Source organism: Mauremys reevesii, linkage group 1 (assembly GCF_016161935.1).
Source record: "Mauremys reevesii isolate NIE-2019 linkage group 1, ASM1616193v1, whole genome shotgun sequence".
NCBI classification, from domain to species: domain Eukaryota; kingdom Metazoa; phylum Chordata; order Testudines; family Geoemydidae; genus Mauremys; species Mauremys reevesii.
The window spans coordinates 276,836,416-276,980,594 of record NC_052623.1 but is presented as its reverse complement, the minus strand read 5'-3'; positions in this window follow the sequence as shown (position 1 = coordinate 276,980,594).

The window sequence follows — 144,179 nt, the reverse complement described above, 5'->3', positions numbered from 1 at the left end:
TGTGACCACCACTTATTTGCACCGTGGTGTCTAGGAAGTGGACCTCCCGTGTAGATAGGTCCAGGCTGAGGTTGATGGAGGGGTGGAAGCTGTTGAAATCGTGGTGGAATTTTTCCAGAGTCTCCTTCCCATGGGTCCAGATGATGAAGATGTCATCAATGTAGCGTAGGTAGAGAAGGGGCGTGAGTGGACGGGAGCTGAGGAAGCGTTGTTCCAGGTCAGCCATAAAAATATTGGCATATTGTGGGGCCATGCAGGTGCCCATAGCGGTGCCACTGATCTGGAGATATATATTGTCATTAAATTTGAAATAGTTGTGTGTGAGGATAAAGGCACAGAGCTCAGCAACCAGTTGTGCTGTGGCATCATCAGGGATACTGTTCCTGACAGCTTGTATTCCATCAGTGTGTGGGATGTTTGTGTAGAGAGCCTCTACATACATGGTGGCTAGGATGGTGTTCTCTGGAAGGTCACCAATGCATTGTAGTTTCCTCAGGAAATCAGTGGTGTCACGGAGATAGCTGGGAGTGCTGGTAACATAGGGTCTGAGTAGAGAGTCCACATATCCAGACAGTCCTTCAGTGAGAGTTCCAATGCCCGAGATGATGGGGCGTCCAGGATTTCCGGGTTTGTGGATCTTGGGTAGTAGATAGAATAACCCTGGTCGGGGTTCTAAGGGTATGTTGATTTGTTCCGGTGTTAGTGTAGGGAGTGTCCTGAGTAGATGGTGCAGTTTCTTAGTGTATTCCATCATCAGGGATCTACAACCCATCCTGGACAATGATCCCACACTTTCACAGGCCTTGGGTGGCAGGCCAGTCCTCGCCCACAGACAACCTGCCAACCTGAAGCATATTCTCACCAGCAACTGCACACCGCACCATAGTAACTCTAGCTCAGGAACCAACCCATGCAACAAACCTCGATGCCAACTCTGCCCACATATCTACACCAGCAACACCATCACAGGACCTAACCAGATCAGCCACACCATCACCGGTTCATTCACCTGCACGTCCACCAATGTAATATATGCCATCATATGCCAGCAATGCCCCTCTGCTATGTACATTGGCCAAACTGGACAGTCTCTAAGGAAAAGGATAAATGGACACAAATCAGACATTAGGAATGGCAATATACAAAAACCTGTAGGAGAACACTTCAACCTCCCTGGCCACACAATAGCAGATTTTAAGGTGGCCATCCTCCAGCAAAAAAACTTTAGGACCAGACTCCAGAGAGAAACTGCTGAGCTCCAATTCATCTGCAAATTTAACACCATCAGTTTAGGACTAAACAAAGACTGTGAATGGCTTGCCAATTACAGAACCAGTTTCTCCTCCCTTGGTTTTCACACCTCAGCTGCTGGAACAGGGCCCCATCCTCCCTGATTGATCTAACCTCGTTATCTCTAGCTTGCTTCTTGCTTGCTTATATATACACACCTGCCCCTGGAAATTTCCACTGCTTGCATCTGAAGAAGTGGGTGTTCACCCACGAAAGCTCATGCTACAAAACATCTGTTAGTCTATAAGGTGCCACAGGATTCTTTGCTGCTTGTTTATGTACAAACACAGTTCAGCCAGCAATGTGGGTATCATCATGTTTGTCTGTTATATTCATCACCATAATTGGTTAAACTCCCTCACTTGCTCTTTAACAGACAGTGGAGTAAGGAAGCTGAAAGCTTTCACAGACACTCAATGCCACCTGTATCTTATGTGAATGATACCTGCTTTAGGTAAGTGAACCAAATCAGAGATCTATTGTGCACATATTTTGCTATGGCAGGGTTATCTGTAGGTATGGGTGCTGGTGTGGTCTAAGGCAGGCAGAATTAAATGTTAGCCTTTGGTGCTATTAAATATAATTGTTTCCTGTAGTTTAGGTGGTGAGTCAGCTTATGGATCAAATATACAATTCTTCTTATAATCATTTTTTAACTTAAGTGACTTTGGATGATTGAGGTTATGAAGCAGTGAAGTGGTGCTGTACTGATGGTAAATTTAAATGTGCTTGATGAGTTGAACAGAGAGAAATGCTGCAAATCAATTTTCTTAAACACACAAACATGCATGACAAATGCAATAATGCTGCCAGCCCAAATGAGTGCCTATAAAATCTTATATCACATCACATTTGTCATTGGGTCTTTTTGTATATATTGTGGCAAAGTTCCTCCTCTCCTCTAGTAGGTCCTGCGCTTATTGGCGGATTTCTTCCCCTCAGTGGTTTTCCCCTTGGATGAAACCCATAGATTGGATCAACTACTCCTATGTCTGATTAGGAGTAGCGGGGCTAGGGGGGAGCCCGGGCCCACCCTCTACTCCGGGTTCCAGCCCAGGGCCCTGTGAATTGCAGCAGTCTCTATAGTGCTACTTGTAACCGCTGCTTGACCGCTACAGCTCCCTGGGCTACTTCCCCATAGCCTCCTTCAAACACCTTCTTTATCCTCACCACAGGATCCTCCTGGTGTCTGATGCTGCTTGATTGTATGGTGTTTTCCTCAATCCTCCAGTAGTACACCCTCTCAGTTCTTAGTTCCTTGTGTCTCTTGCTCCCAGCTCCTCATGCACACTTCTTTCCTCTGGCTCCTCCTCCCTAGACTGGAGTGAGCTCCCCTTTTTATACCAGGTGCCCTGATTAGCCTGCCCTGATTGGCTGCAGGTGCTCCAATCAATGTAGCTCTCTCCGGTGCCTTCTAGAAAGTTCTTAATTGGCCCCAGGTGCCTTGATTAGCCTGGAGCAACTGCCATTTTGGTTCCCATGGTACTAGGGATTTGCTTAGCCTGGAGCTAACATACCTGCTCCTCAATACTTTCCTGTAGACATCCGGCCTTGCTCCATCACAATGTGTATATGAAAGAGTGGCTCGTCTCTTGCTCTGATAAAATAAGAAGCCTTCCAAATGTTCATCCAACACTGGAAATGAATCAAACTCCTTTGAGGGTTTGAAAAAGTTTAGTTACGTGTATTTGTCATTTTTGTATGTCATGTAGTTGTAGCCATGTCGGTCTTGGGATATTAGAGAGACAAATTGGGTGAGGTAATATCTTTTATTGGACCAACTTCTGTTAGTGAGAGAGAGAGAGGAGCTTTCAAGCCACACAGAGTTCTTCTTTAGGTCCAGGAAAGTATCTTCCCCAGAAGAACTCTCTGTGGCTTGAAACTTTGCCTCTCTCACCAACATAAGTTGGTCTAATAAAAGGTATTACCTCACCCACTCTGTCATTATTTGTCATTTTCAAACACTTCTGTGCTGCTTTGGGAACTGGAAATAGAAATACCTGGAGTTGCACAAGTGGGCATGTTTTCACAAGTTTTCAAGCCCAAATCTGTAGGTGCAAGAGACATTATCCAAAGCAAGAAGCAAAATGACCTTCTAACCATTAGAGGTTCATCCATCACTTCTCTATAGTAAAAGTAATGGCTGCAATTATATCCTTGACTACAGTTAAAAACAGCAGCATTTGAACTCAGTGATGTGTTTTATACAGTGCCAAGCACTGTGTTCTTTTAATCCCCAGCTGAGCCTTTTATCCCCCTTTTCAGCTGTCTTCCAAGACCCCTTGATGGTTCCATGTGTTTTTTCCTAGCTTCTGCTTCTAACTCACAGTTTGTTTGTCAGGCTCACCTGGGGAAACTCTACACCTCCCAGGACCCAATCAATTTTTCACATCAATTACTGAAACTAACAGCTAATTTAACACATTTCCCATTATAGTCTACAAATGCGTTATTACACACAACCCCCCAAATTCTGTACAAGTTTTTCCTTCATGAAATAGTCATTCAAAAGGCAGATCTTTTAAAAAAAAAAAAGAAGAAGAAGCAGAAAAGGAAATTTCCAAGGGAGAAGAATACCCCATCACAAGAGGAGAATAAAGAGTAAACAGTGTGATGATGACTTACTGAGTGGAGCTCTGAACCTCTCACTTACACCAGGTTTACACTGACATGGCTCCATTATCTTTAATGGAATTACTTCTGATCTACACTTCTATCAGTGAAAGGAGAATCAGGTTTGATGCTATACTCAGACGGCTAGACTTGACCTCTTGAGGTCCCTTCCAGAGCTACATTTCTATGATTCTGTACTGGTAACTGTCAAAGGGTCATTCACTCATAGTTGCTACAATGTCTGAAGTTATTGTATAGTCTAAGCATAGGAGGAAACGTCTCTGTGTGTGATTCTAACTAATCCAATTTGTGAGACCAGAGAGACTATACATATTCTTTCCTGGCCAAACACAACGCATCTGGCTAAGATGCCAGGAGAATCTGTAAGTAAAAATAATGTATCACTATTTCTGTCTAGCCAGACAGTGGAGTGTTGTTTGTTTTGTGCCGATAACATTTTTCTGGTTAGCTATTAGGTGAAATGTAGTGTTATGAATCTCTTTTGAGTCCAGTTTCAGAGGCTCTGGGGGCCAGATGTTCCCTCTGTGCCTCTGTTCTGCAGTAAACAGAAGAACAAATGTGCACTAAGTGCATGTGAAAGGGACCATTTGGATCAAGTGAAATGTGGAACACAGCTCTTATTAATAAGAATTATTTGTGTTACAGTAGCACCTTGAGGGCCCAACCAAGATTAGGGCCCCATTGTACTTGGCACTGTATTCAATACTTGGCATAGGACAATTCCTGGCCCAAAGAATTTGCAGTCTAAAGAGACAAGAAGAACACAGGGTGGGAGAAGAAACAGAGGCACAGAAACATTAAGTGACTTACCCAAGGTCATATAGCAAGTCAGTGGGGAATAGAATACAGATCTCCTGGCTCACATTCCAGTTCCCTGTCCACTAGACCATACTGCCTCTCTCGCTAGGGGGTGGTATTCTCCCTCTGTGACAATATACATTTTAAGATATTCATTCTTGTGGCAGGCAAGTGCCCTGTGTGATATGCTCCAAATGAAAGGGCCTTAATTTATATGCCAGATTACTATGCATGTTAATGCTGATTATTTCAATGTTATCTCCCTCTCTTGATGGGGGAAGAAGTGCTTAATTGTAGTAGGGGAGTAAATGGCAGCATGACAGCTAGCTATCTATGCTGCCAGGGGGCTGGGTGGAAAGAATTCAGAAGATCTGTCACTAAAACCAGATGGCACATTGAGGTCACATTTCCCATGGATCCTCCAACTTTACAGGGAGTAAAGTGTGAAGTGCTTTTTCCATACATAGAGGGCTACTGAGTTCTAAACACTCGTTTTCATCTTCTGTGCATTTTTGCACGGAACGCAATTACTTGCTCCTTGAAAATGTGTCCCTGAATGTTGAGCTTCTGTTTTTTATTTATTTATTTTTATTTCTGTAGCATTTTGCATGAACTATATTTGCCAAGTAAGGTGCCTCATTATTCCTGGATGTAATTCATTTGAAGCAACTAATGGGTTTTCGATGTGTGGTTCTTTTTTTAAAGATGGGACAGTACAGTAACCTTTTGGTAAAGATCCATCTCATATGTTGGCATTTCTGTCTATCCTGATCTCATTTGGGTTTTCAAGTGAACTGGACGTATGTGTCTCTTTTTCCACTTTCAACAACAACAACAAAAGACATTTTCAAAAAATAGGAAGGAACTGAATATTTCATTTTTTAAATGCCATATTTAGGTGTTCTCTTGTGTCTGAATTGCAATTTAGAGCCACATTACATTTTATAATAAAAACACATAGTTTCCTATATAGTTCATTTATGATTTCATCTGAGAGACAACCTCGGTGTGTGTTTTTAACCTCCCTTTCCTGTGGCTTTTAAATGCTTTTGTTGAGCTTTTAGTTCTTGTCTTGCGTTAATGAAGATGGGATCGGTAGTTAGGGAGACTAAGTAACATTTCACTTTCATGTGTTAGCTCAACACATTGAAAATAGATCTTAGACTTTAGTGCTTCATATCCATCTCCATTTGGCTTTTGAACATGAATAAAAAAGTGGCATCGTAATTTAAGTTGTTCTGGCAGTAAGCTCTGTAGAGCTCTCACCTCTTTGAAATGTATTTGAAAGTGTGTTGTTTATTGTTTGAAAGTCTGTAATGTCATTTTAGCCATGTGGGGTTTTTAGTACATGTTTTGAATTGTTGTTTTTCCTCTGTAAAAGCAGCAAAGAGTCTTGTGGCACCTTATAGACTAACAGACGTTTTGGAGCATGAGCTTTCGTGGGTGAATACCCACTTCGTCGGATGCATGACATGACATGCATGACATGACATGCATCCGATGAAGTGGGTATTCACCCACGAAAGCTCATGCTCCAAAATGTCTGTTAGTCTATAAGGTGCCACAAGACTCTTTGCTGCTTTTACAGATCCAGACTAACACGGCTACCCCTCTGATACTGTTTTTCCTCTGACACACATTTGTGTATTTTCTGCCTGTTTTCTTTTTGAAACTGCCAGTTCTCATTGTTGATCTGAATTGCATTTATTGTGTAATAAATTTCATTTTTGTATGGTATGTGCATTTATATGGTTCTGCAGCAGCCTAAGTGTTTCAAATGCACCTTCCTTGCCACCATGGCTGTCACCTTCCTATACACCAACATCCCTCACCATGACAACATCACTGTCTGCCTCAAATACCTACGAGATAAAGTATAAGATTTTGAAAACCATTGCCAAGATCATCCATTTCATCATCACCCACAACAAATTCACATTTAACAACACTTTGTCCAAACCATGGGAACAACCATGGACATTAGGATGCCTCCCCAATTAGCCAGCCTTTGAATAGAATCGGAGAAATGTAGAACTAGAAGGGACTTCAGTAGGTCATCTCGTCCACTCGCCTGCACTGAGGCAGGACTAATTATTATCTAGACCATCCCTGACAATTGTTTGTCTAACCTGTTCTTAAAAATCTCTAGTGATGGAGATTCCACAACCTCCCTACGTAAGTTGTTCCAGTGCTTATTTACCCTTACAGTTAGGAAGTTTACCCAAATCTCCCTTGCTGTAATTTAAGCCCGTTATTTCTTGTCAAGTTCTCTGTGAATAAGGAGAACAATGTATCACCATCCTCTTTATAACAATCTTTTATGTACTTGAAGATTATCATTGTGTCCATCCCCCACCACCACCACTTAGTATTCTCTTTTTCAGACTAAACAAACCCAATTTTTTCAATCTTTCCTCATCAGTCATGTTTTCTAGACCTTTAATCATTTTTGTTGCTCTCCTCTGGACTTTCTCCGATTTGTGCACATCTTTCCTGAAGTGTGGTGCCCAGAACTGGAGTCAGTACTCCAGCTGAGGCCTTACCAGAGTTGAGGAGAGTGGGAGAATTACTTCTCATGCCTTGCTTACAATGCTCCTACTAACACATCTGGGATAGGGTATCCACCCCACACACGGCCTGGGCTGGGAGGGGGTGGGGGATAAAAGAGCCAATTAACCATATAGGCTGCACCTGGAGGCGAGCCAGGGATGGGTAAAGCCTAACTGAAGATGAAGCCCAGGTGCAGGCTGAGCTTGTATAGAGCCAGGAAGTTGAGACAAGAGGGAGCTGCACGGAGTAGCTCTGCAGTCACTTCCTAGAGAGAGAGGGAGTTTGCTAGGGTCAAGGAGGAGTTCTAGGGGAAGGCTAAGCCCTGAGATCCTGCTCTGGACTACAGAGTCTCACTAGAAGCTGAGAGGAGGAGTAGCCATTGGCAGTGGAGAAGCTAAGGCTGGTAAACCCAGAGATGGGCCAGGAGATAGAGAAGTGAGGTAGAAAGGAGCCCAGGGAAACAGCAGCAGCGTCTGAGATCGAGTAGACTGTGGTTGCTGGGCATAGGGTCCCTTGGCTGGAACATGGAATATTGCGTGTGCCCGAGGTCCTCTACCACCCATGGGAAAGTGGCTCCTGACCTGGATTTGGACCAGAAGACCTGCCTGGCATGGCATAGCACAGCTTGTCCAGTGGGATTTTAACACCTCACAAGGGGAAGACTAATAGTGACCTGGCCAGAGAGCCAAATCACGAAGCGGGAACACCCTGAGTCCCAAGGAAAGAAAGGCCAAGTGTGAGCAACTGGTAGAATGGGGTGCCAGACCAGGTGAGAGCTAATCCCCAGATCCTGCCACAGAGACCCCCCAGCAGTGAGTGTATCCTGTTACACCATCCCAGAATGGTGTTTTCTCTTTTTGCAATGGTATTACATTGTTGTTTTATATTTAATTTGTGATCCACAATAACCCCCAGATCCTTTTCTTCCAGACTCCTTCCTAAGCAGTCATTTCCCATTTTGTATTTGTGCAACTGATTATTCCTCCCTAAATGCAGTACTTTGCATTTGTCCTTATTGAATTTCATTCTATTTATTTCAGACCTTTTCTCCAGTTTCCTGGGCCACTTTGAGGAAGAATTTCTGGAAAAATTCACCATGAAACCAATGATATAACTGAGGTATTCTGATGATATTTTCATGCTCTCAACAGACGACCTAATCTCCCTCATTATTTTCACCACAATAACCACTGCCCATCCATCAAATGCTCTCTAGAACATTCAGATACTAGTGTGAGACCCTGGCACCCCCGCATTCATCACTGTCATATAATTAGGATATGTTTTGCACAAAGTATGCCCTGTGAGGTATCAGTCTAAAAGTCTTAATCTGCTAGACTTTAATATCTTGTTGGATTGCATGTGCTATCATCATATGTGAAGTTATGAAGTTTGGATATGTATGTGTTACTGAAACATGTTGTGAGATTGAAAACACCCACAAGCAGGCTTTCACATACAACAGTAAAAAGGCCAAACAATGTTAATGGCTCATTGAGGAAATGCACACAAGCACAAAGATTACTCCAGGACCCGTGTACAACAGAAACCTCTCAGAGATAGCACTACACAATGGGAACTGTTTGACCCAGGTCACAGCAAAAGAGCTTTCCAGCAAGTGGGAAGAAGATATAAAAGGGGGAAATGACATCATGATGGGACCTCACTTTCCCTACAACTACACACCTGGAAACACCTGAAGAACAAAGACTGAACTGGGGAAAGTGATGGTCCCAGACTAAAGGGATTTATAGCCTGTGTATGAAAACCTGGGAAACCCATGCTGCAAAGCAAAGGCAGCTTGTGCCTTATGAATCTGCCACCCTGTTTATCACTCAGGGTGAGAATTTGCTAATTCATATCCTACCTATCTAGTATGTTGAAACTCAGTTTGTGTTTTTGTTTATTTACTAGGTAATCTGTTTTGATCTGTTGTTATCACTTATAATCATTTAGTTAAAATCTATCTTTTTGTAGTTAATAATCTTATTTTATGTTTTAATCCAAACCAGTGTGTATTTGACTAAGGTGTCTGGGGAAAATCTCAGCTTGGTTACCACTAGTGTGCATGGTCCTCTTCACACTGAGGGAGAGGCAGACCCAGTATTAAACCCATATACTGGTCAGATTTGACCTGGGCAGGAAGGTACTCTCTGGGGTCCTAGGTTGGGAGGCTGGTGGTGAGAGAGCCTGCGTGTAACTGCAGCTGGGTGTGTCCCTACTTGTGTGAATGCTGGTGAAAGTCCAAGCTTGAAGGGCTTTGCAGCTTGTCACAGCAGCACAATGTGAGAGGGAGCCCAGGCTGGTGGGTCAGAGGCTCAGTGGTATCCCAGTTCCAGGTGGCACCCCGGGGGAAACCCATCATAAGCAGCATCAACTTTCTGAATACTACAATCAGCTGCAACAATGTAACTCTACAAATGACTATACGTAAGAAACCAATGGATCAGCAACACTTACCTCCAGAGAGCCACCAACCACCAAAAAAATTGTTGTCTGCAGCCAGGCACTCAGATACTACAGAATTTGCTCTGAAGAGAACATCCAAAATATACACCTAAACATACTTAAAACCACCTTCACTAAACAAGGCACTTCATCAAGAAGTAGAATCACATCATGGACTGGGCCACCCAAATACCCTGGGCGAAGCTGCTTCAATACAAAAAACCCCAAAACACCCACTGATTGCACAACCCTAGTTGTCAACTGACACCCAACACTGGAATCCACTGGGGTATCATCAAACAATTGCAACCCATATTTGATGGGAACCCACATCCTTAAAGAAATCTTTCTGAAACCCCCTCTTCTGCCCATCAGATCACCCCCCATCCTTGCCAAATTCATCATTAGAAGCAAGTGCCCCACAGACCAGGTCATACCAACTCAAAGTGGCACCAGGCCCTGCCAGAACAACAGATGTAAAACCTTCAAATATATTTTCATTGCTCTGATGATCAATACCCCCCACAACACACCTTTCAAAATTTATGGAGCCCATACATGTCTATCACAACATGTGATGTGCATCAAATGCCCCAACAACTTTGTGGGTGAAACCAGACAATCACTATGCTCTTGAATGAACTCAGACAGAAAAAATGATGAAAGACAAAAACACCATATCACCTATGGACGAACACTTTTCACAGAGTGATCACTCCATATCTGACCTCTCAGTCCTCATCCCCAAAGAAAACCTGCACAACAACTTCAAAAAGTGAGCCTGGGAACTTAAATAAATAACTCTGCAAGACAGTAAAATCCATGGATTCAACACAGACACTGGCTTTATGGCTCAATACAACAATTTGTAACATGTAACTGTCCACTAACCCTTAATTACCCACTTCATTTTAAGTGGTCTTTTGCAACATGTGTTAGCCTCTTATGCTTAACAATGTGTCCCTCTCAACTTGTATTTAGTGCAGACTCTCTCATTTCCTTCCCCAGACCTGAAGAAGAGCTCTGTGAAATTCAAAAGCTTGTACCTTCCACCAACAGAAGTTGGTCTAGTAGAAGAGACTACCTCACTTATCTATCCTGGGACCAACACAACTACAGCAACACTGCAAATGCCTCAGTAAGCGGTTTCATTTCAAAGTTTCTATTTGACTTCATCATAGACCAGTTTTTAAATGTTTCTTTTGGCATGATTTCAACCTAATCTATGAAAAGAATAAAGCCGCTCTGAGGAGAGAGCTGTTTGTGCCATTGGGGACTTAGATTTTAGAGATTTTTACAAGTTGAAATAATGTCTGTGATCTTACAAATGTGTGAATAATGTTATTTTTACACAACTTGTCTGAAATAATAGGGCTCTTTCAGGGAACATTATTGTTAAACATAAATCTGGTTCTGCTATTTCAAAATAACCATTCTGATACGCATCAATTATATTCTATGGCCAAGATTTTCAAAAGTGACTAGTCATTTTGGGTACCTCAATTTTGGGGGACCCAATTTAAAACACCTTAAAGGAGCCTGGTTTTTCAGACTATGAATGCTCAACACTTTCTGAAAATCAGGCTTGCTTAAGATGTATCAGACAGGATACCTAGAAACTGAGGCAGACAGAAACATTAGCCACCTTTTAATATCTTGGCCATATATGAATATATGAATCTATTGTGTATGTGTATTGTACATCTCTATCTTTCCTTACATACAGATGTATACAAACAGGGAAGAAATAGTAGAGGAAGCAATAGTGGATGGGAACCTGGGAGGCAGTGACCATGAGATGGTCGAGTTCAGGATCCTGATACAAGGAAGAAAGGAGAGCAGTAGAACAGAGACCCTGGACTTCAGAAAAGCAGACTTCGACTCCCTCGGGGAACTGATGGGCAAGGTCCCCTGGGAGAATAACATGACGGGGAAAGGAGTCGAGGAAAGCTGGCTGTATTTTAAAGAAACCTTATTGAGGTTGCAGGAACAAACCATCCCGATGTGTAGGAAGAAAAGTAAATATGGCAGGCGACCAGCTTGGCTCAACAGTGAAATCCTTGCTCGTCTTAAACACAAAAAAACAGCTTATAAGAAGTGGAAGATTGGACAAATAACCAGGGAGGAGTATAAAAGTATTGCTCAGGCATGCAGGAGTGAAATTAGGAAGGCCAAATCACACTTGGAGTTGCAGCTAGCTGGAGATGTTAGGAGTAACAAGAAGGGTTTCTTCAGGTATGTTAGCAACAAGAAGAAAGTCAAGGAAAGTGTGGGCCTCTTGCTGAATGAGGGAGGGGACCTAGTGACATAGGATGTGGAGAAAGCTAGTGTACTCAATGCTTTTTTTGCCTCTGTCTTCACAGACAAGGTCAGCTCCCAGACAGCTGCACTCTGCAGCACAGTATGGGGAGGAGGTGACCAGCTCTCTGTGGGGAAAGAATTAGTTCGGGACTATTTAGAAAAGCTGGACGAGCACAAGTCCATGGGGCCGGATGCGCTGCATCCGAGGGTGCTAAATGAGTTGGCCTATGAGATTGCAGAGCCATTGGCCATTATCTTTGAAAAATCATGGCGATCAGGGGAGGTCCCGGATGACTGGAAAAAGGCTAATGCAGTGCCCATCTTTAAAAAAGGGAAGAAGGAAGAACCAGGGAAATACAGGCCAGTCAGTCTCACCTCAGTCCCTGGAAAAATCATGGAACAGGTCCTCAAGGAATCAATTCTGAACCACTTAAAGGAGGGGAAAGTGATCAGGAACAGTCAGCATGGATTCACCAAGGGCAAGTCATGCCTGACTAACCTAATTGCCTTCTATGATGAGATAACCGGCTCTGTGGATGAGGGGAAAGCAGTGGATGTGCTATTTCTGGACTTTAGCAAAGCTTTTGATTTCCCACAGTATTCTTGACAGCAAGTTAAAGAAGTATGGGCTGGATGAATGGACGGTAAGGTGGATAGAAAACTGGCTAGACGGCCGGGCTCAACGGGTAGTGATCAATGGTTCCATGTCTAGTTGGCAGCCGGTATCAAGTAGAGTGCCCCAAGGGTCGGTGCTGGAGCCGGTTTTATTCAATATCTTCATTAACGATCTGGAGGATGGTGTGGACTGCACCCTTAGCAAGTTTGCAGCTGACACTAAACTGGGAGGAGTGGTTGATACGCTGGAGGGTAGGGATAGGATACAGAGGGACCTAGACAAATTAGAGGATTGGGCCAAAAGAAATATGATGAGGTTCAACAAGGACAAGTGCAGAATCCTGCACTTAGGACGGAAGAATCCGATGCACTCAGTGATGAGCTGCCAAAATCTTAGGAACCGGTTCCCTACTGGGTCTTCGGTGGCACGGCTCTGGCGGCTGAAGGACCCACCACCGAAGACCCGGTAGGTAACCGCCCAGTGAGTACACCCCCCACCCACGTCCTGCCCCCCCCTCAGAAACCACAACCCATAACCCCCCTGCCCTGCTCCTTGTCCCCTGACCACTCCTTCCCAAGACCCCCAACCCTCACTCCCCCCAGGACCCCACCCCCTGCCAAACTTGCCCCGCTCCCTGTCCCCTGACTGCCCCGACTCCATCCACCACCATCCCAACCGACCCCAGGAACTCCCATGCAGCGCCTACCCAACCCCCCCCTTCCCCATCCCCTGTCTGCCCCCCCAGAACCTCTGCCCGATCCAACCCCTCCTCGCCTGCCCCAGGCCCGGTCGGGGCCAGGGTCGGAGCCGCGCCGTGCAGCCGGAGTTAGGGCCGGGGCCGGGTAGTGGCTGGAGCAGGGCTGGGCGGCGCCTGGAGTCCTCATCGCGCCCCACCCTGCCCCAGCTCACCTGCAGGAACCGCGCCGCCAGGAACCGGCCAGGACCCGCGCGGCCAGGAACCGCGCCGCCTGGACCCGGCCAGGACCCAGCCAGATACCGCGCCACCCGGACCCGGCCGGGCCCAGCCAGGACCCGGCCAGGACCCGCGCCGCCCGGACAGGACCCGGCCAGGACCCGCGCCACCCGGACAGGATCCGGCCAGGACCCGGCCAGGAACTGCACCGACCCGGCCGGACCCGGGGGCCGGGGCCGGGCAGCCAGGAGCCATGCTGCCCGGCCGAGGTCACAGCTGGACCCTGGGGGCAGGAGCTGCGCCGCCCGACCCCAGAGTCTCGCTACGACCTCCCAAGCGGCGTGCCACCTGGAGCCCTCCTCCCGCTGGCACCCCCGCTCACCTGGTGGAAGCGCTGCTTGCTTCTTAGCCCTCCCAGCTTCCCGGGCGAACAGCTGATTCGCGGGAAGCTGGGGAGGGGGAGGAGAAGCCGGAGGAGCTTCAGCAGAGGAGGAGTGAGGTGAGTTGGGGCTGGGGAAGGGTAGAGAGCTGCTAGAGCTTTAGTTAAATTTAAAAGCCCTTTTGGAACTAGTTGTCCCTCCAGGAACAACCAGTTCTAAATGGGGCTTCTAAATTTAACAACCGGTTCGCGCGATCCGGTGCGAACCGGCTGCAGCTCACCACTGGATCATTCCCCTCTACTCAGCACTGGTGAGGCCTCATTTGGAGTAGTGTGTCCAGTTTTGGGCCCCACACTACAAGAAGGATGTGGAAAAATTGGAAAGAGTCCAGCGGAGGACAACAAAAATGATTAGGGGGCTGGAGCACATGACTTATGAGGAGAGGCTGAGGGAACTGGGATTGTTTAGTCTGCAGAACAGAAGAATGAGGGGGGATTTGATAGCTGCTTTCAACTACCTGAAAGGGGGTTCCAAAGAGGATGGATCTAGACTGTTCTCAGTGGTAGAAGATGACAGAACAAGGAGTAATGGTCTCAAGTTGCAGAGGGGGAGGTTTAGGTTGGATATTAGGAAAAACTTTTTCACTAGTAGAGTGGTGAAGAACTGGAATGGGTTACCTAGGGAGGTGGTGGAATCTCCTTCCTTAGAGGTTTTTAAGGTCAGGCTTGACAAAGCCCTGGCTGGGATGATTTAGTTGGGTTTGGTCCTGCTTTGAGCAGGGGGTTGGACTAGATGACCTCCTGAGGTCCCTTCCAACCCTGAGATTCTATGATTCTATGATTCTATGATACACTTTTAAGTTGTACTTATTTTACAATATATACTTTCTATCTTGAAGGTATATGCAAGAAACATGGTTATACCATTTTAACTCAGAGCCTAAATGACAGCCGACTGCTATTTTTCTATCATACCCCAATATTATAAAGCATAGTGTTCTTATACTAGCCAAAAAGCCTCAGACATGCCTCCCCTACTGCTACTCCAAGCTATGTCTCTCCATGTCCATGTGAGTGGCTATCATGAGGAAGGTGTCTCAATAGCACTACACTTTCTCTATCCCGATTCCAAGTGTGGGATGTGGAATGCTGAGCCCTGGAAGTGTGGAGGACATACAAATTTGGGAAATGCTGAGTAGAGGTGCACAGGAAACATTTTGCTTATCCTGGGGAAAACTTTCCCCTCCCAAGTTGGAACACAGAGTTGGAATTGTGAAATTTTTCACAAACTGACCATTTGAAAAAATATTCAGTTTAGGTCAATCAAAACATTTTGTTTCAATTTTGACTTTTTTCCCTATAATTCACTTAAATTTTGAAATAAAACATGGAAATTTTGGCTTAGAAAATGTTAAATGGCACATTTCCACATTTTTCTAAACCCTTTTACCTCAAAAAGAGAAATTAATCAAAACTGACCCTTTCCCACAAACAGGTTTGGTTTCAACAAATTGGCATTTTCCAATACATTTTTTTGCTTAAAAATTCCCCAAACACCTCTACTGTTGAGTCTCCCTCTGTTCAGCCACCAAGCAGGGATTCTCAATCCTAATAGCTAGAGGGGAGAGACTCAAGGAACAAAGTAAGGTCAGTTAGCACGCTTCCTCTTCAGCATCCACAAAGGGAGAAAATGAAATTGATTAATGTTACCTCATACTGAAAAATGGTGTCATCTTAAGTATGTCTTTCTGATGGTGGGTTATTGCTAGTTGTTGTCGGTATGTTTATTAATGCATTAATGGGGTTATGTAAGAGAGTGACTAGTTAAGGGTAAGATGCTGTGTTGTAATGGATGTGTATATACCTCTAGATAAATAATAATAATAATATGTGATGATGCCCTCCAGCCGAGGGCAGTGAAAATGATTAGGGGGCTGGGGCAGAGATGAGGCGGATGGAACTGGGCTTATTTAGTCTGCAGAAGAGAAGAGTGAGGGGGGATTTGATAGCAGCCTTCAACTACCTGAAGTGGGGTTCCAAAGAAGATGGAGCTAGGCTGTTCTAAGGGATGGCAGATGACAGAACAAGAAGCAATGGTCTCAAGTTGCAGTGGAGAAGGTATAGGTTGGTCTCAAGTTGCAGTGCGGGAGGTCTAGGTTGTATATTAGGAAAAACTATTTCACTAGCACTGGAACGGGTTACCTAGAGAGGTGGTGGAATCTCCATCCTTAGAGGTTTTTAAGGCCCAGCTTGACAAAGCCTTGTCTGGGATAATTTAGTTGGGGTTGGTCCTGCTTTGAGCAAGGGGTTGGACTAGAGAGCTCCTGAGGTCTCTTCCAACCCTAATCTTCTATGATTCTATGATATGCAGTCATGATGACACATCTAACACTGATGCCACATCATGATATGAACATCTCAAGGTAATGCCACAGCTTATGTTGTGGTTCCCTGCAACTCTCCTTGGTGAAAGGGGCTCCTTTGCTGTTAAAAGCTGAGTATATCTGCCCAGAACCCAGTTCGAAGCCCAAGTGCACTGTGCACTGACCCACTGGGCAGATGTGTAGGGCAGTGTGAGAAAAGAATCTGCTGTCAGAGGCCACAGAATAACTCTTGAGCTGCTCCTTGAGGGCTACAGCAGTTCAGAGTCCCCTCATTTAGCAGCTTGCAGGGGGAAGAATCCACATAGGAATGGATCTTCTGGCCCTGTCCTAATCCACCCTCACCCAGCCCTCATTGGGCCACTGGCACAAGGAGCTGATGCAAAATGGGCTCTGTGCCATGCAGGGAGTGAGTATCCCCTGCATGCTTCCTACTCACTCCATTAGCTTCCTCCTTCTGCCACAGCAGACCCTCACCATGGCCTCTATAGCCATGGAAATTGGAGCTGGATTTATCTCCTGGTCAGAGGCAGATTATGGTTTTGTGGAGCCTTGGGACAGAGCAAGTGAGGGGCCCCTCACCACTCCTTCCGCCTGCAGTCCTCCTGCCCATCCCACCCTCCCGGCACTCCTGCCAGAGAAATGGGGTCAGGATGTGAGGGCTTCCCCTGCTCATCCGGCACTCTTGCCAGGGAGTGGAGTTGGGGCGCAGGGGCATCCATTTTTCCAGGGCCCCCCAATTGGCTGGGACCCCTTGGCATGGGCCCTGTTGGCCCAGTGGCTAATCCACTACTGCTCCTTGTATATAGTAAGAAAATGGCATTGTCTGCCAAATGACTGCAGAATCTGCTGTCAGAGGCCACAGAATGGCCTCTGACAGGTGGGATAACCTAACCCAACTAACCTTTGGCTTTGCTCTGGCACTAGTGAGTTACATGATCAAATTAATTTTGCTCTTTACCCAGGTGACAGATTGGAAGGGAAAAAAATGAAACCATGGTTCTCTGTTCAGAGTCCACCAGCACTCCCATACTCTGTCCTAGTAGTATAAGAAAAGTTGATTTTTTTTAAATTGAATGACCAATTGGTACAAGCATTTACCTTGACTGCATGCACAAAGCTGGCATTTCTGTATATATTTAGCAGGATTTCATAAATAAATCTGGTATTTATGTGTTAAACTTTCCATTTGCATGTACAAATGCCTAATTTGTGTATAAAAACCACACACAGATGTCCATTTTTGAAAAATAAATTGATGCTATTAGGACTGAGAGTCAACACCCCATTGGGATGTATCAGGGCTGGGGGGTTTTAGAGCTATTGTTCCTGACTGTCCTATGCACTCAGAGAGCTCTACACTGGTGGATGTGAGGAAGGTTTATTTTACAGCCTTAAAGGCTGCAAATTTTTACATTACATTTTGCTAAAACTGAAGGAACTCTCTCGGCAGTGTTGGTTCTTCGCACCACTGAGAACCAGCTCACCTTGCCTTTTGTCTTTACTGCTGTATGTTAGGATTTAGACAGTACGCTGTGAGGAGTTGGTATTTTTTAAGTTGTCGCCCTCAGAGATCTTTAACAGCGACTTTGATCCCCGAAGTTATATATATATGTGTGTGTGTGTGTGTGTGCGTTTTAGATGATGAAAGGCCAGAATTTTACTTTTATATTTCAGTAATAAATGAGGATCCCTCTGAACTGTTTAAAATGCAATTCTTATTAATTGTAGGTGAAGGATTAAAGGGGGTTTAAATAAGGGATGCTAAACTGATTACTTTAGTGATGGCTCTGACTGCATATTCCTTTTCTTCATTTTCTTTTTTCCAGTTTTCATTTCTTGTCTCATGACAGTCCTCTCTTTGATAGCATCATTTCTGACCTCTTCCCAAGGGTTGTCTTACCAACTCCTGACCATGGCATCCTGAATGTATCCATCAGGGAAATCATGCAGAAAATGAATCTGCAGGCTGTTCTCTGGTACATCAAGAAGATAATAGAAGTCAGGCCATTTCTCTTCTAATTCTTTATAGCCTGAGTATGTAAACTGAATTATTTGGTTTAAAAGTAATATACAAGAACTTGAAGCCATCCTAATATATTAATATTTGAAATGCATATGTAGCTTTTCTTATAGTGATAGAATTGCTATTCTGTGCCATTTAAACAACTTGATAAACACTTCTGGTGTAAAATCTTTACAAATGAAAATGGTTTCCCTTTGGAGGAAAAGAAAACTCCCTGTTTAGGTTTTCTTTGTTTAGGGAAACTGTGATCTTGCTCTTTAGAAGAACTGCTTCCATTTTGTATAATTTATCGCATTTCATAACTTTTAGATTCATACCATAACTCCTTAGACTAAATTTATACAAAGCCCTCCCTTTTGGGAGAAAATTTAAATCTTGTCCTTTTAGAGAAGAAAAAAAATTAGAATATGCACAGCTACTACTTTTATGGGGAAATGAGTGATGCCTCTGGGTTAAATATTTCATCATTATATATAAATGCAATTTTTTTTTACAAGAGCTACAAAATCATGCTAGTTCAGCATGGCTTTATGTTGGTAGGAAGCCCTCTAGGGGGTAAAACCTCTGCTTTGAAGGTACTTGCTGGGGTTCTTGAACAGCTGGAAGCAAAAGGTCTAATGGATGAACATAGAGTGGAGTATGTTTTCATCAGGCCAAAAGCTATCACTATGGCACAGCTGTATGGCAGATTTGATCCAGTTTCACATGAATGGAGTGATGGTAGGTGTTTCAGAAAGCAGAACAGAGCTCCTGTAGTGAAAACTACTAACCATTTTAATTATATTTTCGTGTTTAGCCTGTTTTGTAGTGCAATTTTCCAGAAGGGCTTGCCATTTGATTTCTAAGACTCAGGAGATTTGTTTGGGTGTTGTTTTGTTTAATTAATTAACAGCTGGTGTTTTTTTCATTGTAAAATTAACTTGATTTGTTTAAACCCACTTTTGAATTTGATAGATAAATGGTAAGAGGACAAATTTCACAGAGACTATTTTAATGTGGCTAAGTGGACTAAAAATAGAGTAACTGCTTCTGACAAACTTCTAGCTACTGCTTGCTTTGGGTTAGGAGAGTAGTCATGAAAGTATCTTTGCAGTGCAGGAATAAAAATAATAGAAGTGATGAGATAGCCAATTATGGAAAATCCTGCTCTGATTTACAGCCTCTCCAGCCTCATGGAAGTAAGGGCGTTGCCTGCTGTCAAGGCTGATTCCCCACTCTGGCACTTCGAGTGCAGAAGGTGGGGGCCTGCAAGGATTCTAAAAATTAATACTGGCTACTCCAGGCTTGTATTAAACTCCCAAGGTTATAGATTCTCTCTGACCTTGGATAGGTAGATGCTGCCATCACCCAATTGCAAAGCCCCCCCATTTCCGGAACCCAAGAAAGCGCACTTGGGAATTTCTTCCTGTGGGGTACCCCCAAGCCCTTTCATCCCCCCTTCAGGGAGAAGCTGAGAAAGAGAACAAAGGAAATGAGTTGTGGTCCCCAGCTAATTAAACAGCATATGCACAAACCTCTTAGGACACCAAAACTCCAATCCTGTTCTTTAAAAAGGTAAATGTTATTAAAAACAAAAAGAAAGAAAATACATCTGGAACTTAGGCTTTTGCTAGATTTAAAAGACCTACTTACAAAAATTAAACATCAAGAATAACCCTTCTTGAGGTCCAGCTTAAAGTCTACAAGCAAAACAAAAACATTTGGGCTTAGCACAGTGGAGTCCAGAAGCCAATAAGAAATAAACAGAAATAAACCCAATCACGTCTTTTTAGACATTTTCTGATTTATGAGTAGGTTTTAGGTATGATTTGATGATTTCCACACCTGAGAAAAAGATTTTTACAGCATAGTCCCAGCCCTGTCTCTGCTCCATCCCTTCTGTCCAGAGAACAACAGAACAGACAGAGGGAATTTTTTTCCCAATTTAAAAAAGTTCTAGCCCTCCCATTGACTCTTTTTTGTCAGGTGCCAACTCCCTTCCTTTTACCTGTGGGCTTAGAGAACAGCTATTAAGAGGGATTTTATAGCTAACTGGCTGGCAGGGTGTCCATAAAAGGGAGCTCCCCTCCCCCTTCATTTATCAAACCTGCATTGAAAATCAGGGCAGAATTTGGCCACCAGATTGAGATTGAAATTTAAATCCAGCTTTCTACAGTTTTTAGATATTGAGAGGTGGAAACTTATTAACTCAATCATTTAAAGAATATACATGCTTCTTTCCTGTAATACATTCTCTTTTGAGCACTGCAATGAATTGGGTATCATAAGAAGATTGTTTTGTACTATCGTTTAATCTATTTCTAAACCGAACAGCCACAAGGGAGCATGAGGAGGAAGCAGTCCAGAGAGGATGGGACATGAATATCAGGAAGCAAAGACATTTAACAAACAAGAATTTCCAGAATGAAAACAAACATGTGGCTTGAATCAGCAGTGCTCAGTCATGTGCTCATTTTCATAATGCCCTAGAAGCAAATATGCCATAGGAGAGAGAAGTGTAATATATGACACAATGGCAAAGGCAAGACGAAAAGCTCCCTTCATACAAACTGGATGCAGACGTGTAAGACAACGTTCAATAATTAAGTTACAACATTAAAATATACAGTGGTGGCACAGAAAGAGAGAGGCAAATTAATAAGCCAGGGCCAGGGAGAGTGACTGTATTGTTAGCCATGTTTTGCAATGATATGACGAAACTATCAGACAGATGGATTCGGGAAGACTGTTGCAAGTGGAAGAGTTTGGGAGGGGAAAGTCTTTTAATGAGAATAACAGGATTTTCCAAAGGAACAGAGAGAGGGAGGCAGCACTAGGTTAATGGAGAGAGGAAAGCAGAGCGACAGCAAAGTAATTGCACAATTAATGTTGTGTGGTAATTTTGTGCCACATCCATCTCTTCATCAGTGAAGGTCTCAGTCATACTTTTGTAGAGATAGCTGTTGAGGCTCTCAGTATTTTCCCTAGCAATGCATTGCACTCACATAAGGAAGTGTAGATAATAACTGAAAACTGTCCCAGTCATGCAGGCAGAAAGACAAGACGTGAGCAGAGGTGGTTTAAATAGGTTTCAACTTTATTAACTTAACTCATCTGGGAACTATCCGGCAATAACCCATTCAGTGCAGGTCATCTCTCCTTCCCTAATCTGCTCATTTAGTGGAGAGCCGCTGTCAGCCTGCCATCCCTGGGGTCTAGCCCATTCCTGGGACCCCATTGCCCTCCCCTAGTATGAGGGTTAAGGGGCTAGGGAAAGAGGGTTGTCTCCTCACTGTACCAGACATAAGGAGCCCAACCATGATCTCCGGTTTCTTTAGGAGATGCTTTCTCCTAAATTCATTCCCAATTCCAGTTTATCAGGGAATCAGAGACCTGTGGAATAAGTATCTGCACTGGACACCTACCAAATTGTGACAACTTGAACTGCACCTCCCTCCTGACCTACCCACTGCATCCTTGGGCTGCTATGAGGAAGGCAAGAAAACCTACCCAGTCTGGCAGTGGGGGAAAAATTCCTTCCCAGGCCCTAAAAAGGTAACTAGTGCAATACCCATAGCAGAACAAAAATCCCAAGGGTGAGAACAGTTGATCTGGGCATGCAGTGGTGTCTCACTGCAGGCAAAAGGCTTGTATGACCTCCCCTTGTGTGTGTAGGAGCCAATGGACTTCCACTGAGCCCTCCTCCAACCAGCCAATCTGCTCAGCCAATGCCAGCCCCACTCCCAGCTGCTCCTCCATCAACCCACAGGGGAGCTGGCTTTTAGAAGAAGGGAAGAAGGAAGAAAGATGAAAGAAGAGAACCCCTTAAATGGTCCACAAACCCTTTCCTCCTGCTAGGCCAGACAAAGACTCCACACCTTTGAGGCTGTATAGGTGCATTTGTACCCCTTTGGACAGTTGGTTCCACTCATGGCCCTACCACACACCCTACATCTGGGTTCACAATAATCATCTGATATATGCCGGTCAATTTGATCATTAGTGTAACAGGTGTGGCTATCAATAGAGATGTGTTGCCTGAGCTGAAGACTTCTTATTGAGCATAATGCAAACTACACTGAAATGGACTGGGCAACAGAGTGCCATGGGTGGGGGACAGGGGAGAGAAGAGAATAACAAATCAGAAAAACAGATAAAATAAAGATAAAAAAGGAGATGATGTGATCAATTTTTGATTGTTTAGCTTTAATGGGACTACTTGGAGTACATCAAGTTAAGTAAGCGCTTAAGTCTTATTGGGACATTTTTGTTTATGCAGGTGCTCATCTTGCCACACATACCTTTTAATTTATTTAACGAAATTGACAGTACTGGATTTCGTAGCACAGGAAGGTAAAACCTAGGGACTGGTGCCAGTTGAGTCGGGTTGTAGCTTCCTGAGTATTTTAGGATAGAACAAATGTAGAGAATATCTTACTTAAAATATTTTACATATTAAAAAACAAGCTGAGAGGGGGGAGAACATAAAAGGATGCAAAAATCTATAAAAACATTCACCAACAGATGAACTGTTGTTTTGCTAACTTGACTTTTTCCTATGTGTGAAATGTTTTAGATCAGATATCAGGTTTTGCTTTGGGAAAGTGGTAAAATTAAATTATGCATGCTATGTTGATGGTAAAAGTTAATAGAAATTTTAATGAAAGTGCAAACTACATAGGGTTTGAACTCAATATCCTTGAAATATAAGGACTTTATCCCCCTGGCGACACAGCTTTTGGTAACATCCAAAAACATGAAATGTGTTTTTCAAGGGATCAGGAAGAGCAGAGTTAATACTCTACGTGAAATGCTCCTTCTTATTAAAAAAAATTGCATTAATTAAATGCAATTAAATTAAATTAAGAGTTGAAAATGTAGTGATCCAGTTATTATTATTTTTCATGGTGTGGACTACATTTTAGTAGAGCAATCACCTCCTCTCCTAACCTCCCAGTTACGATTGCACAACATCCCTGGAGCAACTGCAATAAATGTGTACATAGAAAAGTAATATTAGGAAAGTATTTATATATTTTAATACACTAAGATTTTTATGTCTTCTGTCACTGTCACACTTTGGGGCTCTATAAAATAATAAATTGTGCAACTTTAATGAAGGATCAAATGGTGTCTGCAATATGTTCCGTATTCGGCATATTTGCAGCCACAAAATATTGAAGTGGCTGCTTCCATGAGCTGCTTAGAGCAAAAAGCAGGGGAACAGGGCAAGGTGTGCGGGCACAAATCTTGTCCCCTCCCCAACAGAATCATTATGGGGGAAATCTGTGGAGCAGATCCTCAGCTGGTGCAATTGTCTAACTTCAATTGTGTAGCTGGCGGATCTTTGCCTGAGACCAAATCTATGTTTCCCACCTGCTATGCAGAAATAATCCCCGCTAGAGACAATTTGGACCTATAGGTCTGTATAACCTGAAATACAGTTTGGACATATGGCTCAGTTGCCTGCAGCTAAAATATCAAAATAGAATTGTATTATGTCTCATTTAGATGACAGAGATACTGTTAACATGTTGCAAGAATAATAGCTTAGTACCATGTACTGAAGCAGACAGGAGATGCTTCTTCTTATGTTCTATTCATAGCTTTTATATTTAAATTTAAATATAAATTTTCAAACTCAATTCTGCCAATCTATGCAGGATGGCTACACTTCAAGGACTATTTATTTATTTAGATCTATTAAAGCCCTGATCTGTAAAAGAATTTAAGCACATGTGTAAGTCCTATAGGCTCCAATGGTACATAAGCATACACTTAAAATTAAGCACGTGTTTAAATGCTTTGATGAATAGGGATGCACTTAAATATGTCCTTAATGTTAAGCATGTGCTTAAATGTTTCTGGGCCCAAAATGCGCTATCCAATACTCTTAGTCAGCGGTTCTCAAACTGTGGGTCAGGACCCTTTTAATGGGGTCGCGAGAGCTGGTGCTAGACTTGCTGGAGCCTGGGGCTCAGGCTTTGGCTTCAGCCATGGGCAGCAGGAGTCAGGTTACAGGCCCCCCCGCCCAGGGCTTCGACTTTGGCCCCCCTCTGGCTCAGGCTTCATTCCCCCCTCCAGGGGTTGTGTAGTACTTTTTGTTGTCAGAAGGTGGACACAGTGCAATGAAGTTTGAGAACCCCTGCTCTAGGTGCAAATATGGCTTTTTAAAGCTCATGGAAAACATTCAATTGGATCAATATCCACAGAAAAGTTCCTCTTCAGCCCACCAAGAATTGTACATAGACATTGCATGAAGAAGATGCAGAAGATGACTAAAAATTGGAAATTAAATGTCATCCATTCCCAACCTGGCTTTTGAAAAACCTGCCTTAGAAGTTCTGTTCTTTCACACAAATTTCTCAATGAGTATTGCAGCAAATTCCCCTATGTGATTTTAAAAGCATTGGCTATTTCATGTGGAGGAGGGAAGTAACTGTTTCAGTGCCGCAATGTAATTCATCAGGGGAATTCACATGGGTGCAGAGGGCCAACACATGAGTGTCCACAAGGCTTAAAATCTGCAGTAGGGGGATAGACTGTGGAGCAGCAATGGAGGGGAGGTCTCTTCACCCCTGAACATTGCGGAAATAGTCTCCATGCTGTCCATGTATAGGTCAGTGTGGACAGAGGCACTGGGGATGGGGTCAAGGTTGGCCATGAGATCCAAAATCACATGAATCAAGTGGTCCCCCTATCCTGTGAAAGTGAAGCAGAGGGGCTGAAACCAATATTCCAGCCTATAGACTGGTCCCAGGGTTATCTCTACAGTGCCACCTCCTTACATGCACACTTCAGATGTCTAAAGACCGATGGTGCAAGCTTCGTACAAGTAAAATGAATGTCCTGCTAGCTGCACAATTACCAATTTCTTTCACATGAAACAGACATGAGCTAAACTAATTCAGAGAAGTCCCAGTTCCTCTGAATGTGGGTATAGGGCAGGATACTCCCACAAACCACAGGGTAGATCCTGAGAGGTATTGAGTACCAACTCCCAGCAAGGTCAATGGGAATTGTGGATGCTCATTACCTTTAAGGATTCAGGCTTCCCATCTGCAAGAGAATGCTATAATGTGTTGCTGTTTGCACTGCCTGTTCACATTATCTCTAAGTGAGGTTTTGCAAAGGCTTTCCCATATGCCCAAACCCCCTTGTTCTGTCCTGTTATCACTGTGACTTTCCAGAATGGCCAGCAGCGATTTCAGTTTATAGCACACTATAAAACAACATTGTTTGTCTGGCATCAGTTGAAATAAACAAAGTGAAAATGTTTTCATTTACAGTGCTACTTAACAGTGCTTCTCATTTTTTAAATGAGTTAAGAGATATCTGGAATAGGAATAGATGAGTCTCTCTCTCTCATCATCTGTAAAAACAACAACAAGAAACATTGATAAGGAAGTCAAAATTAGAGCTGTGCAAATAACAGATTTTTTGGTTCACTGGCAATTCTGAAAAATAGGGAAGAAAGTTTGTTTTGCGTCAACGTTTTTATTTTTGGGGGGCAAATCCCAGCTGAAAAAAAATGCTTCTGATTGAATGAAACTTTCCATTTTGATTTTTAACGTTTTAAAACACTATTTAATTTTTCAAATAAAAAGAAAGGAAATAGCAAAACATAAAGTTGTTTTGGACAGAAAAACTGAGATGTTTCATTCTGAAAATGTAAAAACAAAACGTTGAGACTCTTTTGGAGTTTTTGTTTCATTTTATTTTTGACCAAAACAATTCACTGAAATCAGCACAAATTCACAAGTGTTTCAGTTGAACCAAATCTACTTTCTCTGAGAGACTCGGGAGGCCTGTGGCTGGACACTGAATGGCAAGAAGGCCTTCTAGGCCTGATGCAGCCACACTGTCTCAATTTGCTCTGGGTACTGTTGCCCCAGAATGGAGGGGTGTGTTACCCCAGAATTTGATCAAGCTAATTGCAACCATATTCTGTGCATTCCGCCACCAGGAATTAATAAAGTAGAATACCACATAGTTAAGGGTTAATTTGAACAAGCATGGCTCTGGCAGCAAGGTCAAATGCTAACTGCAGGCTGGCAGTTTCTGCTAATCAGAATGGAAGGAAGGGAGCAAAAAGTCAACAAATTGAAACTGAAAGAAAATAAGTGGATGGAGACCTTGAGTTTAGGCACCTTTGATCTTGAAGCTTTTTATGACTAGGGCCCTACCAAATTCACGGCCTTGAAAAATGTGTCACGGACCATGAAATCTGGTCTCCCCCTGTGAAATCTGGTCATTTGTGTGCTTTTGCCCGATACTATACAGATTTCACAGGGGAGACCAGCGTTTCTCAGATTGGGGGTCCTGACGCAAAAGGCAGTTGCAGAGGAGTCACAAGGTTGTTTTAGGGGGGGTCAGTATTGCCACCCTTACTTCTGTGCTGCCTTCAGAGCTGGGCAGCCAGAGAGTGGTGGCTGTTGGCCGGGCATCCAGCAGAAGCACCGAAGTAAGGGTGGCAATACCATACCATACCATGCCATGCCACCCTTACTTCTGTGCTGCTGCCTTCAGAGCTGGGCAGCCAGAGTGGCAGCTGCTGACTGAGGACCCAGTGCTGAGAGCAGCAGCATAGAAGTAAGGGTGACAATACCATACCACGCCATCCTTACTTCTGGGCTGCTCCTGGCGGCAGTTCTGCCTTGATAGCTGGGCTCCCAGCCAGCAGCTGCTGCTCTCCAGCTGCCCAGATCTGAAGGCAGTGCTACCACCAGCAGCTGTACAGGGAGCAGTACTGCAACTCCCCCTACAATAAGTTTGTGACACCCCTCCCCTCACACAACTCCTTTTTGGGTCCGGATCCCTACAATTACAACTCTGTGAAATTTCAGATTTAAATAGCTGAAATCATGAAAATTGCTATATTTAAAATCCTGTGGCCATTAAATTGACCAAATTGGACCGTGAATTTGGTAGGACCCTAATTATGACTACGATTATTAGGAATGTTTTGTTGATAAGTAGTTTACTGAAGTTAGGAGCGGTGATGACCCAGTAGGGGTCACTATGAGCTGGGTGTTTTGTAAAAAGTTGTTATAAAAAATCTAGATAATAGAATGTACTTTGGAGCAGTTCTCTGAAGCTATCTTGAGAGATTTTTTCCTGACACCAAACTCTCTGGTGGAGAAGCAACCAGCTATTGTTGAACTGCTGCTAATTGTGCAATACCATCTCATATTCAGAGTAATTATTTGGGATGTGCTAAAGCTATTGCTTATGTCTGTTTGTGCTTAAATCTAATAAATAGTAGTTTTAGATAAGAGCACGCTTACTTGTATTAATCTTTCATCAGTCAGAAGTGCTGTGTGCCCATTGACTTATTCCTGATGCCGCATGCAGTGAAACGGTTAAATTACCACTGCTTTTGGTTCTGAAAACCATGGGTAACATATTTGGTGAGACAGTTGCAGGAGTGGTGGAGAGGGGGGACAATTGACACAATTACTTTGTTTGTTTGTTTGTTTGTTTGTTTGTTTGTTTGTTTGTTTGTTTGTTTGCAGTAGTGGAAGGGGACAATGGAACAGGGTGGCAACCTAAAATTTTCCACATTATAGCCCATGAATTGATTAATGGTCACATTCCGTTACTGATTCAGGGCTCAGGGCTGACAGCCTGGTTGGGTAAGAAGATATGTCAGAAGGAAAGGGAACATCTGGAAAGAAAGAAAAGTTGGAAATGATTTTGGGTAACAGCCTGGCAGATTTTATACAGGAGCATGATAATGGTCTCTGGAAGCCTGAATGCTTTACTGGTCCTGGAGCATTCCTGCAGCTCTGTAAGCAGATGGTAGTGATGCTAGTAGATAAACGAGATAAAGCAGTTAAAGGCAGAAATAGAGGAGTTAAAGAACGAGAACCCTGAGAAAGACAAAGAAATATACAGCCTGAGGACAGCTCAGATAGTGGCACTGCAGAAGCAGGGGTGTGACAGTGAGCGAGAGAATAACAGGTTGCAGCAGAAGTGTGTGGCTTGAAACAGCAGACGATGGAGAGTGAAGGAATTGTTCGGGCCTTACTAAAGAATTCCCAGGATAAGACCCTAACCCTAGGCAGATCACAGGGAATGTAAGAGACAAAGTTGTGCTCTCAGAGCCACGTTGGGAGAGCAAAAGGGAATAGTGCTCAATTTGAGAGAGTCGTAGCCTAGGAAGGGGCAGGCAGGTCAGCAGAGGATGTTTACTTGTGTCCTTCTCATTATGAGTATGAGAGGAGCTTCCTTTTCCCTTGGGCTCTTCTGGGCAGTCCCCATATGGTTCCTTACTTGAAACACTGGAAGAGCTGCAGGCGCCCATGCCCATAGCCCCCATGGTAAGGAATGGGGGTTATCAAGCAGGGGAAGAATGAGTAGAGGCCAGGTCCTTCACCCCTGTCCAGGCTAGTGCCGCAGGACAATTGGTTGGCCTGTTAACCCAGAGCACAGCCTTGGGATGGCTAGCAAGGTTAGCTGGCACTCCCTGTCTCACTCCAGCAGCAACTCCCACTCTCCTCTTGGATCGGGGATTGAAGTATGGGTTTGCAGATACTTTGGCCCACGGAGCCCCACTTCTAGATTTGTTGTTGCTGTCTGTACTTTTCTTGGCTTAGGTTTTCCTTTCTCCCTAAGCCATTCTACACACACACACACACACACACATACACACACACACACACTCTCTACTCTCTTCTTTCACTCCCTCTCTCTACACTTCTTGTCTCTTCCCCTTCTCTCCACTTCCTTTCTCCCCTCTCCTGCTCCTTCTGCTTATTTTCCTCCCCCACTTTTTTTTTCTTTTTGTGTGTGCTTTTTGTTTTCAAAGTTAAGGGTTAAATCCACAGTTGGCTTTACTGAAAGTATTTTTTTGAAATTGGCGTATCCCACTCATATAATCTCGAGCCATATTCTTTACCACGTTGATAATCCATACCTGCATTTGCATGCATGCCAGGGCCAAAGAAATATTACTCTGAAGGGCACCAACAGCCTGTAGGAGGCGGAGGTGGTCCTCTTCTTGGGATTGCTCCTATTCCTCTAAACCTGTTCCACCGCATCCTGTATGGAGCTTAGCTGATCTCAGGATACCTTCAGGAGTTGCTAAATCCTTTAGATGTTGACCCATTGCATTCATTTCATTCGCAACCACCTCCTCATTTATGCTATGTGTTGGGACATATTGCTGTTGTCTATGTATACATAGAGATGGGTACTCAGATGGGGAGATTGGGATTGGGTTGAGAAGCCAGGGGCTTGGCAGGGACAGGACTGAGAGAGAGAGAAAATGCTGAAGGGAAAAATAAGCAGCTAAAACCAGAAAATAATCAAAAGAAGGGGGGAAATCGCTTGATAAGAGGAAAGGAGGGTGGACTTAGAGAAAAAGTATGTAAAATTGTAAAAAAAAGCTTCTCTGGGAAAACACATCTGATGAAGTGGATTTTAGCCCACGAAAGCTTATGCCCAAATAAATTTGTTAGTGTCTAAGGTGCCACAAGGGCTCCTCATTGTTTTTACAAACACCAAAAGCATCTGAGAAAAGGAGAAAGCCAGGCACCAGAGAAAAGAACAAGTGAAATGAACGAGAGGGTTGGGGAAAAACAAAGTACTCTTAATTTATTCACTAGAAGGTTTGCTGCCAAAATGTTGTGATGAAATGTACACATAATTGAGCAATAAGGCATGACGGAGTGCGATTAAGGATTAATAATTACACAACTTGGTGTTTGTTAGGTACAGGGACAAAGGCTGAGGCTTGCTGACTGCCAAGGTTTCTTTATTTGGTTTACAGATTTCTGCATTTACTCTGCTCTTTTTTCAGCATTACCCTCCTTTCCCGTTTCTACACCCTCTGTGCTCTCTTTGTGTAAACCTGCTTCCCTATTAGATGGTACATGGGCAGTGGCTTTAGCTTCAGCCCACTGCACTGCAGCCATTACACTCTTGTTTGCACATTCCAATAGAGATTGTGTATGACACACCCCCATGGATCTTTATTTGTCTCTCTCACTATATATAGATCACACGCATAAAAACTATGTTAAGAGAAAATTATTAAGGTTGCGAAGTTAAGCACTCAAAAGTTAGGAAATGTCCGATGCTTCAGAAGAGATTACTTTCTGTTTGGGAATCACTAACAGGGCATGGTGAAAATAATGGGGGGAAAAAATCAAGCTGGTGGACTGTGTGAAGAAGGTTAAGAATAAAACTGCAAATAAGGCTGAATTTATAATTTGCTCTGTGACTATTTAGCTGAGTCTGTTTGCAAAAGTTCAGCTGTCGTCCAGTGGAAAGGCAGAAAAGTTTGAGATTAAATTGATAATTAGCAATGTGCAAAATGGGAATGCTGGAGCATTCTAAACAAGGAACATCTATTTATTTACTCTAAATGAGAACTATCAACTTGAAGAGCAAATTGAACCTTTATTGTTTGAGCCTTATGGCTTCCCTGAAAAAGTCTTCAACTTGTGAGCATAAATACATTAGATTTTGCGGCACTATACTGGTACTATAATGATGGGGACCCTACAAGTATCAAGGATACATTGAGCAATAGATTTTATTCCTCCAAAATCCACACTCACACTTTAGAATCTATGAACTTGGAATATATGATTCTGGAGTGCATACTGATCGTTTTCTGACCCTGAATTCTCTATATATCAACGTTTAGCCTTATTATAAATTGGATCCTCTGAAAAGAAAAAATAGACCAGAGCTGGAAAGTTTGGATCTGGAGCAGAATCAGAATTTAAACTTACTCAGAGGTCCTAGGTGTTCATATTGGTTGATGCAGCTCAAATTATTTCAGAAATAAGCCTGAGTCACAGAGTTCAGATCTAGATCTGGATTTGGACTTCCCCAATGGTTTTGATTGGTGGTTTATGGATTTGATAATCTGGTTTGGGTTTAAAAGCCATAACATTATTTGTACAAGTGAATGGGAGAGACCCAGGCTTTCGTATAATTATCTTGTAGCTCCCACAGCTTTCAGTTGAAAGCAGGGGGCAATCCTATTTCTTTCTCAACACTAAGGATGCAATGACATTTGTGCAATCTAAGTAACTGGTGGGAGTGATGTTTTCTAAAAAGCTATCAGATCAAGGAGAGGACTCAGACTGAATTCTAACCAATGAAAATTGTTTTCCTTCTTTCCAGTTCATGGGAAATTTTCATTTAATTTGCAATAGGTAGCTGTGGCTGAATGGATAAAATACAATTTCAGGGGGACATTTGTTATCTGTACAATCTCTCTCTCTCATGTAGGTTCCTAAAATGGTGATATCTTTCCCCAGAAGGAGGTAGGAGGATTTTTTTTCCTTAGTAACAAATATGTACATAATGTTTAAATGTTTCTTAAGTTATCATGGCAAGTCAAAATTAGTTAAATATGTGGGGCCAGAGGTCAGGGCCAGATTTTCAAGTGCTCAGGACCCAACATTAGAGCCAGATTCTCAAAAGAACTCAACACCCAGCAGTCCCCACTGTATTGAGCTCTTTTGAAAATCTCCCCCACATTGTGGGTGAAGGACCAAAATCCATGTGCTGTGTATGTAAAACCCTGACACAGGCTCTGTCAGCAACTTTTTACAGGCCTGTAAGCTGTTGGTCGGGGCTCAACTCTCCGGCTGGCGGGAGGGGAGCCACACCGACTCGCTTCTTGTCCCCTCTAACTGGTGGGACGGCAAGACTTCAGGGTTAGCACCGCCTCCCGTTCTCAGGCCCTCTGGATCAGGGGGCGGGGCGGAATAACAATAGTTCAAGGCAAGCCCAGACCCTCTGGGGCAGGGGCTGGGCGACAGCAGTCAGCCTCCACAGGTCCAGGCCCTCTGGAACAGGGGGGGGCTGGATAACCACAGTTCAACAGGAGCCCAGGCCCTCTGGAGCAGGGGGCTGGGTGACAGCAATCAGTCTCAATAAGCCCCGGGCCCTCTGGGGCAGGGGCTTGGGTAACAGCAATCAGTCTCAATAGGCCCCGGCCCTTTGAAGCAGGGGCTGGGGTAACAGTAATCAGTCTCAATAAACCCAGGCCCTCTGGAGCAGGGGCTTGGGTAACAGCAATCAGTCTCAATAAACCCAGGCCCTCTGGAGCAGGGGCTTGGGTAACAGCAATCAGTCTCAATAGGCCCGGCCCTTTGAAGCAGGGGCTGGGGTAACAGTAATCAGTCTCAATAAACCCAGGCCCTCTGGAGCAGGGGCTTGGGTAACAGCAATCAGTCTCAATAGGCCCCGGCCCTTTGAAGCAGGGGCTGGGGTAACAGTAATCAGTCTCAATAAACCCAGGCCCTCTGGAGCAGGGGCTTGGGTAACAGCAATCAGTCTCAATAGGCCCCGGCCCTTTGAAGCAGGGGCTGGGGTGACAGTAATCAGTCTCAATAAACCCAGGCCCTCTGGAGCAGGGGCTTGGGTAACAGCAATCAGTCTCAATAGGCCCCGGCCCTTTGAAGCAGGGGCTGGGGTGACAGTAATCAGTCTCAATTGGAAGGTTCACAGGTTCAGACCCTCAGGCAGGGGCTGAACCCAAGGCACCCAGTCATTTAGTGGAAGCCCAGGCCCACAGTGAGGGCGGGGCAACAGCAGTTCCAATCTATGAGCCCAAGCCCTAGCGCAGGGCGGGCAGCAACCAACACAGGACTCAGACCCTCAGACCGGGCTGAGCAGCAGTTCGAGTCTATAAGCCCCGGCCCTAGTCCAGGGCGGGGCAGCAACACACAGAGGGCTCAGACCCTTAGGCAGGGCTGAGCAGCAGTTCAGTTTATAGGCCCAGGCCCTCTGGAGCAGGGGGCTGGGCAGGCAACAGTACCAATAGGCCCAGGCCCTCTGGAGTAGGGGGCTGGGCAGGCAGCAGTTTACAGGGCTCAGGTCCTGGTGGCAGGAGCTGAGCAATAACAATCACTCAAATTAGTGCAGGCGTCTGTCTGCGCTGGGGTGAGGGGGAGACTGCCACCCGCGAGTGGGGTGGCAGGGGGGACACAGGCCCACCCACTCCACTGTGTCCCAGCCCGGGGCCCTAATAGCGGCTAGCACGGCCGCTGGTCAGTGGGGTCCTGACCGAAACACACCGACATGGGCACCTCGGTGCCTATAGCCTGACAGGGGTCGGCTATCCCCGGGCTACAGTCCATCTCCCCCTCCGTGGGTACCTGCTCCTCGGTCGCCGGGAGGTCAGGCCAGTCCATCTGCATGGGCTCCTCGGGACCAGGGCTTGGGGGCAGGTCCGGCAACTCCTGTTGGAAGTCCGGCCCGGCTGCCTCCGATGGCTCCTCCGGGTAACAGCAGGGCGGAAGCGGCGGCGGCGGCTCCTCCTCGTACCGGGCGGGAGGAAGTCCTGGCGGCTGCTCCGGGTTCCAATCCCGGGGAAGTTCCGCAGGTTCCTCTTCGTACCGGGCGCGGGGCAGTGGGGGCCAGTCCGGATCGCCGCCTCGGGTCCTGGAGGGTTCCCAGTCCGGAGCTCCCGCCGGCACGTCTGCTCGCGGCGGTGGCTGGCTCCTGACTGAGGTCTGGCGTTCTCCTTTTCTACTTCCTGTCCCGCCCCTTGACTTCCGGGGGGCGGGGACAGGAAGTGGTGACTCAGCCCAGCTGGGCTTCTGGGAGGGAGCGCCCTCTGCTGGGCAGGAGGGGAGCCACACCGACTCGCTACAAGGCCCAAAGTCCAAAGCTTGGTCAAGAGGCCTAGGGGCCTAGCAAACAGTGAATGATATTAGCTAAGAGAAGCTGAACAAACAAGAGACAACCGTGTTTTTTACTAAAATAAGCCTGGTCAGCAAAACTCCAGATGGGGAGCAGTAATTGGCATACTTATCAGAAGCTACAGGAAGACCAAAGTATTGAAAGGGGCCCACTATGTCCATGTCTATGTCCATTCCTTGTGCAGGAAGAGAGAGCCATACCCTCCCCACATACCAACCTTGAGTTCATGGAGAGGCTAGATACGACATCCTCCCTCCTAATTGGTGCACCCCCTCCCTCCCAATTGCCAGTGTCTGCCTCTGGAAACACAATGGGGCAACCTGAAAAACAATTTCTATTGCCATGTACATTTCAATGTCTTTTTGTTTTAACCCCCAGGAATGTACCCGCTGGACAATCAGAGGAGCTACCTCCTTCCTACGGTCCCCAAATCACAGTTCAACATATATATTTTATAATTATACACTTTATACATTGTTTAAAAGAAAACAACCTGTGTACTAACAGTATGTTACATGTTAACCTGAAACCATGGGTGGAGACATTATGTAATCTTTAGACTTACTGTGTTTAGGCTGGGATTTTTAAATGAGCCTAAGTGAGTTAGGCACCCAACAACAATTGAAATTCAGTGGCATTTGGATGCTCAAGTGCCTTAACTGCTTTTGAAAAGCCCAGGCTTAGATGGTGGCATAAGTTACATGTGGTGCATAAATGGGTCCAAATACAGTAAATGTGGTAGTAGTGTAATTTGCAACAATTTTGTGTTCAGTGGGTATAAAATAGGCCACGTCTCTGATGGTGTAAACAGATGCAGCTCCATTGACTTCAGCGCTGTTTCACCAATTTACAGTAGAGATTTCAGTAGAGATTTTGACCCAATGAGTACAATTTACAAGCAAATGGAGAGAAGGAAGTATAACAGAAAAACCAGCTAAGAGGAAGGTATAAATTAAAGGGTGAGTTGCTGTCATGAATAGTTAGTAAAGGGTTAAAGCATAGTACCTGGTGGGCACCTGACCTGAGGACCAATCAGGGAAGAGATTTTGAAACTCCTAGGAGGGAACTTTTTTTCTCTGTTTGGGGGGGTTTTTGTCTTTGGCCGTTTGGAGTTCAAGAGACCAGACGAGTTAATCAAGTCCCTACAAGTTCCACCTTTTTGAACTAATGTCTTTTAGTTAAGATAGTGAGTATTAGAAAGATACTTTGTGTCCTTATCTAATAATCCTATGTTTGCAATTCTGTGTGTTTGTTATTGATTATTCTTAATTCTGCTTGTACTGGTTGTACTGAGAAAGAGAGAGGATTCTCTCTCTTTCTCAGTACAACCAGTACAAGCAAAATTAAGAATAATCAATAACAAACACACAGAATTGCAAACATAGGATTATTAGATAAGGACACAAAGTATCTTTCTAATACTCACTATCTTGACTAGAAGAAATTAGTTCAGAAAGGTGGAACTTGTAGGGACTTGATTAACTCGTCTGGTCTCTTGAACTCCAAACGGCCAAAGACAAAGACCCCCCCAAACAGAGAGAAAAAGTTCCCTCCTAGGAGTTTCAAAATCTCTTCCCTGATTGGTCCTCAGGTCAGGTGCCCACCAGGTACTATGCTTTAACCCTTTACTAACTATTCATGACAGTTGCTTTACCAGCAGCACTCCCATAGTGAGTTAGTTACCCTAGTGGCACTGTATACATTGCATGCTGCATAGTGTACTTGCCAGTCTTGGGATATTTTAAGGGCACGTCTGCACAGAGACTTAGGGTATGTCTACACTGCAATCAGACACCTATGGCTGGCCTGTGTCAGGTGACTTGGGCGCATGGAGCTCAGGCTCATGGGGCTGTTTAATTGCAGCATAGACTTCGGGTTCATGCTGGAGCCTGAGCTCTGAGACCCTCTCTCCTGCCGCTACCCTAGCTTCCCCTAACCTGCATATTCACCCCACACTCACACCTGACAGCAGTAGTACTTGTCTCCAGCACCCACGCTTCATCCTGTGTGGCAGCATGGACATTTCTTGCCTGCTTTATTATAAGGTGACTGCTCCCTTCCTATTATTCCGCTTATTAATGAAACAGGACTGAAGGGTATTTAATCCTTCCCCATCCCCTCCCAATTGCGATGAGCTCTCCTAGTGAGGTGCCTCTTGCCCCTCAGAGGGTGCCACGGGACTGCCTGACCCTGCTGGTCCTAGGAGGGCTCCTTTTCAAATGAGAACTGGGTGTGGTCTCTGCAGTCCCCCAAAACACTTATTTTTGTGTGCATAATTCTCATAGCGGGCAGTTCTGATTGCAGGTCCCTTAGTACTAAGTGAGCACCAAGGAGGATGCAGTAGTTTACATGAAATGAGAAAAGAACCTGTTTCTGTACCTCACCTTTCCCTGGGTTATGCTCAAAGTTATACAAAGGTGCTCTGAAAAATCCAGCAAGTTCAACCTCCATTATTTTCCTGTGGTGCCTCTCTCCCTGCCCAGTTATTGGTGCCACAAGGCAGAGTGCCAAGAAATCCATCAGTCTGGCAGCTGTGGGATTTTTTAGGCTGATCCAGTAAATATTTGCTGGGCCATTTGCACCATCTGCCACACAACTGTCAGTCAAGGGGAGAATAGCAGACACTCGGGGATATCCATGTTGAAACACCATTTAAAATGGAAATACCAGTTCCAGTGGCTGTGAGAACAAAGATGCTGAGGCAAGAAGTGAGGAGGAGGTGAAGTCACAAATGATACAAGTCCTGACTCCTAGAGGATCTTCTGCATTCATTTTGCCATCATCCCCTCCCTCCTTCCTGCTTTAAAGCTCCTCTGAAAATGACTATGGTGGTGTAAAATAGCTCCAAACCCTTCCACAGACATCAGTGAATTCAGGAAATCAAGGACAGAGGATCATGGCTCTGCCCTGGGGATGGGCAAACTAGTTTGAATAATGAAAGGGAGAAAACAGAATCTTTGTCCAAAACTAACAAGAAAAACGGCTCTTCTGGGATTTGAGAAACCTTTGGTTATCACTTTTGTTATCTTCTTATTTTCTCTTTCAAATATGTTCGGATGTTGCTGCATTTCCAGCCACAACCAGGAGGAACTGATATACAGCACAGTGAGCTATTATTCTGATGTGGCTAGTATGGTCAAAGCAAAGAAACATTAAAAGTCATGTGAGAGAGACCGATTCTCAGATACATTGAAACATGCTGAAGGTAAATATCTGAGGTCTGATGCTCCTCTCATTTATACTGATTTTAACCTCTGTCCGTCTCCTTGGATTTGAAGGGAGTCACTCCTGAGTCACACTTCTATAAAAGACGGAAGGATCAGGACTCAGAACTTTAGAATGTTTATCCTCTTAATTCAGAGTAGTAGCCGTGTTAGTCTGTATCAGCAAAAAGAACAGGAGTACTTGTGGCACCTTAGAGACTAACAAATTTATTTGAGCATAAGCTTTTGTGGGCTAAAACCTACTTCATTGGATGCATGCAGTGGAAAATACAGTAGGAAGATATATATATATATATATATATATATATATATATATATACACAGAGAACACGAAAAAATGGGTTTTGCCATACCAACTGTAATGAGAGTAATTAATTGAGGTGAGCTATTAGGTGAGCTATTATCAGCAGGAAAAAAAAACTTTTGTAGTGATAATCAGGATGGCCCATTTCCAACAGTTGACAAGAAGGTGTGAGTAATGGGAGTGGGGGGATTAGCATGGGGAAACAATTTTACTTTGTATAATAACCCAGTCTTTATTCAAACCTAATTTAATGGTGTCTAATTTGCAAATTAATTCTAATTCTGCAGTTTCTCATTGGAGTCTGTTTTTGAAGTTTTTTTGTTGGAGTATTGTGACTTTGAGATCTGTAATTGAGTGACCAGGGAGGTTGAAGTGTTTTCTGACTGGTTTTTGAACGTTATAATTCTTGACATCTGACTTGTGTCCATTTATTCTTTTGCGTAGAGACTGTCCGGTTTGGCCAGTGTACATGGCAGAGGGGCATTGCTGGCACATGATGGCATATTTCACATTGGTAGTTGTGCAGGTGAACGAGCCCCTGATGGCATGGCTGACGTGATTAGGTCCTATGATGGTGTCCCCTGAATAGATATGTGGGCAAAGTTGGCAATGGGCTTTGTTGCATGGATAGGTTCCTGGGTTAGTGTTTTTGTTGTGTGGTGTGTGGTTGCTGATGAGTATCTGCTTCAGGTTGGGAGGCTGTCTGTAAGCGAGGACTGGCCTGTCTCCCAAGATCTGTGAGAGTGAGGGATCGTCCTTCAGGATAGGTTGTAGATCCTTGATGATGCGTTGGAGAGGTTTAGTTAGGGGCTGAAGGTGACGGCTAGTGGCGTTCTGCTAATTTCTTTGTTGGGCCTGTCCTGTAGTAGGTGACTTCCTTGCTTACAGATATATATATCTTCCTACTGTATTTTCCACTGCATGCAGGGCCGGCTCTAGGCATCAGCGCTCCAAGCATATGCTTAGGGCAGCACTTTCCAAGGGGCGGCACTCCGGCTCCTTTTTTTTTTTTTTTCTTGGGGTGCAAAAAGCCAGGAGCCAGCCCTGAGTGGAGGTGATCTGTGGTGGTTGGTGGCGCGGGGAGGGCCACAGGAAGTAACCCTGGGGGTGGGCAGAGGAACCACTCCTCCGTCAGCTCACCTCCGCTCCACTGCTGCCTGCTCCCTCGAGCATGCTGCCGCTCCGCTTCTCCCCCCTCCCTCCCAGGCTTACCGCGTGAATCAGCTGTTTTGCAGCAAGTCTGGGAGGGAAGGGGGAGAAGCAAGGCAGCGGCGGCGCACTCAGGGGAGCAGGTGGAGCGGAGGTGAGCTGTGGCAGTGGGGCGCATGGGGAGGGCCGCAGGAAGTAACCTTGGACGAGGCGGGGCAGAAGAACCACTCCCCGCCCAGCTCACCACCGCTCCACTGCTGCCTGCTCCCCTGAGTGTGCCACCTGGGAGGGAGGGAGGGGTAAGAGGGGAAATGCGGCGCACCCGGGGGAGGAGGTGGGGCCGGGGATTTAGGGAAGGGGTGGAATGGGGTGGGGAAGGGGTGGAGTTGGGGCGGGGCCGGGGGTGCAGGAAAATTTTTTTGCTTGGGGCGGAAAAAAACTTGGAGCCAGCCCTGACTGCATGCATCCAATGAAGTGGGGTTTAGCCCACAAAAGCTTATGCTCAAATAAATTTGTTAGTCTCTAAGGTGCCACAAGTACTCCTCATTCTTATCCTCTTAATGGAACCAACCTCTTTTGGAGTTTGTTAGATACATACAAGATGAATTAATATTCACTAAAGTTTTACAGATTATATATGTCCCAGGGAACAGTGAAATCCCATGGGAGTTGGAGGAATACACTGTGGCAGGGAGGAAGGAAACAAGGGCTTGTATTTTACACTGATGGATGCAATATAGAAACCTAGGTAGACTAATTTTGTGATGGATTATGTTTTCTCTTTCTGTGAAACACAAGGCAAACTAATGAAATGCAGTATGTTAGGCACCCACCACTCTGTTGCTGCTGCTTCCATGCCATGCCATGCTATGCATGCACACGCCTGCTGCTTGACTTAGAATTGTTGAAGTGATTGAGAAATTGCTGAATTTCACTTTGCCCCACTGAAGCATTCTCACGACATTTGCCATAGTAGCAAATCATGTTACCAAAAAATGAGGTATTTATGTCAAGACAGTGGAACAATGACTTACAGACACTGACAGCAACTGGAAACCAAATACTCAGTACTGAGAGCAGTGTTTGCTAATGGAAGAATGGCTGTTTCCATAGAAAACCCCAGACAAAACTTGGCTCTCCCTTGGCAAAGTGATAAAGTAAGCTACCACCAACGACTATCTTGGAGAACAAGGATTATTAAATCAAGATGTATCACTTTTCATACTAAGACTATCCAGTTTATACATTTCAAATTAACATTTGGTGAAGGAATTTAATTATTGTAGATCATAGATCAAACCTTTGTACAATAAAAGTTGAAAACAATAAAAGCCTTTAAGATCAGCTCAATTGACTGGTGATACTTTGTCAACTGTATCTTTTTGCTAATTAAAAAAGCACTCTACTATTGCAATAAAATTATAAATAAGTCAGGCATTGGTAAGAAAGAACTGAATATTATTCAGGAAACCTACTTTTCTTGTTCATATTTTTAGTGCGGGGGAACAAAACTATTTTTACAACATGATTTTTTTCTGTGTTTTCTGTTACGGGTAGATATTTTTCCTGTTGTTAGGGGGGAGAAGTAAGAGAAGTGTTATTTTTTTCCTTTCCTGTTTGTATGGGAACAATGAATCCATTCACTTCCCTAAGACATCGAAAAGAGAAAGAGTAAACTAACTAAAACTAAACTAATGTTGCTAGGCAAATCAGTGGCATATTTTCTTCCTTCTATGCTTCCTTTGCTACTGTGTAGGCTATCTGTGTGAAAAGGAATTGTTATACCAGAGGTGAAGTCACGCTAGTGGATTAGGAAGAAGATACAGAGGTGAGTGAGTCTGAGCCTGTTATCTCTCTATTGTTTGACAAGACAAAAGGTAATTTTTAACTCAACCCTGTCTGTCATTCATATGTATTCCTCATCCCCTGCAGCCCAGTCCATCTGTCACCCACACTCAACCTGAGAATTCTGATGCCCATCTCTAGGAAATGGAAGGCACATAGTAAAAATAATGAGCATTGCTTTTTGCAGTATGCTTTTTGCAAAAGCTCCCACTGATGTGGGTGGCTTATTTATTTGTTCTGATTGCTTATATCCTCTATTATGTAACATTGGTAAAAAAAAACTTGCCAGCTATCAGCTGTTAATTGATTTATCATGAGGGGGAGAAGGTCAGTCTCTGGTTCTTTCAAATTTTGTTTTCAAACAATTTCTTTATCATTTTTACGCAATGGGTTCACTCTGCATTTATTCCTTTACTCCTTGCTATTACAAGGAGGCACTTTTCTCTCCTTCAGGATGATCAACACCCAGATCCAGGGAGAAGTTAAAAGTCACAGTTCCCCTATATGCTTATCTGCCCTGATTGCCCACAGTGGCCACAAACTAACTAAAGGGATCATATCCTTAGAGATAACTAACACTGAGACATGAGAGAGTGTTCTGATGTGCTCCCATACCATTACCACAGTGGACCAGCCACATGAAAAATGGAGAGAAAATGCTATGTATTTTCCTAAAAGGAATTTACAGTCTCTGAAAGACAACCAAGTTTGCTAATTTCTGTCTACCTAATGACCAACTCTAGGAGATGGTTCACCATATAGTATGTGATCTTTTCTTAGGATCCTCACTGTTAATGCTGTGCAGGCAGAGCAAACACATACAGTGCCTCAATAATTTTGCTTTTGAAGGGCTATCATACACTTTGGCGTTGAGCAGTCCATTTATATTGTACTTTTTTGGGGTGATTGACTATTGGTTGGGTGCTAGGGCATAACTACTGTGTTAATCTTAATTTACATCTTTGTGGTTCATTTTGTCTATAGTGTTATTATGTGAGGACACCCTAAAGACAGTGATTTCTTTAAAACTGCAGACAATTAGATTCCACGCGTAGTGTCCATGAAGTTCCAAGACATTCACTGAATTACAAACTTGGCAGTCTGAAATGCCTATAAATGCCACATTTTCCTTATCTGCCTTGTTCTGGTGGCCTAGTCTTGGCAGAGTATTAACAACAGGTGTGATCCAGTGTAAAGGCCTTTGGTGCCAGCGCTTTAGTTCTTGTTCAGCGTGAGGATCTATGGCAGAAAAGATGGCACTTGCAGGGTTAGGCAGAGTGCCACGTAAAGCTTGGCACAAATCTTCTATGCCAAGGTTCCGGGCAACTTTTGAATGGGCACTGTGCCTTCCAAACAGATGGACATGAACATAGGCAGGCAAGAGACCATTTATTTATATCAGCTTTGTTTGCTGAGGAAATTATTCCAAATTGAAGACATCAAAACTTCATTCTATCCAAAGCTTCTGCAGCTATGACTGAGAGGATGTATCATTGCGAGTCCAGCTAGATTAATTTTGAAAAATAAGAACAAAATATCTGCAGCACTTAGGGATATCTTGTTGGCTCTGTATAATTACTTGGAGTTTTGCACAGGAGTGGTGACAGTTAATGAACTTCCACCTTCAGTCCCCTCTTTGGCTCTTCATGGGAATGAGCCAAATGAGCTTTCACAGCCAGTTAAAATTTAGCCAGAATAGGCCAGCCGGGCGTAGAAACCTACTCTGTGATCTTTTCCATAAAGAACTTTTCAATGAAAATAGAGCTCTAAATGACATGGCTTATTTTCCCATAAGAAAATTAACTTCTGAAAGCAAACCCCCTTTAGTACTTACTTAATTCCTACCTAAACAACTGGCAGATCCAGCAAATGATCCCCAAGTTGTTTCTTGCTCTCTATGGTTAAAATCTCTTGGCCTGAAAAACTTCTCTCATTCCCACACAATCCAGGAGCAGTTACAGACTCAGATGGAGGGCTAGCTTCCCCTTTTTCCAAGAGGACATGGAAACTAGAAATCACCATCAGGAGGCTCCAGCAGAAATTCTTAATCTTCTGCATGTGAGTGATCAGGTTCTCAGTCTCTTGACAACATCGGAATTATTCAGTCTTATTCTTGGAGCCTGCAAAAATTAGTACTGTCACCTCTTTGGTCAACAAGAGAGTACCTCTCAAGATGAAAACTCCTTGACCTGGGTCAGAAAGACACACCCTGAGAGTGTGGTGCTAGGCACTGTACCAACAAATAGAAAATCGTAAGAAAGAAGCACATAGGAAACATGGTAACTGAGTCAAGCTAAACTATTTTTACATCAAATATTTCCCAATCAATTAATTTTCTTGCTACTACTCATTTATAATTATGCTGTAGGTCAGTGATATACTTATGTAACTACGTAGGTAAAAAATAATTTTCCATGTGACTAAGTCAACATTAAATCTGCTTGATTTTTTCTGTCCAAATTCTTTTTTGATGAAAAAAAGCCTTTTTAATTTAATGAACATTTTGGCAAGAAAATACATTTTCTTCAAAAACTTTTTGGGGGGGTGGTCAAAAAAGCAAAAACTTGACAAAAAAATGACAATTTTGGGTCAACTTTTTGGACAGTAAATTATTTATTTATTGACCAACTCTTGTTAGAATATGCAAACTAAGGATTATTCAAATATTTACTGTGTAAAAATGTAGTGCCTGATTCCTCTAAGACCTATGCACATGAGTACAATTACTTTTGGGTAAGTGGTCCTTTGAAAGTCAATGAGAGGGAATCCTCATGTGAGTACAGTTATTCACATGCAAAAGTCTTTGCAGAATTTGGCCTTCAGTCAGTCAAATGTTACAAGCTATAGGGTGGATCAGTTCATTAATAACTGAATTAGTTCAAGTAGAGCAACTCATTCTATGAGCTAAATATTGGTGGCTATATGACAGCAAATATCTTGGTTTCGTGCTAAGCATGATCAAACCAAATAGGAACTGATTATAAACCTGAAACAATATCTTACTGGCAAAAATAAAGTATTCTGTGAGAAAAGAGTATCCACGTTTCTGAAGGAATTTATTGTAATGTATTATTAATACACAGAGGATAGCTAAAAACTGGAACTTGGCTAGCTGTCAAATAAAAAATGCAGAGTGATTCAAAAATTTATAAACCACTATTGAGTTATTACAATTCCGTTATAGATATCAGTAATCATTTTTGCTGAAATACACTCCCTAGATTATTTTACTGCTGAGACATTAGGCTCCTCTCTCCCTGCTACTCATTCTTTTGGAATAACATACAATTAAATTTTTTAATTTTTACACAGTAGATGATTTAGCCCCAGTTCAGACTTGGATTGAATAAAAACAATAGAGTTAAAAATAATGGCAGTATTTTTCCTTTATGGACTGTATTTTGCTGACTTACATGAAAAATTACTGCTATTATATTCAGACAGAATGAATTGCTTTACAGAATCTGTAAACTTAATTTGTTCACGCACTCAAGCACTAGCAGAACACGTGAGACTGTTCAGGAAAAAATAACCTGGTAAAAATTTTTCCCATCTATGGATTTTCTTTGGTGTGAGTGTTTTAAATTTTTATTACCTATGTCATTCTTATATATGAGTTCTGTTCTTTGTGAATGCCTGGATCTTTGGTGGATACATTCTAAAAGGGGCATATGTGACTGTCAGTATCTCTCTGTTTGTAATTCTGAGGTGCAGTTGTCACAGTTTGGCACAACTGCACCTGTATTCCCACTCTGTGGTCCAGCAAGGGCATCCACTCTCAGGCTTCTGGCTCTCCACATATTACCTCTTTTGGGCAGAGACATGTATCTCTCTTCCTGTTGACCAGGGTATGTCCAGGCTGCACATTTCCCTCCCCACCTTAAGCACACCTGCTTTATCTACCTTCCTCGGACGCTATAAATAATGTAATTGCTACTGTTAAGCTATCACACAGCTCTTTCTAAGCAAGCACATTTATTCTTAAGGTGAAGCACTACTGAGAAAACACAATAAAAGAACCTACATGCATATAAATAAGCTTACCACAAATCGCCCCCACTCCCAAAAGGGCTCTAGCCAATGAAAAGCCCTTCAAATCCCATCAAGAGATTTTCCTGCGGTTACAGGTTCATAACCACTTGACTCACCCCCATGAATCTGTGAGTCACTTCTTTGATCTGTCTTCATGTAACAGGTGATCAACACATAAAAGGTCCCTACCTCAGAAGGTAGCTTCAAAAGGCTGAGTCTGGAGGTGGGAAATTTGCATTCCCTTGCCCCCTAGGAAATCCACTTAACTTTAAAGGTACACGTTGTTTCAAATAGTGCTTTGAGGCTCATAACGCTTCCCAGGGTTTATATTAGTCAGAGCTCCCCCTTGGAGCTGTTACTTACAATTTCACAGTAATACATAAACATTTGCATTTTTAATACAATGAACTCCTAAACTACTTAAACTTAATTCAATAATGTTTAACTTAATTCAGTAAGGTTTGTCCAGGAAATTGCCATGTCTGTCATAATAGTTTCTAAACTCCATAATTATCATAGGACAATTGAAAACAAAGATAGCTCGAAATAACAGTTCTTCTGCTAGATTTTGGATTTGTCTGTCTCATTCAGAATAAGCAATTTTGTATTACCAAAAAAGTAAAAATTTGGCTTAAGTAGTTTAAAGCAATGGAATTCAGAACTGGGCTAAAACTTCACCTTCTAGTCTCCCAGCAGAAGTCTCAGAACAGAACATGTGCTTGCCAAATAACCGGGCTCCTAGATACATTAAAAAAAATGTTCTTAACTTGGTTTAGCTAAACCCTAAATAGCAAACTCACGTTAAAATAGCAGTGCAGAAACAGCAAATTTGCTTTCAATTTAGGTTAGCGGTTTGAGTTCAACCCCTGAATCCCCGGTAGGCTGTAACTCAAGCTGCTAGCCTGAGTTAAAAGCTGCATTGCTGTGTCTTCGTTGCTGTTTTAATCCAGATTAGCTAACTCAGGTACCTAACCCAAGTTAAGAGCATACCTTTTTTTCTGCAGTGAAGACAGACCCCCTAAGATTGGAGGCCTTAATTTTTTTATTTCCTTGCTTTGCTTTTTTCAGATTGTCAGCCTCTGCCTTTATTTTCATGTTGATTTATTAATTATTTTAATAAAATAATAGTAATCTGCCTTTTAATTATTTTTCATCATATGAGACAAATTGAAAAAAAAATGCTGCCCAGAAAAGGAATCTTTAGGACCACCTATTCCTGCCATGATTAATTCAAATTTTTGGGAATGAGGGAGAAGAAGGGATTTCTGGGGAATCTTTTTAAGTGTTTTGATAGATGAAAACCTTAAAACAGTGTACAAGCTTTCTGAGAATTAATCTTTTTATATATCTACTAATTCACCTAACCTATGAATGCCAGAAAACCAGGAGCATTCATCCATTCACAAGCATAAAATAGCACAATGAACCCACACTTGATATCATGTCCCATGAATTGTTGTCTTTATCTTGACATTTCCTTCACGTCACAGAAAATGTTTTCAGGAATGGGAAAGAAAGAAAATTACTAGGTTCTTTTGAACAAACAGTCTGCTGTCAAGTTTATAATTTTACCATGGTATCAGCAGTTGCCTTAAGTGACTTTTAATAGATAACAATACACATCAAGTCGTGATCTTGTCAGATCTCAAAACTCAGCAGGGTCCAAATTACTTAATACCTGACTGGGAAACTGAAGAAAATCAGGGGAGCTGCAAGAACAATAGGTTATATATATGTAACAATATAGGTCATTAAAATTAACCGACTATACTAAGCTTTCTCACAAATTCCTTTGATTGCAACTGCTTAAGCAAAAAATAGACTCAAGATTACTCTTTAATTTAAAAGAAAACCAAGTTGATAATGCAGTCAAAATTACTTTTGATGTGTGAGGAACTTTGTATTCATCCTTCTGGCATTTGGTAAGTGAAGATGCTAAGACATAATTCCAAGATTGTAGTGGCTATTAAGGGTCAGATTCTGATACCCTTTCATTGTGTAGGAAATAACTCCCCAAGTATGATGGTTAGTGGTAGCAGAAAATAAGTATATTATGGTAGGTTCCAAACTCCCCAATTGCAGTCAGGGTCCCATTCTGCAGGACTCTGTACAAACACAGAAAGAGTCAGTTCCTGCCCATTGGGGTTTACAAACAACAAGGGGTAGGGGATGGAGACACAACACAGAAGCAAATGAATATGGTGGTGAATTAGCTGAAAATAAGAGAGATACAAGTAATAGATGCTTATCTTTGCTAGATCTTTCACTGTTACTAGCAGGATGAAATGGATAATTTCTGTTTGAGTGCAACTGTTCATTATTCTTTATCTCACGTTCTTTATATGTGTTTTGGAGTATACAATCTGTGTATTTTTAACCATAAATATGGTAGTAACTAGCTTTATTGTTACCTAGTTTTTGTAACACTCCCACTTTACTTTGGTTGGACCTGAAATTTTCCACACCACATGGCCTTTTCCAACTTACAAATTAAATGGTACAAATTAACATTTCCCCAACATATAATTTAAATATTTAATCTGATCTCTAATATATAAATGCATATAAGCACTAATATTTCTATCACCTGCTACTATTGTAACAAATAAATCATGTTGAACTCATTCATTAATTTAATATAGCAAATATTACTATTTGACCTTGTGGTTATGTTTCTCTAGAAAGAGGATTTATTTATTAAACTGACACTTGTCATTTCAGGGGCTCTTTCTTCAAAGCTTTTTAAACAGTTTTAATTCTCTCTAGAGTTAACTTAATCAATTTCCTTTATGTTAATGATATTAATTATTGTAAATGGGGTAGTTATTCTTCCCTGTAGCAGCTTAAGCACTGATTCAGATTTATGTAACAATTTGGTTGTCTGCATTTCCACTGATAAAGCATTTCTATGAAGAGTAGCACCTTGGTCCTTGAAATTCCCTTTCTTTTGTACTTTTCAGTTTCCTAATAAAGCTCACTTATTTAAACTCTCTTTTTAATCTACTGAACAATCATTTAAAATGATTAACTTTCAATTATTTCATCCCTCTTTTAAAAAACTCACTTACACTACGTGATTAGCTAGTTTTAGCTTGAACAAGCTTAAAGTCCTATATGTCATTCTTGGGCAACAACTAAAGCTGCATTTCTGAATTTAGGCTACATTCCTATAATTCAATAGCTAATTAAATAAACTTTTTAACACCCTATCGGTGCATTTAATATTTCTTAACAGACATATTGGAGCATGAGCTTTCGTGGGTGAATACCCCATCCGACGAAGTGGGTATTCACCCACAAAAGTTCATGCTCCAATACGTCTGTTAGTCTATAAGGTGCCACAGGACTCTGCTGCTTTTACAGATCCAGACTAACACGGCTACCCCTCTGATACTTAATATTTCTTAAGTACTATGATATTTAATATTTTAGGTCGTTAAGATAATATGATTTATATTGATGGTATTTAATTCTTTTATAACAGCACCTTTGAAATACATTATTTAATTCCAGATTTATATTTTTGGTATCCACTACTTATGACTTTATCCTCTGAGTCACTATTGAGCTACTGCCATAGCACAGTATTAGGGGCACTGTTATTATTGTTATTTGTTATATATGTTACAGTAGTGCCCAGAGGCTTTAAGCCTGATTCTGCAGGTGAAGTGTGTCAGTCCCTGCCTCAAATATCTTACAGTCTAACTTGCCAAGACAGACAAAGGATGGGGGAAATTAAGCATTATCATCACCATTTTACAGAAGGGAAATAGAAACACACAAAGATTAGTTAGCTTCCCCAACTCACATAGGAGGTCTGTGCCAACAATTGAGCTTAGATCTCCCAAGTCCCTAACAGTGCCTTAGCCACAAGACCATACTTCTCCAGTGTGCTGTTGAGCTCTCTTTCAAAGGACATGTAAATCTGACATCTTGGCCTTTTGTGGTCATTAAAGATCCCAAAATTGTTTTTCATAAGTATATATAGGATGATGTAACTAAGTGTCCTGGCTAAATTCCAGTTTGGATGATTACATTCTGCCTCACTAAAATTCTATAGTTTCTATTGAATAAGTTATTTTTCACTTGCTGTCCTAAACTGTTGCCCAGTGTTGCTGGCAATATTAAACAGCTACTGAGTTTCACCTCACAGGCAATTACATTAAAGCAACTGGGTGAAATGATTTACATATGCAAGGCCCATAAGCGATTCCTATATACCTATATGCAAAGGATTTCAATGTGCAGGATAGCTTCTGTTATTTATTATTTATTAGTATGATTTATTTATTTGTTTGTTTGTTTATTGGCCCATTAGTGAAGTAAAGCACTTTGAAAACATTTTGGATAAAAAGTGATCTATTTTTCTTTACTATTCTGTTTATTTAGGTTCCTTATACCATGTGTAATTCATGATCACTGAATATTTCAAAACTCTCAATACACCCTTTAACTTTCCAGAGGTTTGCTAAAGTCTGCTATGTCTCTATCAGCCTATAACTTTGTTATACACACTAGTAATTTTGTTCAAAAAATTCACTGCTAACATACATTTTGACTAAATGGAACGGTCAAACCCAATCAGAGTACTGACATATTTGCAAGTTCTGATAAAGAGAATAGTCAAAAAACAACAAAATGACCCACCCCCACACCTGCCCCGTGTCTGTTCATAAGTTACCAGCAAATGCCCCAGGCTGGCACATCTCTGTTTTTTCAATCTAGGAAAGAGATAACCCTTATCACGGATCAGGGCATTCAAGAGTATCTTGCAGCCCTGATAAACTTCAAGGCTGCAGGCCAGGTTAATGGAACATAAGAGATGGTGGGGGAAGGTCTTCTGAAGCCTGTAGCATCTTATTTCTGTTATATTCAAAAATCTGATTGTTTGATTGTGTGTTTTAATCTCAAAGTATTTTCCTCCTGTGTGCTGTTGAGCATAGCAAGGTAGTGTACATCCTCCAGGTAGTCAATTGTAACAACAGAGTCTGTGTTTGCTGTTTTTCATCTCTGTGGAATGTGCTTTGTTTAAAATGCTAGGGATGATTTTGGACCCTCTGTGCTGAATAATAGTAGCAGTTCAATTTCAGCAGAACACTTCATCTATACAGATACTGTTTGTAGCATGTCCTTCCAGACTTACCAAAAAATAATTATTTACCTTCCTCAATCCATCTGAAGTAATTTGTGTTGACATCAGAAACACCTATTGGCAGAAATCAACCTGAACCACTGTAGCATTCCATGTTATTCACTAGCTACAAATTTGTTCCTAAGATACTGGAATGCCTCCTGGTGCAGTTTCTTTTCCTCTCTGGAAGAACAATGCTAACATAGTTCAAATTTGACTCCAGAAACTTAATAACAGGAGCTGACCTGACCAGAGATGTCAGGATTGCAAAGTCTCAAGAGTTTAGTTACTAACATAATGAATCATTACTCTGGTGAACCAACCTTCTCGCTTGCTGTTTGCAGCCACATTAAATATAAATAACTGAACTAAATACAAACCATTGAATAATAGTCTAATTAAATTCTGCAATGAGATAGTCTCTTGGCTTTTAATGGTTTTAATTCCCTGTGAAACAAAATATTGTGCAAGCTCTTTCCATCTTGCTCATGACTGGTGGCCTGATAATTGTTCACATATAGAAAGGCTAAAAGCAGCTGGTGTTGTGCAGTAGTTAGCTAAATACCTGATCCTGTGAACGCACACATCTGAGTAAACTAATTCACAAGTAAAGTTACTCAAGTGCCTAAATCAGGGGTGGGCAAACTACAGCCCATGGGCCAGATCTGGCCCGCCGGCCGTTTTAATCTGGCCCTCAAGCAACCACTGGGGAGTGGGGTCTGGGGCTTGCCCCACTCCAGTGCTCCAGCTGGGAAGCAGGGTCGGGAGCCACTCTGCGCAGCTCCTGGAAGCAGCGGGATGGCCCCCCTCTGGTTCCTAGGCATAGGGGCACCCAGGGAGCTCCGCTCTGCACGCTGCCCCCTGCCCCAAACATCACCCCTGCAGCTCCCATTGGCTGGGAACCGTGGCCAATGGGAGGTGCGGGGGCTGTGCCTGTGGACAGGGCAGCATGCAGCAGAGTCCCCTGGCTGCACCTCCACATAGGAGCCGGAAAGGGGACATGCTGCTGCTTCTGGGAGCCGCTTGACGTAAGGGCCACCCGGAGCCTGCACCTCTGAGCCTCCCCCTGCACCCCAACCCCCTGCCCTAGCCCTGATCCCCCTCCTTCCCTCCAAAGCCCCTCACCCCCACCCCAGAGCCTGCACCCCCAGCCGGAGCCTTACCCCCCCACCCCTTGATGCCCCTCCCACCCTCCAAGCCCCTCAGTCCCAGCCCAGAGCCCCCTCTTGCACCCTGAATTCCTCATTTCTGGCTCCACCCCAGAGCCCACAACCCCAGCCAGAGTCCTCACCCCTTCCCACACCCCAACCCCAATTTCGTGAGTATTCATAGCCTGCTATACAATTTCTATACCCAGATGTCGCCCTTGGGCCAAAAAGATTTCCCACCCCTGGCCTAAGTGTTTGCAAGATCAGGCTCCAAAAGAACAAAATATTTGTTTAAACACAACTATGCACTCCTTAATCTCATTTGCACAACCCCGTGCACTGGAACGGGAAAAGTACCTTGCAATCCAGCCCAAGAAAAAGGCAGAACATCGCTGCACTACCCAAGAGCAAGAGAGGTACTGAATTGTGACTGAGTCCCTGCTTCCCCCTGGCTCTGTGAGGGAAGATGCCCTTTCCAGCTACTTTGGGAGAGAGGGATGGAGCTAAAGCTCTGCCCACTCCCTGCCCCTGTCTCCTCACATCCCATCCACCTACAGGGACGTGGGAGTAGCAACCTGACACCATCTTCTCCGCTCGCCTCTTGTGCAGGATCTCATGGTGTGAGCAGCCCATGCAGGGGGATAACTGAGTTTTTTGCACCCCCTTGCTCCCTGTGCGGGAGCACAGCTGGACTCACAATTGCGCTCCATGTTGTTAGTGCCTTGATAACCAAATGTTTGGTATTACTGTGAAGATTTGAGATCTCTACCATTTTTTGACATCTTTACAGTTCTTCCTTCCTGAAACAGGTTTACTCAGCAAAACAAAGATAGCAGTAGGTTTTGGTGGGCCTTGTGTGAGGTAATATGTGCAAACTTTTAGATTGCCTGGGTAAACTGTGTTGCTAGAGCTGCATGACACCTTCAGGTCAAACATCAAAAGTCCTCCCAAGTATCCTTTTCCAAGGCCAAGCTTCTTCTGTAAATGTGTTTCACACAGGGGCAGCTCTAGAGCCCAGCGGGGCAAGCACCCGCCTGGGGCGGCCCTTTCCCAGGGGGGCGGCAGGCTGGGCCGGTGGACCTGCCGCAGTCATGCCTGCGGGAGGTCCACCAGAGCCGCGGGAGCACCGGACCTGCCACAGGCATGACTGCGGACGGTTCGCTGGTCCCGCGGCTCGGCTGGACCTCCCGCAGGCATGACTGCGGCAGCTCAAGCGGAGCCGCCGGACCAGCGAACCGTTCGCAGCTGCGGGAGGTCCAGCTGAGCCGCGCGACCAGCGGACCCTCCGCAGTCATGCCCGCGGCAGGTCCGCTGCTCCCGCGGCTCGGGGGTGCCTCCCACGCATGACTGCTTGGGGCGGCCAAATTTGTAGAGCCGCCCCTGGTTTCACACTATTTGTTTGTTTATTTTGCCATTCCATGGGTGTTGGCAAACATACAGGGAAAAATTTTGCATTGCATTTATAATTTTGAGATGGTTGGTCACTAGGTGAAAGTCACATGATATTTCATCTGTTTCTCTGATTGCCTAATGTGCTGTGATGAGTCAAAGTAGCTATTTTCACTAAGTTTCGCATGAGGTGGTTTGGCATTAAAAGTGCTTTCTGCTTCTCAATGTGAAACTTGTTTACTAGTAAGGAAAAAGGTTCTCCCATCTTTCAATTCACTGTGGCTTTTGGATTCCAGCAGGCAGTTGTTTTGCATATTGTATATTATAAATCCTTCAGTTACTGGGAAGTGTAATATTTGCTATTTCTCCTCACATTATATCTGATTATAGCTTTACAAGGGAAATCAGAGGTCAATATTGTGTGTCTGAATTTCTGATAGAGGCCAAAATTTCTCTTTTACCTCCTGGAATTTTCTGTTACTATTGCCTGTTAAATGGTTTACCTCTTAAAGTCTATGTAATTTCTAAGAGTTTTGGAACCGCTGAAGCATGGTGTTTTCACCTACGCAAGAAGTGCATCAATAGCCTACCAAAGCATACTGTGTTGTGCATTATTGATAGTGGAGTATGGCCAATCAATTTCAAATATCTTTGTTTAAAAAAATAGTTCATAATAGCAGAGATGAGAGAAATCAGAAGGTAAAATTTAGACACTTTTCCTCTACTCTTTTCAGCATATTCATTGCTTATTGATTTATTTGTCTAAGTTTTCTATTTATTTAAGGTTTTATTTGAACCCTTCTCCTCTCCCCCAGAAACCCATCTGTCATAACAGCCACTTTCAGCTCATTTTCTATCACCTAAGGCTCTGATCCTGCAAGGTGTAGAGGCCTGTAAACATCAGTGGGGCTCCATGATGTCTAAAGGGTGTCCCCACATGAATCAGATTACAGGAATGGGTGTAAGGCCCATGTGACACGCTCTGTCAGGCATTGTCTGCCCCCTGCTGGAAGCATCAGCACCCTGACCCCCTTGCTCAGGAAAAATCCACTCAGACTGGGTTATCAATAAGACAGTCCTCCAGAGGTCTAGAGTGGCCTGGGGGAAATACTGGCCAGTCAAGACCTAGCAGGCCAGTTAAAAAGGCTTGCCTGCTTCTTCTCAGTGGCACAGCGGAGTGAGTCTGGGATAGTGCTAGACGAGAGCCCCAGAACCAGGTTTACAATACGGGCTGCCTTGCTCATGGCAGGCAGCCAAAACGTATGGACTAAGGCAGGAAACACCTGCAGTACCAGCCTGGTCCCATAGGGGGATGTTACAGAGCAGCCCCACCTGCCACGCTCCAATCTTGCAAATGATTTATGCACATGCTTAACTTTAAGCACTTTTCATTGCAATCTGTGGAACTACTCTCATGCTTAAAGTTAAGCAGGTCTGTAAGTCTTTGAAGAGTCAAGGCCTAAGTTTTACAAGTGAGTTAGAAGTGGCTGGATGTCTACATGCTGCTTGTTTTCTTTCCTCAGCAGGCCTTTTTATTTAAAGCGTTCATAATATAACTTTCTTCGCCTGCATTTAATTCTCCCTAAAGAAGCAGCATCTATTAAACTTCTTATGGTTTGTAGCCAAGTAAATTTCCTCAGAATTACAGTTTTTTCACAAGCAATCCCCATACTCCATTTGTTTAGCTCAGTAGCAGTACTGTGTAGAAAATACTTTCTAGCCACTTCTACTTCTGATTACAATAGTGTATTGGGGAAATGTCCACTAACACAGGTGTCCCCAAAGTTCTCCCCACATCCACCTTCCCAAAAAATAGGATATGTTTAAATCACTACTTCTAGATGCCTTTTGTGGTGGTGGGGGGGAGGGGGATTTGTGTTTCTGACATTTCCTTCTGGTTGCAAGTTTATGAATATCAAAGAATGAAAACCCTTTTGATTTGTAGAGAGAAAAAAAAGGCAACACTCCAATCTCCAGAGCCATACTGAATAGTTTATTTTATTTAGCAAAGAGAGTGATGAAAATTGCACTAAAGGTATCAACACTTTGGTACCCTGAAAGCATTTTGGCATTCTCAAATTGTATAAATTGAATTGAGAGAAACAGTTCTATTCCCAAGCTATCATCTTGCTTTAACAGGTGTGTTAGTAAATATGTGTCAAAAGCATGCCACCAGTTTGACAAAAGGCAGAAAATGGTGCATTTTTGATGTGCCAGTGGCTGCCATTTGGATACAGATTATGAACACATGTCCTAATGATAATAATATGTAAAAACACAAGCAAAATATGACCTTACTTACATCTCTGAGTAGAGTGTTTTTCATGCAGTTTGTGGCTTCTCTAGGATTAATAAACAATATAGTTTAAATCGAATCAGCAAATGTTTTCAGAAAATAACACATTATGTGGGCTTTAAAACTCAGCAATCATGAAAACTCCTTTTGGCTGATTCCCAAAATGTACAGGCTGTTACAATATCCTAATTATAGGGTTTCTAAATATATATGTTTGTGCTACCAGTGTAGAATATTCTTGTAGTCTTTTTAAACATTTGCAAATGACAACATTGTTCTTATTGTAATTAATGGTGCTGACATGTATGGGGATATTGGGGAAACATGCCTAAAGGCTCTGACAATAATTCTATTACTAATATATTCCCTTGGTTTGCCTTTTGAACTCTGTCATTCCTTGCCTTGCAGCTGTGTTTAATGAGTGGTGAGATTATTCAAATGAGCCCGCAGGAAAACATTATTTTTTTTGAGGTCCTAGATCTTGAGCAAGCACTTCCTGCCACAGTCAGTAGGTAAGACCTTAGGATCAGATTCAGTTTTATACTTAAGGGTTTGTAAGTACTTTTGTACCCTATAAATATAATTGTGCTCAGCCATGATATAGCTGATCTCAGCTTAGAGCAGCTGCCAAGGAGCAGCAATAAAACAAAGGGAAAAACAGATCAGCCTGTCACTGATGAGTGAAAAGCCAAGCATTAGTGAGCTTATGTTACAGCATTCAAGCTTTTACATGTAGGTGGTGGTGTAGCTTATAGGATATCCAAATACAAGCACAGTTATGTATGGGAGCTTGTAGCCATAAGTTAACTCCTGTTCTTAACTGGTGAGTTTAGTCCCAGGGAGAGAAAAGGAAGACAAAAATAAATTTAATTCTGTACAAAAATATACCATCTGAGCTACATTTCCAGCAAGGAAAAAATTAATAAGATCTAATTTAAAACTGATAAACAGTCAATGCAATATGGTAGGCTTAAGGATTTTTTCTAAGGACTTTACAAAGAGATAAGCATCTCATGAATAAATAAATTCAGAGAGAACAGACTAAGGTGTTTATTGATTCGCAAGCCATTTGTTTGAGAGTTTGCCCCGAAGGAGGGAAGTACCCTATTATTATTGATCATATAGGAGTTATAGTTATAATCGCAGACAACAAACTACATTTAAATTATGTCTCAAGGTTGGAACACAAACCAAGCAAAGCCAGGAAATTCAAAGTTAAGTCTGACACTATGTCACGCTGCCCAGTGTCAGTACAAATGACAGCTGTGTCTTTGCATATCCTGGCTTCTGGTGGTTTATATGTCAATTTTAATGGCATATAAGTGGTATTATTTCTTTTTGAATTCATTTTTGTTTTACTTTATCATTTAAAAAATACCATGGGTGCATGTGTTGAATAATGCAACAGGCCACAATCAATCTTTTATGGGTGATCCTGTCTGAAGTATAAACACCGTTTTACCACTTGCCTGAATGTGAATTTACTGAATTAATGGTTATTATACATTAATTATGGATTTGCATAGCAAAGCAACAGCTATGGTGTTTTTGTAGGTGGGTCAGAAGATGAGATCCCTGATCCAAAGAGCTTACAACCTAAGCAGACAACATGGCAACAAAGGAAGGCAGGAGGTGAAGCAACAAAAGCAGCGTGATTGAGCAGTGAAGGATAGAGCACCTCTTAGTCGTTCCATGATTTTGTTGGGATTTTTTCTAAGGTGTAAAGATTTTCAGTCATTTAGTTTATTAACACTTGTCAGGGGAGAGTGCTATGGAAAAAAGACCTTTTCTAAGAAATGGGTTTTAAAGAGGGGACTGAGAGAGGAGAATCATTTGTAAACCATTTTATGCTCTTCAATGAACAATGGCAATGGTGGAACTTGTGTAGAATGCCAATCTAAATATGAAGCCAATACAAATATGCTGATTTACACTGACCCTGTGTATATATATTCAGGGGCAAATGCTCCTCACAGATCCACACTGTGGATATCAGAAGTACAAAAATATTTTGCAGTAAAACATTGATCAGAAACTATGGCTCGGATCCACATCCCAATCTGTATCATGTTAGTGGATCTCCTAGAGGAAGCATGGTTAATGCTAAAAATGAGCATTTTGAGCAAATAAATATGTTTTTCCACATTCTGTTCTTTAGGAGACATGAATACAGAGGCAAATCAGTGAACTTAAATCATAATTGGCAGGAATATTTTTTGCTCCTGTAGCTAATAAGGAGCTTTCAGACTACATGAGCTTTTTACCCTTTTATTTTTCAACTTCAGTAAGTCAGATCCAAATGCAAAACCTAGGACTCGGTGACACATGTAGATGTGTTGCACTAAGATTCATAACTGTATTAAGAGGAATTACTGAGGGGCTTCTGTGTTAGACTCCAGCAGGCATGCAATGAAGTAAAGGATGGAAAGCCTATCTCCTTAGAAAAGAAGGTTCAGAAAAATAGGGCACATTAGAGGGCTAACAATGAGTTTCAAGTTTCACAGAAGAAGACTTTAATAAAACAGCCAGATCTCCCAGTTGGAGAATTAAATCAGCAATGCAGATTCCTGTTTTGCAGATCTGAGTGTTGATTTTAGAGTGAATATGCAGGATTTACTGAGGAGGCCATATTTGAACATTAGGCCCAGTATTTAATTTTTGCTTGCCTGTATCCCAGCAGGCACTTGCCTGCAAAATGAATCCAATGTTCGCATCCTATGCTTTTTGTGCCATAGCAAATGTGGAAATAAATTTGCAGTTAGCAATTTTTCTTAGTTTTTTCATATTTTTCTGGTGCAATGATGACCATTTTTATTGTTTCTTGCAGGTGTGGAATGATCGCTATAGAAGCTGTGGTTTTAGTATGGTCATGGTTAGTTCAGATTCAGCTGGGTACAAAACAACCAGAAAATCTCACATAAGGACAGAAACAGACAGTGCAGGTCAGATCTTTGTGACCCACGTATCATCTGGGAGGAAGGAAAATAATTGTTTTTAAGGCAATTTTACAAATAATTTCTATTGAGTTAGACATGGTCAGCATTTCAGAATGTGGTAAATAGCAAGGTTCATAGACAGGACTTTTTTTCTTTTATTATTTTGATACCCATACAGTAGTTATGCTTCTTGTCAGGTGTTATAAAGATAAAAGCTCGCCAGAGCTATACTGTCAATGTATTTAAATATAAACCAAAGAACAGCACACCCATTAGATGGGTGGACTATACTGTTTGTCTTGTCATTGCTACTGAATGAGTACTATCCTGAACCAACAGTATCTTCAGTTCAGGAAATATTTAAATCTGTACTTTTTGCTGTTTTCAGCTCTGCTGTGGCCTTTTTGCATCTTCAGGATGAATGACCCTGTTGTGCAACTCTGAATGTTGTCAAAGTTTCTTTATGATTTGAATTATCCACCAGCTCTTAAGATCCTTTGGTGAGATAGAAATTAGAAAGCAAGGTTCTTCTCTCAACATCAATGTTAGCATGAGAGAGAAAATGTTTTTTAATCCAACAGACTTCATATAGATGACCATTGGCATGTTCAATACTGAACCCGATCGGTTCCATATGTGCTGTTCGACTGTTTGCAGGGTCAAATGGTAGGACAAGATTCCAAATATCGAAATCCTTAATCGTTGTCAAATGTCTAGCATTCAAAGCATGCTCACAAAAACTCAGCTGTATTGGTCTGGGCGTCTTGTTCATACAGCCAACTTGAGAATACCCAAGGCCATATTTTATGGTCAGCTGAAGCAAGGGACCTAGTCTCATGGTGACCATTAAAAAGGATATAAAGACACACCGAAGTCAAACAAGGTGGCAGCAGACTTTTCATGTCACTGTTAACCATTTTGAAGCAAGGCACATTAACTAATTCTTAGATGAAAAATGTGAACAGTGCAAAGCAAGGATACAAGAGTCTGTAATGGTCCTGGACAGTCTTGTCTGTCCCACATGTAACTATGTTTGCAGTTCTCACATTGATTTGACCTGACATATACGTGTTCTCCTATAGTGTTTGTTGAATTGACTCCATCAATACTGAACCTGTATAATGTGATTTAAAGAGATAATGGTTCATGACTGTGAACTTTCTGTTTTATTGTGTTTTTCTTCTGAAGAAGCAGATGGGATTTAGCTTAATTGTTAAAATAATTTGTCATGCGGAAGAAAACACAGCAGATTATTATATTAACACTAATTTTAATGTTTCATCATATTATTACAGTTGCAGTTGCCATGATACTCTGTTCCGTATATTCATTCAAGAAGCTGAATGCTATATCTTACAAACTGAGATCCGAGTACTAACATATGGTGTATAAATAGATCTTACCACCTGGAGCCCGTTAAAAATCCATAAGGAAGAGATTGCCACAGTGTTAACTCCTCACTGCTGGAAATCAATTTGCCAGTACCAGACATTTTAAAGAAACTCTTAGCAGTGGAAACTCCTGATTTGCTGCTGTGCCAAAGGGTTAATGACGGTAATTGCATTGGAATACCTGCCTCAACTTAGTCTTTCCCTTTTCTGATTGTCTTGGGAGTCAAATTGTTTTTAAATTGGTTTGTCACTTGAAAGCTGTTGTAAGTTTGTGGTTCGGGTAATGGAAAGCAAGACAATGTCTAAGTTATATAGCAGTTCTTTCCCCAATCAATCTCTGCCTTGTTTTAGACCTACCTAGGAAGTGTTCTGTATCACATCGGAATAAGCAGATTTAGGGTAGAACATACAGCAGAGAAAACTCTCTGCTTGTAGTGTATGCTTTATTTCCTTCTAGAGACTGATAGCTGTATGGAACGCACCTATGAAGTTTGCGTTTCCGAGGGACAGTCCCACAACTATAGTGAGTCACCATGAACCAGCTTAGTACCACACTCAAAATGTGCATAAAAAATAACATTTATCTTAAATCCTGAAGAAATTTTGCTTAATATTGTTACCTGCTTTCCTTTTCTGCCTTATAATGGGCATAATTAAATTGACTCAATGCCCACCAAAGTCAATGGCAAACGGGCAGAGGGTCTGGCCTAGTGGATCTACCAATATTTAGATGGGTAATAGGAGGCACTAATATTGTTTCATGCTCTCCAGTCCGATACAGTGGAAGATAACTATGATAGCAAGACTCCCAGCTTTTCATTGGTCTGTGTGGACTTCTTATTTGTTTCTTTGTTTGTGTCACACTAAGAATATTAATTTATCACCGTGGGAGAGACCGAGAAAGCAGTAGGTATACCAGTAAGAATATCTCATTCATTGAATGAGTTTTAAGGAAGTGAGTCTAATGGTAAGTGGTGATTTAGGGGGAGGTAACAGTGCCTGCATTCTGTAATGACTGGAGCACTATAAATGCTCAAGATAGATGGTTAGATTTGACAGGAACTCAGTTACTCCAACAGGAGCCAAGTAAAGGGCAAGTAATTTCCCAGAGAAGAAAGTGATAAAAGGCAAGGGGGGTTAGGTGGAATTTATTGTGGGACTGGGCAAAGCTTGCTGTGGATAGAGTGGGAATATAATGAGGGTTGAGTGGTAGTAACAGTCAAATAGAAATAGTGGAAAGGGATAAAGGAGAGAAGAGACTGAAGATGTGATAGGAAAGAAAGAGAGAGGAAGGTATAGAAATAGGGGTTGGATGAACAAGGAGTGGGTATGGGAGATTAGAGGTTGGGGGGGAAAGTATAGTAAGGTACACAGGGAGAGTAGGAAGATGGAGAGAAAATCATTCAAATACAGACATGGAAGAGGTAGGATAGGAAGTAGCACAGAAAGGAGCAATGAAAGTTAGCCCTGCAAACAGGATGAGAATGGAGAAGAGGTTGTGAGAGGGAATGAGAATTGGAGCTGAAGCCATAACACCATCTATATAATAAGGTTTCAAGGTTGTCACTCTGTGTGGCCTAGAACATCTGTTGAGTATATGTGCAGTGATGGAAACTCCCAAATGCATGGCTGAGCTCTTTTTGTTCAGAATATCATCAGGCTGAATCATCACTGGTGGTGGGGTACAGGTACCATAAAACAAGTATCTGCCCAAGATACTTTAGATCATTATGTCTTAATGGGGGATCTGTGCTCAGTTTGATGAAATGTGTATATAACATTTGTTTTTCTTTTAGCTGCTGCACACCTGGTCACGTTCACTTGGATTCTGTTGAAAATTGGTGTAAGTTTGTGGTGCAGTCTTCAATATGCTTTGGACCATATCATATTAAACCTTTATACCTTTATGAATACTTATGGAATCATAGCAGAAAACATATAAAGAAAACAATATATAAAATTACAATACATTATACATGACATAAGATATGAATTGTTTGGGAACTGGTAAGATAATGGAAAAGTCTTTCCTAATTTACATTATCTGTGAGATATATGATAAATATTTTCTGTCCCTATTTTGTTAGAGATATCAAATTGTAATATTGTACTCAACCTGTCTTTTTGTTATTTCTAAATGGATTTTAATCACGTCATGTCCAATAATTACTAATGCTCCATTAAGGATTTGAAATGCTATTTATTAGGAACTCCCCGAAGTCATCTTTAAGCTGTGAAATCTGTGTTTTGTTAAAACTTTACATAAAATCAATATTATCAAAATTATAACAGCACAAATACATAAACAGTTCTGAGTTAGCGTTATATTTCAATCTGTTTTGCTATCAATAGTTTTGAAAATGTATATACAGAGGAGAGGTAATCGAGGTCTCAGGGATGAAGAGGCACCAGTTTTGTTGCTCTGACTAATCAAATGCAACAAGAGATCACCAATCTATTGTTGGCCTAGAGCATCCTTGTATTTTGGGTGGGAATCCTTTGAATTTTTGGAGGAATCCTAGATGTATTTTCGAAACTAGGGCAAGTGAAATTTTTAATTGTATGAAATGTTACTAGGAAAATGCTTAGACCTTAACATCTTTCTGAGAAAATAAATTTTGGTTGTTGTGTCATTAACTAAGGTCCAAGTCATCTCCTCTGCTCCAGAGATTGAGGACAAGTGGACAGAAGCAGGTGCTTCATTAACGGAATCAAAACACACAAATGAAAAATAAACTACAGTATATTCTGTACTTGGGAAAATTACCCTCACCTTGTGTTCCACCCACACAACCAATTTATTTACTGAGATAACTGCTATATATAAATATTATAAATGTAAACAGAAACCTTGCATGGTAAGTTCAGCTGTTTTATTATGAATAGGGCCCTACCAAATTCATGGCCATGAAAAACGCATCACGGACCATGAAATCTGGTCTCCCACTGTGAAATCTGGTCTTTTGTGCGCTTTTGCCCTATACTATACAGATTTCACAGAGGAGACCAGCGTTTCTGAAATTGGGGGGTCCTGACCCAAAAGGCGGTTGGGGGGGCAGGGACACAAGGTTATTTGTGGGGTCACGGTATTGCCACCCTTATTTCTATGCTGCCTTCAGAGCTGGGTGGCCAGAGAGCAGTGGCTGTTGGCTAGGTGCCCAGCTCTGAAGGCAGCAGCACAGAATTAAGGGTGGCAATGCCATGCCACTCTTACTTCTGCACTGTGGCCTTCAGTGCTCAGAGGCTGGAGAGTGGCGGCTGCTGACTGAGGGCCCAGCTCTGCAGGCAGCAATGCACAGGTAAGGGTTGCAATACCATACTGTTCTACCCTTACTTCTGCGCTGCTGCTGGCAGTGGCTCTGCCTTCAGAGCTTTGCTCCTGGCCATCAACCATCGCTCTCCAGCTGCCCAGCTCTGAAGGCAGCGCCGCTGATAGCAGCAGCGCAGAAGTAAGGCTAGCAGCACTGTAACCCCCTACAATGACTTTGTGTGACACCTCCCCCCGACCTCCCCATACCAACCCCCCCCCCCAGGCAACTTCTTTTCGGGTCAGGAGCCCTACAATTACAACACTGAAATTTCAGATGTAAATAGCTGAAATAATTAAATTTATGATTTTTAGAATCCTATGACCATGAAATTGACCAAAATAGACTGTGAGTTTGGTAGGCCCCTAATTAGGAATCAAATGTTTGTTCTACTTATTGAAATAAAGTAATGGATTAGTCAGAGCTGGTGTTAAAAAGTTGTTTTCGTGTACAGCTTGGCTGTTTCCTGTATATCAAAAGAGAGATCCCAAATGTCATATTTGTACCATTAACAAATAGTTCAGACCCGAAGCTGGAAACATACATATTAATTCTCTTTCTTTCCTCGACAAGTAATATTTAAAAAAAATAATCTTAAAAGTCATTTCAGGACACATTTGCACTTAACAGACACCTGGACAAAATGGACAAAAGGCAGATTTTTTTATCATGTTGATTTCCATTGTATTATTTAGGTATAGCGGCATTTTCTGTGTTTAGCTTGTTAAGGCACACACAGGAACATATTTACAAAGGATTTAAATAGCCCCGTATCTCACATGTTTCATTTGTAGATTTGGTGAGTTTTTTAAAACCCTGCTGTCAGGTTTTTGAGATCCCAAGACCAAAAGAATTTCAATTCCTAAGAGCTTTGCATACCCCTGAAAAGAGAAACAATCTTTGATTTTCTCTGCCTCAAAAAGAAGTTTTCCTCATGGTGTTTGTAGAATAATCTCTTCTCACCCATCATAATGGAAAAGAATAGGAAGACATGCAATGTTATGCCAAAATAAAGATATACAGTATGGGTCACAGCATTGTTATCTTGGTAAAACAAATTGAAACACAATAATGCAACCAACCTGTTTTGCTTAACACCAACCAACATACATATGAAGAAACTATGTTTTTGGATTTATGAAAACATTGACAATCCTTTGCCACCCAAATATCCTATTTTCTTTGGAGGCATAAAATCTAATTTCTTGATGAGGAAATACGTAGATCTTATCAAACTGCAGTTAATGATAAAAGCAAATCTTATAAACAGACTTTAAATAACACATTAAGCTTATCACTGATGATATCTTTAATTATACGAAAGAAAAATGTAAGACAGTCTAATGGGAAATACAAATTACTTGTTAAAATTATTAACAGAGTTAATGTGTTTACATTTGTTTATGTGTACGGGAATCATCTCAAATATTTGACTGCAATGACAATATGTGTAAAGATCAATTAAAAGTCATGGAGATGAGATATTGGATTTTCAGACCTTAATAGGATTTCATCTGCACTTGTTATATTATGTTATTCACTTATAATTGAGCTTCCATCATATCATAGAATCTGTCATCTCACCAATTTATTTTTCCAACCTCTAATGAAACTTTTATTCACTATGGAGACTGTTTTAAAAAGCATTATCGTAGAGGAGCTGTGTGGCGCAGGGATTTATCCACACCAGATTTTCACTTCTAGAGACTTGGGTTCAAATTTATGATAAGCAAAATGAGTTTGGTAGTTTCAGTCCAGTTCCCAGTAACCATTTGTTTATATCACAGAACCACCAACCAGCTGAGTATAATATGGTCTGAAAGGTAGCCTGCACCCTGAAGAGATTTTAGACTGGAATAACACCAGAATCCATATGACACCTGATATGAAATGGGGCGGCAAAGCTTGCAGAGAGCGTGTCTACACTGTGCCTGGCTCTGTGATTAATTTACTATCTTTAGTGAATTAAAGAACAACAACTAAAAACAGACCTAAAATGCTTTTGCTGACTAGGGGGCCTGATTCAGGCCTGCTCATGGAAGGATTACAAACTGCAGTGCCTGCACCAGTGGGGCATTCATCCTTGTGGGAGGGAGGTAATTATTCTATAGCCTCACTCCCTGGGGTTCCATTCACAGATGGTCGCTTTGATTTGTGGCTTGAGCACCATGGGAGACCTGCTGAGGAAGGATGCTGATCCATTAGATGTCCTGGCCATGCCACCTCTCCATCCAGCTCTGGTTATTCTTTAGGCTGAGCTGACGGGGTGCAGACTTCCTGGGGGGTTGAGTGCCATGGACAGGTAGACTCACTACTGCTTGAGACTCTCTGTTATGACTGACTCCAACAGAAACCAGCACAGACCCTAGAATTAGTTAAGCCCACTATCTTTAATGTCATCAAGTTGAGGCTATAATAATAAGCCCAATTACTCCAAACAAATATCCTTGACATTTAACTTATTTTTAATTCTGATTTCCATTAACCTTTCTAAAATAACATGTAACACTGACAGACCCCAGCTGTCGGCAGGCGGGATTGAACCTGGGACTTCTGGAGCTCAGTGCATGTCCCTCTACTGAATGAGCTAAAAATTAGCAAGCTGTTAGCTAAGGCTGTAGAGCAGACTCATAATCTCTCTCTAAGGGTATGTCTACACTACGAGATTATTCCGATATTACAGAAACCGTTTTGTAAAACAGATTGTATAAAGTTGAGTGCACGCGGCAACACTAAGCACATTAATTCGATGGTGTGCGTCCATGTACCGAGGCTAGTGTCGATTTCCAGAGCGTTGCACTGTGGGTAGCTATCCCATAGCTATCCCATAGTTCCCGCAGTCTGCCCCGCCCATTGGAATTCTGGGTTGAGATACCAATGCCTGATGGGGCAAAAAACATTGTCACGGGTGGTTCTGGGTACAGCCTCACCTCTCCCTCCGTGCAAGTAGCAGACAACCGTTTCACATCTTTTTTACTGGGTGAACTGTGTAGATGCCATAGCACGGCAAGCATGGCCCCTGCTCAGCTTAAGCTAGCAATCATGGACTTTGTAAACACCTCGTGCATTCTCGTGCATTCTATGCTGAACCAGGACCTGCAAAACCAGGTGAGGAGGAGGTGGCTACGGCAGCACGGTGACGAGAGTGATGGGGACATGGACACAGAATTCTCTCAAACCTTGGGCCCCTGTGCTTTGGAGATCATGCTGGTAATGGGGCAGGTTCTAGCCATTGAACGCCGATTTTGGGCCCAGGAAACAAGCACAGACTGGTGGGACCGCATAGTGTTGCAGGTGTGGGACGATTCCCAGTGAACTTTCACATGCGTAAGGGCACTTTCATGGAACTTTGTGACTTGCTTTCCCCTGCCCTGAAATGCCAGAATACCAAGATGAGAGCAGCCCTCACAGTTGAGAAGCAAGTGGCGATAGCCCTCTGGAAGCTTGCAACACCAGACAGCTACCGGTCAGTCGGGAATCAATTTGGAGTGGGCAAATCTACTGTGGGGGATGCAAGTAGCCAAAGCAATCATTAAGCTGCTGCTACGAAAGGTTGTGACTCTGGGAAATGTGCAGGTCATAGTGGATGGCTTTGCTGCAATAGGATTCCCTAACTGTGGTGGGGTGATAGATGGAACACATATCCCTATCTTGGCACCAGAGCACCAGGGCACCCAGTACATAAACCGCAAGGGATACTTTTCCATGGTGCTGCAAGCACTGGTGGATCACAAGGGACGTTTCACCAACATCCACGTGGGATGGCCGGGAAGGGTTCATGACGCTCACGTCTTCAGGAACACTACTCTGTTTAAACGGCTGCAGCAAGGGAATTACTTCCCAGCCCAGAAATTAACAGTTGGGAATGTTGAAATGCCTGTAGTTATCCTGGGGGACCCAGCCTACCCCTTGATGCCATGGCTTATGAAGCCATACACAGGCAGCCTGGACAGTAGTCAGGAGTTGTTCAACTACAGTCTGAGCAAGTGCAGAATGGTGGTAGAATGTGCATTTGGCCATTTAAAGGTGCACTGGCACACATTACTGACTCGCTCAGACCTCAGCCAAACCAATGTCCCCTTTGTTATTGCTGCTTGCTGTGTGCTCCACAATCTCTGTGAGAGTAAGGGGGAGACCTTTATGGCGGGGTAGGAGGCTGAGGCAGATCACCTGGCCGCTGATTACGTGCAGCCAGACACCAGGGCAATTAGAAGAGCACACCAGGAAGCGGTGCGCATCAGAGAGGCTTTGAAAACCAGTTTCATCACTGGCCAGGGTACGGTGTGACTGTTGTGTTTGTTTCTCCTTGATGAAAACCTTCCCCCTTGACTGACTCATTCCCTGTAAGCAACCCACACTTCCCCTTCGATTACCACTTGCTTCCTAAGGAAATAAAGTCACTCTCGTTTAAAAATCATATATTCTTTATTAATTAATTATAAAAAGAGGGAGAGAACTGACAAGGTAGTCCGGGTGGGGTTTGGGAGGAGGATATTAGGGAAGGAAAAGGCCACTAAAAAAAATTCAAAATAATGACAGCCTTTTGGTTGGGCTGTCCACTGGGGTGGAATGGGCGGGTGCACGGAGCCTCCCTCCACGCGTTCTTAGTCGTCTGGTGGGTGAGGAGGCTAAGGAACATGGTGAGGGGGAACGGCGGTTATACAGGGGCTGCAGCGGCACTCTGTGATCCTGCTGCCGTTCCTGAAGCTCCACCAGACGCCGGAGCAAGTCCGTTTGATCACGCAGCAGCCCCAGAGTTGCATCCTGACACCTCAGATCTTCCTGCCGCCACCTCTCATCTCGAGAATCTCTCCTATCCTCACATTGGTCCCTCCTGACCGCACGGTCACTGGCATCTTTCCTGTACTTTGATACCACGTCCTTCCACTCATTCAGATGAGCTCTTTCATTGCGGGTCACTTCCATGATTTCCGAGAACATTTCGTCTCACATCTTTTTTTTCCACTGCCTTATCTGAGATAGCCTTCGGGATGGAGGAGGGAGACTTGAAAAATTTGCAGCTGCAGGAGGGAGGGAAAAAATGGAGAGAAGTATTTAAAAAGATACATTTTACAGAACAATGCTTATACTCTTTCACGGTGAACAACACTATTCACCTTACATTGCACATGTGATCTCACTACAAGGTCGCATTTTGCATCTTAATATTGAGTGCCTGCAGCTTTGGTGTTAGAGATCACAGACGCAGGTCCGGGCATCAGAATTCGGCTTGCATGCGGCCATGGTAAGCCATTGTCTTTCAGCTTCTGCAGCCTTCATATATCCAGCGCTCTCCTTTCCCAAATAGCAAGCAAAGCCTGTTGAGTGCTGCTTCTTTCCTGTTAACGTGCAGCACCAGAACCGCCCCCATCCAATTCTCTGGGATGATCGCTTTACCCCTCCCCCAACACGTGGCTGGTATCATGGCAGATCGCTGCTAGCCACCCTCCCCCCCACCACGTGGCTGGTAGCAGGGAAGATCCCAGCTAGCCAAACGCAAAAAAGCTCAGCGCCAATCACGCCCCCACCCTTCCCCCTGCTTGGCTAAATGCAGGGAAGGATTTCTTTTAAGCCACAGGCAAACAGCCCAACTATCTCTGTCCCCTTAATTAAATTCCCGTATTTCAACCAGGTTACCATGAACGATATCACTCTCCTGAGGATAACACAGCGCGATAAAGAACGGATGTTGCTTCAATGCCAGCAAACACCGGGACCATACGCAGCTAGGCTTTGTCATGCAATGATACCAGATTACTTGCTACACGCATGGCGTGGTCAAGTGTCCTACCATGGAGGACGGAATAAGGCTGCCCTGCCCAGAAACCTTCTGCAACGGCTTTTGGAATACCTCCAGGAGAGCTTCATGGAGATGTCCCTGGAGGATTTCCGCTCCATCCCCAGACATGTTAACAGACTTTTCCAGTAACTGTACTGGCCGTGAATGGCTCCCAAGTCCTCAGGGCAAATTAATCATTAAAAAATACTTGCTTTTAAACTATGTTTTATATTTACAAAGGTACACTCACCAGAGGTCCCTTCCATGGCTTCATTGTCTGGGATAGTGGCTTGGGAGGGCTGGGAGGGTACTTCTGTCAGGCTGAGTAAAAGCTCCTGGCTGTTGGGGCGAACGGAGTGCTGTGTGCTCTCTGCAAGCTCATCCTCTTCTTCCTCCTCCTCATCTTCGCTGTCCGCAGAATCCTCAGGCAAGGCTAAGGTTACCCCCACCTCGGAATCAATGGACAGGGGTGGGGTACGGATGGCGGATCCCCCTAGAATTGCATGCAGCTCAGCGTAGAAGCAGCATGTTTGCGGCCCTGCCCCGGACCTTCCGTTTGCTTCTTTGGTTTTCTGGTAGGCTTGTCTGAGCTCCTTAACTTTCACACGGCACTGTACTGAGTCCCTGCTGTGGCCTCTCTCCATCATGGCCTTGGAAATTTTTTCAAATGTTTTTTCATTTCGTCTTTTGGAATGGAGTTCTGTTAGCACGGAATCCTCTCCCCATATAGCGATCAGATCCAGTACCTCCCATGCGGTCCATGCTGGAGCTCTTTTTCGATTCTCAGACTGCATAGGGACCTGTGCTGATGAGCTCTGCGTGGTCACCTGTGCTGATCAGCTCTCCACGCTGGGCAAACAGGAAATGAAATTCAAAAATTCGCGGGGCTTTTCCTGTCTACCTGGCCAGTGCATCTGACTCCAGATTGCTATCCAAAGCGGTCACAATGGTGCACTGTGGGATAGCTCCCAGAGGCCAATACCGTTGGATTGCGGCCACACTAACCCTATTCTGAAATGGCAATACCGATTTGAGTGCTACTCCCCTTGTCGGGGAGGAGTACAGATATCGATATTAAGCACCCTTTATATCGATATAAAGGGCTTCATTGTGTGGACGGGTGCAGGGTTAATTCGGTTTAACACTGCTAAATTCGGTATAAACCCGTAGTGTAGACCAAGCCTAAGTGATCTTGGTGCCACTAGATGGAACAGAACACCACACCCAGGAGGTGTGTGGGTTACAAATAAATTGTGCATAAAGTGTATTTTAACCAGTGAATGTATACATAGTGCTAACTTTTTAACAGAACTTCATAACATCCATGTAACCCTGAAACTATCAGATATTGTTTTAAACTGGTATAAATTAAGCTATTTTGTTAATTCTTAAAAACACTATTTTAGCTCAGAGGATAATGAAAGAGAAAAACACTAGACATGGAGGATGTATTAATGCTGTATACGATGACCACATTCAGTCATCTGGCTAGACAATACAATCTTTATTATTAGAGGGTAAAATAATTTAAGTTTTTGTTGCCACCAAACTGATGTTATTTAAGTGTTTTAAATTCTCCAGTGCTAAAGGTCATTTCAATTCATCTCTCTTTGAATACTAAGTAGTGTGCTTCAAAGGCAGTCACATTAGACTCTATCTCCTTTTTTATTTTAGTACAGGTGTTTAAAATAATGAGTTTTTACAAGTTGGGAGAAAGGGAAGAAGAGATTTTTAAAAAATGGGCCAGAACCTCAGCTGCAGATCTGGCCCAATCCTTATTTACAGAGACAAAACTATTACTGGACTATTTATTAGGGATATGAAAAGAGAAAAAGGCAAATTGAAGCAGGCTTGCAAAATAAACAAATAAAACCTATAAGAATGAAAACAAATTTCAAACTATGGGCTGTTCACAAACTGAGCGCTGAGTATTCATTCATGGTATACGAATAGCCACCTAAGTCACATGGCATTGCTTCTGTTCCCTGATTGGATCAAAAGCATGTTTTAAACAGCTGTATAATGAATAGCAAATACTTTTGTCTAGGCATAAATACCCTTGTTTGTGTGGAAATGAGATGTGAAAATATTCCATTCGTATAAGTATTTGTGAATAACAAAGAATATGGCTGTTGGAGCAGCAGGGGGAAGGGCACTTTACCCTGGATCCGAGTTTGAGAGGGGCCTCAAATCAAGTGACTTTATATCCAGGTGCACAGGATCACAGCATCACTCAGATTTGGTCTGCTGCCCTCCTCCATCATGACCAGTGAAGTGGCACCTGGTGCAGGGAGCAGGGCTCATCCCCAAGACCAAGGGCGGCTCCAGGCCCCAGCATGCCAAGTGTGTGCTTGGGGCGGCATGCCGCGGGGGGTGCTCTGCCGGTCGCCGGGAGGGCAGCAGGCAGGGCTCCGGTGGACCTCCCGCAGGCGTGCCTGCGGAGGGTCTGCTGGACCCACGGCTCCACCGAAGCCACGGGACCAGCAGACCTTCCACAGGCACGCCTGTGGGAGGTCCACCAGAGCTGCAGGACCAGAGGACCCTCCGCAGCAGGAGGTCCACCGGAGCCGTGGGACCGGCGACCGGCAGAGCGCCCCCTGTGGCATGACGCCATGCTTGGGGCGGAGAAATGTCTAGAGCCACCCCTGCCCAAGACACAGGAATCACTGCTGTGGGATAAGTGTGGGGCGGGCTAGTTCTCCAATCCCCCCTTTCAGTGGTAATTTTTTTTTTTAAAAAAGTAGGGGGTTCTAGGTTTCAGAGTTTCCTGCATCCCCCAAAACCAATGTGGCCCTGACAAAGAATAAGGCGTATGAGGACGGCTGAACTAAACAGGGATTAGCATGTCAATGAATGTTTGCAAACACTGTTTTGAAAGTATTCAAACAGATCAAGATTATTTATTATTATTTTGAATAAGATAAAGTAAATGTGTGGTTCCATATTCTCTCTTGGCTCATAGAAGTGAGAAATCTATATTCGGCAGGCACAAAAATGGGCCAGTGTTTTGGACTGGTAGTGTGGGATTCTCAAAATCTACAGGGTGTTGGAAGTGAGGAATGTATCCCTGCCTCCCCTACAATCTACCCTGGCAGACTCTGTAGGCCAGGAAACTCTGAGCATCCTCCACTAACTCTCTTCTTTGCACCTCACTAGCCTCAATGGTACAGGTAAAAGTATTCTCTATGTACTCAGTGTATGGTAGCATATCTGGGGCAGGACGGGGAAGTGGAGAGGGAAAGATAAAACAGACATACTATGCTGTAAAGGAACTCATTCCAGCTGGTAAATGGCATGTTAAATGTGGAGCTATCCTATCTACACAGTATTTAAATATATACACACATTGCCTAAGCTCATCTCTCTCTCTTTTTCCTTTCTTTCTTTAGTTTACCATTGTTAGAAGTAATGGAATGTGACTAATTGTTGTTTTTGCCAAGGTGAATTGGAATACATCCCCTGTAGTCAGTAGGGGAGGAGGGTAGTATGATCCTTTCTGAAGCTGCTTGCTTAACCTTTTTGACATTCACATGGATGATGTGAAGTCAGATTTTGTTCCCTGGTGTTTACCATGCTTTCTTATGCTTTGTGTAAACTAAAATGTTTTCTATTAAGCTATAAACCAACATGTTTATGGTGAGCACACACACACACACCACATTTATGTATATATGTTACTTGAATAATCTCAGACATATTTTAAGAGTCAGTCTCCCATATCCTGTTAATTTTCCATATGATGTGGGTACCTAACTGCCTTACATTTCTTTGGAAATCCCAGCCTCTAGATCTACAGGTATTACCATAAAACTGGTTATTTTTAACTTTTAACTTTACCATTTCTTGATTTTTTAGTCCTTTGCTTTGAAACCTTAGTATTCTTTTAATAAATATTTTTGCAGTGAATGAAGAAGAATAGAAAAATGTTCCACAATGTGGAAGTAGGTGTTAGACAACATTGGAATGCTCTGTCCCACACAAGATGAGTCTCAGTGAGGCATTGGTTGCTGTCAAGTCCTCCTTTATTCAACATGAACAATAAATCATGACATACAGTAAGTCAGGCATATGCAGTTATGATACTGTTCGCATGTATGACCAGATGGGAAAGTTGCCTGACAATTGCCTCAAGAGCGTGCTTAACTTTCAATGCCAATGAGCTAAAACTTATGCTTTCCTTAAAAACAAGAGGCAGCTTTCATTATTTTATTTGCTGCAGTGTTACTAAGGCAACATTTATATAAATAATTCATTTCTTCTTTGACTTTATCTTAACAAAGTCAAAGACCGCATTCTAAATTTCAAAGGAGACCAAAGGGTTTTTATACTCTTCAGCTGGCTTTTGTTATCCTTTACTGAGTGACTGTGCCTTAAGAGAAGAATCATTCCTAACTATCTATCATTGGTCATGTATTGAAATTAAAAAATATGCACTCCATTCCATGATATTTGCACAGTGACAATTATTTTCGTGCCACTCTTTTTATTACTTTTCCTGACATCAATTGGGCTCCCTAAGATAAACTATTTTTAAAAGAATACCATGAGACATTAAAACCCCCTTGTCATTTTCCTTCGTGACTGTTACTCTGGAGCCTGAGGAGAAAGGATTCCCAACTGTGGTGAGTAAAATATAATAATTTCATTTTGATGATGAAGCTTATTATGCTACCCATAATAGTGAGCTGTGGTTATCACTGTTTCTAGGTTTTACCATGTGAGCCAAGAAAGATACACTACAAACTTACTGCCATCCAAGAACAGAGCTGCATTGTTCTTATCTAACCACTGGAACTGAAAATAGGCCAATGCAGAAGGCCACAATAAGAGTAGGTCAAAGGTGGTGCCAGGGTAAGGGCTGGGGCATAAATCCATATTTATATGTTTAGTGTCCCCAGAACCCCGTACAACTAACCATGGATGAACTACAGCTGCTATTCCAACTGAAAGGCTGAAATAGCTTCTGTGAGGGAGTAAGATGGGATAGCTGCAGAGCAGCCTCACACATTGGCTCTTGGTTGTGGGGGCTGGATATCAGTTTAATCTGCCCTGCACCAGGTCTTGTTCCCATTCTGTTCCAGCATTGCTCCTGCCTCAGAACCAGCTCTGCTTCTGCCTTTGCAGACTCTTTTAATCTGGTTCCAACCCTTGGCTCTGACTCCTGACTCCAACTCTGCCTCAACCCTTGGCTCTGGCATTTGAACTCTGATCACTAAGGCTGACTCCCACTCGGACCACTAGGCTTGCTTAAAGCCAAGATACTCCCAATAATTCTGTTTGCCTTCACTTACTAACAGTGCTTTCACCAGAAATCTAGTAGTATTACTAGAAATGAAGTAATCTCTATCGAATACTCCAAGGTGCATGTCAGCTGCCAAAATATTAATAAGCCACTCTCGTGTCTGTAGTCCATGGGGCTTCATTTGGCCAGAAAAACTAATCCTCCAGCATTTGCTTGTGCAAAATATTTTCATTGTTGCACACATATGGAGCAATTTCATAGATTCACGATGGCTTCCAATGCCTCTGGCCAGAGTCTTGTTATTAATTTAATAGATCTTTCGAAATGTGCAGTTTCATATGAAGACACTGCAGAAGTTCCACTTTTGATCCATTTTCCTCAAAAGGCACCCTGATTTGTATTGTCTTAAATTCATGTGAAAAATATGATTTATAGAACTTTACTTCAGTTACATAAAATCCCATGCAAATGAAGGACTGTCAATATTTTTCATAATGTAAAGAATCCACTTTGGGATAGCTGACATTTTATAACATCAAAATAATAGCTCAATTCCATTTTTAATACATCGGACAACTTCTGAAATGAAAAATGGAAAAAATTCTGTTGACTTGATTTTTGACGTGATACTGATATTTTTATGAAGTTCTCTGTTAATTTCATATACAATATGTGTGGCCAGAGCTTACATTTTTTGCCATACTAACTACGCAAAACATATAACACAAATGAGGCACAATGTGCAGAATATCAGTTATTGATTGGTTTTCAACTCTACCTTCTTATGCAGTGACCCTCTCAGACCTCACTAAGCTAAGGAAGGGTAAATCATCATTACTTAGATGGGAAACCTCTAAGGAACATGCAGTGGTGGGGTTTCAGTAGACTGAACTTTTCCCTCTAAGTCAGAGGGAAAAGTGCCCCAATGGTGTCAGAGGATGCTGTACTGCTGGAGATGCCATCTTGCAGATGAGACATATAGCAGCAGGGGTCCTGGCCACCTCTGTTTATTAAAGATACTTGGCACTGTCTCTAAGAGTTGGGTTGTTAATGTTGATGTCTTGAACAAATTCCAGTCTGGGTGAATCTGTTCTGCTACCTTAAGTTCTCCCTGTAGTTTCAGTTGGAAAAGCTATTCTTCATTTTCTGTCCTAACTTGATGTGTAATTTTATTCTGCATTGTTAAATGGTTGCTGAATTTCACCCCCACAATGGCTAAGTTTCAGTGGTGGGAAAAAGTGCTCCTGTCTATTGTTTGGTGGTGTGTATGTGTGTCAGGAGTAAGGCCCTCAGCTATGCCTGCTCAGAACTTCTGATGCCCTAATGAGCCAGCTAGAGTGCTTCTCAAGCTATCTGATGTGGGGGACCAGCAATTTTTTTTCCAATGTGCCAGGGACCGGTGCCATATTATTATCCTATTCAACACTCTTATGAGGAAACTCGCCACGGACCAGCAGCTGATGGCTCGCAGACCGGCACCGGTCCATGGACCACCACTTTGAGAAGCACTGAGCTAGACTGCCTGATGGACCACCCTGCCTGATTGGCTGAGAAAGCCAGCAGTCTGCTTCTTAAACATAGCAGCAGCAGTAGCTTGCTGACTGCTCAACGCAGATGCCCACGGACTCTCTGCCTCCTTGTGCTTGTCTCTCCAAGCCTGCTTTTCTCCTCACAGCTCCAGCCCAGATTCTGCCCTCCACCAGGTCTTGTTCCCATTCTGTTCCAGCATTGCTCCTGCCTCAGAACCAGCTCTGCTTCTGCCTTTACAGACTCGTTTAATCTGGTTCCAACCCTTGGCTCTGACTCCTGACTCCGACTCTGCCTCAACCCTTGGCTCTGGCATTTGAACTCTGATCACTAAGCCTGACTCCCACTCGGACCACTAGGCTTGACCACCTATGATCCAGTCTGCTGATTGTGTGTGTGTGTGTGTGTGTGTGTATGTGTAAGGCACTTTGGGGTCATCCATGATGAATATCACTATGTAAAGTCAATATCATTGTCATTTTTAGTAAAGCCCTAAGACTCAAGATTTAAAAAAAATTTTACTCAGCGTTTAACTCTATTAATCAAAGTAGTGTGGTCCCTTTTGACAGAATACCACAGATAACTAATTTATGGATTTGAGTTCAAAGCATAATCCAGTAGTTATTTGAGTTATAACACTATGAAGATAAACACTGTACCTTGCTAATACAACTATGACTGCGGCAAAGATAAAGTTTTAATAGATTTTACCAAATTGTTGTAATTAATATCACCTACAGCTGAACTCTTCTTACGGTTATATTTATTCTAAAGTACTGTACAATACTTTCCTGCAAGGGACTCCATTATATATATTACCTCATTGTGGCTACATCCTGTGAGTCACTGGGGTAGGGTGGTTGAAGTAGAGAAGCTGTTTGCAAGGGAAATGGAGCCTGATTTTTTTTACCTAACAATGTCACTGAGTTAGGACCATATAAGTTAAATAGTTTGTTTCTTCTTTAATACTTCGTGAAAAATAAATAGCCTTTTCCATTTATTTTTATCGGAAGAAAACATAAAAATACACTGCATCCTACCAGAAAAGACCAATATGCTTATCTCCCTTTATTTTACATGTGCCACATTTTAAATATGTTGGCAGTCCCTCTATTCAGAGATCCAGAAAGGAGATGATTAAGTTACATGCTGGGTGTCAAAGCTCTTGATTTATTCCTATGCTCTACCTGGGCTCCATAGTGAGCAGCATCTTATTTTTAAGAGACATGTGTGATAATTTAAGCCCTGATTCAGGGAAGTTGTCTAATTCAGAAAAGGCATTTAAACACGTACTTTTTAAGCCTGTGCTTGAATCCCATTGGAGTCAATGGGACTTAATAATGTGATTATAGTAAAGCACATTCTTTAAGTGCGGTTTTGAGTAGGGATGAATTTAAGCATATGACTTAGGCTAGGTCTATACCAGGGGTAGGCAACCTATGGCACGTGCGCCAAAGGCGGCACGTGAGCTGATTTTCAGTGGCACTCACACTGTCCTGGCCACCGGTCTGGGGGGCTCTGCATTTTAATTTAATTTTAAATGAAGCTTCTTAAACATTTTAAAAACCTTATTTGCTTTACATATAACAATAGTTTGGTTATATATTATAGACGTATAGAAAGAGACCTTCTAAAAATTTACTTTACATACAACAATAGTATAGACTTTCTGTAAGTCTATATATTATAGACTTACAGAAAGAGACCTTCTAAAAACATTAAAATGTAATACTGGCACGTGAAACCTTAAATTAGAGTGAATAAATCAGGGGTAGGCAACCTATGGCACGCGAGCTGATTTTCAGTGGCACTCACACTGCCTGGGTCCTGCCCACTGGCCTGGGGGGCTCTGCATTTTAATTTAATTTTAAATGAAGCTTCTTAAACATTTTAAAAACCTTATTTACTTTACATACAACAATAGTATAGACTTTCTATATAATATTATAGACTTTCTATATATTATAGACTTACAGAAAGAGACCTTCTAAAAATGTTAAAATGTATTACTGGCACGCGAAACCTTAAATTAGAGTGAATAAATGAAGATTCAGCACACCACTTCTGAAAGGTTGCCGACTCCTGGAATAAATGAAGACTCGGCACACCACTTCTGAAAGGTTGCCAACCCCTGGTCTATACTATGACAAGGTGTGTGATATCTAGCTCACGTGCACATATTCAATGAGAGCTAAGACATGTATAGATAGTATCATAGCCATGGTAGCATGGGCAACTTCAGCATGACTTAGCCCTACTGAGTACAGATCTGCCTTTATGAATGTCTCAAAAGGTCTATATAACTCTAGTACAATCTTTTGGGGCACCTAGAAGGCAGGCTTGAGGGGGAAATGAATATCTGCATGCTCTTTTAGTATGTTCATACACAGGAAGGAAAAAGGAGACTCTATCCAGATAGTTTTCACATCATTTCCCATCCCGCAGTGACCATGCTGATTTTATAACTTATTCTTCAGTTTCATGAACAAGTTGTAATATATTAGTGAAAGCAGTTGCAAAGGATTCATATAGCTGACAGGAGTCTTGAGAAATGGTTTATACAGCATTGATATCCCAGGAGGCCCAAAATAACAGCCTAAAATGTATGGGACAGTGATCACTGGGTTTATTACTTCAGTTTCAGCCTGGTATTTTGCAATTTATAGTTTCCTGATAAATTGGAATCCATTCAGCTGATACATATTATGTAGGACTATGGAACTGTCTGTGGTACACTGGAGGATTAGAGTGAGTTGCAAATGACTTGGAGGTGTTAATTTAGCAAATTAACGTAGATGGAAAGCATCTTTGCCCCTCATACACCATTATTGAGAATAAGACACAGTAAAACAGCAACATGTATAAGATCATTTAGGTAAGAGTGCATTTCCAGCGAAGTCCCTATTTTCAGGGATTTCACATTTGACTACCGGTATTTGAAAATATTGCTTCAAGCTAAAACTTGGATTTGTAATACAAGGTTTCAGTTCAGTGACATATTATTTTCCAGGAATATTTTTAACATGTGTGTGGGGGGAGTCCAGCTGCCACCTTTTTTAGTTAATATTAGAAGAGTGGAGAAAAGAGTAAAATTTGACAGTATCAAATATATTTTTACTCTACTAATTAGCTCCTTGGCATTAGTAATCCGGTTTTCCATCTCCAGTGTCCACTGATAGGAGCAGACATGCTGTTAAACACTGGTGAGAATTATTTTTTTAAAGGCTTTGCTTTTTAAGCTAACGTCTTTGAGATTATCAATCTTGAACATGCATTGGTGCTTTAGAGCATGTTGGTTGCAAAAATATTAACACTGATTACATTGTTTTGTTTGCACATGAACGTTAATTTTTTTCAACAAAAATCTGCTATGGATTTTAAGCATTCAAATTTTGGAGATTTTACAGAGTCTATCTTGTGATTTACTACTTTGAATGCTTTACAGAACAGACTACAACACTGGAGAATCCATTAAGGTCTCTTATTGTATCTTGAATTAATAATGCCGTAACATGAATTTGCACTATAGAACAAAAAGGCAGCCTCAAAAAAAAAATAGTAGTACCAAATCACTGACTCAGTACAGCCCAATCCAGTTTAAGCCTTGAACATGGATCTGCATAAGTGCCAAATTAGTGCAACAATCTATTAAGTTACCTAGTCCTCTAGTTTGGGGAAATGGAGGGGAAAAGTGGTGGTACTTTTCCAAGCTTTTCCCACAAACCAAGCCCCACCCATTTAAGACACCAAAATGAGACACCACTCACAGCAGTCTGTGCAACCATTCAAAAATATGATCATGAATGGTCTGATGGGCTCAGCTAAACTCCTCAGGTTTGGTTCCTGCTCGGTAGAGTTTGGATACACCCATCAAGAGAGCTGGGTTAAGGCATAATGACAACAGGCCCCTCCTATGACCCCAGTTCTAGAGTTAGGTGATGATGTCAGAATCTAAGATTTCCTTTAAAAAATAAGTTATAGTTCTGTCCCTCATGGAAGCTAAGAAACACTCGATAATGTAACATGGCTGTAACTGCTACAGTGATGTCTGTGTGAGCCTTCAGAGAGCTGGCAGCAGCCCCTAGGAAGAAAATTACTGTGCCCCATACCCCTACTACTAGAGCAGATTAGGTCACTATGGTATGCAAGGCTCCATGCTGCTGCTACTCAATGGGGCTTTGCCACCACTGCTGTGAGGGGAGACAACCTAGTGCCAGTCACCATTCCAGGTGCCTCCTCATTTCCCTAAGTGGCAGGGAAGAGAAGAGGAGACCTCCAACAACCACTACTGCCTCCTCCAGGTGGCCTTTTGAGGAGCATTTGTTGCCAGTCATACCTCCTTGGAGCAGTAGGACAGAGAGGAGTGGTGTCCCCCAAGCACCATCATGGCACTAAACTAAGGTCTCACAGACTATTGTGCAGATCTCCTAATATAATTGTCCCTTTCCTTTCTTACATGCTTTGATCTGCAGTGAAATACTTAAAGCCCACATTTAAATCATCACCAACAGGCACCTGAGTTAAATCCCCACTGAGATGAATGGGCAGTTCATACCTCTAAGACCTTTTGTTTCCAGCTCTCTCTACAAACTCAGGAGGACATTTCTGTATTGGTTATACCGTTCATATTTTCATGGTTTTCCTTGCAACAGACTTAGGCCTTGTCTTTAGATGAAAATTGCCTTAGTATAATTGTCCTCATATCAGTGGGAACTACCATGTGTCCACACACAAATTCTTCTCATCAATGGCTCTTTGGACTTTAGCAGAAGCTACTGCATATCACATCTGAAGTAACTCCATATTGGTGAGAAGTAAAGGCTTTGTGGCAGTATGATCACATCCCACTGCTGATTTAACTAAAATGGAGCAAATAGTCCTTCCCATTATCCTAAACTGCTCTAGTCACTGCAGACGTAACCTGTTAGGTTAGTATTCTGTCCTCCACTGCTTTGGGCTCATTTGGACTAGAGGTCACCCACCTGTTCAAGTAGTGCTGCTGGCAAGAGTCCCATTTGCTAGTGAGTTGCTTTCGGACTGAGTGAAGAGCACTTTCCCTTTGTTCAGAATGTGTCATTGCCTCTGGCTGGAGCCTGTCGGTGCATTGTTCTGTAGGATGAGTAGCATGCCCAGTCCATGCCAGAAAAGACATGCCAGAATCACTGGAGGTTTACAAAGGGAGGCTGGATAGCCATCTGTCTTGGATGGTTTAGACACAACAAATCCAGCATCTTGGCAGGGGGGTAGATTAGATGGCCCTTGAGGTGCCTTCTAACCCTATGATCCAGTGCAAAGATTTACAAGCAGCTGTCTGGACAGATGACCAAACTGAGGTAGCCCCAAGATGAAATGCAGTGATGAAACCTCTGACAGACCTACAGAGATGCATAGGACCAAAACAGCTCCTATAGGAACTCACACAAGATCCCTCTTATGAGGAAATTGACAGAATATTCTGCAAGGAACCTGCCACTCAGCCTAGCCTGGTTGTGAGTAGTGCTGATCTTGCTGGGGAGATCCTCATGTAGGCATGTAGTGGTCACTAATTTTTTTCTGAAAGCTGAAATTCTGAACCATTCGATGACATCTTCAGAACAAGTACCAAGTTGCTAAAGTGGTGCAAGCCAGTCCAATTCAGGCCTTCAATCCAGATCTGGATAACTGCAAGTTCACTTGGTGTGCAGAATATTTGTTTTACTAGCAACTTTATGCTGCCCATAAAGTTTTCAGTCAAGTGAAATGAATGCCGTTCTTTTGTTGCTAGGAAATATCATTCCCAGATTTCCTAATGATTGTGTTTTCTTGCAGTTTCTTATGCAGTGATGTAGAGTGCAAGAAGCTAAACAGAGTCATGTGATCATGCACCAATCAGAAATATACAGAATTCCAAGCAAACAAAAGACACCATCTGGGTGCACAACTGCCAAGACTCATGCCTGAAGTGAGAATCTCATGCATAGCTCTTTCCCCCTACTCTTCCACCTGTTTGATTCTCTCTCCAGGGTTGAAACAGGTTGCCTGTTCTGCTTTCTGCTTCCCATCCTCACCGGGCCACTTTCTTGGCTGTTGCTTTGTGACAAACAGCTGAATCTGTCTTCGTTTCCCTATGAGCCCCTGAATGGACAGCAATTTCTGTTCCCTCCCTTGCCTCTGGTGTCTGAGTGCTTAACTCACCCATACCAATTCCAAAGTCTGAATCTTTTGAGGTTTCCTGTCATGGTTTATCACCTGTATTTTGCAATGGGGCTGCTCATTTACAGTGTGCTCTTACATGTGTTTTTGTAGTGCTGATGCTGATTGTAAGTGGTTTTTAGATGTTTCTTGCAATGTTGCATTGTTGAATTGAAACAACCTCAAGTACACATGGTTTTTAACCCTATGTCTAATATAAAGCCTTTAAAAAAAAGTAAGACACAGAGTAGAACGAGGGGAAATTTTCAAATAGTTTATTCACCAAAAAATGCAGTTTCAGGTTCACTGAAACTATTTGTGAATTCAGATCAAATTCAGTGACCAGTTTTGGCTGGTGGGAAATATTGAAAATGTCAAACTGTTTCATTTCAGCATTTTCAAAACATTTTGACTTTTCATTTCAAAACTACATTTCATTTTTAAATTTAGCTACATTTATTAAAAACACAAAAAAGATGCCACCTAAAACCAAAAACCAAACAGAAAATGGAGGGGGGGTGATCTACATAGAATTAAAGATTTAGTTCAACCCAAAATGAGATTGTTTTTTGTTGTTCTAGTTTCAGCAAGGAAAAAACAAACAAAAAAATTCTGTTTCAGGTTGAGCCAAAAATATTTTTTTTTCTGATTTTTTCAGTTCTGTCACCAAACAGAATATCAAGTATTGGCTCAGTTCTAGTAAACAACTGGGGGCAGATGATTAAGATATACTCCAAATCCTCCTTTGGTTTTGTATTCGCTCTCTCTCTCTCTCTCTCTCTCTCTCTCTCCAGTCCCTATCATAAATTTGGTATCTCTGTGTACATAGTGTACTATACAAAAAACCCACACAGCTAAGTATGCAATCCTACAATAATAGTGAGAAATTAATTTGTGAGCTTTCTAAAGTATTTCTACATCTTAAGCTAATATTGAACTAAATTTGAGAGTTTAAGCAAAAGCTGTTTCCATGGTTATACTGGAGGCATTCTAAATATAGTGCATGATGTAATCAGCTAATGTGACTAGGTACAAAATTGATGTTTATTTCAGTCTGAAGTTTATTCCATGTAGAAACCTTTGAGATGTGTCTGTATCACTTGAAAAACTATTTTTGAAATTATTCCTATTGTCCCATGGTTTCTGTTTCTCTGAGCCATTCCATTTATCAGTTTATAGGCTATAGCTTCTTTATTATAAATTATATACATTAGACCTCTTTAGTGCCTTCACAGAATTCTTAACATTACATATAATAGTCCACATAAGAGCTCGTTCCACTGCTGGCAACAGAAAGGTTATCATTTTTGTAATCTTTTTGCACCCCACACATTTTAAGCCCTCTTATCAGTATCATCCCTCCAACCCTCCCCAATACTGTTGTGTCTGAGGTGTACTCTGACTTTACCTCTTGATGCATCACACATCCATGTCATGAAAGGTAGATAATGCCTCCTATTTGATTAGCTTCCCCTGACCCTTTCTCTCATATGCATCGGAGGGGCTGATAGAAGCTAAAAAAACGGATGCTCTATACTTTAAAATTAGATCAACCTAGCTACATTGCTCACTCCCCGAGTACTGTAGTTAAGTCAACTCAACCTCCAGTGTAGGTCAATGGAAAAATTCTTCTGTCAACCTAGCTACTGCCTCTGGGAAAGTTGGAATAACTATATTGACAGGAAAAAACCCTTCCATTGATGTAGAAAGTGTCAACACTACAGTGATGTAGCTGCAAGACTGCGGAAGTGCTGCTGTAGTGCTTGTAGTGTAAGCATAGCCTTAGCTTCCTTTCCAATGCAGCTTATTTTATCCAGGGAGAAAAGGATGGTCTAGTGATATGAGCATATCTCCTTCTGAAAAATAGGGCTAATAATACTTCCCGACCTCATTCCAAAGTGAACATCATTTCACAAACAACCCATTGAGTGAAATTTATTTGGATGAAATATGCAGCAAATGTTTAAGGATAATGATAATACATAGAAATCAAGATTAGCTGGTGAACAGGAAAAAAGAAGAGTTAGGTTTATCAGGAAATTTACTAGCAACGAATAATTTTTCCAGCTCTAAATATCTCCTTTCCTGGCCCTTTGTCCTGTCAACATCCTAGTTCATTTGCCATTCAACAGATACAAATGCTCTGGTACATACTGAGTGGTAAATGATAATAAACTACTCACCATGGACAGATCACTATGTCTCATTCACTGAGTAGCTTCCTCAGAGTAGTTTTGCTCATTCCTCTTTTTAATAAAGAGTCTTTCTTTTTCTTTCTTTCTTTCTTTCTTTCTTTCTTTCTGTTTCATTTAGTGTACTGCATTTCTAGCTTAATACAATTTAAGTGACATATTGGGTTTCAGATGTGTTAAAAATTTCCTGAAGCTTTCCAGTAAAGTATCCAAAAAATGCCCTTTCAGGAAATGACACTACACTCTTTGAGACTGGAAGTTTCTTTGTTCAATAATAGCATTTTGACAACAATTAATTTGTCTTTTCAAACAGTGCACAGCAGATCAAGCAGTGTCTGTAACATTGGCACAAACCGTGTTCCTGGCTTCCATAGAAAAAGGGTACCTAAGGAGGATAAAAGGATACATAATAGCTAGAAGTCGGAATCACGCCTCCTATTGTGTTTTTCTCTACATCCAATAAACCTGTTATTTAACTTAGCACCTAAACAAATATTTGTAGTGCAAATAGCCTGAAGACTATGATGTGACAGTGACTAAAGATTGCAATAAAAGGCAGCTGAAACTTTTTGGGGTGAAGTTTTCCATTCTTTTAAGACTACTGGCAGCAGTGGATGGACAGAAATGAATTCGGTTTTCAAAGTGCAGGAAGGAAGTTCATAGAATTATAGAAATTAGAGAAGAAAAAGATATATTGGGTCATCTCCTCCATGGCAGAGCCAGTGGCAGATTTGTCCCCACATTATAAGGTACTTTGTTGAGTCTAGCTTTAAATGTCCCACGAGACAAGGCTTTATGCCTAGCCTTGGAAAACTGTTCCACTACACAATAGGTTTTACTGTCAACATTTTGTTATATAGTCAGCCCCAAGTGTATATTTTTTAAAGTTCATCCTATCACTCCTACTTATACCTCCTGATACTACTTTCAATAAGTCTTTTCCATCCTTGATGTTTATCTGCTTCAGATATTTCTAGATGGTTCTTTTATCTACCAAACCCATAGCCCAAATTGTTGCTCAGGCTTTTAATCTTTCTTCATAAATCAATCCCTCCAGTTCCCTAATGACATTTATTGGTAAACAGCCTCTTTTCCTCGTGATTTTTAATGATGTTGAATAAGACTGGACCTCTATTAACACCATGGTTACACAGTAGTTTCCTCAGTGGTAGCTACCAGCCCCTGTTATAATGCTGCTTTCATTTCCCTGCCATGGAAATTAACAAGAGTAGTGTTCAAAGCCAATAAGATGTAATAAAGTCTCTGAAATTTGTAATTTCAGGTTACTTGAAATAGAGACATTGAGTGAAATTCTGGTCCCATTGAAGTCAATGGCAAAACTTCCATTGACTAGCATTTCACCCATCGTTTTTAATCAAAGCAGGGCTCTTTGGTTTTCATCACATCTGGAACTAACATACTTTCTTGTTCACTTACAGAACATATGCTTGATTCAAGACCAGTGGGATTCCCTTAGTGGTTCATGACCTGCCTGTGATTTTCTAGTGCCCCATGTGCAGCTGTCACCCAGGGACTTTTGGCAGTGACTTTAATCAGGTCAGGATTTCATCCACTGTCTATAAATCTGATCAGTGCTGCTCTCATATTGAAGTGTCTACAGAATAAGCAGAGTGTGAATCACTGGCATCCTTCTCATACTTCCTGAATTATGTAAGGTAGTGCAAGAGCTCTGTACAAATAGACGCAGTGTGAGAGATGAGATGGAGAGGAAATGAGTGGCTAGTTCCTTCTTAGGAACCACTGGCTGGTTCCTTAGGACCTACTTAGGAGTGATCGAGAGGGCAAAAGGGGAGGGGGAGTGGCAGTGATAATCGCACTTTCTATCCCATCAGTGTCAAACATGTTGTTTCTGAGTCACTGATAACTCAGAAGAAAAATTATCTTGAATGATTATGGATCAATGCCCTAACAGATAAAGCGCAAGATGAGGAATTAGTTGTCTGCTACAGACAACAAAATCACACTGGGGAACAGGATGGCCACCGCCTTATGTACCTATTTATAATGTGTAGGGGAAAAAGCTGCATCGTTATGGGGGACTTCAATTTGAGTGACATATGCTGGCGTTCTCATGCTGCCAGGACTAAAACATCCTTGGAAATTCTGAACATTATAGATTACAATTTCCTATCTCAAGAAGTGTTGCAACCAATGTAGAGGAATTCTTTATTAGACATTGTCTTAACAAATAAAGAGAAATTGATCACAGAACTAAAAATTAATGGTAGCTTAGGTACAAGTGGTCATGACGGTTATAATGTGCAAGCAGGATAAAGTCCAGACCAGTAATATAGATACTTGGTGCTTTAATTGGGCCAATTTCACAAAAAGTGAAAACAATTATGAGCCAAATCAGCTGGGAGTAAGAATTTAATCAGAAAAATTTAAATAATAACGGGGAAGTATTTAAGAATCTCTTACTAGATGACCCCAAAACCACAATCCCACAATCAAGGAAGAAGGTTGTACTAGTTACAAAAAACAGCAACCTGGGTTAGAGGGGAGGTGAATGCAGCTACAAAAAATAAAATATAGCAAGTGGAAGAAAGGGGAAGTGGATAGTAATGAATATAAAACAGAAATTAAGAATGATAAAATATTGATAAGGGAAAACCTATGGCCAGCAGAGTCAAGGACAATAAGGTGAACTTTTAAAAATGTATTAGGGACAAAAAAGCATCATGACAATGGTATGGAAATGGTAGAATTATCAATAATAATACAGAGAAGGTAGAAGTTTTCAATAAATATTTCTGTTCTCTATTTGAGGAAAAACAGATGATAGTCTCATCATATGTGATAATCGCACTTTCTATCCCATTAGTATCTCTGGAGGATGTTAAGCAACAGCTATTAGTGTTAGACATTTTAAAATCAGCAGGTTGAAATAACTTGCATCCAAGAGTTTTAAAAGACCCGGCTGAAGTGCTCGCTGGACCATTAATTTTGATTTTTTTCAATAAGTCTTGGAACACTGGGGAAGTTCCAGAAGACTGGAAGAAAGCTAATGTGCCAATTTTTAAAAAGGGTAAACGGGATGACCAAGTAACTATCGACCTGCCAGCCTGACATCAATTCCAAAGATAATGGAATGGCTGATATGGACTTGATTAATAATGAATTAAAGGAGAGTAATGCAAATCAACATGAGTTTATGGAAAATAGAGCCTGTCAAGCTAACTTGATATCTTTTTTGATGAGATTATAAAGATCATAGTGTTGACATAATATACTTAGACTTCTGTAAGGCATTTGACTTGGTATCACATGACATTTTGATTAAGAAACTGGAAGAATATAAAATTAACATAGCACAAATTACATTGATTAAAAACTGGCTAACTGTTAGGTCTCAAAATGTAACTATAAACACGGAATCATCATTGAACAGGTACGTTTCCAGTCAGGTCCCACAGGGATCAGTTCTTGGCCCAACACTAGTTAACATTTTTATCAATTACCTGGAAGAAAACTTAAAATCATAATTGATAAAGTTTGCAGATGACACACAAATTTGTGGAGTAGTCAATAAGGAAGAGGACAGGTCACTGATTCAGAATGATCTAGATCGCTTGGTAAAATGGGCACAAGCAAACAATATGAATTTTTATATGGCTACATGTAAATGTGTACATCTAGGAATAAAGAATGTAAGCCATACTTACAGGATGGAGGCCTCTGTCCTAGGAAGCAGTGACTCGGAAAAAGATTTGGGAATCATGGTAGATAATCAGCTGAATTTGAATTCCCAGTGTGATGTTGTGGCCAGAAGAGCTAATGCAATCCTGGGATGCATCAACAGGGGAATCTTTGGTAGGAGTACACAGGTTGGTGCGACCACTGCTGGAATATTATGTCCAGTTCTGGTGACCAAAATGCAGCAAGGATGCTGATAAATTGGAAAGGGTTCAGGGAGGAGCTATGAGAATGATCAACGGATTAGAAAACATGGCCTATAGTGATAGACACATTGAGCACAAACTGTTTAGCTAAACAAAGAGAAGATTAAGGATTGAGTTGATTACACTTATAAATATGCACTATATAAATATAAATATTCTCAAATATTTAATAATGGGCTCTTCAGTCTAGCAGAGAAAGGTAGAACATGATCCAATGGCTGGAAGTTGAAGCTAGACAAATTCAGACTGGAAATAAAATGTAAACTTTGAACAGCGAGGGTAATTAACTATTAGAATAATTACCCAAGGGTCATGGTGGATTCTCCATCACTGACAATTTTTAAATAAAGATTAGATGTTTTTCTAAAAGATAGACTCTGGAAATTATTTGGGAGAAGTTCTCTGTCCTGTGTTATATAGGAGGTCAGACTAGAGAATCACAATTTGGAATCTGTGACTCTATAAACTTTTACACATCCAGCAGCCCCAGAGGACAAAGGGAAATCCCTTATCTGTATGAAAGCTCAGAATGGGAAGGAGAGAAGAGACACATCTTGAGCTTCTAAAGAGATACAAGAAGGAGACTCATCTTTCTCTTTCCTCCTTGACACAACCTTCCATTCTTCCTCATTGTACTGAATGTGCAAGAATATTTGCACTTTACTACTTTTACACTTCAGCTCTCTCTTTTATTTCATCTTTTTTCCTTGCTAGATGAAAATTGCTGTTCCTAACTCCTTAAAGCCTTTTCAGTCTCTTTGTTCTATTGTGCAAAGCAGCACAGATGCATGGAAAGTTGATTACCCTCATGAAACAGCTACCGTAACATTTAGATTCAGGCATTTTATTTGTCATTAGCCTAACAACGCATATAGAGTTGTAGTAACTGGAAAGATACAGTCCATTATTATTATTATTATTATTATTGTTTATATTTTTAAAAACTTGTGAAGTGCTAGAATACCATGGTGATGGGGGTCATCTAAGCATCTAGATAGATAGCTAGACAGACAAACAGTCATTTAATCTGAAATGGAGAGCAAAATGTAATTGGTAGGCATAGGTTCATTAGTATGCTGCAGCTGGAGTCTATGATTCTTATTAAAAAAAATTTAAGAGACGCTGTTCAGGGAATTGAAGACGGCACAAACAATTTAGTGGAGTTTTTTCTCAATACCATACAGAGGGGTTGTAGCTTTTTGACTTTTAAGAGTAGAATACTATATTTAAGGAGATTTGTCCCCCAGCATTTGTACTTGTGCCACAACACACTATCCTTTGAAATACAAATCATTTGATAAGGGAATAATTTCTCTGTTCAGCTTCAATTTGTATCCTTGTGCTGGAACAGTTATTCAAGCTTTTGGTTCTGCATGGCTTGATGCACCAAAGTAATACACAAACAAAAAAAATCAAAAGGAAATAACCATCCATGTACTTGTAATTATGTAAAAATTCTTTAGAACAATCAGGATGGATACATCTCTTTCAAATATTTTTGAGTCACATAATAAAAAAGGATAATAATGTTTCACTAAATCAGTGAAGAATGGAAAACTGGCATTTTTCAGTGAATACTTATATTAAGGCCTTTTCCTTGCATGGACATGCTAAGAATATACAGTAGAATTTTGCTTTTTATTTTGAGTAGTCAATACGCCTCCTTTAAATTGTGCCACAATTAATTTTATCTCCAGAATTGATGATGAATTTCTCAGAATAAGGCCAGTTTATTAGAACTGGAAAGATGATCATTAAAGGCCCTAATTTAAGCCTGCAGTTTCAATGAGGCTACTTACATGCTTAAAGTTACACACATACTTAGGCCTGATGTACACTACAGAGTTAGGTTGACTCAAGGCATCTTACTTCAACCTAACTCTGTAAGTTTCTACACTAAAATTTCACCTCACTGCTGTAACTCACCCGCTATGCTGACTTAATCATTCCAACCCTGCAGGAAGCGTAGCACTTAGGTCAACATAATTAGGGTGACACAGTGTCAGTGTAGACACCGCATTACTTACATTGACTTCAGTGGCCTACAGGAGGTGTCCCACAATGCCCCACTGTGACTGCACTGTTTTGAACTCCACTGCCCAGTGGCCAGGTACACAGGTACATGCCCTGTGAATTTTTGAAATTCCATTTCCTGTTTGTTCAGTGTGGAGAACTCATCTAGTGATTGCCCAGCTAACCATGCCAGCCCCATGCTGCAGACACACTCCTGCCTGTAGCACACAGGAGGTGGTGGATCTCGGAGGGATACTGCGGAGGAGCTGCAGTCACAGGCCCTGAGAGTGCACAGTGAAGAGGTGTGTTGAATGAGGAAGAGGAGGAGTATGGAGGACAGGTGACTGGGGTATCCAGTGGCATGGGGATCCAGTGGCGCAGCGAGCCAGGACCTATTTTTGACTCCAGAGCAGTTGAGCCAGTCCCTACAGTCCAGCACAGACAAGCCTGATGCAGGAGAAGGAACCTCTAATGTGTATGCAGTTTGCTTTGATATTGCAGGTACACATCTGTTTATTTACTCTTTTTTAATCAGGCTAGACAAGGTAGTGAAATAACTAATAGAGGCAAAGTTTCTATCTGCTTCTCATTCCTCTGTACAGCTGGGCAGAGGGAGCCTTCAGAATGGTTGGTTCATGTGCACCGGGATGTCCCATGAATCCTCCATAGCGATCTCAAGGAAACTTTCCTCAAGATAGTCTGCAATCCTCTGCCGAAGGTTCCTGGGGAGGGCTGCCTAATTTCTTCTGCCACAGTAGGATGCTTTCCCATGCCACTCAGCAATTACTTCAGCAGGCACCATTGCAGCACACAGGCTAGCAGCATATGGACCTGGTCTGCAGCCAGACACATGTAGGGGCTGTTTCCTTTCAGCCTCCGTTACCCTTAGGAGTGAGCTATCAGCTAAAATCACCACCACCTGTGAAAAACAGTGTCAGTATTCAGTTCAATTGCCCTGTCTGCATATACTCATGCCCCTGAGCTCCCCCCCCACACACACACACACTTATTGTCCCAATTTGCCCCCTCCCCCAGGCCATACTCACCATGGCTGGAACTGCCACTGTCTCTATGAATCCCCCAAGGAGAAGTGAGAATGTAGTGCTTGTAACTTGTGTGGATCAAAGGGAGTGTTTCCATTTATCTTGTGAATACACTCACAATAGTACCTCTGTGCATTGTATCTTTTGCAGCTGGAAATGTGGCCTTGAAGGTCTCTACAGCCACACCAGCGCAGTGGCTCAGTCAGGTAAGGAGGAGAAGGAAGAAGACATGGGATGACATGTTCCAAGAGCTCCTGCAAGCCTCTGATGCTTCGGATACTGAGCACAGCGCTTGGAGGATCACCCTTGTGGACAGAATGGACAGGGATAGAGAGAGAGGAGAAAGGGACAGGAAAAGGAGAGAGACATGCAGCAGGAGATGCTAGCGCTTCTCAAGAGGTAAACATATGTGCTGGAGATTCCTGTTGACCTTCAGGTTCAGCACACCCATGCTTGCCTCCCTCTCACCCCATAGAGAACTGCATTCCAGGACCTCCCTACATGCACACCCCACATTCTACATGGACCACTGCAGTACTCCTAACTCCCCTCCCCAGGGGAGAGTACAGGCGATCACAGCTGCACATCACTGACCTGTGAGAGACACGATTGGTGTAGGTGTTTGTGAAATGTAAATGACCTTTCTTTCCCTTTCAAAGGTTCTTTTCCCTGTATTTATAAAGTTTCATTCAGTATAAATATGTCTGTTTGCATGGGTTTGGAATAAAAGTCTATTTATGGAAACTTAATTCCTCTTTATTAGTTCACAACATATGCTGGCTGGGGCTGACACCATTTGCAGATAATAGCAATAGGTGCATTTGAAATGTTATATTACCCACCCCCCACAGCATTCATTACATTACAAGGTTCATACCGGGCTGCAAAAAAGCAATGCCAGGCAGCGCACACTACAGCAACACACATTACTGTGGCTCACTATTACAATGGTCTTTCAAAGCCTTCCTGAGCCATAGAGCTCTCTGTTGAGCTCTTCTTATAGCCCTGGTATCTGGCTGCTCAAAATCAGCAGACAGCTGCTCTCCACCCAGGTGGGAACATTTCCCCTTTGCTTCACAGATATTATGCAGGACACAGCAGGCAGCTATAACCATTGGGATTTTTTTAATCTCAGGAGTAGACAGTACCAGCGGCCTTTCTAACAGCCAAAGGCACATTCAACTGTCACTCTGCACCTGCTGAGCCTGTATTTGAAATGCTCCTTATTGCTATCAAGGTTGCCAGTGTATGGCTTTATAAGCCACTGGAGTAAGGGGTATGCTGGATCTCCCAGGATCACTATTGGCATTTCAACATCCTCAATGGTAATCCTCTGGTCTGGAAAGAGAGTCTGCTTGCAGCTTTCTGAACAGGCCAGTGAGTGCATGCATTATGCACCTTCCCTCACCAGCCTACATTGATGTTGGTAAAAAGTCCCCAGGGATCCACCCGTGCTTGTAATGCCATATAAAAGTAGACCTTTCTGTTGATTTACTCTGTGGCAAGGTAGTCTGGTGCCAAAACAGGGATATGGCACAGAGCCATTTATCACCCCACTGCAGTTCGGAAACCCCATTGCTGCAAAACCATCCACTATGTCCTGCACATTGCCTAGAGTCACAGTCTGTCATAGCAGGATGTGATTAATGGACCTGCACACTTGCATCACAGCAACTCCCACAGTGGATTTCCCAACTCCAAATTTATTCCGGACTGACCTGTAGCAATCTGGCATTGCCAGCTTCCACACAGTAATTGCCTCTCACTTCTCCATGGTCAGTGCAGCTCTCATTTTGGTGTTGCTGCATTAGGGGGCTGGGGCAAGCTCCTCACACACTTCCAGGAATGTGGCTTTGTGCATCCAAAAGTTCTGCAGCCACTGCTTATCATCGCAAACCTGCATAATGATGTGATCCCACCAGTCAGTGCTTGTTTCTCAGGCCCAGAACTGGCACTCCACCATCTGCAGCTGCTCTGTGAATGCCAACAACAGCCTTGAACTATTTCTTTCTATGTCCCACAGCAAGCTAGCCTCCAAGGAATCATCATGTTTTCTGCGGCTCCTTTGGCAGCTCTGCAAATACTGCAGGATCAGGTGTGTTCTGCTCACAATGCTCATTATAACACTCAATAGTGAAGAACTGTGCAGATAAGACACACTGTACCTCAGGGTGGCATCCTGTAACCCCCATATTCATCATTCATGTATGGTTGTGATAGTTCATACAGGGCATGCCATGTGAGATATATGAAACCCATTATTCTGTCCAAATATGTATGTCATTAGTGTGTATGACGGTATGGGATTTTGATGTATAGTTGTTACTGAAATATGCTGTAAGTTTGCTAGTGACAGACAAAGGACCCCCGCCCAGGAGGCTGTTCAACAACCATTAATCAGCAGGGGAGTTGTAATCAAGGGATGTAAAATTCAATGACAGCTGCCCAAGCACCACACAATGGAGGCTGCTCAACTCTATGACTCAGTTGCACAAGACCACACCAGGGAGATTGTCCAGCCCAGTGTCTCAGCAAAGCTCACCAGGACATATCTGGGCAAGTATCTTCTAGGCACATGGACTAAGAATATAAAATAGGGAACAGGTGTAGCATGCCTTGGCCTTTCTCCTTCCTCACCTAAGCTGGAAGCAACAAGAACACTGAGAACCACTGAGGAGACTGGTCCAGGCTTAAGAGAGACATGTGTGTTAAGAACTGTAACATCCAGTGGGGTGACAAAATTGCTTGATCTAAATATTGCCTAGTGCAGCATTTCTCAAACTGGGGTAAGTGGACCCTTGGGGGTCCCTGAGAGTACTTCACAGGGGTCCAAGGGCCCTGCTGATCAAGTCCTCCCCCTCCCTCAACTCCTTCCCCTCCCTCTATCTCCCGGAGGCTACTGAAGCCAAACCAGGAGATTTTAGGCACTAAAAGTCCAGCAACACAGCAAAGCTAAAGCCAGCTCACTGCCTGGCTCCAAGGGGTGGGTGGTCAGTGGGTCTCCGCGAACTGCCCCCACCCTGAGCACCAACTCTGCAGCTCCCATTAGCCAGGAACTGTGGCCAATGGGAGCTGCGGGGGCGGTGCCTGCAAATATTTTTTCCTAATGTCCAACCTAAATCTCCCTTGCTGCAATTTAAGGCCATTACGTCCTGTCCTGTCCTGTCCTCAGTGGTTAAGGAGAAGAATTTATCACCCTCCTCTTTATAACAAACTTTTACATACTTAAAGACTGTTGTCATGTTCCCCCTCAAGTCTTCTTTTCGCTAGACCAAACAAAACCAATTTTTTCAATATTTTCTTGTAGGTCATTTATGATGGGGTGCACTCACCTATCGTGAGCGCCTTTTGTTGGTTGGGTGCGTACCTGCACACTCTGTATCTGCTCCCAGCCCCTTCATCGACTGTCCTTACTCTGTCTCCCAGCTCATTAATTTCCTTTCCCAGCTAGTCCTAGGCCCCCCTGGTCCTGGGCCACTGTCTTAATGCCTCCTACAAAAGGGCTGAGAAACCCACCCAATCTCTCCCCAGAACTATGGGCCAAGGCAGGCCCTTGATCACCATGACACAGCCCTGCATATCCAGCTCAACTTCTGCAGTGGGGTAAATGCGGGTCTCGCCAGGTATACAGGAGACATACTGGGAGGTGTCAGTTCAAGCCGTTTAACCTCACTTGGTCTTCCCTAACCAAGGTGCATGCACAACCTGAGTCTACAAGACCCTTAACTATGGTTTCTCCCACCCTAACTGCTACTACTCCTGGTGGGGCCACCCTCACTTTAGGATACCCCCAGGTGAACTCCTCTCAGTTTACCATACTGTCCAGGACACTCATCTCTTTCAGCCTCAAAGAAGGCTTCAGCTCACTCCACCACTTGCCCCACTGAAGCCACCTGGAAGTGCCTTACCCAGCTCTGCTCCCCTCCTGGGAGAACGTTCCAGAACGTTCTCCAATGAACTGGTCTCTGGACAGAGCCACCATGTCGCAAGGTCCCATAATTTCTGGGCTACTACCTGTGATCGTGCCCCTCACGGGAACAGTACTACCCAGAGGCCTATAAGCCTCTGGAGTCAGCCCTAGCCAGACCAGAATGTCTGCCTTCACAACTGGGTCGGAGTTTGTTGTTTCATCACTTACTGCCCCATAAGCCACGTGCACCTCACTTGTCTGAAACAGTGCTATGTGGACCACCCAAGCCAATGCCGCCCAGTCTGCTGCCTTTGCCATCCGCTCAAAGGTCTGGAGGAAGGCCTCGGGGCAGGGCTGGCCTTAAGGAAAATGGTGCTCTGGGGAAACATGTATTTTGTCACCTGGGATCCTCCAGGCTACCCAGGTTCCCCCCCTTCATCGCCCCTGGCCCCCGAGGGCTCCCTGGGCCTTGCTGCTTCCCCTCAGCACTCAATTTGTAATGAAAGAGGTGCTGGGGCTCAGCTCTGGCAAGCCCCAGCACAAACTAAGCATTACACAAGGCATCTGCAGTAAAAAGTCCAGTGAGAAGGTTTGTGTCAGGCAGGGATCTACAGCCAGCCAGCACATCCCTGGTGCAGCCTTTGTCATTGGGACGCCTGTGGAGCCTCTGGCAAAATAAAAAGCTGCTGTGCTAACAGGATCCGTGGGAGCAAGTGGTAGTGAATCCCCTCTGGAGTGCTGCAGTCCTCCCTGGCAAAAGAGGTGTGATTTCACCTCCCTAGACCAGCAGGAGTTGAGTCTGGCACATTGTTTAATTAAGATTAAAGCAATGACCTCATCCATGTGAACTTTGCATCTGAAAAATAGAGACAATTAACCCAATACCCAGGATTTTCCATCAAGGAAGTCTACATCCATGGGTGGGCCTCTGAGCTGTCACTTAACCCCCATTAAATCTGTTAATGGTGGTTTTGAGGGTGCAAGGAATGCAGGATGCCCCACATGTGCCACTCCAAAAATGGCCCCTTTAGACAATCCATTTACCATATCCCAGAAGTAAGAAGAGCTTCTGTAAATCCTTATTTAGAGTTTGAAGCACCTACCAGGTAAAAAGTCACTTCTGTGTTCAGCTTTTAGATGAATTCCACATTAAGAATCGGATGTGAGGTGTTAGCTCTAACTATCCAAAATATTTGCCATTCTTTTAATTTTTAATTAAATGTTTATTGAAGACTTAGATAACAGGCTGTCTGGAGTGGCTCACAACTGTGAGTGCCTACCTCAGGGCAAACTGTCAGAAAACAGGGCAAACAGCCCAAACTGGTGGTATGTGCTCTAATTAGATTTCACCAAACCAGTGACAAATGTGAATTCCTCCTGGATCACTATACCAGTCTTACCGTGGAGACACAGACAGTTGTCTTAGACTCTCCAGTCTAGCTTGCCACCCAAGCAAACTGGACTTTGTGATAAAATGTCACTTAAACCAAAAATCACAACACATCAGGTTGCTCTCAGTCCCAAGCAACACGTCACTTACCCCAGATCAATTGATACTCTAGATCTTACTCCAAATACAACATTAATAGCGAATTCTATAATAAACTAACTAAAGGTTTATTAGCTAAGAAAAGGAAATGAGAGTTATTGAAAGGTTAAAGCCGGTAAAATGTATTCACAGGTGAGTCACGGTTTGTAATTCCAAATGGTGGCAGTGATGTAATAAATTTACATAAACTTAGCTTATAATTGTGTAATTTAGCAACCACTTAGCAATGTCTATGGTAGCTGCAAAATAAAAAGCAAAAATATAACTATATAAACAAGTGCAAAAACCCATGGCATCAAGGGTCTAAATTTTGGACTTGGACATACATAGTCTGCTATTAAACAGTCTTTACAAAACTAATCATTTGGTTGATTAGGCTAATCAGTATTGCAGCAGTTGATTCCAGTGCTTATTCTGAAGAAATTATCTTTATTAGGAATTAATTTGTAGGGAAATTCCTCCTGTGCAAACTCATGCATTCGAGCTTTAACAACATTACACACCTGCAATGTCTGTCTCAGAGTCAGCTAGAAAACATGCTTTATCTCTTACAACACGTGCCCTATACAGCCAACAGAGGTCTGTCATATGCTTTAAAGACATTAATTAAGGGCTAGATTGTCTCAGGCTGGCATATATCTGAATAGGGTGTGTGCCCCAGGGGAAGTGCAGTCCCTTCCTGAGCTCTGCAGCATCTTTTAGAATTGTCTAGCCTGCTCCCATGGTCCCACATCTCCATGGTCCCCTTTGGGACAATGCATATCCCTGGGGCACATGAAGGAAGCAGATCACTTCTATGATCCCGAGTGCAGGGCCTGCTATTGTCTCTGTCCCTTGCAAAGGAAACTGTCATGTATTAGTCCTTGCAGAACACCTCCTTTAAGAGCTACATGGGGAATGGATGATTTTAGATTAAGCATTTACCCTTAGACATTAGTCCAACATGATGCACAGAAAGAAGATTGCTATTTTTGAATGGTATCCGATTGTGAAAAAAAAGCACAGCTTGTGATCCACTATATACCCCTCAGATCCTTTTCTGCAGTACTCCTTCCTAGGCATTGATTTCCCATTTTGTATGAGTGCAACTGATTGTTCCCTCTTAAGTGTAGTTCTTGGCATTTCTACTTACTGAATTTCAGTCGATTTACTTCAGACCGTTTCTCCAGTTTGTCCAGATGTTTTTGAATTCTAATCCTGTCCTCCAAAGAGCTTGTAACCCCTCCCAGCATGGTATCATCCACAAATTTTATAAATGTAATCTGTAGGCCATTATCCAAATCATTTATAAAGATATTGAATAGATATGGACCCAGGACAGATCTCTGCAGGACCCCTCTCAATGTGCCCTTCCAACTCGATTGACTACTCTCTGAGTAAGTTTTTCCAACCAGTTGTGGAGGTTCACCTAGACTATGTTTCTCTAATTTGTTTATGAGAAGGTCATGTGAGGCACTGTCAAAAGCCTTACTAAAGTCAAGATATATCACATCTACTGCTTCCCCCCATCCACAAGGCATGATCATGTCAAAGAAAGATATTAGGAGCGTTTGACATGATTTGTTCTTGACAAATTCATGTTGACTATCACTTATTACCTTCTTTTAGGTGCTTACAAATTGATTGTTAGATTATTTGCTCCATTATCTTTCCAGTTACCAAAGTTAAGATGAATGGTCTATAATTCTCTGGGTTGTCCTTATTTCCTTTTTCTAGATAGGTATTATATCTGCTCTTTTCCAGTCCTCAGGTATCTCTCCTGTCCTCCACAAATTCTCAAAGGTAGCCGCGAATGGCTCAGAGCTCTCTACAGCCAGTTCCTTAAGTGTTCTTGGATGTATTTCATCAGGCCCTGCTGACTTGAAGACATCTAACTTATCTAAGGCCTTGTCTACACTGTCCCTTTACAGCGCTGCAACTTTCTCGCTGTGCTCCCAGAGCTGGGAGTGACCCCCTTCGTGGAGGTGGGTTTTTTATAGCGCTGGGAGAGCTCTCTCCCAGTGCTGGTGCCGCGACTACACAGCCACGTTAAAGCGCTGCCATGTGTGAAGACATGCCCTAAGTAATTCTTAACTCATTCTTTTCCTATTTTCCTATCAGATCCTACCACATTTACACTGATGTTCACTATGCTTGTCTTCCAATCACTGCTAACTTTTTTGGTGTAAACTGAAACAAAAAAAGCATTTAACAGTTCAGCCATTACTGCATTTTCTGTTGTTGTCTTTCCTTCCTCCTTAAGTAATGGGCCTACCTTGTCCTTGGTCTTCCTTTTGTTTCTCATCTATTTGTAAAATGTTTTCTAGTTACCCTTTATAATGCAGTGTCCAAATTAATTATCAACCTGTTATGTGTTTTAATGATAGCTTTGAGTCCAAAATAAAGCCCATTCCAAAACAACTTTACAAAGATATCACACATCTGTGTGCTAAAATGCAATTTTTTATAGGACCTGGTACAAGTTAAGTATTCACTGCCTAGAGAGCCACTATTATTCCTTTCCAATAAAGAAATGCCAGTGGAGACATTTTAATGTATTACTTTTAATCATAATATCATAATTCATTCATTTAGCATTCATTAATTACAATCAGAATTCATGCTGCATGAAAGCATATTAAAACATAGTGACAGTGGGCAAGCAGATTTGTGTTCACAGCAACGTCATCTGAGCAACTGTATACACTTGTCGTAATGTAGTTAACCTGAAATAGTAATCTTTGTTAATAGTATTACACATACTTCATCTGGAAGATGGCCCAACCTGATAGCATTGAACTAATGGCTTTATCTTTGCTAGCACCATATTTTCTCCTCTTTAATTTGCAGAGGCATCTCTTGGCCACCCAAAAACTCTCAAACATTGTTAGATAGGATTTCTATCACACTCATTTGGCTATGTATTCTATGGCACCAATCCTGCAGTTGGCCCTGCATCAATCTGATTGCAGGTTCATGACTCAAGTATAGTAATTTTTAATCTCTCTTTTTAATGTTATATTGTTCCCCATTTGAACTTCATGTGTCCCATCATAATTTCAATACAGAATGGGCTTTCTTTTCTCTATTTCTCTGTTATAATAATAACTATGACTAATAGTATTTATTTATTTATTTATTTATTTGTGGTATTTATATAGCACATACCAGTGTGCTAGACATTATATATATATATATATTATATATATATAATCAGACAGAGCCCTGCCCACAAAGCTTACAATCTAAGTAGCCAGTCTCCCACCCAGTTACAACTGCCCACTGGTTTGGTGGTGGTAGGCACCAGATACTAGGGGATGGAGAGTGTATGTAAAGCGTATCGCATCCGCTCCCTTTATATTGCATTTTCATGATTTCTGCTTCTGGGTGAAATTCAAGGTGTTGACATTGATCTATGTCTGAAGTCTCACATGATGTGGCTCCTACCGATCTGAGAGACTATTTGCCCTCACATGAATTGCTCTGAGCCACTCTCTTTAGAATCTCTTGATTTGAACAGCTGAGAGCTGGAGGCAGCTGTCTGCAATGGGGGTACCTTCAGCTCTGGCACTTATTTCTCCCACTGGTCTGACAGAATCTAAGTCTGTTGACCTTCAGGGCATAGAGGACAGCTTGCCTCTTCCCCAGAGAAAGCCTGAGAGGTGTGAGATGGGAGTAAGGTTGGCATTTAGTTTATTTTGACAGGGAATCTTTTTACTGACACTGGTCAGCGAGACCTATGTTTTTAAATGTTGTATACTCACCCAGAGAGGCTCTGGACTAGGTGGATTTTATAAAATGAACTAAATCTCATTCCCTGACAGCTGTAGAAATGCATTCGTTTAATAGAATAGCAGCTCCACAATACTTTGCTTAACAAATAATTCCTTTGAGATTATTTGTTGATATGCCAGGAAATCATCATCCAACATCTAGTAGAAAATGTTATGGAGAATGTGTGATATTGGTGCGAAAAGGGTAGAATCTGACATTTTAAGATAATAGTAATGGTGGAGCCTTAAATGTGAATCATCATGATAAGCTTGACAGCAAGACAAATATGAGATGCCAAGAAGCATGAATGGGTTTTAGAGTCAATCCACTACAAAACACTGTCCACAAATTTAAACAATAAAATGGAAAACTTCCAAAAATCTTTCAGAACACGTGTAGTTCCAGGTTGGCAACACAGACGCAGGGGTTCAGATGTATACATTATTCCAGAAAACATCTAACTAATCCAAAAATCCATGTGGGAAAATCTTCAGAAAGTAAAAAACTTCAATGTTAAGTATTTCCACCTGCTTGGAGTCTGTGCCTACAATGTAGAAACTAGGAGGACTTCATGGTCCATGCATTTTTAGAAGGATATATATTATGTACTCTCTCACGCGCGCACGCCATATATATATTTAGAGAGAGAGAGATATTAGGGCTGTCAAGCGATTAAAAAAATTAATAATGATTAATTGCACTGTTAAACAATAATTAGAATACCATTTATTTAAATATTTTGGATGTTTTCTACATTTTCAAATATATTGATTTCAATTAAAACACAGAAGACAAATTGTACAGTGCTCACTTTATATTTATTTTTGATTATAAGTATTTGCACTGTAAAAAACAAAAGAAATAGTATTTTTCAATTCACCTAATACAAGTAGTGTAGTGCAATCTCTTTATCATGAAAGTTGAACTTACAAATGTAGAATTATGTACAAAAATATCTGCATTTAAAAAATAAAACAATGTAAAATTTTAGAGCCTACAAGTCCATTCAGTCCTACTTCTTGTTCAGCCAATCGCTCAGACAAATAAGTTTGTTTACATCTGCAGGAGATAATGCTGCCTGCTTCTTGTTTACAGTGTCACCTAGAAGTGTTCTCATAGCACTGTTGTAGCTGGTGTTGCAAGATATTTATGTGCCAGATGCGCTAAAGAGTCATATGTCCCTTCATGCTTCAACCACCATTCCTGGCAACATGCGTCGATGCTGATGATGGGTTCTGCTTGATAACAATTCAAAGCAGTGCAGGCCGATGCATGTTCATTTTCATTATCTGAGTCAGATGCCACCAGCAGAAGGTTGATTTTCTTTTTTGGTGGTTTGGGTTCTGTAGTTTCCATATCAAAATGTTGCTCTTTTAAGATTTCTGAAAGCATGCTCCACACCTCATTGCTCTCAGATTTTGGAAGGCACTTCAGATTCTTAAACCTTGGGTCGAATGCTGTAGCTATCTTTAGAAATCTCACATTGGTACCTTCTTTGCATTTTGTCAAATCTGCAGTGAAAGTGTTCTTAAAATGAACAACATGTGCTGGATCATCATCCAAGACTGCTATAACATGAAATATATGGCAGAATGAGGGTAACATAGAGCAGGGGACATACAATTCTCCTTCAAGGAGTTCAGTCACAAATTAAATTAACGCATTATTTTTTAAACAAGCTTCATCAACATGGAACCGTGTTCTCTGGAATGGTGGCCAAAACATAAATGGGCATACGAATGTTTAGCATATCTGGCACATAAATACCTTGCAATGCCAATTACAAACATGCCATGCAAACACCTGTTCTCACTTTCAGGTGACATTGTAAATAAGAAGCGGGCGGCATTATGTCCTGTAAATGTAAACAAACTTGTTTGTCTTAGCAATTGGCTGAACAAGAAGTAGGACTGAGTGGACATGTAGGCTCTGAAGTTTTACATTGTTTTGTTTTTGAGTGCAGTTATGTAACAAAAAATTACGTTTGTAAATTGCACTTTCACTACAAAGAGATTGCACTACAAAACTGTATGAGGTGAATTGAAAAATACTGTTTCTTTTATCATTTTTACAATGCAAATATTTGTAGCCAAAAATAATATATACTTTGATGTCAATTGCAACACAGAACACAATATATATGCAAACGTAGAAAAACATCCAAAACATCTAATAAATTTCAATTGGTATTCTATTGTTAAACAGTGCGATTAAAACTATGATTAATCGTGATACTTTTTGTAGTCGCGATTAATTTTTTTGAGTTAATCGTGTGAGTTAACTGCGATTAATTGACAGCCGTAATATATATACATACACACATGCATACAGAAAGAGAGAGAGAGAGTAACACTGAGTATGTGTGGCACTTCACAGACATATAAGACAAAGCCCATGACTCAAAGAACTTACTGTCTCAATGTGTGTCTAATTTGACCAAATTAAATGGTGCTGTGATTTGCTTATATTTGAAACATACATTTTCAAATTTAAATTTCCAGTCAAAGGAGTTTTGATATGTGGCATTTTTTCTGCATTGAATCCTGTGAAAAGGGGGACAATAGTGAGTAGTAACACAAGAGGAGAAGGCCAAAAGCTCTTGGAGAATATTTTTGTGTACAGTGGAAAAGAGAGGCTATTCCAGCCATAAGAGGTGGCATGAAAGAAGGTATGGCATCTCAAATAAGAAGAGAAGGGGGAAAGCAGAATATTAATAGGCAGAGCTGGTAAAATACAGAGTCTGCAGGGCTGACTAGTAAAAGATGAGATTTGCGAGGCAGGCAGGGCACGAAGTCACAAAGAGCTTTGAAGATGACAGTGGGAATTTTGTAAGTGATTCAGGAATAGAGAGAAGGAGCCTGTGGAGAGAATTAAGGAAGAATGTGACATGGTCATAGTAAAAGAGAAAATGATTTTCACAGTGGAATGTTGGACAGAGTGGAAGGAAATAAACTGAGAGTCCAGGGAAGAGAAGAATGCAGGAGTCTAGCCAAGAGACAATGAAGGTGCAGACAGACAAGGATTTAAACAATGGGTCTGGGGAGAGGGGAGGAAAGGGGAGGGCAATTTCAGAGATATTGAAAAATAAGAACACAGTTTTGCAGCAGCTTGGATGTAGGGTTCAAAGAAGAAAAAAGAGTCAAATATGAACACAGGTTTTGGTCCTGGCTTTCAAGAAGAATCGTGGAGATATCAACTCTGTTAGAGGAAGAAAGCAGGTTTAAGTGGGAAAGATATAGATTTCAGTATGTGTTGTGTTGAATTTGAGTTGGTAGCCATGTGCGTGAGCTCAGATGTGAAAAAAACAGATACACATGTGAGACTCAACAGAGGGAGATATATGTGTGGGAGTAAACATGAGGAGTCTCTTTTGGAGCCACACTTATGTTATTTACAAGGAAAATAAGAACTATTCAGTGCAGACCAGAGAGCCAGGTTTGGCCATTAGTGCACTATAACGGTATTTTACAAAAACAGCTCGCACTGTGTTTTTGACAGTTGATTTCACTGTTCAGTTTTAATTATATTTCATCATTTGAAACTAAATGTAGTCCCATGAAATGTTTTATCCACATAGCAGTTACCCTTTCTTCAAATTACAGTGAACCTAGTCCTTTTAAAGATTAGCAAGCTTTAATGAACTTTGTTATTGCTAATTCATCTCCCCATTATTTTGACAGTGTGATTTTTGTCACAATTAGTGCAGCGAACACCATGTGGGGTCAAATTGATCGAAAAAGCTTCTGAAGTTCATAAGAACACAAAGGGCCTTTATCCTTCAGAATATTTGTTATATTTTTTCTTTAACAAGAAAAGTCTCTTAGTCTTGATCATTGTCCATGCCCTCTTTTTTTTTCCCCAAAAAAAAGTCATGGCTGGATAAAATTTGGATTGTTTTGAACTCCAAACTCTGTCGATAGTAGATGAAGTATATGTGTTCATATAATGAACCTAATCAGGTCAATTTGGAGACTTACAAATGGATTCTGCTTTAGGTCGCCTTTCCATTTTAACATATGCTGAAGGCACTACTACTGCATTGTTTGAACATATTCTGTCTACCCATTGGCATTTTTGCCCGCGAAAATAACCAAACAGGCACAATTCCCCTTCAAACTCTCTTGTGTTCTTTGGTGTTTTCCTTTTGCAAAGCAGAATGGTCATGCAGTGAGAAGTTTTCACTGTGGTACTGTTAATAACAATAACATGCATTCATCTTGTATCTTTCATCCTGCAAAGCACTTAACAAACTGAGGCACATGCAGTCTGTAAGGCTTTCTTCATAGCCATCACTTCAGTGCAGCGGCCTCTGAAGTGAAATACTAGAACGGTTTAACAGTTTACAGCAACCCTGCACAGAAGTGTAGGGCCAACAGAACCAGATCCCTCAAGGTACAGCTCCGACTGAAGTCAATGTAGTGTAACTGCAGTGGGACAACAGGCAGACAGAATAAAACCACCAGCGCTGGAACTGAGCCGGGCCATTGGCGCTAACATCCAAACCCTTACAAAAATTATCATAGGATAAATAATGTTAACAAATAGTCAGGACCTTGGGTTTTTTACATCTCTTCTGAATGATGGAAGGGGGATGGTTAGTGTTATGTTTTGTCCTTCCCTGGTATCAGGACTTACTGAAGCCCAAGAATTAATGCATGTATATGAATCGGAATGATGAATAGCATGAATACTGTGGTGTTCACAATTTTTTTTGCATGTCTATAGACAGAGGAGTCTATCTTTATCCTCTTTTATTTACAGCTGATGACATCCAAACATTAATCCAATCTCAGCTATCAATAAATATGAATATCAGACCCCGGAACCCAAATTGGGATCAGAACTTGAACGTTTCTGACATTGACACGTAAAATTTATTTTTCATCTTCATCCAGAAAAAGAGATGAGCAAGTCTCATCCAAAGTGCAGTTTGAAACTACTCACTCATTTGCCAGCAGGGCGCACTGCTCAAATGTCAACACAATAAACATATTACTTCTGTAAAACAGACAGATTTTCAAAGGGGAGAGAGTTTTGTGTCCAGATCACATTGAAATTGAATGGACTTTGAGCACATAACTCCATTAAACTCCAGGCATAGTCCATGAACAATGTACCAGACCTATTGGGAGTAATCATTATGACTGAGATTGCTTCAGTACTTGAACAACTGATACCTAAATATTGTGACCCTAATTAGGTAAGCTTGAGCCATTTCCCACCCTCTGATAGCAAAACAGATGAATTGTATCTAGTTCTCCATTTTCAGTATGTTTGTGATATGGATGGGGGAATACTATTCAGTCAAATTGCAGTTTACGGCTTTCACCTTTTTAAGAACTGTATTTTAATAAGCTTCATATTCACCTTCTTCACACTGCTTGAAGTGGGGGGGGAAATGAATTACTGGTGGTACATGGTTTAATATACTTAACCTATTGGGCTGGGAGTTTGGGACCATGGTGAATGAAACTACTCTGAAATTAGGGTTGTTGATGTTGTATAGGTCAAAATGTGGCTAATTCACAGCTAAATTGTATACACTCAGGAACACACAATGTATCCACCAGAACTACGAAGTCTGTGTGGCAAGTAAATAGTCTTCAGTTTCCCCTGGCCTTCCAGGGTCATCTTCTGGATTGTTGTCCCCTCTCTTCTCTTTTGGCCCATCCCCCCACCATCTAGGAAAGCCTCTAAAACAGGGATCGGCAACCTCTGGCACGTGGCTTGCCAGGGAAAGCCCCTGGTGGGCTGGGCCAGTTTGATTACCTCCTGAGTCTGAAGGTTCAGCCTATCATGGCTCCCACTGGCTGCAGTTTGCCGAGCCAGGCCAATGGGGGCTGCAGGAAGCGGTGTGGGCCAAGGGATGTGCTGGCCGCCCCTTCCCGCAGCCCCCATTGCCCTGGAGCGGCGAACCGCGGCCAGTGAGAGCTGCAATCAGCCGAACCTGTGGACACGGCAGGTAAACAAACTGGCCCGCCCCTCCAGGGGTTGCTTACCCTGGCAAGCTGCGTGCCAAAAATTGCCGATCCTGCTCTAAAATCTGGATCTTAAAGCCACACGCACACACAAAACGATAATATTCCTCATTTTGGAACTCCTTTATGCACTGTGCTGGGCAAAACAATATTGGATAGGTCAGTGGAAAGATATTTTTCCCGTCTCCAAATGTAACCAACTCCCCTATCCAACATTAATATACCACTATGACCAAGAGGAATGGGAGGCGTGTTGGGGATGGTTGTTTGGGAAACACTCTACATATAACAGACTTCTTTTCATAAAACGTGGTGGGAGTTGCAGTGTGATCTTTAGGTTTCCTCCCATTTCCCTACATTCCTACTCCAGAAATGGAGCCCAGTTACTTTTGCTTGGATTGTATACAGTTGCCAACACTTTAAAAGGCTTCACAGAAGACATTTGTCCAAATAAAGAGAAGGCTGCTCGGTCCCCAAGCATTGGAGGGTTTTGCATATGTTCTGGTGTATTTTAGCGTTTGTATTGACTCTATACAAACATTAACTACTTACTCAGCTCACATAGCGGTGAGGATGGGAAACATTACCATTCTGGCTTTACTCCCTGAGAAGGTGGCATGGTTTAGTGGAGAGGGCACTGAACTAAGAGTCAGGAGGCCTGGGTTTTATTTGCAGCTCTGCCACTGAGTTGCTATTATGACCTTGGGCAACTCATTCCATCTTTCTGTCTCTCCTTCCTCTCTCAGCCCGTGTCTGTCTTGTCTGTTTAGATGTAAATTAGTCCATGCAGGGATTGTCTCTAACCATGTGTTTATGCATTTCCAAGTACAACGGGGATAGGTGCTACTGTAATACAAATAGATAAAAATGTACAGATGAGACATGTAAAGCAGAAAGCCTAAGTGATTTGACAATGGCCACAGATGTAATCCATGTGAAAATGAAGATCAGAATATAGCAGTCCCTTTTTCTTAGCCCCTTGCATAATCTACAGATCAACTTATACTATTGTGGCCAAAAGCCACATTGGCTGCTCAACAGAATAGTTATTTTAGCTGCAGTCAGCCAATTGGGAGGCAGATGGAGGCCACACTAGTGCTGTGGTTAGTAGCATGGGGAGTGCAGCCTCCCTCGACTGCAAACTGATACGAGGTTCTCACAAACGTTGAGATATCTGTAGCAATGGTTTTCATGGTGGTGAAAAGCAGTCCTGGGGCACCTGTAGAGGGGAATGTGAATAACTTATGATTTTCAGGAAACGTAAGTGACAAGCTTTCCACCCTTCACATTCAGTCTCTTTATCCATATACATCACTTACATTTACAAATGGAAAAGGGTTAGAAACTTAATCTTTATATGGAAACTAATATTTTCATTTTCTAAGCATCCTTAAATAAGCCGGCTCTGGATATATGAAATTGTTTTGTGAACCTGCAGTATGCACCACACATTCCCGCAGCTTTCTCATCATAATAGTTGCAGAAAGTTTATAGTATGCCCCACAGATTTGCAAAGCAATTCCATTGCTAGTACCCTAAATTAGCTTAAATCCTTTGGCTGGTGAACTGGGGAGGCTGTATAGTAAAGTCATTGGCCAGACCTATGAACCTATATGAGAGTCTGGGATAGGGGTGTAAGCAGAGTCAGGATGAGCCCCACCCTGACATCTGGTGGTAAATTATGGGGAGTGCGGAAAGAAGTTTCGGTTATTTGCATTGGCACTCCCACCCCACTTAGCATACCGCAAAGCAGCATGGGATGAGTATTTTCACAGCTGTGGGACCCCCAATTTCATTGTTATTGGGGCAGGAGCAATGAAATGTTGTCACCCTGATTGGGTAAATGGGGAACTACAAAATTGTCTTGTGATGGGGGGTTTCATTGTCAGCAGGATAGCGCTTGCTAGACGGGGGACATGGGTTCCAAAACCCATTGGAGAGAGAGAGAGGCTGGGGGCAGGTATCTGTACTTGGTGGTGCAGGCTCCTTGTGTGAGCCAGAAGCACCAGTTCCACCTATGCTTCTCTCCACTGTGGAATGTCAGAGTTAATTTTTGATTCCCTTAAGAATCTAGATGCAGGTTACTGAGCTGAATTCATTGGTACTGGGGCTCCCCTACTATGAGCTGAAATCACTGAAGAGCTGGACTTGCTGAGATGAGAGCACTGTGCTAATGAGTGGGGGAGCCTGAAGCAATACTGGCAGAGCAGAGTGGAGCAGTTTGTGCAGCCACTGGGTGAGTGGAGCTGAGCAGCTCGTGAGGACGGCTGGAGCGGATCACAGGACAGCTGGTGGACCAGAGCAGCTGGCAGAGTGGAGCAGCCCACAGAGTAAGCGGAGCTGAGCTGTTTGCGGGGATGACTAGTGGAAGCAGAACCCCATGAAGAGGCAGGGCAGTTGGCCCCGAACCACGTAAGGTGCCCCTTTCTACCTAGGCTGGGGAGGGGGACCTCTGCAAAGAGACTCTTGAACTCTGGGGCTGCCTGACCCGTGACAGAGACTTTTGAATTGTGGGACTTTTGGGACTGTGGGTGATTTGGGGGGCTGCTGGACTCAAGGGCCCAGAAAGGACACGGCCCAAGTTGCTGGGGTGGGTCTTTGCTCACGGTTTGACCTATGAACTCTAGTTAAAGTATTTTCCAAATTTAATGCTTGTTGTTTATCCTATGTAATTAAACCTTTTCTGCTACACCAAGAGTCTGTGCTTGCGAGAGGGGAAGTATTGCCTCCTTGAGGCGCCCAGGGGTGTGTGTAAGATTTTCCCAGGTCACTGGGTGGGGGCTCGAGCTGGTTTGCATTACATGGTGGGGAACGGACCCCTATGTATTGAACCTGGCCCTTGCTGCTATCATTTCAGCCTAGCAGAGGGGTTACAGGCGCATAAAACAGGTAAGAGGAAAAATAAGTGCCAGTTGGATATACGAGTACATACCAGGCTTCAAGCATTGCTCCTGCCCTTTTCTTTGTGGAATAAATGAAATGACCTTCCAGTTAAAGTATAAAAGATTGGAAAAGACAAAATAGAACAGTGAGACCTTGTTTCCCAGGGTATGTTCAGCATTAGAATTCTGCTCTCACACGCTAGTGAAGAAAAACTGTAGCCTGAACAGAAAACAGCTTAGCATTAAGCCATTCTTGTGTCAAATACTGTAAAAGAAAACAGTTAACAACACAAACTCTCTGCATTCTCATTACAAGCCGTGTGTATAATAGCCTGTCTCTCCTCAAATACCAAACAGGAATTCTTAGTGCTCTTTTGTGTTTAGCCTTCCAAGTTGGCAATTCCACCAGGCCTGCTGCTAATAACCTGTAACTCCTCCATCATTCACAGGTATTTTCTGTAGTTTTTGCTTTTATTGTGACTTGAAACTATTTTATGACTGAATTCTATTGTTGTTCTGCATACAGTGGGTAATGAAGCATTTTTATCTGCATCTTTTGGTTCTTTCCTTTATTCTCGCAGCTTAATGACATTATTGTGAGCACCTCTGGGACTGTTATGCAGAAGTACTTTCTGGAGAAGTTGCTGCTTCAGAATAAGCCATTACTTTTTGTTGGCCCCACAGGCACTGGAAAGACAGCTATTACAAACAACTTCCTGCGACAGTTACCTCATGAAAAATATGTTGTACGTCAAATTAACTTATCAATGCAGTTCTCAGCTAATCAGACCCAGGATATCTTCCTAACGAAATTCGAAAGGTACCCAGAGTTTTAATTAAAATCGAGGATGTAACTGTGCTTAGTTTACTCCACAGAGATTATCCACAAAATAGTATAAAGCACTCTCCTTCCGTTTCTGACAGAATAAATGAAAGCTGATTTGTTTTTCCCTGTAACGTTTATTACTGAGCAAACTACGTTTTAATTGTTGTTGACAAATATTCTGATTCATGGGGTGCATAAAATGGAACAGTCTAAAAAGTGTGTCTACTTAACTTTTTTCTTTTCAAATTTTGGCTTTAGGAGAATGAATCAGATGCCTGTTTCTGGGTATTCTTCAATCTAAAGCATATTAAAGGGAATCACCAGATTGAGTCTTGACTAGTAAAGAGAGCCATCTGTTAGGGAAAGATCTGAGCAGTGGGCTATATATGATACTTGCCAAGACAGAGAGGGCAAAAAGATCAACTGGAAGAATGGCAGCATCCAGGGGATTCTGTCTGGTAAATGGTTAGCTTTCCAGAATCTAAATCATGCATTTTTAATTAATCACATGACAGTGAAACAAGTCAAACATTAATTGGCACCATAAAAGAAAGCTTAGTCTGTATTCTGCACTATTCAATATGGAGAATGTTGCCAGCCAGTCAGTGCAAAATGTGTAACTTTTTATTTGTAAGCACAATACCTTAGGCTTGTGGGCTCCATTGTAACAAGACATATTAACAACAACCACAAAAAAAGCGGCTAAGTAGTACTGAAAGTTCTCAAAATGCAGGGGTGAACTGTAAGAATTACATAAATAGCACTTTTGGTGTTAAAACTTACTGTAATAAAATTCAAATGTTCAAGCAAAACAAAATCAAGAACCACAGACAGAGACATGACAAACAGTTGAACTATTTAAAGAACAAACATTGCCTGCACACTGGGGATCTAAACATAATAACAAAAACTGATATACTATAATGAAAGATGATATATATTCTACCATTAATACAAAGGGTTAGTAAATGCAGGGCCAGTGCAAGGATGTTTTGCGCCCTAGGCAAAACTTCCACCTTGCACCCTCCCCCATCCCCGAGTCCCCACCCTGAGGCGCCCCCCCCCCCGCAGCAGCTCCGCCCTGAGGTGCGCCCCCGTGGCAGATCCCCATCCCCCACCCTCCACCCTGAGGCACCACCCCCGCCCCAGCTCATCCCTGTTCCAGGCATGAGCACGAGCACCCCGAGGACGCCGTCGCTGCTTCACTTCTCCCGCCTCCCAGGTTTGCGGCACCTAAGCTGATTAGCGCTGCAAGCCTGGGAGGCAGCAGAAGTGAAGCAGCTCACCCCTGCCCCGCCTCCTCCCCGAGCACGCCATGGCTGCTTCACTTCTCCCGCCTCCCAGGCTTGCGGCGCCAATCAGCTTAGGCGCTGCAAGCCTGGGAGGTGGGAGAAGTGAAGCAGCCACGGCGTGCTTGGGGAGGAGGCGGAGCAGAGGTGAGCTGGGGCGGGGAGTTCCCCTGCATGCCGCCCCCCCCCACTTGCTGCAGGCAGCCCTCCCCGTGCTCCCCTGCCCCAGCTCCCTCCGCCTAAATGCCGGTGGCGACCGGGGCAGCCAAAGATCTGGCCACTGCGGTCGCTGTCGAAGAAAATGGCGCCCCCCAAATCCTAGCGCCCTAGGCAACCGCCTAGGTCGCCTAAATGGTTGCATCGGTCCTGAGTAAATGCCATTAAGGTATTTATTAAAGATGCTCATAAGTCATAATTTTCATCTCTTGATACATTCAAAAATAAAACCATTTGTCCAATGCATTTTTATTTCATATATTTTCTTTATGTGTCCAAACTTACACAATCAAAGGTATGAAGAGAGCCTGTAAATCACATATATGGCAATTGAGCTGACCCTAGGAAAACAGTAGTCAAAATAGATCTGGTCAAATGTTCTGAATTTAGGTTTTTGACTACATGTTTTATCAAAATTTTGATTCTTCAGTTAACAAAAACTCAAATAATTTTTCATTAACACTTTCCTGAGTTTTTTGTTTTGTTTTTGGGGTGGGAGGAACAGTTTGCCAGCCATATAGCTGTTGTGAATCTTATGATTTTGAAAAAAAATTGAAGTTTGAAAAACCAGTGAAATGTTTTGGAAAGAAAACTTACATTTTTTATCTTATTTTCAACTAGTCAAAAGCAATTGAGGGGTGTCTAATATGGTATTCCTAAGCTTCTAACACAAAATGGATACAATATGTCCCCCTTGATTGCAGAATTTCTACATCTGCATACCTCAGAAAGTTGGATGGCTTTGAAGATGAAGTGGCTCCTTTTCATCCATCTAGGATCATTAAGGGGTATGATATCTAGTGCAGATGAACATAGTATCTGAGACCTGTATTGACAATCTGCACTGTAATTTTGTATGATATTAGAAACAACTTTTCGAAAACATTTATCTGGTATGAATGAATCTTTTATGTTTGTGTCTGTAAATGCTTTCTGAAAATTATATCAAAATGTAGTACAGATGTTATGTAGATTCATTTTAAGATTTTCTGTTGATCACAGAGGCTTGTAAAAGTAAAGAACAAAGAGATTATTCTTGTAAGAAAGGTCATCATTGAATATTTTATTAACTTTTTCACAGTTTAGCATCTGGTACGAAAGCATAAGCCTCACTACATGTCACTTTGTATTTTATGTACAAGTCAACTAAAACTAGTACTGTATTGCAAAAGTTCTAGGCTGGCATGAAACAGCAGCCTAGTGCAGCCCAGGAATGTAGGAAGTTATAGGTCTTATGTATGTATGTTATAGAAGTTAAGTGCTCATTTGTGAACCAAGACAACTACTTGTAGAGGTGAGAATTATAATATGTATTCAGCATTCCAAAGTTAGCTGAGCCATCAACAGAAGGTTGCAATCAGGAGAGTGCTAGGAGTGCTTTGACTTTAATAGGTTTCAAAAATTAGGAGAGACACCCTGAAGTGAAAAGCAACAACCACATAAAGAAAAGCTTCTGAAAGACCCAAGCTGGTCTGATGTGAAACATCTGCAGTTCTCCTATTTAGGAATGAGGAACATGGGACCTGTGTGTGAGGTACTGGGCTCTCTAAAGGATGAATAAGTCTCTGAGTAAAATTTAAAAAGCCAAACTATTGTGAAGTCCAAAGGAAACAATCATCAGTAGAATCAAGGCAGAGGGGAGAGAGGCAGCGGGAAATGACAGTACGTGACATTAAAGGCAGACTGGGAGCTCTAGGAGGCTGTGACAGGTGGTACACATCCTTTGTATAACAGATACAGCCAAACATGCCTCATCAAAGGGGTTCCTAAATTACATACAGTACAAGACAGCTTTCTGATCCATAAATAATCCAACTAACAGACAAGCTATCCTGGATCTCTTCCAGTGATTCACTCAATTTATTATTTCATTTGAATATTTGACCAAATGACTAAAACTTCCAAGCATTTTGTCAATGGACTGACGAGGAACACCAGACATTTGACTATATGACTAAAGTCACACACTGAATTTAACAGCCAAGCAGATCAAGGTATTAAATGCTACTACATAGTTCACAGTCAAATAGGCGAGATTCTGTGTAACCAGGAATTCAAAGATTATCCCTTGCTTGGCTTGGAGGGGGAGTAAGGGTACCACATACCGTATTGCTTGGCTCTGCTCAAATTGTGGCTCACCTCATACTCCCCACTGAGAATTTGGGGCAGGGAGTGGGCAGAACCATTGCTTCATCCAGTGCCAGATTAAGGAATTTTGGGGCCCAGTGCACAATGTGCTCCAAGGGGTAGGAGGCCACGCTGGGGCAGAGGGAGAGACAAGGTCAGAACCTACCCCTGGAGTGGACAGCCCAGGGCCAGGGGATAGTTGGGTCCTGCCTCCAGGAGGTGGGAGGCTCAGGTGGGGGCCAATAGGGGAGTCATCCTATTCTGCACTCACCTTGGAGTAGCTCCTGTTTTGCAGGGCTGGCCTGTCTCCCTGCTCTGGCCACAGCATGCAGGTGGGGCCCTCCCCCCACAACGCCTTGCCTCCATGCTGGGCCTGAGTTGTTTTGCATGTGTGTGTTCCCTTCCACCCCTGGGTGGTGGTCAGAGGGGCCTCCTGAGATAGAGGCACTGTGAATGTTGTTTAATCTGGCCTGGCTCCACCTCCTTCTCCTCTTGCTAGTCAAAGTGGTTGGCTGACAGGGGCGGCTCCAGGCACCAGCGCACCAAGCCTGGGGGGGCAAGCCATGGGGGGGCAATTCAGCAGCAGCCGAAGGAATGGAACCGGCAGACCTCCCGCAGGCATGCCGCCAAATCCGCATTACCAGTGGACCTCCCGCAGGCACGCTGCCGAAAGCCGCCTTACAACCATGCTTGGGGCGCAAAATACATAGAGCCGCCCCGCTGGCTGAGTACATCGCACACAGTGAGTTACTCCTCAGAAAGTGCTGAAGTAATTTATTCCCCCCTCTCCAGAGTAGCTGTGCTCTGCCTCTTACAGGGGGCACATTGTAAAGTTACAATATAGCCCTAAGCTCCTACTTATTGGAACAAATGATGTTTGAGAGACATAAACTGTTACACTCAGGCTTCTTGTTTTTTTCTTAATTCTTCGGTGATTAACAAAATCTTGAATGAAAAGAGAGATTTCTGCTGAAAAACTTCACTCAGAGATGCAGTGTTCTCAGGATTTACACTCACTTCCTGGTGAGTGAAATCTTATCTTTGTAACAGTGTTTTCCATTAGCTAGGTTCCCTGGTTAAGCAAATCACTTCACACCTTCGTGTTAAATGGGAAATGCTAGGTTGAAAGGGAAAGAGTGTGCTAGCACATTCCCATACTTGTCTGCACAGTCCTGTGATGAGTGAACAGGAGTCCTGATCAAAGTTCTTCCTACAGATTTATGGGATAAAAATGCATACATTTCCCTATGCTCCTCTCACCTGGAGGACTATGAAGAGATGCATTTATCCGTCCCAGAATCCCTGTTTCCACCAGAGACATCTCCAAATCTTACTCAGCCTCCAAGTCACAGAGGGCAAAGATGCAGCCTGACAAGAGGTTCCCATTGAACTGAAGCTGATATTTCAGCAAGCACAGAGTGAAGAAGAGGTGTCAGTGGGCAACAGCTCCACAACCACAACCATCAATTGCTGAACATCTGAGAGAGGCCAAAAATACAATCTTAAATCCAACCAATTCAAGCTTTCGGTGGGGTCAGTTTGATCTGAGGTGACTCCCGTGGTTTTGATTTGGGATCATATCTGATTTTGGATCCTTCCAAACTGGTAGGAACCTATTTTTAATTTCTGTTTTGGATGTGACTAAAATATCATGAAATTTTAGCCCAAGATGGTGGAAATCATGTGAGGATAGCTAATCTTATTTCCACCTGTGAACTGAGATGTGGTCTAGATGAAATTACTATAAGGTGGGGGCATAAATGGTTCAAAAACTCTACTCAAAGAGTAATTATTAATTGCTCACTGTCATAGTAGGAGGAGTTGCCAGCACTTTGGAGGACAGGATTAGAATTCAAAATGACCTTGATAAATAAGCTAATCGTCTGAAATCAAGATGAAATTCAATAAAGACAAGTGCAAAGTACTTCACTTAGGAAGGAAAAATCAAATGCACAACTACAAAATAAGGAATATCTGGCTAGGCAGCAGTAGTGCTGAAAAGGATCTGTGGGTTAGAGTAGCTCACAAATTACATATGAACCAACAATGTGAGGCAGTTGCAAAAAACGCTAATACCATTCTGGGGTGTATTAACAGGAGTGTTGCATGTAAGACAAAGGTGGTAATTGTCTGGCTCTACTTGGCACTGGTAAGGCCTCAGCCGGAGTACTGTGTCCCGTTCTGGGCACCACACTTCAAGAAAGATGTGGACAAACTTAAGGGTTGTTGTAAAGAGGACAGTGATCTCCACGTCCATGTCCACTGAAGACAGGACAAGATGTAATCAGTTTAAATCTGCCGCAAAGGAAAATTAAGTAAGAGATTAGGAAAATCTTTCTAACAACCAGGGTAGTCAAGCTCTGAAATAGCTCTGAAATAGACTTCCAAGAGAGGTTGCAAACCCCATCACTGCAGGTTTTTAAGAACAGAGTAGACAAACACCTGTGAGGGATGGATATATGTGGTCCTGCCTTAGCACTGGGAGATGGATGCGATGATCTCTTGAGGTCCCTTCCAGCCCTACATTTCTATGATGTCATGAGTTTTCCACCATTTTTGACCGAAATCTGGTGAGGACATCTTTCAAGCTTTCTATGTAAACAATTCCAAACCCTTGTCCTGATCCAGCCTGTCACCCTTATTATTAATTTCCAGTACTGTCCACAACATTCTAGAATCTAGTCCCATTCCAGACAGAAAAGAAGGCACAATCACATCCTTGAGATGCTCACATCAAAGCCTGAACACAATCCAGGTGCAGATCTAAATACTGCCTCCTCAGCTCACCTCCAGTGACAATGGAACCTCACAGGAGCTACCCAGTATGGGGTGGGAGTGTGAAGAAGAAGACATCTGATGCATCTCCCTAGCAGAACTGAAGACCAGAACCACCAAAAAGAAATCAAACTGATTGCCTATTTATATAAAAATCTGCTCAAACAATCTGTCTATAACCATTTTCAGTTATTCCACCAAATACTTAAAAGCTTTAGACATTTAGTCAAATACCCAAGTGAAATGGATATTTGATCATATGACTAAGTAGTTTGATGGAATAACTGTAATACAATATTTAAAAAAAAATTGGGGAGTGGCTGATGAGAAATAATAGGGAATATTGGCACCATTCTCCATGAGCACCTTCAATTTATTGTAGGAAGGAGCCAGTTCACAGAATTCCAATAGTATTAGATTTCGACACCGTCGATAAGGTGCAACAGATTGAAAAAGAAAAATGCAAGGAGCAAGAAGTGGCCAATATGCTTTCACAGAAAGATGTCTTAAACATGGGAAGTTTTAGATAGGAAAAGGAAAGTAAGGAGGCAACCAAACAACAATACGCAGAGACTTTTTTAATTCATAAGGGAAAAGGCAGCTAATAATAATATTAAGGTCACACTTTATATTAAGGTTCTGATTTATAAATGGTTTATAAAATGTTAATAAATTATTAGTACGTGATATAAGTGTGTTACAGAGCTGAGTAATGTGTTAGAGATGGTTATAAGCACATCTGCAGAAGGCGTTACTGCTGATTATAAGCCAAAATTAGAAGAAATCTTTTGACCAGTTGAATAGTATAACAATTGATAACAATTAACCATTTATTTAAAGATCTATTAACCCTTTACATACCATTTATGAAAGGAACCTTAATATAAAGTATGACCAACAATAAAAATAATACTTTGCCCTTATATAATGACTTCTATGTGAGGATTCCTATCAGGGTCTGAGCACCAATAAATTAATACTCAAGATACTCTTGTGAGATAAGGAAATGTATTACCTTCATTTTACAGAGAGAGGGAATTTGAAGAGGAGAGAGATACGGTGAATTGGCTATTGTCATGCTGGAAATACAAGACAAAGTAGGCATAGCCGCCCTCTCCCGACTCTCAGTTCCAGGCGTTAGCCATATTCTTCTAGAGTAACGATGAAATAATCCAGGTGACTAGTGGGCTTGCCACTAGTCCTCACAAAGGATTAATGCCTTGACCTGTTTGCAACAGGAGACATATTACACTGAGAAAGAGAGAAAGCCATCATCAAAAATACCCTCTTGATATTTCTGCAGTGCTACATCATCCAACCTCTTTCAGATCAGATCCTGATCACCCAGTTGAGCTAACAGTTCCCCAAAATGGGAAACAACAGCCTAGGATAGAATTTAAATTAATCTATTTGCTAGATTCTCTCATTTTGATAATTATATGACCGTATATATGATGATGATGAATTGAAAAATAATAACAGGAAATGATAGCCAGACAGGGATTTGTAATAGAGCTACTTTTTAATCTATCATCCTTACATGTAATTTCTACCACACAGTGTTTTATGAGCTTGTTAGCACTCTAGCAGGGCTTGCAGAATATGGCAGGCGGAACTGCAGTAGCTACACGCTCCCTGAAGACCAATGTGTCTCAGTTACTGTTCCCACATCAAGCAGCACATGTCCTGTGTCTAGATGACTGACATAGTGTAGGATGACTCAGAGTATGATCTCCCCACCACCCACTTCCCCACACACAGACACACTTTTAGGGAGAAAGACTCTTTAATTTGCCAAGTAGAAATGACTTTCATTGTGTAATAAAGAGGGAGATGTTTGCCTAGAAATGTATTCAAGTGTTGCCCTTGAACTGCTATTGTTATGACTCAGTTGACAGATTCTGCCAGTTTTTGCTTAAATGAACAAAAGAAAAACCCTGTATATCAGACCATTAGCACTTGAACATTGCCTTTAGGGATTCCCCCCATTCCTGATGATGCATGTGCCATCTGCAGGCAAGCTCAGAACAGGCTGGGGCTGAATACTCACCCTGCCTGTGTCCTATCAGGTAGATTAGGGGATGCCCCTTAGTTCCCCCCAATAAATCAAAGATGTGGTGTAAGGCTCTGAATAGTGGTCCATTCAACCAGTCATCTCAAAGAATCAAAGTTACTATGGTAACCATCCTTTCTTTCAAGTTGCCTGTCTGTAAAAAGTATTATTTTTATTTCATTACTGTATCTTTGAAAATCACTTTTGAGCCTCTCACCTCAAGATCACCAGTTCACACCCAGCGCAGGTTGGTAGAGACCAAAATTATTGCTGTCTTGATGCCTTTTTGATGGCCAATGTGAATATAGTTGGTCTCAGTTCAATATGTAGTGACAGGTGTCCAGATTCTGAAAAGTACTAGTACAGTTAGCACTGATTGGCACCCTTATTGGCAGAAGAAGTTGGCCAAAGATTTAATGGATGTGAGGAATGTCTACCACTCTCTCACCAGCTGAGGTAATTCCTTGTGGTCAAGGGCAAATGTGGAAGCATCAATATTTTCTGCCTACGCTGTTCCTGTCTGGTGAGTAAAGAGATGCTCTCAGTCTCTAGGGCTTTCAATTTGGCATGTCTCAGGGGAGATTTTCATTTCTAGCCTCATTTTTGCAGACACACTTTTGCAGCTGCAATTAATTGTGTCACATCTGAGCACCTGCAATTATCTCTGGCTTCAAAATATCACCCCCAAAAATGGAGAATGGGTCAGGCCTTAAAGAAAATCAGGCCCTTTTTGAGCAGAGCAATAATAAACTCTTTTAGAAGAAGTTTAGTAAAAACAAAAGCCATACTAGTGCAATACTGTTAACTGGTAAGCATTAGAGACAGAGGAAGAGACAGCAGTAATCTCTGTGTATTGCATTTTACAGGTTTTGTACAGGGCTTTTCTTTTCTTTCTCTTTGTTGAAAAATCCCTCCATTTCTTCTTATGCCTGACAAACAGCTATAGCCATGTTAAATCATTCATTTGTGATAAAGGAAAGGGTTTTATTTATGCCTCTGAAGTTAGTTGAAAGTCTTAGAAACATGAAATTTATAACAAGTTCAAAATAGGTGAATTACACTCCAAGTAAGTGTTGGCAGCTCTTTATCTTTTCCTTGTTTTCCATATTTAATTCCACCCCTGAAGTGTGGAATATGCATCATTTCCCCCTCATCTCTCTCTGGTTCACATCAAGTGAAGTGTTTTGAATTAATTATGTTAAATTATTAATAGCCCATGATTTGAAAACATTACAGGATTTGAGTAATGTTGTATCAGGCACCATATGATAATTCTGTGGTTTTCATACAGTGGAGAACACTTCCAGTTGATAGGTAAAAATGAGGGTTGTATTCCAGAAGCACTGAACTCGGTTTGTTGTGAAACTGCGATGACTAAAAGTCATTAAAGCCTGTTTTACATTTGAAGAAAATCTCATCTTCAAACCTGAGAAGAAAAAAGACAACCCTTTTGCAAGTGATTCAGAGGGACTGAGACTGACCAGATCTGCAATTCTGGGCACTCTCCATTTCTTCTCCTGTTTATTTCCCCAACACTGACTTCTGTCCTTGCATTATAATGACTCTCCTTCCAGTATGGGAAGTAGGGACATGGCTATCTTTTGAGCTCCAAATCACTTCTCCAAGTACTAGCCAGAGGGGGTTGTTTGAATGTGATGAGAGGCACTCCCTTGCCCAGCTTTCTCAGCACCCAGTGACCCCCAAATGTGAGCAAAGTATCATTTTGCTGATGACCATAATAGGTTTTCTAGAAATAATACAAGTTCCTACAGAGCATTTAATTAAAATTAGTCCTTATACTGTGTACTGAAATGGAAGGTGTAATATCCCAACTTTTTCCATTTATGCTGTTGTTTCACAGTGTCACAGGTGTTCTTGTTGTAATCAGGACACAAACTGGCAGAACAGAAGCAATCTGCTCTGTAGTTTCCTCTGTTTCAAGTTCTCATAGTCTTGTAATTAGATCGAGTGAATGCAGCTCCTCAGCAGTAACCCGGCACTCTGTGATACACTTTGGAGTGAGTCATAGCATTGGAACAAAGGTCTTAGCTCAGGGTGCCAAAGTGCCTACTGTCGGTGCAATACTGCAGTTCATTTATTATTATCCCTCTTGCTTAATTAATTCCATTTAATGGCAGCAGAATTTTGTTGACACTCTTTAACAAAGGTTTTAACTGGAATAGTTTTATTAGCTTGTTTACTTCAGAATGGCTTGCCATCTTTGATTAAACTCCATGTGGATTTATAACTATGTCTCCCCATGTTTCTGTGACCTTTAAGGCACATCTGATAAAAAATAAAAGGTCATGGATTCCAAAAGGATCGGTTCTAATAATAATGTTAGGCAGGTTCCCCTTAAAGTGTGTTTTTTCCTTTTTGTTTTTTTTTTCCTGAGGTTTCAAATGAGGATGAAAATTAACGTGAATAAAATTAATGATTTAATTTTGCAGGAGAAAGAAGAGGGTTTACAGTGCTCCACTAGGGAAAAGGGCTTTTGTCTTTGTTGATGACCTAAACATGCCTGCCAAAGAGAAATATGGTGCCCAGCCTCCCATTGAACTGCTGCAGCAATGGATTGACCATGGCTACTGGTTTGACAGGTGCAATAAATATTAATTAGTGTGCTTGGCTACAGAGGAGTAATGATATACACTGTTTCTCTGAAGCGTTAAATTGTAGTGTTAGTCTTTTATAATTCCTCATCTTCTCAGTCACAACAGGAAAACATTTTGAGTTACACGATTCCCTGTATAGGAAAAGGAATAAAGGTTTATATGTTGCAGTGAATAACAGCAAACAAAATGAAGCCTATAGCTGAGAGTGACACAACATGCATTTTCATGTTTTTAAGAAAACACCATTAGTATTTAACCTGGTACAAAACTGTTTCAAATAAATTTTTGTTTCTTGGTTGTTAAGGACTGAAACACTTTTCTTTCAATGAATGATTTTATTTAAGGTTAAAATGTAGTTGAAAACACTTCTATTTTGTACCCAGTGTTTAGAGGAGCAGTGTAAAATAGAGCTATGCATTTTTTTTTACATGATTTGGTTGAATATTGTTGTCAGAAAGACTTCAGTATCTTGCTGGTTTATGTCTATTACATTTTGGTGAGGAAAAGCTATGTAGTTTAAGAGCAAGCCTAGCAAATGTATAAATATTTTTAAAAATCTAGTAATGGAAAAGTACAAAACAGCCATGGAGGCTCCATTAAGTGCTCTAATCTTAGTCGAAAGGAGCAATGCTTTATCCAGAGAGATGTTTAATGGCTTTTTTTAATGGCTTAAATATATACATCTGAAGTTGAACAAAATGACTACTATTTACTAGGACAAAGGAGCATTAATTAAAAATTGTATTTTCTGAATCGTTCTTTATCATAGATAACACATACTTAAAGCTTCTCTAGGAACTAATTTGTCAGAATATTATTACATGTTTTGACTTATTGAAGTTCTTGTTTTCTAATGAAATGTTTGAAGTTTTATTGCAACTTTATTTGGCAGTCTTTGCCTGTGTGCTTTTTTGCACACCCTAAAATAGAAAGGCCTGAAACTTGGCGTGGAATCTGAGCCTGGCAGGGAACTTCTGCCCTTCCTCCCCACCTCAGCGTAGATCCACAAATGGTTTAAATCTTCTATTCTGCTTTTCTGTGATACAACTGCAAAAAATAAAGAAGCAACATGAGAGTAATTCAGGTGATTTCAAATGTGCTGTTTTCTCCAAGCTATAGAATACATGCCCAAATTGAAATTGAACTTGCCGTTTGCCACGTCAGTAGAAGTGGTGCAGTATTTGATACAGATGAGGTATTGAACTTTGAAATAGTAACTGAGCATATACATTAAAGACTCATAAAAATCTCTTCTCCCTCTCCCCTCCCCCCACCCCGTTTCTAATGAATACGGCAGAAGTCCCATTTACTTCAGTCGGAAAATGACACTTTAGCTGTCAGAAACATTCTTGTTACCCTCTGTATACGCCATAAGCAGGAATTTTGGGAGAGGCGGGTATGAGGCATTAGGTACCTGGCATGCAGTAAGGCTGGTTCTTTTTTTTCCTTTTTCTTCTTCTTTTTCCTTATGACAGTTCATAACAAGCAAATATTTGCTGATACTGTCTGATAACATAGCCACAGGAGCAAGCAGCCAAGGTATTGCTAGTATCTGCTCACTGCCCAAGAAGACCATGGTTTTCTAAGGTGGTCAAAATATTGTTGGCAAAGCCATTAAGAATGCCTGATGGGAGAGATCTGCTGGCACAAGGCCCTGTACTTCATCAGAGCCCAACCTTTCCTATCAGCCCGTTTCAGTAGCTTTTCTGTCTTCTAATGTCAACTTCCTGACTTCAGAACAAAGAATGTCTGCACTAAGAACATCATGCACAATACACAAAGACAAGCTGGTATTCAATCCTCAGAGTTTATCTCAAAGGTGAATACAGAATTCCATAACTCTCAGGGATTGTTATTTCCTTCTGCTTGCCTAAATCCTGTATCTGAGAAGGAAAGGTTCTCCCATGAATTGACATCAGGAAGGCAGCCTGAGTCTACCTGGAGAGGACTAAGCTGTCTCAGAAGGTCCTTCAGCCTTCTTTTTTTCTTTTTCTTCTTGGATGCAGCAGACAAAAGATGCCAAGTCTACTATTGCTGAATAGCTCTGTCACTGCAATGGAGAATAGCAACTAAGCAAAAGGTTTACCACGACTAGCACTGCCCTACTGCCCACCCCAGAATCAAGGCATGCGCTACAAGATCAATGGCCATCTTGTGTGCTGAAAAGGCCTCCTCACCTGTGGATGAACTATGTAAAGCAGTAACATGATCATTCAGTCATCCTTTATGTTACATTATAAGCTGGATATGTCAATTTCCTCTGATTTGGAAGGAGAATCATTCATATTTAGTAAAGGCCTGACTTTAAAAAGAATATTTAAAATATATTTTTCATTGATTGGTAACTTGTAAGCATGTTTATCTTGTCAGTCCTTTATTTTTTATACTGTTTTCCCCCTCCCTAAACTGCATAATGTTTACTACTTCCCTGTAGTGAAACCTGGAGACAGAAAAAATGTCCAGCCATGCCCATAGCAGCTCTTTAACCTCTTTGTCACTGGTGCAGGATTTATACACCCTGCCACAAGAGTGTTCTTCAATCCAACCCACCCTGTTGATTTTTGTGCATGAATCTCCCTAAGAATCATAAACTCTTAGAAACTCAGTGTTCATATTGTTTGTATTATAATTTGGAATTTCACCCATTTTGTTTTTATTTAAGTAATCAAGAGACCTTTAGAGCCAGGACCCCAGTCTGCACATACTTCTCTAAGTCACTTTTTCATTTCCCTGGTCCTCAGGCCTAAGAGCTGCTCCCAATGTCAGCAGCTACAGCAGTCTCTTAAGGATCCTTGTGCCGGTCTACGACTGCTGGAGTGCATAGTGCTTTTGCTTGACTTCTCCCTGCTCCCAGCCTGGCCAGGGAACACCCCCAATACCTGGCGCAAGGGCAGGGGTGAAATTAATTTACAGGACTTACCGGTACTGCCGGAGTCCTGAGGGGGCCATGACCTCATCCAGAAGAGGCGTGGTCTCATCCGGAAGAGGCGTGGCCTCTCACGATTTAAAGGCCCTGGGGAACCAGCTGTGGCTGGGAGACCCAGGGCCTTTAAATCAACCAGGGGCTTCCAGCTGCAGAGGTGGCTGGGAGCCCCCCGGGGCTTAGGGGCAAATTAAAGGGCCTGGGGCTCTGGCCGCCAGGGGGAACCCCGAGCTTTGCGGGGCTGGGGCAGGGATTTAAAGGGCCCAGAGCTCCTGCCACTGAGGGAAGCCCGGAGCCCTTTAAATCCTGGCCCCAGCCCGGCTGCCAGAGCCGTGGTCAGGATTCAAAGGGCTCTGGGCTGCCCACAGCCGGGAGCTTTGAGCCCTTTAAATCCCCGCCCCAGCCCAGCCGCCAGAGCCGCGGCCGGGATTTAAAGGGCTCAGGGCTGCCCGCCGCCGTGGGCAGCCCAGAGCCCTTTCAATCCCCGCCGTGGAAGTCGATGCAGTCCAGCACGGCGTACTGGCTCTTGCCGGTACGCCAGACCGGCTTACTTTCACCTCTGACTGTATGTATGTGTATGTGTATGAATGTGTCACAAACAATGCAACTGCAGCCTGCCACCGACCAGCAGTGACCCCAGCAACCAGCCCCTGTGGGCTGCTGCCTGCAGAGAGCCAGTAGGTGCCGCTGGGCTGGGTCTGCCAAGGAGTAAGTAACCAAGGCAAAAACCACAGCCAGCCAGCCAGGGAGGGATCAGGGGGGTGGGGGAGAGTCAGGAGTGAATGAAGGACAACTGGAATAGCCTTCATGAAATATACAAGATATTTAGAGAAAGTTTTGTCAATTTCAGCCTCTTCACTCTGCAGGCAGGACAAAACAAAAAGAGATCTGAGATTGCACCCGATGTCCTAAGGACATTTCAGGTGTTTAAATCAATATATAAAGAGGGTGGACTGGAATGAAAACTACTATTTCTTTCAAAGGAGGCACAATAATTTCCCTGAATATTCAGTTTTTCCCTCCAATCCTTTTGTGGTTTTGTCTATGGGGGCTATTTGCTTTCCCTGTGAATCTTTAGTTGCTTTGGCAAAATTGCTTTGCCCAAAATAAACCCTAATCATCATGACACATCTTTCCACCATGTTCTCCATGTTTTTGTGTTGTTTTTTTTAAACAGTAACATTTCAAAGAGGATCTGCAAGCAGTTTGGACATCACAACCATGGTCCTCTGCTGGGGAGGGAATGGGATAGATTTGAACTTGGAAATGGTTCCTGATTTTGATTGTGTTTAGGAGATCCCCTTATCCCGGGGGCAGAAAAGAACTGCCCCTGCCATGGTCTCACACACACCCAACAACAACTGGGAGTAAAATTAACAGGGATGCCAGAAATGGCTCCTAACTCTGGGCACTTAACTGCACAGGGAACAGCTGAGTTTAAACTGTTCTTTTGCAGGCAGCAGCAGCAGGCATCTCAGCCAGTGTCCCTACTGCAAGCTAGAGCCTAGAGGAGAACCCCTGCTGGTGGGCGGGGGGGGGGGGGGAGGAATGCAGAGCCTTGTCTGCAGCCTGGCTGGAGGAGGGGGAGGGAGGAGCCGAGAAACCAATGTGACAGTGAGTTTTCCCCTTCCACCTGCTTTTATTAGCTCTGGATTTAAGCTGTGCAGCCAAATGCTTGTATTTGTTGTGTATATTAGTATTGGAGAGATCTCCTCATCTCGGGGACAGAAAAGGACTGCCCCTGCCATGATCAAACACACCCTCCCCTCGACCCCCTCCCCCCAGCTACTGTGAATGAAATTAACAAGGATGCCAGAAACCTAGCCCTGGGGGCTGAACCATCAGGGAACAGCTGAGTTTAAACTATTCTTATGCAGGGAGCAGGCTTCTCTCTCCCTCCCTCAGTCAGTCTCCTTTTCTTACCGGTCCTCCGTACCGGCCCGTACCAGCTTACTTTCACCTCTGGGCAAGGGGAGAAGCAGGTGGTGTATTTCCATCTATGCCAGCCTTACTCCATCTAAAGATTCCTCAAGGAAATACCTAGCTGCCATGTTAGAATGGCTCTATCCCCTTTGTGCTGCCAGAGCTGTGCAAAAGGCCTACAGCCAGTATCTGGTACCTGGCCCTTGGAATATATCCACCTAGCAGGAAGCTGAAGGGGAGGGTCATTTGGTCATGCTCCCCTGACTGAGTGCTCTGATCCATCTGACTCCAAAGCATGAGGAAGGCCGCACCCTCTAGAGAGGATTGTGAATGATCTCTGTATGAGAGAAATTAACAAGCACGGCTAACTTTTCTAGAGATCAAGCTGTTATGACTTTTAATTCCCTTTTTGTCATCTGTTTAAAATCCACTGAGAACCCACAAGGTGCACTTCTATTTGTTTCTCTAGGTTTATTTGTTTGTGTCTGTATTTAACACATTTACAATGTCTATTGTGGGAAAGTCTCCTAAATATGCTAATGAACGCTTTGAAGAGCAAACAAAAGCCATGCAAAAGCTGGGAGTGGGAGGGGGAACTAAAAGTACTCTTATGAGGGAACAGAGATCTTCCTTTGGAACCAGGAAGTCTCACGTGCTATAATCAAATGCACTGCCAACATACAGGTGTACTCCACAGGAATGGTTGAATAAATCTGATTATGAGAGGTATCATCGTGCTTCTGTGGTAGCAGTGCATTCATCCTGAAGTTCATTTGTGCACCTGTTATATACTTGGGTGTCTGTATTCTAGCAAGTTTAAAGATATTTAAGCAATTGAGCATTTATATCTAGTAGACCATATGTTACAGCGAGGCTATGAGATGAGAAGAGAAAGATGTCAAGATGTGCTCAACTAAGGTAAAGTGCTAAACGTTCTGGGAAGCACAGAAATAGACTTGAGTTGTGCCGAGGATAAGGAAAAAAAGCTGCCTAGATGCAGGCAGAATGAGATGAGTAATTTTTCAATATCCATGAGAAATGAGGAACTCCCAACACATCTCTGTTTTTTTAACACTAGAAATTAATTTCTTTTAACAAATATTGTTTCTCTCTATGGGGCATATGCACTTGTATGTTCAAAGGTTTATTTACAGGCGTCATTCCTGAGGAAAGGATCTATCAAAAAGCTGCATGTTAAATGCCCACCTGAACACAATCAAGCTTGTCTTCAGTTTGATTTCTTCAAGTATCCAGTCCCCCAGGATCCAGACCACTGAGAGCAGTCTGTCCTCAACTCTTTAAACCTGGGTCTCTTCATTTCCATGGTCCCAGTGAAACATTATAGTCTTGGAAGGAGGTGGCAGTCCCTGATATAGTCCAATCCCAATCTCTAGAGGTCTTTTATGGAATATGTCCTAGATTTTGATTTCTGATCCGAAAGCAGTGGAGTTTGCAAAACAAAGGTAAAGATGTGTTCACTGTGGACTTTGCTGCTTATGAGGCTGGTTGGTGCTGCATGCCACACCAATTGCAGCCTTTTTTGAAATGGTCATATTCAACTCTAGATAGAGTGTGTTGTGGTGGCTCTGACCTGGAGAAGACACAAAGATGGGTCACAGTCCTCATCTGAGAGGAGAAGTTTGTTGGCCAGTCAAAAATGGAAAAAAGCCTTCCTTACCATTCTGGCAATCTGCATCCAGGAATCCAGCATGATCACACAACACTGACAACCTCATCATAGACAAAGGACTTGAATTTTGCAAGTTCTTCAAAGTATTTTCTCCTTCCTACAAACATTACTTGCGTCTTTCCTGGGTTTAGCTTGAGCCAAGTGTTCTTCATCCATCAGCTTCTTTCTTCCAGGTATAGAACACTTTCATGATGGCTCTATCAGAGAAAAAGGAGATCTACAGTAAAGAGTACTCTGCATATAGGTGGCAAATGATGAGTCTGTGGTTTCTTGTGATTATTCATGTAGATATTAAAGAGGAGGGGAGAGAGAATTGAGTCACGTGGAAGGAAATCCACATCATGGTGGCCATAGTGTCAAGGAGCGGGTAGTCCGGTGGCACCTTAAATAGATTTATTTGGGCATAAGCTTTCCTGGGTAAAAAAAAACCCAGAAGAAGTGGGGGGTTTTACCCAGGAATGCTTATGCCCAAATAAATCTGTTAGTCTTTAAGATACCACTGGACTCATAGTTGTTTTTGTGGATACAGACTAACACGACTACTCCTCTGATATAAGCTGATCACAGCTTCCTGGGATCTGTATCATAGGAATGAGAAGATATAGCTGAGTGCTACCATATTTACTCTTATTCACTCTGATCATGTCCAAAATTAGCATCTTGTTGGTCACTTGTTCTGTATCACATTTTTAAAAATGACAGGCTTCAGTGCCCTCCTCTCCAGAATCGTGTATCCTGGGGTAATTGAACTTTGCTGCTGGCTGCTCAATTACTGAAAAATCCTGACTTTCCCTCCACATGTGGGAATCAGTGCAACAGGCCTGGAACCTTGCAACTCTGCACAGCTGTATTCTGAGAAGACATATATGTTTGCACACCTGGTGTTATTTTGCTAATTATTTAAATAAACAAAAAACATTATGTAAATGAGGAAACCTAGGGGAAAATTGATGAATTTACCCTCCTCTACTTACCTATTCATGTCTTCATCATTTCTCTCTTTTTCTTTTCCTTCCCTACATATTTAAATAGTATGTGACCATTATAATTTCTTTTTTGAAGAATAAAAAACCTCTTGTTGTATTTTGTCAGTTTTATGCATAAAATTGTGTAAGATTCTACAGCTATATATATCTACATGTCATCAGCACTGTATGACTAAAAAAGTCAGAGGTTGTTATATCTTGACTCAGCAGCAAAGGAGATAGATGCAGGGAGAGCTGATTTAAACACAGCTGTCTGCTGTGGTGACTTTATTGTTCTGGAAACAAACAGGAGTAAATGGAAGTGAGGCTCTGCACTGAGTACAGAGTGCCCAACCATTTGAAGGGACAGGACATCACACAGATCACTGCTGAATTTGAACTGGAGACTTCCCTCCCAAAGAGTCAAAACTCCATCCAGTGCAGAGCAAGTGCCTTGGAGCAGGAATAACTTGCTCTGGGAGCATTGCAAGATTTGTGGCTTCCTTCTGGGGTTAGTGGGAGGTGGGGCAGATTGAAGAGAGACAAGTAAATACTCCTTACACACACACATTGCAAATCAAAGTTGGTGAAGCACTAAAATATTCTGGCAGCACATAAGACTGCATAACACACTACATCATTTATTATTTCTTCACACAGTAGAACTAATCATGAGATTATAAAGTTAAATTTATGTATATCATATTTTGAAAACTACCAGAGCCAGCTGTGTGGGCTGTTTATACTTGATCTATTAATGAAAGAGCCCACTTGGCAGGCACAAAATCAAAAAAGAAGAATATGTTGCAAGCCTTTTTTTATGCTGATTTTTGGGAAAGTATTTAGCAGTTTCCTTTAATTTTCAGAAGTTTAATTTTTCTTTTTATCCTCCATCATCTAACATATTGTTTTAGAAGACTGAGGAAGAAAAATTTAGGTTTGTAAAATTCCCCAGCACTGTGGGATCCTTCCTTATAAAGGGCAGTTTGAGTTGCACAAGGGACGAGGAGGGGAAAATTAAGGTTCTGCCCCAGCCATCCCATAATTCAGAACGTACTTGGCTGTATTGATTTCTACCTCACAATTGCACTAGTGAACTCTGTGTATTAAATATAAAATACATTCAATACATGTCTTGCAAAATGGACTAATACTTTTCTCCTTGGATTCACAAATCAGAATGACATATCTTCCAAGAGGTAAGATGCTTCAAGGCTAAATCACCATCACTCCACCGTCTATTGTTACATTGTATATACACTACATACAGTATTTTTCCATGTAAAAGGGGAAAACATTGGGTTTCCAGAGTCTTGCTTCTCCTTACACAGCTTCCATGCTCAAAGGCCTTACACCACATAATAGCCCTTTTCAAGCCCCAGAAGGCTGGTTGAAACTCCCTCCAGACCCTCTCACTGGTGAGTCTTCAGTTGGCTAATGCGCATTATTCGACAGTTAAATGAGTGGCTCCTCCCTCACAGATGCTGCCTCTAGCAATATATCTATACTGCAGCTGGGAGCAAGACTCCCAGCCCGGGTAAACAGGGTCATGATAGCGGGGCTCGAGCTGGCATGCTAGAAATAGCACTAAGGACATTGCTGTATAGGCAGAGGCTCAGGTTAGCCACCCAGAGTCTGAGCATGGGTGGCTAGCCCGAGCCTCTGCCAGTGCAGCAAAGTCCACCACACTGCTATTTTTAGCACACTAGGCTAGCATGAGTCTGTCTTCCTGAACTGGGCAGCTTGCTCCCAGTTGCAGTGTACCCTTTGGTGACCCTAGCCTACCTAGGGGAATGAGGGATAGCACTTGGAAACCAAACAGAGTTCCCACTCCTATTTCTCTCTCTTTCTCTTTCAGATCCTACTGTTTTCCCGAGCACTGTATGCCAGCACTCCTGGAATGTTATATAGTTACTTCTCACCACTTTTAAACATCCCTCTGCCATTTGGAAACATTTTAAAACACAGTTTCCTCCAGTTCACAAATGATGGTATGGCATTAAACATGCTCTGTGAAATAGGGAACTATTATTTTTGAAATGGTGCGGTAGGAAGAGTCGTCCTAACATTTCAGGAGTACTGCTACTCTTACATTTACATCAGTACTCCTGGAAAATAACACAATTTAATGCACTATTTCCCTTTTCAACCCATGAGTCACAAGCAAATCTATAGACTTGTCCTTCCCACAATGATTTTTGTTCTGCCACTGGCTAAATCATGCACCAGTGATAAGGCCCTTACTAGAGCTGCTTGAAATGTTTTTGAAAAATCTTCCTGGCTAAAAATAGAGTTTCACCCAAAAGTATTCAGGGGAAAATGTTTTTTTTAATGAATTATTTTGAATTTTTGATTGTTTTGTTTCAAAATTTCATTTTGCTTTGTTTCAGATTGAAAACTGGAAATATTTCAAATATTCAAACTTCCCTGACGTTTTCCTTGGGAATGAAATAATGAAATGAAGAATGTCCAGAGTTTGTTTCTTCCCTCTTACTCACCTGCTTTTTCCACTCTGTAATTTTTCAGAACTTCTTAAACTCTGAAAAATTACAGAATGGGAAAAGGAAAAGTGAAACTGTAATTTTACCCCTCTGTAACGTTCCAAAAGTACAGAAAGTTTTGAAACTGTGAAATGGAAAAAGGAATAAAAAACAAAAATGTACAGGAGGAAAACATGGGGAAAAAAAAAAACCAGGCACCAGCTATCATGCATTTTATTGCACTCACTGGTGGAAAAAAGGGAGGAAATCCAAAATCCAAAATTAAAAAAAAAAACACCTGTTTTCAAAAAATGAACAAAACAAAAAATTCAGTTTGAATTTCATTTCATTTCATTCAGAAATTTTTCCATGAAAAAAATGTAAATGTTTCATGGGAAAAACTGGGTGTCTGGACAAACTCTAGCTATTAGGGACCTAGACTGTCACTAAAGAAAATGGTAGAGCACCGTCATTATGGCCAAACAGCTAAAGGCTTCACTGCCCCTATCTGGTTGCAGTGACTTACATACCTGCTTGGAGGGACTATGCAATGGAACTCATTGGTGGCACCATTACACAGCGCTTTGTTTCAAGTTACAATATCTCCCCTGCTTCTTCTGTGCCTGAATGGACCTCTGCAGTTTTCTAGTGCTAACAGCAAGCATTAAAAAAACTGAACCAACAGAGAGACTGATATGGACCATTCACACTTGCTGCTTTTCAGGGTCTGAGGATACATCTACACTACAAAATTAGGTCAAATTTATAGAAGTCAGTTTTTTAGAAATTGTTTTAATACAGTCGATTGTGCGTGTCCCCACACAAAATGCTCTAAGTGCATTAAGTCGGCAGACTGCGTCCACAGTACCGAGGCTAGTGTCAACTTCCGGAGCATTGCACTGTGGGTAGCTGTGGGTAGCTATCCAACAGTTCCCATAGTCTCCGCTGCCCATTGGAATTCTGGATTGAGATCCCAGTGCCTGATGGGGCAAAAACAGTGTCGCGGGTGGTTCTGGATAGATGTCATCAGGCCCCCCCCCTCCCTCCCTCCCTCCATGAAAGCAGCGGCAGACAATGGCTTCACACCTTTTTTCCTGGGTTACCTGAGCAGGTGCCATACCACGGCAAGCATGGAGCCCGCTCAGCTCACCGTCACCATATGTCCCCTGGCAGACGTGGGACTGCATTGCTACACAGCCGCGGCACATTGCCTTTTGGCAGCAGATGGTGCATTATGATTGGTAGCCATCGTCATCGTACTCCTGGGTGCTCTTTTAGCCAACCTCAGTGAGGTCGGTCAGGGGCACCTGGGCAGACATGAGAGTGACTCAGCCACAGGGCTGCCCAGATGGGGGGGCAAATGGGGCAATTTTCCCCAGGCCCTGGTCCACGCAGGGGCCTCCACAAGAATATAATATTCTATAATTTTGCAACTTTTTTATGGAAGGGGCCCCCAAAATTGCTTTGCCCCAGGCCCCCTGAATCCTCTGGGTTGCCCTGCTCAGCCAGGTCATTCCCATTTTCTGCTGAGCACCCAGGAGATGATGATGGCTAGCAGTCGTACTGCACCGTCTTCTGGCGAGCAGCCAGGAGATGATGATGGTTAGCCATCGTAATGCAGCATCTTCTGCCGAGCACCCAGGAGATGACGATGGCTAGCAGTCGTACTGCACAGTCTGCTGCCAGCCCAAGATGTAAAAGATAGATGGAGTGGATCAAAACAAGAAATTGACCTGATTTGTTTTGTGAAATCAACGGCCTGCTAAACCCAGGGTTTTGAGTTCAATCCTTGAGGGAGCCATTCTGTGTGACAGTTGTTTGTGTTTCTCCTTGATGCAAAGCCACCCTTTTTGTTGATTTTAATTTCCTGTAAGCCATGTCATCAGTCGCCCCTCCCTCCATCAGAGCAATGGCAGAAAATTGTTTTGGGCCTTTTTTCAGTGCAGAACCAGAAGCTGCAAAAGCAAAACTAGGTGAGGAGGCAACGGCAGTGCAGTGATTAGAGTGATGAGGACATAGACATGGACATAGACTTCTCACAAAGTACAGGCCGGGCAATGTGCCCCGGCAATGTGCACATCATGCTCATGAGCTCTGCATGGTCACCTGTGCTGATCAGCTCGCCACTCTGGCCAAACAGGAAATGAAATTCAAAAGTTCGCGGGCCTTTTCCTGTCTACCTGGCCAGTGCATCTGAGCTGAGAGCGCTGTCCAGAGCAGTCACAATGGAGCACTCTGGGATAGCTTCCGGAGGCCAGTACCGTTGAATTGCGTCCACTCTACCCCAAATTCGACCCAGCAAAGCCAATTTCAGAGCTAATCCCCTCATCGGAGGTGGAGTAAAGAAATCGATTTAAAGAGCCCTTTAAGTAAAAAAAAAGGGCTTCGTCGTGTGGACAGGTCCAGGCTTAAATCGAGGTAACGCTGCTAAATTCGACCTAAAATCGTAGTGTAGACCAGGCCTCAGACAGTTTCTATGTCCCCAACCTCCTCATCCCCAAGAGGAAGAGAAGAAATGTTGAGGACCAGTAGAACTCTCCCATATTGTGATCCATTCTGTACCTTTGTCCAGGGCACATTTCAGGTTGAAATTTACCCAATTTGAGTTAAATGAATTTTGAAATCTGAGAGACTGTTGCTGCGAGGGATGGTGGGAATTAAAGATGAATGTAGCCATGCACTGAGGGAGAAGAAATAGACAACAAGCCTGGTTGGTAATGCTCTTGTGTCTTGTTGAAATATAATAAAACAAAACAATCCCAATAAGAGAAAAGTATTCATTTTTCAGAGACAAAAGGAGAGTCACAGAAAGCCTCAATAAATAAAGTAGGACTGAATCTCTACTGTGCTCTGCCTGGGTAACTCTGCTGAAATCAGAGTTGTGAGGGCACAAAAGTGAAGTTACAGAGCAGAGAATCAGGCCACAATGTGTGAACAAAGCAAAAGGGACCTGATCACTTGTGTGTAAATTCACAGTATATATTGAATGTATTGGCTGTTCCCTCCCTTCCTCAATCCATACTTGCTCTTTCCCCACACTGCTGAATTGAACATGATGGCCTCTGGAGGATAAATGCTGCCTTGGAGGGCTCTTGCGCAGATCACTGCATCTTGCTGTTGGGGGGTTGTTTGTTTGGAAGGAGATGACATACGGAAGCAGCAATTTATTGTTTAAACATTTTTCACTGACTGATAGTTGAGGGATTTGCCTTCTTCCAGTAATTTGAGAATGTAAATTTTAATTTGCTACTCCTTAAATGCTTAACTAGACTCCAAGGACAGTGATTTTAAACTTAAACATTTAGAATGACAATAAGGCATCTATTTGCCTTAGAAAAGAGCTCTTTCTGACAACATCAGAGGCTTCAGATGGAGACAGCTACCTATTAATAACAAAGTGAAAAGCTTTCCCTTCCCTTCCCCCTCCCCCCTTCATTTGCAGTAAACAGCATAGCCCGCCCTTATTTTGTGGATATGACTTTATCATGCTTTCTGAGGTGCATTTAGTACCACCAGGATAGCATGGTGTGTTTTATATTAGCTATTAAACAGGACACATGGAGGGGAAGAGGAGAAATTTGTTCAGTTTTGGTAATTACACAAAAAAAAGCCCTTTTAAGTTGTTTTTGTTTTAGATGCAGGAAAGATACTGGTGTGATACAAGTCAAGGACACATTCATCGTTGTAGCTATGCCCCCCCCTGGTGGTGGAACACGTGAAATGACTCTGGTTTCTCTTATTTCACCGTAATCTCCACAGATACCTTTGCTAGTGAAGCTGGACTATGATCTTCCCAGCTAGAAGTTGATTGGCATTTTAACCAGGACTTTGACCCATCTCCGAACTGATATTCAAGAGTAAGACCTAGCAACTTTTCTGTTGTGTTCTGGTCCAATATTTTCAATGGTATGCACCATGCCCTCCAGTTAGCACTTGTATCCCATTGAAGTCAGTGGCAGTTGTGCCTCTTCCTATGGGAGGAGAAAACAGTGCTATGGCGGTAATGTTTATCAATAAAGTAAAAACTTATACTTATACATTAAACTAAATGCTCTGTGGTTTTCAGCTATATAAGTCATTCATCAGTCCTTTCCTGCAGTTACATACAGGAGTTGCCAGACTGGGTCAGACTCAAAGTCCATTTAGTTCAGTATCCTGTCTCTGACAGTGGCTAGTACCAGGTACTTCAGAGGAAGATGTAAGAACCCCTTAGCAGGCAGCTATGTGGAGATGACCCATACCTGCTGATAGAGGGGGGCAGAGTGAGGCAGCGGCTTCAGCAGATGTTACTGAGCATGCTCAGTACAAGCCAAGCAGCAAATCAGCAGTGGGGGGGGGTGATATGACCCCACATGCTGCCTGTGCCTCCCTCCCTCCCCGTATTGCCTCTGCAGTTACGGAATAATCTGCACCCACATTAGGGTTCATCCTGATCTCTAATAGTTAGACATTGGGATAATCCCTGAAGCACAAAGTTCAATACGCTGTCCAAAATTGTCATTGACATTAATTATAACAACGCTGGGTTTCTGCCTTTTTATAGAAATCTCCAATCCCTTTTTGAGCTACTAATTTAAATAGTAAAAAAGCAGTATTTTATAAATGGTCAAATAAATACTACTTACTAATGTTCAGTCATGAGGAAACAGCAGACTTTGGAGCATGCCCTAGATTCAAGAAGAGACTTTCTCTCTGGGTCCTTACCTTATGATTTGGGGCAGAAATAAAATTGGCCTATGAGGATGGGAATTTTTGATAGATTTCTCTGTAACGCATTTTCCAGTTACTTTACTAGTCAGAGTTCATTTTCCTTCCAAGTAGCCATTCGCTTATCCTCCTAGAAACGTTGGGAATGACCTAACAAGATGTGAGCTGGCACAAATGAGGAATGGTTGTACATAAGAGAGAGAACCTGACACTGAGGAAAGGTTTCAACAAGACAAGAGGTAAAGGCAGATACTGAAATGATGTGTGCCTTCAGTAAAAAATAAGGAAGCTAGCCCTGGGTAAGGAATAACTTTATGCAGCAGGGAGATGAAGTTGAGAATGGCTTCTCGTAAGAGAGACACTGAGGCAGATACAGAGTAAGGAATAACTTCAATAAAGAAGAGAGGCAGTAAGAGGAGTAGGGGATGTTTTAAGTGGGCCATTCAGGTTGATGGAAGTGTCAAGAATGGACTCAGATGGGAATACAGCTGGTGCAGTAAGATCATATGGGGTGAAAAAAACAGCTACAAATAGCTCTGCTAAGAGCCCTGGCCAAGCCCTCAGTACAAGCTGCTAGCACCAGAACCCCACCAAGAAGAAGTTATCCAGAGGTGAAGACGTTAAATGGTGTTAAATTATCAAATATTGTGTAGTAAAGAATGCCTATGGTTAATTGGAGCAAGTAGATCTTGTTTTTCTTTATTTTACATTATGTGCATTTAGTAGTGGATCCAATTCATCCTAAGCTCCATCAGTCCAAGGATGCAGAGACCCTCCTGTTTCTATTTCAAATCATGATGTTTGACAACCTAGTAGACTATTTTGTTGCTCTTGCTATGACTAGGCTAGCCTGAGTCATGTTCTTTTTCTGTATTTTACATACAAGATAATACTGTTTTCCAAATACATGGCCCCTAATATATTTAGCTGGCAACAGAGCATCAGGTAAAGTAATTAATATCAAAGAGTTAACAGCCAAGGCTTCCTTGCAATGGAGAACTGCATTAGTTCTGAAATATCAGGTTTGTTATTTACTGAGGATTTCAATGTTCTGTGAAAAATCTGTTCATCGTGGTTTTTCAAAAGTCAAGTCCCATCTTTGTAAATATAAGATTCTATCTCTGTTCCCATGTCATAACAGAGCAAAGAGGGCACAACAGCTTTTCACTTCCTTGATCCATGTTGCAGCAATATGAATAAAATGGATAAGGTGACTCTAGAAGGGGCACCCTTGCCTTCTGAGAACTCCAGTGTGGCGTGTGGCCCTGCTGTGGCCTGCCTCAGACATTTTTGCTTGGGCTGGAGCCCAGGCTCTAAGACCCATCCCCCACCCTTGTTGGGTTTCAGAGCCTGGCTCCAGCCCAAGTAGGAATCTCTACACTGCTATTTTTAGCTCCGTAGTGTGAGTGCTACAGGCTCTGAGATTCGCTGCCAGGGACTGGTGGGTATTTTGTGGGGGGGTTTTGCAGTGCAGACATACCCTTAAGCAGCCCACACAAGGAGAAGCCAAACACTTAACTTTACAGCTATATATCTCCCTTTAATAAAGCCTTCTGAAAGGAGCACTTGTACAATGGTTTAAAGGCTTTTAATTCAGAGCCCATATAAAATTTAAAAGTCCCAAAACAAAAGTTTCTAGGATCCAGCAGCAGCAGCAGTTGCTTCTGTTGTAAGGCCCCAAGCTTCTCCACTGCCTGGATTGCTTTTGAAGTCTTTCTTTTGCTTGTTCAGGGTCTCTCCCAGATCTCCCTACCAGGAGAGTTTTTGTCTAGTTCAGACTCCCTGAGAGCTTCTCTCTGCAGGAGCTTCCTTTCTGCTCAGGAGCTTTTCCAACTAAGCCTCTCCTAAGGTTAGGCCAAACTATAAACTTACCTCAGTAGAACTATGTCACTCGGGGGTGTGAAAAATCCATACCCCTGAGCGACGCAGTTATAATGACCTAACCCCCAGTGTAGACAGTGCTTCTTCCATCAACATGGAGGTGGATTAACTATGCCGTCAGGAGAAGCTCTCCCATCAGTGTAGTAGCACCTGCACTGAAGCACAACAGCGGCACAGCTGCACACATGAATCTGTGCTGCTACTGTGTTTTACATGTAGTCGTGCCCTAAGTCTTTGATTAGGCTCAGCTGCTGCTTACTATATTAACTACCTTCCAGCTACTTAGATAGTTAACTGTCCCCAGGTAAACTTGGGATGGTTCATTCCCTTCAGTGGAGCCAGTCACAAGCAGGTTGAGCATCTGACTCCCTTAAAGGGCCAGGCTGTAACAGTGATCCACATATCTCATCAATTTCAGGAAATCTAGCTTAGTACTTCAGTGGCTTAGTGTTCTTTCCATGGAAATAAATAAATAAAAAGCCTCCACAAATAGGGGTAGGATAAATCAAAGATTATAACACTGTAAGTCTAATACTGTGCTTGTATTTCATTTATCATAAGGTATTATGAAAGATCAAATTCTTCAGTCACATAAGAAACTGAATTGGCTCAATATTTCTCCCTTTTGAATTCAATTTGTGCACAGATTCTTTTGTAATTTTATGACTACATTAAAGCTGTTACTCCAGTTAGAACAGAATCACGTTTTTTGGCCTTTGAGCCTCTCTGAGCTGTACGCAAATCTTTGGGTAGAGGAGCAATGTAGAATGAATACAGTGAGTAGCATTAGATCAATCTCCAGCAACATTATGACATATTTGGCCTGAAACACCTTTCATCTACACCATTTAAACACCAGAATAACTCTTTTGATGTCAGTGGATCTACACCAGATTTACACCAGGGTAAATGAGTGAAACTCAGTCTCAATAGAGACAGTAAAATAAATGGTCGTATTTTATTAAAAAATACAAAGAAAACGATAAGGCTTGTTTCTGTGTTCTCCCCACATCGACAGGTAATTGGACTGTCTCGATCAGGAAGTAATTTTGACTTGTACTTCAGTTGTAATACTCTGCTGGCAGATGTCTTCTGGATTTTAAACAAATTCAGCACACAGTTGTTGCAAAATGAATACAATAAAGCCTACAGCATGAAGCTTTGTGATCCACTGATGCCATCCAGCCAAGAGAGGGAGCACTAGTTAATTAACAAATCCTATTTCCAGAGCTACCTGTTTCTGCAGGTACACAGTCAAGGAAGTGGTTATAGGAAAGCTATAATGGCTTTTGAAGTGGTACAAAATCCAAACTGGTGAAGAATCATTTGCAAGCTTGTGAGTAGATTTTTCAAAAAAAATGCAGTGTAGAAAATAAAAATGTGAAATGATATACATTAAGACAAAAGAAGACTCCCATGATAGAATCCACTTTCAATGTTCGGCTGCTGTTCATAAGCAAGCAGATCCCCTTGAGTCAGTTGCAACCTTGTATTCAGTCTGGGGCCATCTGTTACCCTATTTGTTAGAGCTGGTCAAAAACAATTCTTTGCTAATAATTTTGGTTGTGAATTTTGGCTTTTTTTCAGTGAATAGTTATTTGCAAATATTAATTCCCGCCCCCCCATTATCTCACCAGTCACACTCTTTATCTGAATGATGATATGACAGCAACAAGAAGCTTGAATCTCTTAACAAAAAAACTTTGCAAGCTTTTGTGTTTTCTTCTAACAAATGCATTGATTATTGTTTCAGGTAAGTGTTTTTTGGCAGGAGCTTGAACTCAAGAATTCATTTGCCTTTTATACTTAGTAGAAGTCCAACTTTACTTGACCGATTGCACCTTAAAACATATGTCAGGTTAATTCTTTCCTGTATTACCAAGTGGGAGACCTGCTTTGATTCCTGATCCCAGTCTGTGGCACTCTGAGGGTCTCAATCTGGAACCCTAGATTAAATAGCATGTCTCTCCATGAGTAGTTCCACTGAAATCAATGGGGGTACTTTGCAGACAATGGCCCCAATACTGGAAGGAAAACTATGGGGGCAGATCCCATTCACTTAAGCAGGACGCTGTATGAGCACACGCCTCCAGCTGCATGATTCACCAGGCAGGATGGGGGCCTAAAGCACTACTCGATCTAAGTAAGAAAGGCAGAATTAGGCCCTAGTAGGGCCTCGGACTGTGGCAGAAGCCCATCCCTAAGGAAGGCTCATGGAGGGGGGTGGGGTGATTTGTTATCCCTCAGTAGAGATTCCCTTCAGCTGGTTAAAGAGGCATATGAATGGCTTCCCTGGTATGTCCTGTCTAATATTTCCTGGCTAGAAAGCTGGTAGAGATTTAAAGGGGAGGGAAATATATAAAATGACCAAAAAAATGGGGTGGTGGATGATCAAGCTCCTGTGACCTGTCAAGAAATACTGAGAGAAATTAAAAGCTTTAAGTTAAGGCATTAAATATTGCTATGGGGCTTTTCCAACAGCCCTCCTGAAAAAGAAGAGAGGCACTGAATAAAAATAAGTTTAAAAAAAGATAAAGGAATCTTAAAACTAAATGGTTATTTCCTTCTTCATATCAAACCCTTCTTGTTCACATCCAGGACCAAACTCACTGTTTGGTCAAATCCTATAGATGCTGTGACTTGATTGTCCAGAAACATGATCAAAGGGCAGCCATTTATAACTGTGGGAGGCTTCCTTTTCAATAATTTTTTCACTCTCCTTGGCAGTCCAAGAACACAGGAAATATAGGCAGTGTCTGGGTTCACTTTATTTCCAAAGACTTTCTAAGAGCCAGGCATCTTCATAAACAAGATACAGTTGAACGCCTGAATGACAAGTGTTTTTTTTTTTCCAGTGTGGAGCAGCTGTTTGATTTCAGGATCGCATTGATAAACCCGGGTTTCAGTGTGATACTTTTATACATGTTCATTTTGGAAGGGGAAGGGGGATCCTTTTGCTGTACATTATTGTTTTGTTTTTCTAATTCTAACTTTGTTTCCCCTCTGCTAACAAATTTTTTGGAGTGGGTCACAATGGAAGGGGACAGCCAAGCTGTGGTGACATTTTAATGTACACCACTTACATCTCACTACATTATGAATCCAAAGAAATGTTCATGTGTTATCCAGGTAACATTATCACTTTGAAATAGCCATGTAAATATAAAAGTGTGTTCCCAAACAAAACACTGGGCTAAGGCTAACATTAAGAAAACACCAGCAACTTAAAAGGGGGAAAAACTCAGAGAAAAAGATCCAGGTCCAGATTCTCAGCTATGACAAGTTTATACTAGATGCAGCTGAGGTGAGTGGGAGGGAGAGAAAGCTCGTTCTAAGGCACCTTTCTGCTCTCCTGGTCCTGAGCCAGACAGGGACTGAAAATAATTTGAAGCAGTGTAGTTTTAAATTATGGCAGCTGCAGCAGTACCACAAGTGCCCACTTCCTATCTGAACACGGCCCCGCCTACGTTGGGAGAAGGATTCCTCTGCTGAGGGAATCCTTGACTGCCCCATTAGGGCAGCTTTCCACTTACTTTGCATTGCTGAGGCAGTATAAAGCAGGCAAGGTCAGTACATAGTTCATGTATCAAAACATTAGAAAGCAAGAAAATTATAATTCGGGGTTAAACTGAAACAAAACACCTCACACTGAAAACTCAAATGACTGAAACTCTGGCCCTGTGCTTAAGCCAACCTCCAAACTTCCAGTGGGTAACATTTTTTACCATCTTTGTAGGATGTGATCTTACATAAATGAAATTACAGTGTTCAGAATGGGTTTTCCATAGGACTTTAAGAAATCCAGTCATAGAATGCAAACATCTCAAATTCAGAAAAGCTGCAGTATTTGAACAGTTTGTATACTTTCACAGCTATAACCTGATGCTTAGGAATTTGAAGGTTGCATACTTCTTGAAAAGTCCATGGCATTAATGCGTTAGTTAAGGAACACGTAGAGGGATCAGTAGATGCTCCCTAATTCATGCACAAACTAACATGGCTTTACTCAGTGTTCCTAATGCACTTGCAAAGTGCGTTTAAGAATAGGAATCACCCTGCTTCTGAAGGCAGATCTCATGACCAAATTTGGAGTTTCCCAACCAAGCTGTTTATGAGTTATGACCAGGGCTTTGTGTACAATGTGATCATGTAGCTGTGTAACTGGCTTAAGAATTTTCCTTTCTGCAATGATGCCCCATGAATCTCTTTGTGTGCCACGTGAATAGCTAGTCTGGGGGCTTGGCACACACCTACACATCAGAGACTGAATGTTTTTGTTCGTCACAAGTACCTTTGAACTCTCCTTCTCCAACAGGCAATGGAAAATTTTTGATCAGCCTGACAATCCATGCATTTAAGTATAAAAACCTATTTTGTGAAAGGAGAAGCTATAGACTGAAGACTTAATATGCCCACACACCATCTAATCTTGACACTGGCTCATGCAGATGCACAAGTGGATAAAATGGCATAATTTTCTACTTGTGTCTAAAGGTTTTGAGATCATGTTTCTTGGGATTTGCTTTGACATGCTGAGCGCCACTAGCATACTCACGTAATTATTGTACAGGTTATTGATTCGGAAAGATTCATATTCTTTGCTTTTTTATTGATTGGTTCGGGGGTGATTTTACTGAAGGCAGAACAAGCACCTTAAAGGAGCACAAAAATGACTGACTCTGGATACACAAAGTCTATTGGGTCCTTTGTGATAGACTTGTAGACACCCAAGCCTTGTAGGCAGAGACCTTTTCTTCCAGACTGTGAAGGTGCTGAAGAAAAAAATCCAGCTAAGGATGGAAGGCGATTTTGGAAAGCTTTCCAGTTTTAGTAATAAAACTATTTTGAAAGAAGCATTGACCCCTTCTTTCCTTTGATTTTTTTCCCTCCCCTTGATGAGCCCCAAATATGCTCAGGTTAATGGAATTCTGCCCTTGGAAGGTACTGTGTACAGTACAAAGACAAAACTGTTAATGTTAGAGAGGAAGTCAGGTGTTCAGTATTGATGTCTGTAAACATAATGTCAAGTATCAGAGGGGTAGCCGTGTTAGTCTGGATCTGTAAAAGCAACAAAGAATCCTGTGGCACCTTATAGACTAACAGACGTTTTGCAGTATGAGCTTTCGTGGGTATTCACCCACGAAAGCTCATGCTGCAAAACGTCTGTTAGTCTATAAGGTGCCACAGGATTCTTTGTTGCTTGTAAACATAATTACACTTTGTGGGTCCACATAAGTGATTACCATGTAACCTGCTCTTTGGCTGGTGAGGCAGAAATAATCATCCATTCATTTATCTTCTAATGATATGGTAGACTGTACACATTTCACAGTATATGGTACTTGCCACCATGGGTGCTCATTTTAAATGCTCAACAGTTACCAGCAAGTAAAAGGAAATTACTTCCCTGCAATCCTTGTCCTAAGGGAGTAATAATAGATCTCTACTCTTGGGTCAGTGCTTCTGCATGTGAAAGGATCAGAATGTCCTGAGCTCAGTGACTGAATTTTTAAATCACCTCCTCTGCTCAAGAGCAATAGTTCACAACCATCTCAACTGCCAATTCCTTTTTCAAGTAAGACCAATAACATAAAACAAATCCTGGGCTCTGCAAGATGGGAGAAGTGGTGTGCAGTGGTTAAAGTAAATTTGTATAGGCGGGAGAGCTCACTGGTTTATAAATGGTTATTGGAATAGAGCTTAACATCCTCCAATGATGGAGCATTGCATTTCTTGTGGTGGTGAGATTCAGTGTGAGGAAGAGAATGGCCATGTGAGAAAAAATGTATCTGAAGCTAATTCATACCCTCAGGCAAGCTAAAAGCCAACAAAGGAAAGTGTGTGTGTGCAGTTTGCATAGATCCATAGGGGCACACAAGGATGAATAGGTAATGATAGAACATCAGAATTGGGTCCAAGAAAATGACGAAGAACCTGATACAGTTTCCTGCATTTTAGCGATTTCACAACTTTTGAGAAAGTAAAAGTAAGCTGACCTAGTATTTAACTATAACTCACTAGTAGTGGCAAACTATGTTCTATTTAAACATATAAACAAACATGCCCTGAAGCTACCAGGTCCCAAAAAAGATACACACATTTCCCACCAAGCATGCTCACTGGAACAAAAACCAGCATTAACAATAAAAAGCCTTTAAAACAACAGTAGGTTATCCCTCTCCTATCCGTAAGAATTATGGGCCCCTGTGCTTATGTCCTATCCACAATGAAGTCTCTTAAGCTGCCTCATCCCCCAACCTTGTTTTCTCTATGATTAACTTTCCTTCCCACTTCCTCCTCACTCATGCCCCCTCCTCCTCCATTTTCTCCTCCCTCTTCTGCCCTCTAAGCCAAACCCAGCAACTGCCTTTATCAGCACTGATTTGGTTTTGGTCACTTTCTTGTACAGACATATCAATAGAATGGAAGACCAACAAATTCCGAAGCCTGTGTTCCAAGGAATGCTGCTAGATGGCTGGCAATCATGTGGGCACCAAAACCTTTGGTGATGCAATAGAATTGCCAGTGATAGACATAAACTTGGAACTAGAAACCTACCACAACCATTCAACACATGAGGCCAGGAAAGCATTAAGGTGGGCACATCCACATAATAAGGCAAACACCAGGGTGTACAACAGATTCAACTGTGCCCTGGACTCTGTGATCTGGCTTAAAGGGAATGGTGTACCTGAGGGATGGGAGCTAGTGGAAGTGAAGGCCTCCAAAAATCCCACACAGGCATCAAGGGCTTCTGAAGCCTATGTAATACTTTAAAATGCTGAATCACCAATCCAGGCATCAACCCTGGAGGGCAGCTCATCTTCTAAGTGAGAAGTCAAGCAACATGAGAAATATACTGAAATGTGTCTTGCACATATAATAGAAGCTAGCAGACTCCTCCTAGGTTCTTGAAATACCACTGTGAGGCCTAACCAATCTAATCTGTGCTAAACTAAATGACTACAATACAGTCTTGACTCCGAGTGGAGGCGTCATCATGCTATTTTTTGGGTGCATCCAGCAATTTTACCTCAAGACTTTAGAGCTGGGCCTTTGAGATACTTCTGGGAAGGCTAGTCAAAACCAAATATACTTCCAAGAGAGTGACTGTCTATGAAAACAATTTAAGATTGCACCTAGCGCATGTCTGGAAGCAACTGAGTTGTATATTAAGTGACTGCCTGCGATGTCAGGGAACTGGGCTCTGAACTGGGAGAGAGGAAGGTGGTATCTTCCAGTCCTATGTTCTTATGCTCTTATCTTTCTGAAAAAATGTAAGGAAAAGTATCCCAGATTAAAAACAGAAACCCAAAATGAAATTTATGGAAAAACTCGATCAAGTATGCAGAAAAATAAATAACCTAAAAACACACTGAAGCTTGATAGTCTTGACAGATACAAATACTATTTTCGTTCAATATGTGTAAGGAGTAGGCAGCTGAAGCAAAACAATCCAGAACTTCGGCAGAAGCAGAGAACAACCTGTTAGATAGCATTTCAGCAGCAACAGAAGGCAATCTTCACTTATCAGACCCGGGAAAAGCAGGGGACAATTCAGTCATGTGCTTCCAGTTATGTCTTAGTTGTGGGTAAACTCACACCAC